The sequence below is a fragment of the Lutjanus erythropterus genome, chromosome 1 (genome assembly GCF_056507025.1).
Source record: "Lutjanus erythropterus isolate fLutEry1 chromosome 1, fLutEry1.hap2, whole genome shotgun sequence".
NCBI lineage: Eukaryota > Metazoa > Chordata > Actinopteri > Lutjaniformes > Lutjanidae > Lutjanus > Lutjanus erythropterus.
Window position 1 is genome coordinate 5,710,613 of NC_139317.1, and position 144,179 is coordinate 5,854,791.

The window sequence follows — 144,179 nt, forward strand, 5'->3', positions numbered from 1 at the left end:
AAAACAATCAACTTTCGTCTGAAGTGATAATCCATGCTCAAGTGTCCTGACATAAGAAAATAATGGACAAGAAGCAGATGAAGATCACCTGGTGAGAAGAAGACGGGTGGCATCTCTTTCCAATAAATGATTATCTGATGTATCAGGACAGTCCAATATCACACTTGTACCAAGGCCACTTAGCAAAGGAAAAATCATATCATCATCCAATATTTAAACTTTGTCTGTTTAATCATGATTGAGTTTCTTTCTCCAGTGAGTTCTCCATGAGTAGTTCCTGGACTCATTCCAATAAACTAACACAGACCAAAGATAGACAGTTAACCAATTTTATGCTGTAGATAACTGATAATTGAATTTCTTTTGGATTTTCTTGTCTACTCCCATTCTTACATACAATACAGCGCAATGCAGACAAGTCTGCGTCTGACTGCTCTTCTTCTGGTCACTACTCATTCAATTCAACTTCTTTCAGCACAAAAGTAGTCGCAGTTAATGTACCAAAACTGTACTCCATTTGCAGGGCTCACTGTCCTGAAGGAAGATAACCAACTGAGAATAGAACAGAAGGACAATGAATAAAACTTTTGATAGATTTCACTTAAAATTGAGTTTATTCAGAATCAGAAAAACTTTATTGATCACTGGAGGGAAACTGTCAACATTACAGGTGCTCCTGTTCTAGAATCCAGTCAACTACAAAATATAAAAGAGATAATATAACAATAATAAGAAATACACACAATAAGAAGTGTGCAAAGGTACATGTGTCTTATCTACAATATAAATATATAAAACTGTGCCATGTAGGAAATATAAGATGAATATAAATAATGGGTGTAACAGTTAACCAAGAACAAATTGAAAATGAGAGCTGGACATCATGCATGATAACTGTACTCTTATAAATCACATGGACGTGAATAGCTTGTGAGAAGGCTAATTTTAGCTCTGTCACCAAGTACAGAGTGTGCATAAGTTCAAAGCTGTTTTTATTCATTCTGTGCACAGAGTTAGGAAGCATGACTGTCTGCACCAAAAACTTGTGCCAGTCCATCAAGTAGATTTTTAAATATTTCACGAGATTAGTGAAAACCTTGAGCTGCTGGTGGCACCATATTAAAAAGTCAGTGATTCACCAAAGTCACCAGGATTCATCTTCTGAGAGTCATTAATATCTGTACCAAATTTCACAGCAGTCCATCCAAAAGATGCCAAAACATTTCATGAAACCCCAAAAATGTCAACCTCCTGGTGAGACTAGAGGAGAAAATCCAGGGAATCACCAAAGCCGGCCAAGATTCATCTTCTGGGAACTATAAATATTTATGCAAAAAATTTGATGGCAATCCATGCAGTTGCTGTTGAGATATTTCAGTAAAAACTCACCGACCAACAGGCTGATATTACCCAGAAATCCTGGATATGCAACTAAACCGAGCCGACAGCTTATTGTATCAAGACTGGAAAATGCAACCCTGATACAATAAGGTTTCCACAAAGAACTCCCCCTCACTCAGAAATCTGTTTTTCTTCTTGTTCCTACAGTTGAGTGTTTGACCTTCAATGTACACAATGATGTATGTGCAGAGTTTGACACTGTTTTTTTTTTTTTTTTTAACATTCATCTGGTGAAAATGGAAAGTTTTTCTGTGCTCACTGAAAATCTGATTTTCTGGAGTGAGCCTGCAGGGACTTTAAAGTGAAGTGGGGAAACACCTGCGGCCCAGCAGCTCGAACTTATATTTATAGAGCCTGATTTTTTTTTTAATGAAGGAGAAGGAGTTGATGTCTTTCCAAAGTTTTTAACTGGATAACTGACTTCTTTGTGTGTGAAAGAACATATCAGAAACAAATGAAAAAAATGATTCAAAGCAGAGCAGTTGTACATGTTAAATCGTGTCTGCGGAAGATCTTTAAGACAAAAGGTTGAAGGGCAGTCGAAAGGTTTGAAAACTAGTTAAGTTAGCCTATGTCTATGGCTCTTATTGTGAAAGGCAAAAAATGGAAGCCGTTGTGCTGCATTTGAAGCTGTGCAAGTGGTGCCTTTTTTTGTCTTGTTTTCCAAACCTCTCTAAATACCGCAGTGAGGAGACAGGTGAAGTCCCCAGGCAAGTCTCAGCGCAGACTCTCTGACACATGCTAGCTCAACACTCTGAAAAGATAAGATAAGCACATGTTAGCAGTAGCAACTTAAACAAACGTATCTTACAACAGGCATTTAATATTTATGAAGCTATAAAACAAAGGAGACACAGATTTTTATTGCTGCTCCACAGTGTCATTTGCAATACATAAAACAGACAATTCTGTATTTTGCCTTTCACAATAAGAGCCTCGGACATCGGCTAAACACTGCTTATCAAAAGGAAACCAAAATTTACGAGGACAATTTGCTCACATAACTAGGAAACAATGTACATTTGTCTTTTTATATCATTTTTTTCCCCGTGCAAAATAAAATATAGCCCGTGCTTATTTAAGCAAGAACCAATGTATCATGAACTTAGTTAGTTAGTTAGTCAGTTAGTTAGTTAGTTAGTTTAGTGGTGCAGAGCCCTCTGATTTCTCTGGGATCAGATTTTCTGCTAATTTAGCTGTCGTTAGCAGGTAACAGAACCGAGCTCAGCAGCCTCCCAGTGAACACAGCTGGACCAGGACCTACTACAGCCTCCAAGACTGACAGATTATACAGTACTAAGGTCATTAACTCAGTTTTCTGATGGAAAGATAACAAAAGCAGCCAACCACTAGCTGGTTAGCTATGCAGCTAATTTTTCTGACTCAGCCCGGTCTGTGTAGCTAACATTAGCGGTTGGTCTTTCCTGTAAATGTTTATTTAAATTACATATAGAGTGCTTGGATGATGATAGTATTTTCACAGCTGATGGCAGAACTGTACTGTGATGCTGTTTCTCTTTTTTGATGTAAAGACAAATAATGATGAAATTTCCACCCAGTGAAGCATTTTTTTCACTAGAAGACATGACTGTAAGATTAGCTGGTTTCACTGTGAATGGATTACAGTTACTTTTTTTTTTTTGGTATCCTAATTACACAATCCCATTACATTTAATCCATTACTCCCCAAATCTGCTGGGGGAATGTAATGTTAATGCTCATTCAGCACTACTGGCTCCAACATGAACAGTTAGCTGATTAGTTCGAGTAAGTTTGTTCATTTGAGCAAATATGGGACATTTCAACACCTGTGAGACAAAATTAGGACCAACTTTGTCCCAGACTTCATATATAATTTAGTGACCTGATCAGAGTCAGTTAAACCCTGATGATCAGGAGGCTGTTTTTACACCCAGTCATCCAAGTTTCAGGGTTTTCCCCAGTTTGTAAACTGTGCTGCCCCATTTCAGGTTGTGTGAAGGACTCCCACAGGTACTCATTAGTATTGTTTACTCGTGAACCCAGAGGGGCCATGTTGTCTTCTAATCATAGATTTTACAACACCTTCTACACTCTGGCACCGTTTTCACACTCATTTGTGATCTCACAGAGAAATATTCCAGGTCAACATTTGCACTGAATTAATGTACAGTGTTTCAGTATATATGGGGACTTATATGTTAGGTGATGCTAAAATAAACAGTCAGCTCAAGTCAGTGGTGTTCAGATGCCCCAGTCATTTAAATAAGACCAATTTAAAAATGCATCTATTGTATCAGGATTTTCACTTCCGTCGTGACCAAGAAAATCAATTAGTTTCAGCACGCATGCTGGTTTACAAATGAGGCAGTGTATGCCGAGTTCAAGGTGCAGCAGCCAAAATATTGAATACTGCATAAGATTTCATGGGATAAAATCAATAACCTTCTTATTATGCCATATCATGCAGGCTCACAGCCTGAAGTAAACCTGAAACAGTAACACCTTTCGTCAGGGCTGACAGGGGACACACAGAGATGGAATAAAACAGTCAGTTTAGGAGCTTGGGTGGACGTTTCTGCTCTCAGCGTTTCCAGGATGATAAAAGTAATCAGGAGGGGTTGTTGCTGAAGGGCTTGCTTGGGGGTTGTTATCTAATTTAAGAACTCAGACCTCATGAATGCACCTTTTTTTTTTTTTAACAAAAAGAAAAGTGCAAATAAGGCCAGTTGAGGATCTGGTACCACTTTCTAAAAGCTTTATAAGTTGTAACTAATGGATAGTGATTTATAGAGGATTAGCCTAATAAGCCATTAATTAAAGAGAACCTTTGGGTTGCCAGGTTGTGAAAAATCTGTCTGGTGTTCTTCATGCTCCGGCAAATGTTAGCAAGTCATCTTCAGTTATATATCTTAATAAGTCATAAAGGCTGTCTACTGTAATCTGTCAAGTCTGTGGTTGTTTCTGTCATTTTTTAATAACCAGACAAACTATACATTGATATTATCAGCTCATTATTAATCAATGAGCACAAGTAAATATTATTAACTGATAAAAATTATTCATGTAATCAATCATTCAAAACTCATCATGACATTTTGACATTTTTTTAAGTGTCATTGTGTAAGATTTATGGGGAACAGTTGGCAGAATTTGGCATAAATACAATATAATATTTATAAGTACAGTTTCATTAGTGTATAATTGCCTGAAAATAAGATTTTTTGTGTTTTTCATTACTGTAGAATGAGCTGTTTATCTACAGTGTCTACTGTACCCCAGGATGGACATACCAAACACTGGCTCTAGATACCACCATAATTTGTCCTACATGCTTGGAAGGGGAGGGTGAGGCAAGCGGTGTTCAGTTGATTACAATCTATAAACTCACCACAAAGTCATTATGACTTACAGACCCTTCATGATGTTATTAAAAAAAATTAAAACATGACAATTCAAGTAGTGCATAATACTGTTGGCTTTGTATACAGTTTTTTCCAGGCAACACTTTGTAACCATTGAAATTGATTTATTTACCATTAATAAAAAACATCAGTCACCACTGTTCAAACTTATTGAAGGGTGGTGGTGCTGTAGATTTATCAAGAATGAAAATATGTGGCAGCTCTGTTGTAGTACTAACACTGGCTTTGTATTTTTTCCAGACATCATCAAAAAATTGGGTCACAGGAACAGTTGTACTATTTATCCATCTTGATTATATTATTATTATTATTATAGATATAATTAGTGTCTCTTTCCAGAAATCATGACCTGCTTACTCAAGATAATCCACAGACGTTTCATGTAGGAACTATTTTCATTCTACTAAACTCACCAACCGCATCGTCTCACAGCTAGCTGAATTACATCCATGGATGCACTTTTTAGAACTGGACACCAGACACAAAGATGGCGTCCATCTGTTGATGGGTTTTAGCAGATTTCTCCCGGACTGAGAGCTCCCAGTGAACACCTGGGTCTGTTGCCTGCTAACAGGAGCTAACAGCCAACTGTAATGGTTAGCTACTTGAGCAAAAAGTCAGCTAAAGCCATCTGTCCATCAAGAAGGCTCTGTACTTAAATACACCAGAGTTAGGCTGAGCTGCCGGAGGACATCAGAAGAGAAACCAGAAAATATTTCCTGCTTAAAATACCATCCAGTATCACCCAAATTGATGAATAAAGTTGTAAGGTTGTGCTTTTGTACAGCGAGGCTGGTGCTCCAGTCACAGACACTCCAGTCTGCACTGGTGAAAGGATTTATTCTCCCCCGAGTGTGAGTGTGAGTGAGTGAGCAACAGTTTTTGATCGTTTTCTAGGAAATGGCAAACTCTGAAATATCATTCAAAATACCCAAGAATATCTACAAAACATTTTTTTCACCATTGTTGGGTAAGATAGGCCTACTGGTGTATACATAATGAATATGCGTTAAACAAACATCGACTTGGACTTCATGGGGCCTTTAGACTTTCATAAAGCCATATAACATATTAGTTACTGATTACAACTTACAACTTTATAAAGGCTGTGTTATTCAGTAATTGTGCTAATTAGTCGCAAGAGAAAATATGTTACAACTCAAATGTACTTTCTCATGATAATCTGGGCTTACATTTGAAAACTGATTCATTAACCTTTAATAAAGCCATTAAATAAAGCCAGCACAACATATTAGTTACAACTTAAAAAAAAACTATTTAGCTTATAAACACTTTATTAGTTCCTCCAGGATTTTGCCATCTTTTTCAGGATTATAGCAGCCAAAATGCCTGATTTCATGGCAGCTTTTCAAAGAAATTGTATTGCAAATTGCAATGTTTTAGTTTCAAATATTTCTGTTGTGAGGAATTTTAATTGATATGGCCTTTCAAATAGGATATTGGGGGGTGCCAAATCTTATCAAATTCCCTGAGTTTTTTTTAAGAATAAATCTTATTTTTTCTAAATGCAGAGTTTCTGTCAGCTCAGTCAGCCAGAGTTTAACAGTAGGCACATCTTTCTTCTTACAAGAAACAAGAATGAGCTTCTTAGTGAGAAGTCCATAAGATAATAGGTGTTGCTGAGCGAACTGCAGTCTCCTCATGCCTACCGATCCCCCGAAGGCGATTAATACCAGGTCAGGTTAACTCCGCCCCCAGTGTCTTTGAGAATATTCTAAATATCCCCAACCAGAAGTTCTGCAAATTGGAACACAGGGCATAGCTGTATAATAAGGATGCTTCTGTTGGGCCACATTTAGCACACTGTGATGAAATTTCCAGAGATATTTTGTGTTTGAATAATGCAATCAATGCAATACCTTAAATTGTGCTATATGGCATCATGCATTAACTGAACATGTGTGTATATAGTCCAGGGTCTTATCCCAGATATCCTGTTTGCCCAGTTCTGCTTCCCATTCTGCTAGTCACAGTTGGGGCCAGAATCTGCAGTGTATTGTACAGACAAGAAATTATATTTTTAGACCAAGCAGAATGTTTTAGACAGCCATCCAGTTTGTCTGGCCCTGCAGTCTCAAAGTCAGGAAGATGCATTCTCTCATAACTCTTAACCTAGAGGTATTTAAAGAAGTGACACTGTGGGAGAGCATATTTCCTTGAGCTGTTGAAAGGTTGCAAACACCCCTTCCAGGTGTAGGTCACCAACACTACATATTCCTAATTCTCTCCATGCTAGAAGAGTGCCATCTAAATTAGAAGGAGCAAATGAGGGATTTGCTGTTATTGGTAATAAGAAGAACATATTCCTGAATTTAAAGCATTTCTTAATTTGTTTCCAAATGAGTGCAATGTTATAAATGATTGGACCTTTACTGCAGTTTACTTTGCTCAGTGGCTGACTACACCAGCATGTTGGGATGTTTTTAGGTATTTTTCGCAATGGAATTGCACAGGCCAGTGAAAATTACAAAGAGTTTTATTTGCAGAATTACTTAAAAATCAGAGTCCACTTGTTCTAGGGAAAATAAAAATGACATTCTGCTCTGAGCTTTAAGTAACCATACCAAAGAGGCTCAGGATTACAACATTTCTAGCAAAATATGCTTTATTTGCAAATGAAAAAGTGCAAAACAAAGATCGTGCAACACTGTTTTCCTGTGAAATTCCAGCTGTGTTTTGCAGAAACAAAATAAACCTGAACCTCAGTCGGCATGAGGGTGAGTCAACTATCATTTAAGGAAAATGCACAAAATGTGCAGCAACCCTACTTTGGAGAGGAGACCATCACAACTGAGCAACATAACTAATACTCTGAGTAGTTTTTGTCAATAATAGTTTTACTTCTGTTTTTTTTTTTTTTTTCTAATACTACTTTTATTTGTAATTGAGTAAAATTTTAGTAATGTAACAGTACTTGTCCTTGAGATTTACTCCTACCGCTGGTATTAAGTGTATCTCATCTGGAGCCTGTCATTTCCTACAGCAACTGAACGCAGCACGGAGGCAGCGCGGGACTGCGCGAGCGCCCTCCTCCTCCTACCGCCCTCCCGCCCTCCCTCTCGCGCCTCTCCGCGCGTGTGCCCGCCGGTGAGGGGGCGCGCTCGGGAGGTGTGGGGGGGTTGTGCTCGCTCCTGCTCTCTCTGCTCTCTGACCCCAGTGGCAGCTCCGACTCACTGCACTCCGGCTCCCCCTCCGTCACACCGAGCCTCCTCTCTCCCTCTCCTGTTGTCTGTCAGTGTCTCTCCCTCCTCTCCTCGCTCTCTTGTCTGGTTTCTTTCCTACAGGAGCCAGCCGAGGTCCCGCCGGGTCGAAGGTTCTGCCCTACCCGCCCAGACTGCCGCAACCCCCGGACGGCCGCGTACGAACCTGCCCGCTCCCCCTGTTGCTGCCGCATGGACCCGCGTCCCTCCGCTGCTGCCGCCACCGCCGCTGCCGCCGCTGCTGCTGCTGCTTCTGCCGCCACTGCCGCGTAGAGGGCGACCCCGACCCGACACTCTTTCTCCGGCCAAGATAAAAAAAAAACCTGACAAAAAAACCCCACACGACGAAGGTAGAGCAACCTTTCCGCTTTGCTTTGAGAACCGAGCAGGGAGGGAGGGCAGAGCAGAGAGGGGAGAAAAGACGGGGAGGAAAAAAGAAATTCTTGACACAAAGCCGTCGGTTAAAAGGTGGCTTGTCATTTGCGAGGACGAGCAGGAGGTTAGCGCGGCGGCGGTGCTGTGACACTGTCCACCTTTGGGTGTTTTTTATTAATCCAGGATCAGAGTTCAGGATCGCACGGACCTTTTCTTTTTGTGTGTACACATTTCTGCAAGCGGCAGTAGCACACATCGGGTACATGCGGGGTATCAGAAAGGGTCAATTTATTCGCCTTTACCCCCTCTGTGATTTCTACTCGTGAAGTTAGCTATCTGCTGTGCACCAGGGCTCCGTGTGTATCCACCGACAGCACTGACAATGTGTGTGTGCACCGCCGTTATAGGAAAGCAGCTCGGTGCGAAGCTGCAGCCTGCATAATAAAAATCCACTGCCAGGGCAGGTTTTAGCAGGCTAAGCTAGTTGCTGCTACTGTAGCCACAAGGTAGAGACAGACAGGCGAGCAAGGCGAGTTTCAGCAGCCCGACACACACACACACACGCATAGACACACACACACATCGGCTGCACACGGCGAGGAGACCGTGAAGCATGCTGCACACAAATCCGTCTGTAGTTTTTCGGCCTACATTTGCAAAAAACGAAAAAAGAAGAAGCAGTTGTACTTCAGATTTTAGTTTTAGCTTTGGGAGAAGTGATTGCATGAAGTGAAGTGTGAGCAAGACATCTGACAGGGCAGCTTTTAATTGAAGTTAAATTATTTTTTTGGAAACTTGTTTCTTGTGCAGCCAGCCGCCAGGATTTCATTGAAATTTAGAGCTGCAAAGAATATTTGCTGGCAACTATTTGCATAATCGATTAACCGTTTTTAAAGCAAAAATTGTCTAACATTTGCAGGTTCCAGCTTCTTAAGTTTAAGGATTTGCAGCTTTTCTTTGTCATTTGGGACGGTAAATGAAATCTTTGGACTGTAGGTTGGACTAAATAAATTTTGAGATGCATCTTTCACTCTGAAAATAATCTGCAGATTAATCGATAAGGAACTAATCGTTACGTGCATCTCTTTAGCAAGACTTGAAGCTTGAGTGTGTTGAGGAGCTTCATAAATGTGAGGATTTGCTGCTTTTCTTTGTTGTTTTTGACAGTAAGTGAAGAGTCTTTTGAGTTTTGGACTGTTGGTTTGGCAAAAGAAGCAATTTAAAGTTTTTGTTATGGCTCAGGGAATTTTTTAGGGGCATTTTTCACATTTTTTTTACATTTTATAGACTAAACAAATGTTTAATTAATCGTTTCAGTCATATTTTAAAGCAAGAATGTTACATATTTATAGGTTCCATCTTCTTAAACATAAGGATTTGCAGGTTTTCTTTGTCATTTAAAACAGTAAATTAAGATTTTTAGGGTTTTGGATGGTTGGTTGGACAAAAGAAGCAGTTTAAGGTTGTCACTTTGGGCTCTGGGAGATCCTGAGGAGCATTGTTTAATCGATCTGTTCTTTTTAAGCAATCGAGTAATCATTAAAATATTCTGCAGATTAATTGACAAGAAAGGTATTGTTACTTGCAGCCCTGTTGAAGTTAGAAAAATCTAATTTTAACGTTGCAGTGTAAAGGCGTTTGTGGACGAGCTGCTTAAATGTGAGGATTTGCTGCTTTTCTGTGTCATTTATGATAGTAAATGAGGAGTTTTGGGATTTTGGACTGTTGGATGGAGAAAAGAAGCATTTTGAAGATGCCACTTTGGGCTCTGATGACCATTTTGACATTTTATAGACTAAATTAATCAGTTAAGTGTGGAAAAAAATTGTAGATTAATCTATAGAGAAAAAAATCGTCACTCCCTTTTGGAGTTGGCATAATGTAATTTTTCGTTTGCAGTGTAAAGACTTGAACGTGTCGAGGAGTCTTTTTTTTCCATTTGCAGGAATTGAGTTGAGTTTCTTCTGGGCTGCCATAAATCTTTCTGACTTAAATTCATTGCACATATCATAAGAAGTAGCATCCAGCTGACCCAGAAAACATAAATCAATGCTTTTTGTGAAAATAGGACAGTTTTTAGTTTAAATTGGGAGGTAGTTTTTGCTTTAAGATATTCAGCAACTGGAGGAGGTCGCAGCTTCTTTCTCTTTTTTTACTCACCACCACTGCATCACAGGATTTAACCATCAAGTGAACTCCGGAGCTGCTGATTATTACCCTCAAAAAAAAAAAAAGAAAAAGATGACAGACTTGTTAAATTGAGGGCAGTTTTTTTCCTTTTTTTCCCCGGCTTCTTCTTCCTCCTCTTGTGCTCCTGGCTGCATCAGGAGGTCTGGTATAAAAAGCCTGTCAAACCCACAGTGGCCACTTTATTATCAGTCAGGGAGGTCAGACAGGAGGGAAGCTCAGGGTGCAGAGAGACGCTTAGCGAAGCCCGGTGAGTGAGCTCTGAGGATGCAAAACCCACACTTGTTGTGCAGAATCTCTAGCTGCTTTTCTGTCTAGAATTTAAGTAGAAAGCGTGTGTTTTACCTGATTTAGATTTTATTGCACGGTTATGCTCATAAAGCAGCTCAGTTGGCAGATTATTGCTCCTGTTTCATTTCAGAATTAGAGCACCAGGCCTGGAATAACAAAAGCAGAACTTTGCCATATTTTTGTTTGTTTCGGTGGGTAATTGTCTTGCTTATTTTGTGCATGCGTTGTGAAGAAGTTCTCGTTTTATTGAAGTCTTTGCAACAATTTGATCACCACATGCAGCTCCTTTTTTCTTGCTTGGTTTAATTTCAACAGGCTAATGCCCTAGAGGCCATGCCTGCAGTAATTTTAAAATTTGAATATATTAGTGTGCATTAAAACCAACTGGGTTATGAGCAGCAGAACAGCAATTAAAAAAAAGTGCCTTTTTTTCCAGATTGTAAATTGTCGCTTCAACAGTCCAGTGTTTGGTGTTTTCAAGGAATTTTTACTTTCTTAACGAAATCCCATATTGTTTGAAAAGGTAGAATAAATCTGTTAATTATGTTTAAGTTGCCTCGCTGCATTTCTCTAATCAGGATTTTATGAAGAACGGTTTGATGAGCTGTTTTGGGAATTTATTTTCATGCAAAATTAAATTGTGATGAAGAAAAAGCTGTTTCTGAAACACAGTATATATGAACGTTGTGATTATAAAGAAATAGAAAAAGATCATCTCCTCACTCACTGATTCTTCAAGCCACCTTATTTTTGCTTGTGCATTTTGTTTTGTGAACAGTAAACATGTGTCCAGGTTTTTACTTTCCTACGAGTGTATTCAGAGGCTTGTGCATGCCTGTTTAAAGCAGCTGATGTGTGTCTCTTTGCTCCTGTCGGTGCAGACTGCAGTGTGTCGTGGTCGAGTTGGTCGGCTGGGTTGCTGCTGCTCCTGCTCCTGCCGCCGCTGCTGGGAGACTTCCTGGGCTTCTTGAGCGGCTCTGAAGGATGACCGCTGCACGGCTCGCTGCTGAATCCCGGTGAACGAACGGCGTCTCATGTCCAAACGGCGGAAGGATGGCTCATGGCAAAGTGACCATCACGGTGGACGAGTACAGCTCCAACCCCACACAGGCCTTCACACACTACAACATAAACCAGAGCCGCTTCCAACCTCCACATGTCCACATGTAAGTGTGCTCACAGTCACACACACACTCACACACACACTGTGGATCACCTGCCATCAGCTACTTAACTAAAATCAGACTTAAAAAAAAATTTTACTTGACAAAATAAATTCATATGGGTCATTCTGCTGGTGCCTTTTCCGTCCCCAGGACACTACATGTGGAAGTATTGGATAAGATTAAATTTTGAGAATCCCACAATGTGGAAATTGAAGTGTTACAGCAGCAAAGTGGATAGTAAAAATAGAAGGATCACTAAAAAATAATATACAAGTAAACAAGCAATATGAACCAGAGGAGATATAAAACATAGGAACAGTAATAACAAGAGGAAACATGAAAGTCTACAATATTTAAATTATAGACAAGATGAAATATATAATAGGAACACAATATTAAATAGTTGAATTTAAAGCATTACGCATAGAAAATGTTGATATTGCATGATTGAAATGAAATACACCTGAGTGAGTGTTCATATTGCACAGTCAGTACGAAAATATATCAAAATAATAGATAAATAATACAAATATGCATTAAAAGTATCTGTCTAATACATTATATTATCAAGCAAAGTGTCCTGCACTGTTTCCTAATTGCAAATTGAAGATGCATCGTATAAAATCTTAATAAAAAGTACTTAGAACTCTGACAAAACTATATTTTCAATTTAAAACTACACTTTACAATGAAATATAATCAATAAAATCCTCTTGAAATCTTAGTTTCAAGAGGTGACTCTATTTCCAAATTAGAAATTCTAATCCATGTTCTCACCAGAAATGCATAGTACGTTGTTTAAAATCCTCAGTCACGTTCCCCTCAGTAAAACTTTGGGCCATTACACAAGTCACATGATCAACAAGGGGTGGCATGATTGGAGTCTGCTGACACTGTGGGAAGACCAAAAGTAAATTCTCCCACTATTTTCTCTTTCTGTAAGTGTGGCTGAGAAGGCCAAACGTTCAGCCCTTTTACCTAATTATTTCTTGGATAAAAGTTTTCCTGAGTGTTCTAATGGTGTTAGTATTGATGCCATGTGGCTTTATTTCATGTATTTGCTAATGCTGTGCTAAAAACTCAATCCTGTTAAGACAAAAAGCACAACCTTCCATTTAGAAACCATGTAATAAGTAAATAAAATGGCCTGAGATTGACCATTGTACATTTTAAATAGTTAAACGTGATAATGAGTATTATTTAATATTGTGCAGAAAAAAGATAAAGAATTAAGTTTACTTTTAAAAAATTACAACATGCAACTGGCACCAATTTGGCGGCATGGCCCATATGTACTTTTTGTTAACAAACAAACACTCATCCAGGTCTTTTTTGTCTTGATTTATTTATTTTATGACCATTTTATTTCACATTTCATGTTTGAGGCTGATGTTGTATGAAATTTTAAACATATTTTAGAGGAATTAATCATTCTGATTGTGCAGAAATTGAGACATTTTGAAGAGCAGCAGGAAGCCAATCAGGATCCTGTTTGATGCAGGGTGTTTGTTTATACTTTGATTTAATTGGCTGAAGCTCAGAGAGTGTACAGTGGCTGGTGAGGACAAACTTTGAGAGCACATGCAGCGCTGTGCAACATCTGAGGATATTAAATATCACTGTTTAGGTTTGCAGTGTGTGTGGCAGGTGAACTGTACTGTTTGACACATGCAGCATTTGCACACGCTTGAAACTGAATGCTCTCCACAGCTCACACAGATTTGAGTAAAAGTCCCTCCGACTCGAGAGTTTTTTTCGTGCCTGTCGTGTGGTGCAGACGGCTCGCCGCTGTTCCTTGTGGTCGCTTTGTGAGACTGTTATCATTTGTGCCATGTTGTCATTGCGGTGCATGAACGCTTTGTCCGCATTAGGGTGCTCTCTTTATTTATTTATCAGACCAGTTACTTAGCGTTGCTCTTGTCTGATGTGGTTACTCTCTGCCTCTCATTAGTGGGTCAGAGCGCTGTGACCCGTCAGCCCTCGCCACACACACACTCATCAGAGCGCTGTGTGTTTCATCTGTGGACACACATTAACGCAGAGCTGCACGTTTGCATGCTTTGTGTTTTCTCCCAATTACAGCTGTTTTGAGCTTTTATAAGAGGTTTGTGACTGGTTGTTGGTCACATTCACAGTGTGCTTTAGATGTTTTATATTCACTGAGAGTGTTGTGTAAAAAACCCACAGCAGGGTCAGGCATTGATTTAAAGCCTTATTTACTGCTCTTTGATTTAATTTCATACTTTGTTGTGTAATTGTGGTTTGATTTGGTTGTTTTTAGATGCACAAGTACTTTTTGGAGAAAAGCCGACTCACATTCCTCGCGCCTTTTCAGTTTCTCTTTGCCATTTTCTATTTTGCAAGCACAACAAATAAGGATAGATTAAATGTTTTACCAAAGTAATTAAATATGAATCATGTCGGTGGTGATTTTACGCTTCAAAGCAAACATTATTTAAGTTTCAGAAAATCACATACACTGAACAGGCATTAATGTGAGAAAACAGCCCATGCTAATACCATGCACTAACTACTTCTTTATAGAGAGATCTGAAAGTTATGCAAATGCAACACTGCAATCCTCAAGTCCTGACCTATAATTAAGTTGTTGAGAGTGAAAACACTCAAAGTTTAAAGCTTATTTCCATTGTTGTCCTCGTTAGAAAGACAAATTTGGTGGTAATTCCACAGATTGTAGAGTCAGATGCAAATGATGCACAATTGACCACAGATGCACAATACTAGATTTTTGCAGATAACTGATATTTTCCAACGCTTTTTTGCCATCTTTTTCCACCTAACTGCAGAGAACATTAAGTCTCTCTTGTAGTGGAATTAACATTATTATACCAACTCTTATCTAGGGCTGGGTTATATCTTTAAGTTGACTTAAAAATGTTTAAGATTAATATATTGTTTAAAAAATTGCCTTACCAAGGAAACAGCTGTTCTTTAATGTCATTGACCATCATTTTGTGCTACTTACGTTTTTTTAAATGTACTGGTTCAAGCACTGATACTGGTTTAAAAGTAACGTTTAGCACCAGTAACAGAAAAACCTGAATAATGCCTAAACTCACGCTCATCATGATGACCCTCTGGCAGATGCAGACCTAAAATGCTTTTCAAAATGTACACATTTTCTGTGCAAAATGTGAGAAGGACATTGTGACCACATAATTAAAGTGGCATCTTATCGGTAGAAATGAAACATTATGAAAATTTCATATCACGATTACAGTTATCCAAATGATCATGGTTATCAGTATTATCGTGATTTTGTTAAACACAGACTGAAATCATTTGAACAACTTTTATATTGCAAACCTCTCGACAAATTTAAAATGGCATCATGTCCTTTGGGATGCTGATGTTTTCATCGACGCAGTTTTTGTAGTGAGTTTTTTAAAGCACGTAATTTTAATGACAAACTAAATTTTTGTAACAGTAATACCAATTGTTGGGAATTAACTGTGGTTTATCATGAAACCAGTTGTCGTTTCAGAAATATACATTTTGACCAATATGATTTACTTAGAGATATAAAAGATTTACGTAGAGCCTAAATCTGTTGATACCGATGATATGTTATCGTGCATCTCTAAAGAAGGACTTGTGATTGACTATTTCAACCATTTCTTAGCCACAAATTTAAAACCACTCAACATCAGTTGCTTCAAAGATCCTGAAATACTCTTCCTGAAAATAGCATCTATTTATTAACATATTTTTGCCCTTGAATCCCTAAATCCAAGGAGTAATGTTAGGTGAGCTACTGCATCTCTTGTTGCATAACTACAGTAAAATCTGATCTAACTGAAAATAAAGATAAGTTTGAAGTTAGAAGTGGAGATCTGTTGTTTAATTGGCATTCATGTGCATCAGATAGGAGACACTGTAAAGTCTTTACACGTAGTCCCTCTGTTCTGCACGGTGGTCAGGTTTCACATGTACCGAGGTAATCATGTTATGTTTAGGTGGAAGGGAACCAATGGCAGTTGGCAGGGCTGACACTCAGAACAGGAGTTTATGTTACATGACGGGTGAGACACGGAGATCATGCAGATACATAAATATCACAAAGGAGACATTTTTAGGCAAACGTCAGATGAATCAGCGCTCGAGGAAGGTTTGGGCAGGTCTGTGCAGCAGACTGAAGAGCTGAAACGTCAACCAGCCGCACTGCCTCACTTCAGAGAGCAACAGCATCTGGCTAACGGGCTGCTTTTATTTTGTTTACCTCAAACACTCAGATTCCCACAATTCTGTCTGGATAATCATGTTCATGTAAACAGGATTATTTTGGGGAGACGGTCAGATTGTGGAATTGTGTAAACAGCTAAATGGGACTGTTACCTTCCTCCCGGTGCTGGCACTGTGTTGTTTTGGGATTCCTCAGCTGTGCGCGGGGCTGCCAGCACAACGAGCGTCGATGAATGTGGAAAAGGAGACGAGGTCACCTCGCACTTTGTGTTACGTCAGTCCATTTTAATGGTTGAAAAAGACGGCGATAAATCAGGCCAAATACTTCAATATGAATCAAGGTTAACACACGCCACACAGCACTGGATTCACCACAACAGTTTCTGGTTTGATTTGTGAAGAGGCTCCCTCAATTTTTCCTGTTTGACAAGGCGAATAATAGAAAGTAGAAACAATATTTTCAAGCTTTAAAACATGGCAGAATGTCTTCTGCAAGGTTCAGTTTTTGCAGAAATTTCACTGCTATTTTTGGGATGAATTATTATTATTTTATGCTACTAAGTAGGAGTGTTAAAAATACAGATACACCCAAGTATCATATTATATAACCTTTATATTAGGGATGCACAGTAAATTGGTGTATATTAGCTGATATCGACTGTATTAATATCTGATTTGACAGATTATTATGTGTATTATATATATTTTGTGATACTCTATCAATTCTCAAAAACACTGTATTGATATTACAATAACATTTACATGCAAATATTCATGGCAGTGTTGTAATCTATCTTCAGCCATCTGTCTCTTCCACTTTAACGTAGCAGCGTAAACTGAGACAGGAAGAAGTAAACACATATCAGGGTTCAGTGATAATGTTTTTTTTACTTGTTAGGGCAAGTGGGTCAGAACTCTACTTGCCCTTGTACAAATGGTTTTATTTGTTAGAGGTTATCAAGTAACTACAAAGACTAAAGTCATTTGTCAGGTTTGATTTAGGGCTGCAACGTCTATGAAATGTCACAAAATATTGAAAAATGTCCTTCCCAGCTTCTCAAATTCCAAGGTGATGTCTTTCATCATCTTGTTTGTCAGTAGAAAAACCCAAGGATGTTTAGTTTAAGAGAAAAGCAGGAAATCTTTACATTTAAGAAGCAGTATTTTCTGGTATTTTTTGCATGAAAAATTACTTAAATCATTAATTGATTATCAAAATAGTTTAATACTTCAATTCTTTTTAGCACTTGCCCGTTCAGGAAAGTGAGTTGCCAGAGTAACATGACTGACGTGACATTTTACTTGCCCTGTGCAAGCGGGCGATCCTTCTTGTTGTCACCTTTGTATCTGTTTTTTGCTCAGATTGCCCAGAAAGTAGAAAGAGGATGTGACGCAGACTGTGATGAACATAAATTCAGATCTACTATTCTGATTGCATAACAAAGTAAACTTTTATTTTTTTGGCTCACATTTTATGCATATGTTGGTGACTCATATATATTATGACGGTTTTCCTGAAGTTTTATTTTAAAAATCACAATAGCGCTGCAATGATCGATCTATTAGTTGTCAGCTACTAAATGAATCAACTATTTTAATAATCAATTTTGTCGTTAGAATAATTTTTTAGGAAGTCAAACCTCTCTAATTTCCAGTTTCTTAAATGTGAAAAACAAGACATTTTAGGACACCATCTTGGGCTTGATTGGTGATGAATGATCGAGGTTTTTCACCATTAATTGACAATGAAAATAAGCATCAGTTGCAGCCCTAAATCACAATATGCCGCCTTGCTTACAGTATCGCCAGGTATCCAATGTATTGAATGCAACCCCTGCATCGTGATTCGTATCGCCAAATTCTTGCCAACAGCCCTTCTTCTAACTGTATGTTCACATGACAGGTGACACCGCAAAAAACAGCCAGATGTTGCTAGCTCAACTTTTATGTGTAGCGTGTTACGCCTGACACACAGCGACAAGTGTCAGACGTCAGTTTCTGGCTTCATGACGCCGGCTTCCATTAAAAATGAATAGTAGTTTGATGCTGTGTTTTGTTTTCTGGTTCCTCCCTGACTTTTATTCTGCAGTGTTGCACCAGAGAAGCCTTACATAAAACGTATCTGTAGGAAAAGTGGTAAAAGAATGGATCTGCCTGATGTTTAAGAGGAAAATCCTGAAAAGTGGATCATCATCTGTCATGTGGAGACAGTTTAGTTTTATTCCAGACAACAAAAAACAAGAACAGATTGTGGATGGTGTTTACCTTGTAAAAAGCAGCTGTTTATTAGGTGTGTTTAGTGGAAAAAAAAAAGATGTATTAGGAGTCAGACAGCAGGATCAAGGTCCTGCTGGTTTGAGAAAAACAGCAAATAAAAAAAAAGAAAAGAGTGAATGTGTGTTTTAAGGTGCAGAAATGCAGTTTAACCTCCTGAAACTTGGAACAAATAATGACACAGTTTATCTAAATAATCTGCACAATCACTTGTTGCCCGCGTTGTACCGTCCTGCTGCGTTTTCCATTTTCACGGTGGTAGTTTTAGGAGGTGAAACCCCTGTAGGAAGGGGATGTGTCGAAGCCGTGGGGCCTCTCAGTAGATATGTGTTTGGATAAATACATTAGGCTGTTTCCTGGCTTCCACAGAGCCTGCAGTGTTTTAACCCTGCCATTCTTAAACTCAGACTGGGAACCCCGGGATCACACACACACACGCACACGCACACGCACACACACACACACACACACACACACACGCTCCTATAAGCCCATCCCCCCACTATGTTTTAGTGCTTATAGAATACGCGCTCTGTTCTGGGAAAGTAAAGGCTTGTTTAGATTTGAGAGATAATGATCCGACTTGCTTGGGGGTTCTCACTCACTGCATCCACAGTATTTGGACATAAATAAAGTTGTTGCTTCTCTGAAAGCAAAGAGACGAGGGAAAAAAAAAAAAAAACGCTCAAGTGAGGGGGTTGCCTGCCTTTTGAAATACAATCCCTGCTCTAATGTCTGCCCCCCTCCTCCTAGACAGAATATTTAGATTTCTGTGATGGAGTACAGCAGCGCCTTTTGTGCGGCGTGGAAGGTATCACTGCTCTCTGAACCACATATGAAAACATGCATGCACACACTCGCGCGCGCAGACTGACAAGCACACACAGTGGCAGTTACAGGCTAATGCTCAGGAACGTGACCCTGAAGTCAAAGTGGGCTTTCTCCGGAGCATGGGACGTCTCTCTCTGTCTGTCTGTAAGTGAGCGACAGACTCAGTGCAGCCCTGTTTGTGTCTGGTTTATTTTTCTGCGCCGTCTGTGTTTTTTTTTTTTTTTTTCTTTCTTTCTTTCTTTCCTCAGTCAGCCCCCTCATCGTCGTCTCGTGAAATGAAATGCTCAGCAACTTGGAACATATGCTTCGAGTTGGGACACTAATGGCTTCAAATCCAATTTGAGCAAGATCTGGGCCAGACTGCAGGAAGGCCCGACTGACACACAGACGCAGACAGACAAACTGACAGAGAGTTGAAACTGAAAGGTCTCTTGACTGGAGAGCTGGGGGTGTTTTTAAGATTTTTGTGAGCTCTTAATTATTCTTAAAATATCTTGAATTGAAGGACGAAAGAAGCCTTAAAACATCTCAAATCCTGTTATTGAACTCTGCAATATTTTTACGTACATAGTTGAACTTAATTGTACTGAACATCTAATTTCCTGGGGCCGTATTCTCAAAGCTCTCAGAGAAAATCATTTATGTTTCCCCTTATATAAATAAATCCTAGTAGGACTGCAACTTATGATTATTTCATTATCAATTATTCTGTTTCTAATTTTTTTAATTAGCTTAAAAAATGTCTGAAAAGTGCCCTTCATAATTTCACATATGCCAATTTGACATCCTCAGATTCCTGCCAACAATCCAAACCTAAAATATATTTAATTTACAGCGATAGAAAAAGAGAAAAGCAGCATTTCTCACATGTGAGAAGAAAACAAATTGAAAATGAATTGCATAACTATTTTGATAATTGGTTAACCGCTTTGTCAGTAATTTTTCAAGCAAAAATGTCAAACATTTGCTGGTTTCAGCTTCTTAAATGTAAGGATTTGCTTCTTTTATTTTCATTAATGATAATAAGTGAAGAGTCTTGGGGTTTTTGGACTTTGTTGGACAAAAGAAGCAATTTGAGGACATTTTGGGCTCTGTATAATTATGATGAACAGCATTTTTCATTTTGTTTACATATATTATAAAAAAATAAATGATCTATTAATAAACAATGAGTTACCGGGTTTAAGGTTAATGTTTTGTGTTTTTTTTTACTTGCCCTTATACAAATTGCCTTCTTTATTAGCAGTTATCAAACGACAAAAAAGACTAAAGTTAATTGTCATGTTACATTTAGCGCTGCAGCGTCATGAAATGGTGAAAATTGTTCATATCATATGTCTTTAAATGTCATTTTGTTAGTTCGAAAACCATGTTATTCAGTTTCATATGATAATAAATGGAGAAAAGCAGGAAATTTGAGAGGCTGAAAACAGAATTTTCTGCGTCTTTCAGGCATGAAAAGCTACTCCAGCAACTAATCGATAATCAAAATAGTTTAATCGTTTAAGTTTTTCCTTTTATCACTTGCCTAGTCGGGCAAATGAGTTACTAGATTTATGAGCCCAACATGGTATTTTGCATGCCCATGACAAGCAGGCAGCCCATATTGTTAAGCCCTGGATGCAAGTATAGCCAATCAGACAGCTGTTTAATGAAATATTGTTTGATGCATGTTGGATTTGTATGTTTGATTTTGTACGTTACATAGTCATTTCTTAAAGCTACTACAAGAATCTTTCATTGTGTTGAATTTTAGAGGCCCCTGTGGGCCAAAGCGGTGATGTTGCTGCCATAATAATCACAAAATAATAACGACATGGCGAATAACTAGGCTATATAGAAATAGACGATCTTCTAGTGGATGGTCTTTTTTGCTTATGTGTCAGGATTAAAAAACTCCTTGTAGTAGCTCTGAACAGAAGAAAGTAGCTGTATGAAACAGTGGAGGGAGAAAAGCGACCCAAACCTTGAATAACGTGAAGTTAATGAAGAGCACCACTTCAGATTGTGAGGGGATGGATGATGTTGTGTGTAGCTGATCTTGATCGCAGATGTGTTGGCATGTCTCACTCGATGACTTAACCGCATTACGCCATTAACGCCTTTCGAGTGTTAATTTATTTAATTTCCACCGGTTGTGCTCACCACGCAGGCCAGCAAAGCGGAGTCAGTGGAGAAAGCCGACTCTCCCGGCGCTGCCAGGGTCAGCGGTGGGAGACAAACTGGAGAGAGCAAACTGGTGCGCCAAGTTGTTGTTTTTCTAAATAGCACCTAAAGTGGGACTCTGCTGAGTTAAGAGCTGTCGGAGCGTTCTGTTCTTTTTAGTTTCACAGTCTGCCTCCGTTTGCCACCAGCTTTGTTTTTGTGTTTCAGGTTTTAAATCGGTCTGAAGATCAATTCAAGTTCCAGCAGGGTGTTCAAAAACAGTAAATTCATCTCTGTAAAATCTGGGAGGTGACTGAGAGACCTGACGTCAATGTTTCCATCAGAGCCAGGACTTTTTTTGAGAAGTTTAGATACTGGTGCTAATTCAACACCTTAGTTTAGACACATGGTTTGTTAAAAAGTCTTAAAAAGTTTGAAAATGCTTGATTTATAAATTAACTGTTAAGTTTTTATGATTAGAAATATGCTTGAATTTGAATATACTCAAAATATAATAAAAATACTTGAAGTTCATCATACCCAAACCAAACCGAAAATCTTTTCATGTTTGAAACAGAATGATCCCGTCGTCATTTTTTTCATTCATTGCTGGATACGTCCTCTGTTGATTCCTTACAGTTGAGTATGATCAAAACATACAGTCAAAGTTAATATTAACAGCTGATAAAATAAAGGAAATGACATGTGCATTTATTGTAGTTTCATTTCTAATAATTCACATATAATGATAAAGGCTTCTAGAGTTTATGTACCTTGAGTTTTACTCTTTAAAAAGCTATATGAACCATGTGGGTGCTGATACAAATGAAAAATTTGTTGCAAGAGGAGGACAGACCCTTTAAGGAGCAACATGAAAGATCCTAGCATTCAAAAATGACTGCAGTACAAATAGTGAGTCAGAGCTATAGATGATATATTTAATTGGTTTAATCCCTATTTAATATACAGTCTCTGGTTGAAGCAAGTTGTTTCTCCTCCTCCCCAGACTGAAGGAGAGACAGGTTGCCTGCAGGCTGCAGGTACACTGAACCTACACGGTGCAACATTACACTTGACAAGCGCCGACACTTTAAGGCCAGAGATTTATTTGCTTTTTAATGTGTTTGCATTCATGTAGCATTCATTTCTGAGGATGTGCACAACCATTGCTCCAAGTGTATGCAGGATATGCGAGGCAGCCGTCATGCATGTGGTATCTGATGATGGTGTGTACGTGCAGCAGGTCAGAGCAGGTCACGTCACGTCAGCTGTTAGCCAAAAAAGCTAAATAAAAGATGGGGGATTAGGGAGTGGGGGAGAGTCATGCTTTGCACAGGTGGAAGTATTTTTATTATTTTGAGTTTGTTTGGTTCCTCCAGAGAGGAGAGGTCCCTCTGCGATGACTGAATCTAATTTGAAGGCCACACTCAGAGAAGTCAACTCTGTTTCCACCATGGCCGACATCTGGACAGCCAAGAACAAAGGATCTCTGAGTTTACTGGATCAGCAGTTTAACTGGGGCACAACAAGGCTGAGATTTCTGCTTTAATAATAACCCCAAAATACTCAAAATTTCTCAAATGCTTGTATTATTTTTTCTTAACTCAAAGCAACTGAATTTTAACTTTGCCCCTAAATAAAATGTAATACAACGAGCAAAATTCTGATTTAAATCTAATAAGATAAGACATAAATAACACTAAGAGGTTTTCTATACTTTGATACTTAGTTTTTCACAAGATTTATTGAACAGGACTTATATTGAATTAAAGAAATAAAGAATAATATATGGAGAAAGTGTTGACCCAAAATCTGTAATCAGTCTGAAAATGTAATTGGTTTGAGGAAGACAAAATGGCGACATTTGCATATCAAAACATGTTGTTGTGGTTACCGGATTAAGAATGATGTGAAATCTGTTGATTGGAATAGTGTGGACACTTAACAGCCAATCAGAGTGGAGTATTTTTCATGGCAGAGAAACATCACGGAGGAGGATGCGCCATCCTGAATATGCAGTGTTAAAATGTTCTCCTTTTTCCTTTTCAGCCTGTTGTTTACTCTTTTTATAAAACATCGTTCACTGAAGACACCTGAGCTCAGTGCATTAATGTTAATGCTGAGAAATGGAAATTCTTTAAACCCCCACACGTGCCCGAAAAGAAAATATTCCACATTTAACAAACTCCTTCTCCTCCAGATGCCTTGTTAATTATTCCCGCCCTCTGAATAATTGAGGAGCTCGTAAGTATGAATCATTTAATGACGCCGCCGCCTGCATCCACACACGTGGATATTCTGACATGAGCTGCGGAGGAAACGGCACAGAACACGGCCTTCACACTTTCATTTTAGCACCGTCCTGGTTTTTATTAATGAACTCCCGTAGAATTTTTATGTGCCGAATTTCCCTTTCTTTGTAGTGGAGCAGTGCTGTAAATGTGGTCGAGGAAATGGTTTGGAGTTATGATTTTATAGGAAGTGATTCTGCGCAGTGAGCGAAGCAGACCCAGCTGATTCTGTTTTACATGTACACAGTGAGAATCAACGTCTTTTTTTTCGGTCCCCATTAATGAGATTGTGTATAAGAAGGAGGAGGATGCTCAGCGTGTTGAGTCACGTGACAGAACGAGGCGGTCGAGGCGCCTTCGATGATAATTAAACAGGACATTTCCATCTCTGTACTGGTATTAGTGGCTTTGCAGCTCATGCGACTCCATTTTCCGCACCAAATGGACTGTCCAAAAAGGGAGCCTCTGTGTCTTTTCTCGTGTCGTGTTGTGGAAAAACAAGTTAAACCTTGTTTACTCAAACCCTTCAGCAGCGGGAGATGAAAAGATGAAAATTCTCAGATAATTGGCAGTTTAATTGTGGGGGAAAAAAATGTGTGACTTTCAAACTGAAATGTGGATATTTCAAAACTCTCTGTGTTGTCTAATTTATCGTTTTACACATCAGAAGTGTCACACTTTTTTTCACCTTCTCCTCCAGCGTTCGGTTCAGCTAATAGATCTCAGATAAAAACACAAACAAAGAGATTGTTCCTGCTTTTCAAGTGAGTCAGTGTTTGCTTCATGTTTTGCTGTCGGTGGGACGACAAAGCTCTGCTCTGTTTTCACTCCGTCCACTTATTTTCTCCTGTTGCTAAATATTGTCATCACAACCATAAAAAACACTTGTTTGTCTTGATTTTGAGAACCATAACTGAGCTCAAACATTTGTTTTTACTTTGTTATTGCAGCGTTTCTCAAAGTAGCAGCGGCTAAAAAGTCAAAAGGTTTCGCTGTTACTGTTTTACTGTAATTGTTACAATATTTTATTAGTTTGTGGTGCAGCTACAACCTGAAGGTAAACTCTATCCCCAGTCTGTTCCTTCTTTCTTTGTGGTCGTCTGGTTTAAAACCAAAGAGTCCCCAGATGACAGACGATGAGCCACTTTTAGAAGCTTTAACATGTTCAGGATTTTCTTCTTTTAACCTTTCTATGATCTGTTTTTTTTTCTTTGTCTTGTTTGTTGCTCAGATTTCTCAGAGACACTTTGTGTGAGGTTTCTCTGCTGCTTTGTGTGTTTGGGTCACATGGTTCTGGTCATTTGAGCGCTGCAGGGACGTGTTTTTGTCGGCCAAACCGGAAGTTAGCTTCGCTCTGGTTCCAATACCGTTTTATTCCTTCCTGACACTGATTCCGATACCTGAACTTTGCGTATTGGCTGATACTCTGATACCAGTATGTCTTTTAAAAAAGCCACTTGTGAAAGAGTTTGTTTTGTTTTGTCCAGTTCAGTCCAATCCAGCTCACAGCTCTGGAAGTTTGCTCGGGTTTTACCGCAGATCCCTACAACAACAAACCAAATCAGAAAATAAAGATTGAAATAACAGCGTCTGTGTTTGTAGTTCAATAACATTACATATCATATAAACAGCGGATACTCACGGTATCGATGGCCAGTCCTTCAGTAACGTAGTCGGTCAGGACTGCAGTGTAACACCGCAAACTCCTCAAGAAACTCTGGGAAAAACACAATCAGGATTATTCCTCCTCTTGACACAGACTCCAGCGTCCCTCTACGGGCTACAAGAACGTGGATTTTGCAGCGTGATCTGATGCCGAGGTAAAGCTGGCATTTCTCTCCTCTACAGACCATAAAATCTGGCATGTGGGGACGCTGCTGGGAAGTAGCAGGATCCCGTTTGGGGGATGATGTATTCGGGATGTGCGATAAGACATTATTAGGTCATCAAGTATTAGAATGTATCCACGATCCGCCATTACAGAGAGATCATTGTATTGTACTGCAGTGCTCATTCTATCCAGCATGATAATCTTCACAAACAAACACAACTCTTTTGATATTTTAAAGCGTCAGCACAAAACTAACGTTGTAAACATACTACACCACAGCTGCGTGACTTCACCACGAAGTGTGAGAACAGAGTGTTCAGTGTGCTGATCGTTCGTGTCCCAAACAACCTCTGTACTCTCACTTAGCCACTTGTTAGCAAACGCTTTATGAAGACACATTAAAGCTTCATGAGTTGGATGTTTACTGAAGTATTTTATGTTGTAGAACAAAACTTGTGTTAACCGCTGACCTTATTTCTGGCATCTATTTAAAACCCCACTGAGTGAGACGAGGGAAGCGGAGGTGCAAAAATACATTTCCGGGTTTTAGATTTCCTTTCTTCAGCTCTTCATGGAGACCGTTGAATGCCTACCCAAATCATTGATTATTTCAATGGTCCAAACCAGTCAACTCAGTTGGAAAAACAACCAAACCAGTCAGCTTTTTAGGCAGGATCAAGGTGGAAATGCCATTTTTTTATGCTCCAGGGCCAGAATTAACTTCAAACAAAACAATGATGGGGATGACATTGATCAGCTGTACTGATTGATTGACTTGCAGAATTAATGGCTCTTAAAGTGACATGTTTCTTTGAATAACAAAACAGACGTTAACCTAGCAACATATATTGTTTGGCTTGAAAATGACGACTAAATTATTTTGATAATCAATCCATGGTTTTGAGCCTTTTTTTAAAATAAATAAATCTCAGATTTCAGCTGCTTAGATGTGAATATTTGCTGGTTTCTTTAGTCTTTTGTTACAGTCAAGTGTAAATCTGAATTTGAGGATGTACCCTTTGACTGACTGACAATTTTTTAACCTCTTTGGAAATAATCGTTAGTCGCAGCCGTACGTCATACCATACTCAGAGAAAAATATCCCTTTCCCAAAACTGCACAATGAAAATAGCAGTTTAATCTGAGTATCAACCTACTGATGGACCTTCATTTTCATCTTTTTGGGAACTGAAAGCACCTCAGTACCCTGGAAATCAATGATTATTAATCAATGGCACACAGGGAAAAACTGCCTTTTAACTAATAGCGCCGCCTCATGTTTACCTCTCACCTCGCCGTCACTTGTTCTGTTTTCCTCCCAAACAGTTTGTGGAGGAGCAGCAGTCAGCAGCTTCAGCTCTCGTGAGAACAAAGAGCCCGTCCGATTGCGTGGCCTTTTGTTTCTGTCAGCCTGCCGCTGCTCGCCGTCAGGAGTGGAGGGGCTTTTGTAACAGGAGAACCCTTGATTAAGTTCCCTCTCCACCCCTGACCTGCTGCTGGAGTTGGTGGTGGTGTTTTTTTTTCTTCTTTTTGGTGGGTGGTGGGGGGGGGGGGAGTTAAGTGACAGTTGACATTGGACAGGTCTGCTGTTTTTGAGATTGAAGCCCTTTTGATGTCTTTGAGATTTTGGCCTCTGAGCCCCGAAGCCTGGCATCGCAGGGCACGGTCTCCTGATGATGTCACTTCCCCTCTTGACATGAAATGGAGGCAAAGCTGGGCGAGCCTGCAACTTCTCAACTCCTGACGTGAAGTCCTCAATTTATGCAGTTTAAAGTGTGTTTAGTTTTCTTTTACCGGTAATCAGCGTTATGTTTATAATACACGTGACTCATTTCAGCAGTCTTTTTATTTCATGGAAGCTTGTCGAGTAGAAACAGTCTTTCTTTTCTGTGAACTGAACGGATCCTAACGTCGGAATCGGAGATGAGTCATTTAATTTGTCCTGTAGGTGATCAGGGAGACAGAACAGTGTTGAAGTTATTGTCAGTCTTTTGGATGGAATCACTCATGCATCTTAAAAAACTAAACGTGAACATTTTCTTTTTTAATCTGAAATGGCTGTAAAAATTTTGGTTGATCTTGATGGAAAATGGAGTTTGGACGCTGTCTCCCAAATTGGCATAAGACAATGTCCACCATGACACATCACAATGGACGAGGGCTGCTACAGGGCTGTGACAGTATGGATGTTTTCTGACCGGACTGACAAAGCAGCATGTTACTCCGGGATGGAGAGTAACTGCAGCTGCCTTAATTTTACATTTTACTGGACTTCATTGAAGTATACTGTCATAAGTGCAGCGTAGCTCCTTTAAGGAATAGGGCAGTACGTAATGCGTGTGCAGCCGCAAGTGAAGCAGAGTGAGCAGCAGACTAGAAGCTGAACACTAAGATGTCAGCCTGACAGTAAATGTACACTTCAGGTTACAGTTTAATCAGTTAAAAAGTGCTGCAGCTTCTCAACAGCAAGAAAAGTCTAATCTGTTGTTTCCAGCTGCTGGAAAAGTGACGGGAATAGCCCTGAAGAAAGCTGCTCAGGAAAGGTTGATGTTAAGCTAATGCTAACGCTACTGTTGTACCTTTACAGCATTGGCTTGATGTAATTGTTTTCCATTCAGAAGCTTTGTAGTCCAGCCTGAACTGCAGCGTCTTTTTAGAGACAGGCCAGGGGACAAGTATGTGTTTTTGATTTTTAAGTAACCTGTCCCTTTAAAGAACATATACATAATTATGACTTTGACCAAACATTCATTGCCAGCTTATATCAAGTTTATATGCTTTATTTCCAGTTTCATTTGTTTTTGATTGGTGCCAGAGGAGTACTGAGGTGCCTAATTGTGAGTTATTTTCTAAAAGCAGGATATTTGTTTAGTTTTCAAGTCCTTAACTGGATCTTTGTGTATAGTGGGTTCTTTTGGATACATGTAAATATCCCTGAAAAGAGTTACAGGAGGCGTTTGAGTGCTACCTTACACAATACGTCTGATAACCTTTGCTTGACGCAGTGCCGTAAGGTGAAGCCATCATGTTTTTTATATGTGAACCCTCTCTGTTGTGAGCGGTGTTGTCTGTCCAGGTGAACACTGACTGCTCCACTAGTTTATTCTCCCAGCCAGTCTGCTGGTTGGTGTTTTGGCCCCAGGGGCCACGACGCACCCGTCTCTTCAGCCGTCCTCCCATCAGCCCTGCAGCCAGGCGGACTGTCAGCAGCACAATTAAAGGCTGTGCCGTAATGAAAGGGGCATTAGCAGAAGCAATTTATTTCCCAGCGCAGTGCCGGAAGGTTTCTCTGGTGCTGATATTTCAACGCAGGCTTTGTGTGCCTTACTCTGCCATTATGGGAGGGATGAGGAGGACGCGCCCTGCCTGAGCAAATGGAGTAAAGAGGGGAGACGGGGGAGGAGGGGGGGGTTATCAAGGCAAAAGGCCATCATTCACCATTCTTTAAAATCAATTCTCATTTGAATGTTTTTTTACAGTGTGCTCGTGCTCCTTTTCTTTTTTTCTGTCTCTTGTGAATTTCAATCATTCTGCATCTGTGTTCTGTCTGTGCTTTTGCCCCCTTTTTCCTGTTGGGTTTTCTTGTTTGCTTGTTCTCGTCTCCCACCTTTGCCTCTTTCTCAGCTCCCTGGTGCACCCCCCACCACCACCCCCACTCCCACCCGCACCACCCTGCTCTCCGTTATTCCTGTGTTCATTTTGTTCCTCTGAAGTTTATTGAATTAGCGCAGACAGCTGAAATGCAGAAGATAAGAGAGGCGCTCTCTCTGCTCCTCTCAGAGAAATGGTATTGCACCGTGGATGAGTGAGCGGTGGGTCTGTGTGTGTGTGTGTGTGTGTGAGAGAGAGTATTGGAGGGGGAGGGGAACTGATGCAGAGGTTATAGACAGAGGAAATGGGGAGCATTGTGTTTTGATGTTTCTCCTGAAACAGCGATAAAGACAGAGCGAGCTCAGTGGAAGAACAGTTGCTGATTTGTCTCCAGCTCAGCTGTGATTATGTTTTAAATGTACTCGTCTTTGAGCGTAGTGGACACAAACATCAAATTTTCTCTGACAGTCTTTGTTGTAAAGTTCGATGAGGAGGCGGTGAAGTACGGAGGTCCGTTTACAGCCGCCATGATTTTAGTTCTGATCATTGAAGCTTTTTTTTTTTTTTGTCTAGAAATAATCTTTCTGTCAGGACACCCTGATGAATTTAAGTAGCAATGAAAGTTTAACTTTTATAACTGAATGTCTGCATTTTAATGTCTGGCACTGACTATTAAACAAAGAACAAATTCATTTCTCATCAATTCATCTATTGTGTCAGAAATAGTGACACTGAAATAGATAATGACCGAACAAATAAATAGAACAGAGAAAATCAAGAAATTGATATATCAGTGCACAATAGAGCTGCAACGATTAAGGGCTTATTAATTGTTAAAAAAAAAATCTAAATTCTTTCATTCCAGCCTCTTAAATCTGAATATTTTCTGGTTTCTTTACGCGTTCATAAAAGTAGACTGAATATTTTTGGTTTGTGGGCAAAACAAGACTTTTGAGGACGTCATCTTTAGCTTTTGGAAACAGTGATCAGCATATTTCACAAATGTCTGACATTTTATAGTCCAAACAACTGATCAGTTAATCAAGAAAATAATCAACCGATTAATCGACAATGAAAATAATTGTTAGTTGCAGCCCTACTGCAAATCAGAACTGGGTTTTATTGCCAAGAAGATTTTCACAGACAAGGAATTTGCTTTGGTATATCGATGCATAGCAACTAACAACAAGATTGTTGTTGAATGTTTTGTGAATCAACTAAATGATTTAACTAACAAATCATGTCAGGCATTAAAAACTCCATCACAGTTTCCTCTTTCTAAAAGATTGTGGTTGTGTCCCAAAAAAATAGCTTTCCTCTGATCCTCTTTCATACACAAATCTGTCAAATTATGGAGGTCAAAGTCACAGAAATAATTTTAATTTTCATGGTCTGCTGCTCACATTCAGTTAAACCGTAACCTGCGTAGACTTGGGCTGCGAGTATATTCAGTCCATAAAATGTCAAAGTGACCAAAGAGCCCAAAGTGACGTCTACCTATAGCTTCTTTAGTCCGACCGATAGAACAGAACCCAAACTCTTCATTTACTATCATAAATTGCAAAGAAAAGCAGAAAATCCTCACATTTAAGAAGCTGCATCCAGTAAATGTTTGACCTTTTTTGCTTGAAAAATGATCATCAAAATAGTTTGCAATTAATTTTCTTCTGACTGACTAAACGATTAATCAACTAATGGTTGCAGCTCTGTCGTAGAGGGCAGTATATCTTCAGAATCAGTTTAAACAAATATTAAATGTCATCATAACACATTTATTGCTAAATGAACAGCAATGAATGATGGTGTTTTGAGGATAATTAACCCTGCTGCCTGTGGTGTGTGAATTTCTAAACAGACAATGAGTGAATTTCATTTGTCTTTACATTAAAAATCACTGCAGTAGAGTCGGGCTGAGTCGAGCTTTGTGTTTCTGATGTGAACCAGTGAGTGCACCCGTCTTCATCCAGTTTGTCGTGTATGGACGGGGCAGCTTTACTTGATTAGCAGTCTATTTCCCTTTGACCCTGGAGGTTTTAGGTGGCCGTGTCCCCCCGCTGGTGGTCTTATTGATGAGAAATCATTAGCGGGATGACTCCATTAACAATGAAGGAGAGAGGGAGAAGGAGGAGCCGGAGGCTAATCCTTCTGCAGCAGGTGGCAGCAGGTATAAAACGGACAGAGACCCAGACCAGACAGTGATTGACATGTGGTCCTGTCTGAGACAAGTGGGCAGCTCAGAGGTCGTTAACCCCATTAACCCTACCTGGACAAGGGAGGGTGGACAGAATATTCAACTCTGTCTGTAAATCTTAGTGGTGTTTGAGTCTTTTGTGGGGAACAGTCTGCAGCATAATTTGTACAGTTTTGTGGTCCATGTCAGACTTTTCATACCCAAACAACAGAAGTTGACCCTCATATTGTCTTGGTCATTTGCGGTACTTCTCATGTTCAGATTACCTAGTTCTGTGTCACGTTCACTGTCTTCCATGTTTGTTTGAGTTGCTGTGATGCAAATTTGTTGCCTACATCCGTGCCGTGCAGAAGAATGTAAAGCATTGTCCAAAAGCTGAAAAACACTGCCAGAAAGAGTGGAATTTGCGACACAGAGAATAAACAATAGCATAATATGAGACCAGAGACGTTTTTCTAAAGTTTGGACACAATTTCTTTATTTTTATTAACATGGTTCAGATTGTACCGACAGCATGAAAGACGGTAATCAAAGGAGTAGGTGTCTACTTTGAAAAATCTAAAATACAAAGGAACAAAAGCTTTCACAAACCTGAGGGGCAACAGGTGCATAAGAGAAGACCATGGGTTGACAATAAAAATAAAAAAAGACACTGGCCTCTGCACTTACATTCAAAGATTTAATGACACCGTTATTTTGCGTGTCTTGCAAGTACAAAAGACAGCGTGTGGTAGTATTTTGCTTTTTAAGGATCTAAAATATAAAACATTTTGCTTTGTTTCCACATTTTTTGATTACTACATAATTCTGTAAATGTTATTTCATAGGTTTGATGACTATAGCATTAATCTACAATGCAGAAAAATAATAGAAATAAAGAAAAAACACTGAATCAGAAGGTGTGTCCAAACTTTTCGCTGGTACTATGTGACACACATCTTGCGTGGTCTCGGTCTTTGACTGTTTGATTTCAGTGAGGCTCTTTTTGTTCCAGTTAAGGAGACTCAGTGCTGCAGCACACAGTGATGTTTTAAACAATAGTGTCCTGGTTTAGCGAAGGCCCATTGCTTCAACATGATGACGTCCTTGTGTGCAAAGCCAGCTCCAGTTAAAAATGATTTCCGTTTGATGTGGAAGAACTTGACCGGTCTGCACAGAGCACTGACCTCAACCCCATCCAACAGCTTTGGGATGAACTGGAGAGCAGAATCTGACCTCATTAATGCACTTGTGGTCAAATGGGATCAAATCCCAGCAGCCAAGATCTCTCAGAAGAGTGGAGGCTGTCATAGCAGCATATTAATGTCCATGGTTTTATAATAACATAAGGCTATAATGCTCAGGTTTTCACATCGATTATTCACATACCTTTGGCCGTGTAGTGAGAGTACAAAATGCTGTAGAGCTACCAGTTATGTTAAGTATACACATTATTTATTATTTATAGCACTTGAACCATATAATGGAGTGGAATAACACACTTTCTATAGTTGGAAACTGTTTTTGTCTTTCCCCATACAGCAGAAACATCTGTGTCTGCAGATCAGTATTTGATCAGAAGTCTGTCAAATTAACTGCATTGATATTAAATAATTAACAGCAGAATAAATGAATCAAACGATGGCTCTACATGCATGAATTCTGTCTGGAAATGCTTTCACTAAATTCAGTAAATTGTTTGTAGTTTTAAGTCCTTGAATACGGATAAATAGACAAGAAGGATGGATGGATTGATTGATTTCATTTATTCATTTTAAAATAATAATATAAAATAAAAAATATTTCTTCTTTGAAAATAATAAAAGATGTTAGGGTTCATTTTAAATTTTAAATTTTAACTGTAAGAGCTCAGTGAGTTGATTTAGATGGTTGAGAAAGGGGAGGCAAACCCGTTAGGACTGTGTCCACCGTCCACCAAAGTATTTTTATTTTTTTTTTACAGCTAAAAACGCCAGGCGGTCCTCACAAAGCGCCCAGCTGCTTTGGAGGCACTGCGTTTTTGCAGCTGAGGCGCTTTGGTTGCTATGATACAGAACATCTGCAGAAGCAATGGTTAATTTATGTTTTGCAAGTACCTAATTTCACAGATAATTTGTGGTATCAACAGATACTGAATGTTGCCAAAAGGTAGATTATTTGCTCTGGATGAAGGGCAGGTTGAAGTACGTAGGGGGAGAAAAGCTGGACTCACAGGACTATGTGGATTAATTAAATTTTGTGGGTGAGGAGACATCTTGGCATGTACCAGAACATGATACAGGAGTGGATTTTCGCTTCTCTTCCATCCCAATCCAATGACATAATTAAATACAAAAGAAAAATCCTGTTCCTTCCCAATCCTGGAAGAACGGCTCTCAAGAATGGCATCAATCTACAGTCACCACTAGTAAAATGCCTGCAAAAAACTGACATACCCTTACTATGATTCCCTGTCCTGCCTGTTTCCGTTGACTCCTTGTCCTGTCCCAGTCATGTGATGAAAATCAACTCCCATCCAGTGGGAATCCTGCGTCCCGTGGGATTCCAGAAAAAAGTCATCCTCTAGTGAGTACCATCGTTTGGTTCAAGAGCTGAAGTTGGACGGAGCCCGGCTGAAGGATTAGCCTACTTCCGTGTGAGCAGGGCACAGTTTGTGGTATTCGTCCTGCCCCTCGTCCACGGTCATTAGACGGCTGGGTAAAAAGTGACAGTGACGAGTGTAAAAACGTGGCGCTCCCATTGCAAACAATGGTCTCAGGCAAAAACACTTTGGTGCTTTAGAGAGAAAAGACATGATTTCTTTCCTTTAGTCAGATGTTAATTAATAAATTAGAGGTTTACATGAAGTTATCTCTTCTAGTGATGGATAGTGGAGTTTAAATGTAACAAATAATATAATGTATGATAAGAGCTCTTTAGCTGAACAGTTTTTTGGCTGTGTTAGAAACAGCCTTGGTCTGTTTTTGGACGTTGTGAAGACTCGGGGGTTTTCAGGGAAAAAAAAAAAAACTTGAGGAAGTGTTGCAATCAATCACAACGATTATGTGGCTTCCTTAAAGAGCTGGACGAGCCAGAGAGTGACACAGACGGCGACCTTCTTATCTGCAAGCGAGTAAAGTGTCACGTTTGAAGAAGCGAGCTCAGGCTGAACTTTGACCCCGTTTACTTGTGTGTTTTTCCAAAAGGCCACAGAGCCAAGTGTGCTCAGTCAAATTGAATATCCTCCTACAGACATCAGAGAGCACTCCTCCGTCCCTCCTTCTGTCTCTCCCACGCTGATTTATACTTCTCTCACTGCTATTCTCTTCTGTATGACACATGTAACCAATAACTTATGTATGCATGGGTTCAGTCCAGTTTTCTGGGATTTAGTTGTTTTTTTCGTATTTAACTTGTATAGTTTTCAAGATTTTTAGGGCAAAGCACCTCCGGCTTGTCAGTCTTATTTTAGCACTGATATTACTAATGTGCTATTTATGTGATTTATGGAGGCTACAGGGTTTTTATGATATCACTGCAGGCTGCAGGAGTGTTAATAATCGCACCATAAAATTATATTGAAGTGTTTTTTTTCTATTCACATGAAACTCCTCGTTGAATTTGCACAGTAACACTAGAATTTGAGACATTATGTGATGTGAATAAATAGCAACCCGACATGTTAAAGCAATAGATAAACCTGACATTTTTTGAGAAGGGCAGAACAAGCAAATAAAGTTGTAAAAGTATCAGTACTTTAATACTTATTCAATACCATGTTTAAAACAATACAATACTAACATCAGGGTCCAACATAATTTTTTTTTTTTTTTTTCACTTGCAGAGCTGGGCAAGTGGATCTCCTTGTCAGTCTACTCACCCAAACTCAGCTTTTTACTTGCCTCTGTACAAATTGTTTTATTAGTGGTTATAAAATAAGAAAAAAGGACTAAAGTTAATTGGGATGTTTAACTTGGGGCTGCAACGTCTATCAACGTCACATCACCTCCGTCAAGGGAAATCCTGACCATGACAAGTTTAACTCCTATACACAGCTTGCAGTCTTTTCTTGCTGTGACACATGCCTTCTCGTCAGTGTTGATTGGCTATTATGTGTGATGTCTAACCTATCCGAAGTGCACTGTTAAAATAATTTAACCACAACCCCACCTTTTTTTTCTTTTTTGCTGATTCTATGCGGGACTTAAAACCGTGATGCGATCCAATCTGTGAGTTTTATGATCCGTTACACTCCTAGTGAAAAATGACCATCCAAGGTGATGTCTTTAAATTTCTTATGTTGTCAGTCCAAAGCCCACAGACATTCAGTTTAATATGATAATAAACTACCATGTTTTAGAGATTGAGAAAATCATTTTCCATTTTACATGAGAAATTACTTGAACTTTGTTGCCAGATTTACTTGCCCAACATGGCATTTTGCTGGTTTGCAGCTAAACCAGAGAGTGTTGAGTGACTGTTCCTGTAACAGCACTGTCTGCAGGTTATTAATAAAGAAGAGAAAGAAAATAATATCCTACTTTGTGTGTCTGAGACTTTTTTCCTGTTTGCCGTGGCATCAAAAGAGTAATCAAGTATCGTTTTTTTGCTAGCATTGTCTCAAACTTGAAAATTCTGGTATCTTGACAACCATACAAGCAAAGTGAAAAAGAACAAATTGGCTCAATTTTCAGAGGGAAAAATTGTTTTAGTTCCCAAATGCGGAACGTCTTCTGTCATCTGTGAAGATTGTAATTAAGACACAACAAGAGCATGACAGTAAGAATAAAAACAGGAGTGTCTGGCTGGTGTTAGCTCAAGAAACACTGCGCCTCATGATCAAAGTGAAAATTAATGTTAGGTTGCAGGAGTGCCATAATATAATCCTAAAACGGGGAAAGATAAATGATGATGATATGATTTTGAGATATTAAAGCCGTCGCCGTGCTGTTGCAGCCGTAGGTGAGGAGAAGTTAATGCTGTGAGGTTTGTGAAGGATCACAGACGTTTCTTCATCCAACAGATATTTCTGCAGCCACAGACCTCGGTTTTGTGTCAGCTCCAATGTCATGGCGGATTTGAGAGTGTGCTCCTGCCCTCCTCGAGCGCATTAGCATTTCTCCTCTCCCCCACTCTTTTCCCTCCGCAGTCTTCCCTCTGATGTCACGCTGAAGCTCAGACATGTTAACACGAACCTTCATGCTAACACAGCTCACTGGAGAATATTCTTTTACCTGCTGCCGGAGCACAAGAAGACTTTTTCATTTTCACTGTCTCCGTTTACAATAGATCAGAGGCCTGTGCTGCACTGCTGAACTCCTGAACTCCTGTATACATTACTAATGAACCTCTGGATTGTTATACAGTCATATGTTAACAGGAAAGACAGGGGCCCTCTCTCTTTGTGTGTGTGTGAGAGACCTATGCAGCACTATCATGAAGGTTTCTTGGCCCGGGCCTGCTCTAATTGATAGGGGCTGCTGGTATTTACTTACATTCTCAGGGTGGATTAAATCTCAAAGGAAAGGGGAGGAGATGGAGGTTGTTTTTCTCCTGGCTTTGTTTTAATATGCATGCTTGTGTGTGTGCATATATATGTGCGTGTGTGTGTTTGCTGGGCATTTTGTCATCCCATGTGGTTCTGCGTTCGTCCTTCCTCCATGACGAGAACTGTCGAATCCTGTAAAGCGGCATGACGTCCAGGCACCACAGAGCACCAAATCTAATCACCAGCTACACTGCAATGTATGTGCTGCTCTGCTGGCTTAAGCTAATGTATGTGTGTGTGTGTGTGTGTGTGTGTGTGTGTGTGTTTGTGTGTGTATATAGGAGCACAGAGGCTTATTTACTGCACACAGTCAATAGTAAATATCATTAGCTCTGTAGCTAGTTTTTCATTTTGTTCAGTGTGTTTAATATGGAGCCCAGGCCTGTTCGCTCTGCTCCAGTGTCTCACAGCAAAGCTTGCAGGATTCAGCGTGAATGTTTTTTTTTTTTTTTCACTCACCCAGTCAGGCAAGTGGATCAGAAATATTTTTACCTGCCCCTGTATCAATTGATTTATTTATTTAGCGGCCATTTAATCACATCAAAGGCTAAAGCTAGTTGCCATGTTTAATCTAAGGCTGCGACGTCTATAAAATGTCAGAAAATAGTGAAAAAGTCCATCCCAGTTTTTCAAATTCCAAGGTTATCCCTTTAAATGTCTTGTTTAATCAGTCTAAATCCCAAAGATTTTCAGTTCAATATGATGATAAGTAAAAAAAAAAAAATCAGAAAATCTCCATATTTGAGAGCTTGAAAACAGCTTTGTCTGCCAGTTTGCATGAAAAATTACCTTATCGATTCATTGATTGATAGTTTAAAAGTTTATTTCTTTTTCACTGAGTTGTCAGATCTGCTAGTCCAACATGGCATTGAACTGGGCGATCCTTATTGCTGAGCCCTGGCTTGAACTGTAGAGGAGAGCCTGGACTACTGACTACCAACTGCTGACTAACTGCAGGCCATAAAGGAGAAGATACAAGCCACAGGCAACAGACTAGATTCTAAGATTGTGAAGACTGAAGGCTACAGACACAAATCCACACAAAGAGTTTAAAATTGTGCTGGTGTTCACTGAAAAAAATGACAGAATCTGTGGTGCATATTTTACCAGCATTCGGCTGGTGGATGGCGTTAAGTTTGAACCCTGGTTGTGGCAACATTGGATTAACTTGATTTTTTTTTATGTGATGAAGTACAGCAATTTTACAGGGATTTAGTTCCATCAGATTGTTCAAAAAAAAAAGTGGAATAAATGAATGTATAAACCGAATGTCTCCATACAGGGCACCCAGGGTCACTGAATGGCTTGATTAAAGTGATGTGAATCATTTGCTGTGGCCTTCACGATAACCAGATGTCAACCCAGTCCAGCAGTTATGTAGTGTTGTCACAATACCACAGTTTTTGACTTTGATACCTATAACAAGTTATCAGCATGCAATACCACCCTCTATGCCTGCTTTTGCTTGCCAATGTTAGCTTTGTGCAAGGCAAAAATTCACTCTGCTTTCTGTGTGAACACGCCAGTATTGACTAATGTTGGGAAATTCTAATATTGAGCCAGAAAAGCATTTTAAAAAAAAGACCTACGCTTTGGTGCACTGTGCAACACAACAGTTAATGTGAGTTTTTGGAGTGATGTGTACAACACTGCTCTCCAACAACTTCATCATGACACCAGATGAGAAAATGTCTTGAGCAAGAGTCGTGTTTATGCCTTCCGGTAGAGTTCAGAGTGTTGATGAATCCATGGCAAGGAGCGCCGATGCTGTTCAGCAGGCTCATTCTGAATTAACACCTTACTGAGACGCGTAATGTTGTTTTTGTTCATTTGTTTATCACGATTGAGGATTTCATCCAAATCGCCCACCGCTACTACAGACTTCTGACCACAGACAGCGACTGCAGATGGTGGCTGGACTACAGACTGCACACAGTGACTACACGCTACAGATGGCGACCAGCTTGTCCACCGCCGTCCTACCACTAACAAGACCTTGCAGATGACTGTTCAACTCAGAAACAGAACAACAACAGATTCAGGCCTGTTTGTGGAGCTAATATTCTGCTCAACATGCCCTAGAAACAGGAAAACAGGAAAATTGCTTCCCAAATGAGAACTCCTCAAATGCAACGTTGCCTCCCCACCAATAAGACTTTCTTTTGTGCCGGGGCGCCTATTTTCTCCATCTCTGTTAATGACGACTCCTCCAGCCAGAAACCTTTTGATTTCATCTGCTTCTGTGGCTGTTTTTATGCCATGTTTGTGCACACATGCAAGTTAACTCTGTGTGTGTGTGTGTGTGTGTGTGTGTGTGTGTGTGAGTGTGTGTGTGCTGTCAGGTTGGAGATTGCGGCGTTGATTATGTGTCTGATGTTGTCGACAGAGTGACATCCCTTCTAATGAAATAATGGTCTAGTGGCAGAGTGCTGGAAGATTGCACATTGTAGACTTCAATTACAGACAAGATGATTTTTTTCCCCCTCTTTCCTTTCAGTCAGAGAAAAAGTACAGGTTTTTCTTCCTTTTTAACAGACGTGCTTACATCGAACAAAAAAGCCGAAGAAAAGCCTTTTTCCAGCCAGACTAGGGTCTAAGTGTTTTTTTTCTTTAGATAATGGATAGAAAGGACATGGCATGCCTTAATTCACTGTCTCTTTAGCCAATCTGATGCCACAAAACAGCCATTGCCCTCCTTGTGTGCACAAATCAACCTGCGTGCTGGTTGTTTCCCAGCTGAAACTACACATTTTTCACTATTGTAATGTCTCCCCTTTTCTTTGAGATGCGTTTTGCTCTGCTGCATGCATTATTCTGTGGACCATGTAATTTATTTTGCACAACAAATGATCTTTTTAAGGTTCCAGTCTTCAGCTGTGCCCCGTCTGCTATCTGGTATGAAATTAGCATACATTTCCTAAAAATATGCTTCTGGATCAAGAGCACCTTTTTAAAATATCACAATGAGGGAAAAGGGCACATTCTTTGAATTGCTGCTCTTTTTTTTTGCAGAGAATAATGTTCAAAATTATAAAATGACTAAATAAAACCAAGGGCAGACATCTCATGAATAAGTGGAAAATTTCATTGCTTGCGAGATCCGTTGGGTTTGGTCTTTTTTGTTGGTGATAACATGATGATAATGGATTCAAACATACTTGACTGATGACAGTGTCATTTGATGGCTACGAAATCTGTTTCTTAGAATTTGTACAACACTTTTCAGATTGATAGCGTGAAGCTGTGCAGTGTGGGCCATCTCATACGTATAATGAAAAAGGTGCTAAAGACATTTCTACATTTTTTACAGATAGTAAAATGTCTGCAAACGACCTCAAGTGCTGAAAATATTCGCAAACAGTGTCAACAACCTGAAGTTGAGGGTAAAAACCTGCAATTACTGCATTTCAGCAATAGTATAGATATTTTACAGCTGCAGCTTATCTCAGCTTTACATTTTCACAGTATCATTTGTAATCCATAATGTATGTGGATGCAGTTTTCACAAATTCACTGCAGTTTGTAAGGCAGCGTCTTGTTAAAGGAGTATGTTCAGGCAGAGACTCTCCTTGTCTGGTCAGCTAACTGACAGATTACATAACAAAATGCAGCACTGAAATAAAAACAGATCAACACAGTAAAACAGGTATAAGTCAGTGACTTTGTTGGTATGTGGAAGCTGCTGTTAATAAATGAGAGCACGTCTTCTATCGATGGAAGAAAACAAACCCTGTAGAGGAAAGAAAAGGGACGACTTGCACCCTCAACACACACACATGATCGTATTCAGGGCTGGACAATAAACTGGACCAAGTCACACCGAGGGCGACGGCAGTATCATTTTAGTGGATGAGAGCAGTACGGTAAAATTAGGTGAGGCTGGCAGAGAATATCAGCAACAGTAATGATTTTAAACTTTTTGCCGTTCTCTGCGACAGACTGAACAAACGGATGTTTAATTCTCTCACACAAGGAGAAAACATGATGATCTTGACAATAATGATTTTTTAGTAGGTGGATGTCCAAAATGTCATATAATTGAGCTGTGAATAGCTTGAACAGGGACTGAAGTCTGAATTATGAATTATGAAACTAAAAAAGGATACTTGACACCTCTTTTGATGCCAGGGCAAAAAGAAAAAAATAGTCCTGCAAAAATAGTTTGTTTTTGTTTCCTTTTTTTTCTTGCACATACAGAAAGTAAAAGTCACTGAACTGCCACTGTCTGGTTTTTGCAAGCCAAATTTTAGGCAGGACAATTAAGACTGAATTGAACTGAGGTCTTGAATGAGCACTTAGATTACTTTTTTTTATAGCGAAGGTACTTTCAATACTGTAATTAACAGCTACTGTATCATTTGACAACCTTAGTTATCTTGACATACTGCAGAGTTTAGGACTCAGTGTCCAGCCACACTCTCAACACCTCTCCTCTGTCTGTGTCTGTCTTTTCAGGGTGGACCCCATTCCTTATGACACTCCCAAACCAGCAGGACACACCAGGTTTGTGTGCGTGTCAGACACACACTCGCGTACAGACGGCATTCAGATGCCCTACGGCGACGTACTGCTGCACATGGGTGACTTCACCGAGCTGGGCCTGCCCTCCGAGGTTAAGAAGTTCAACGACTGGCTAGGTACTAAGCTGCTTAACACACACATTCAACCGCACGCCGCTGGACGCACGCACACATTGTTTGCACACTCACGCAAAGCTGACACGCACAGGCTCGCGTGAGCAGGGGGGGACAGTGGGACGTGAGACATGTTGCACGCATAACCAGTAACTGGACCACACAGTGACGCCCCCTCCTCCCCTCCCCTCCCCCGTTGACCCCACAACTGCTGTGCTAAAGTGTCCAGTTTAACCCGTCTGACCTAACACCCTGGCTCAGTTAACCTTTGACCTCTCCCTCTGGCCCTGTGCTGTGGGTGGGAGCGCTGGTCTGCGTGTGTGTTTTTGTCTGTCCCAGCAGCCACTGTTTCATCTCTGGACCCTCCAGACGAGCGCTGAAGTGACTGTGAGGCACTTTTGGTCCCTCAAATGTAGTCATGTTTCACACGTACACACACACCAAAAAACACACACATAGTGTCTGACAGTCCCTCTCACCAAGTGTATAAATCAATAAGTGCCACCCACCACACTGGCCTGTAACACTGGAAGACATTTGAATCTTTTTGTGTACGTCTCAAACCCCAGTTCCAAAAGAGTTGGGATGCCGTGTAAAACATGAATAAAGACAGAATGTAATTATTTGCTAATTCTTTCCACTTGTATTCAGTTGAATACAGTAAAAGCTACACCATATAGATGGACTGACACAAAGTGGAGAAGTGTGCTGCGGTCCGATGAGCTCACATTTATTTTTTGGAAATCATGGATGTTGTGTCCTCCAGGCTACAGAGGAAAAGAACCATCCAGATTGTTACCAGTGCAAAGATTAAAAGCCAGCATCGGTGATGGCATGGGGGCATGTTGATGGCCAAGGCATCATGGGTACCTGTCACATCTGTAAATATTGAAAGGTACATACATGTTTTGGAGCAACGTATGCTGCCATCCAGACGGCATCTTTTTCAGAGACATCCCTGCTTATTTCAGCAAGACAATGCCAAGACACAGTCTACATGCGTTACAGCAACGTGGCTTTGTAGTAGCCTGCAGTCCAGACCTGTCTGCCATTGATCATGTGTGGTGCATTATGAAGCACAAAATACAACAACAGAGACCCTGGACTGTTCGGCACCTGAAGTCGTACGTCAAGCAAGAATGAGAAAGACTTCTTTCAAAACTTCAACAATGAGTGTCCTCAGCTCCCAAATGCTTACTGAGTGTTGTTTAAAGAAGAGGTGATGAAACACAGTGGTGAACATGCATCAAATTCAGTATGAGTGTGTATTTATAATTAATCCATTAATCAGTTCTAGCATTAAATATCTTATCTTAAATAAAATGAATATAGATCAAAAAGCTTTTGCAAATCATTGCATTCTGTTTTTACTAACGTTTTACGCAACAACACCAACTTTTTCCAATTTGGGGTTTGTAAATGGAAAGATAAAAATTAGCTCTGGGAAGCATGAATCAAAGCAAAAGACACAAGTTGAAAATGTTTCACCTCAAGGGAAAATTTGTGCACATCATGACGCCTCATGACTCCAGTTCGTAAACGTAAACAGAGTTAAAAGGACACTGAAGAAAATTACCAGAAGAACTTAAGTTCCTCATGAGAAATCAGCCAGAAGCTGAGATGTCACACAAACGCACTCAGACACCCTCCCCATGTCTCCTGGACTGCAAAAACTATCCAGCTGCCAATGGCAAAATTGACTTTATGTGTCCGGACAGACCTCTGCACTTTCCTCTAAATTGGCTGGCCTTTGTGCAAAAAAGCGGATGAGAAGAAGGAGACACCAGAAGAAACAGGAAGTGGTTGGATGTTGAAAACACATAGAGGGAATTGAAGATTGGCAGTAATGTTTATCTTAAAAATCCAGTTTTAGTCTCATAATCCCGACTCATGACATTCTGTTTCTGCTGAGAAGGAAGTTTCTCGTTGAACTATGAAAACTAAGTTCACTGGACTGAAACAAAACAATATATAATTACAACAATAGAGTCAAAAGTGTAAAAAGTTGATTTTTCTTTTTAATGGTTTGACCTATTCATATTGTGAGAGTGGAACCTCTAAGTGTAGAACTCTTCTCAAAACCTGTGTTCTGAGTATCAAACGCTCACCCCCTGCAGAGCTGAAAGGTTTCTGTCAAAGTTTTGCTTCTCCGAAGACGACAGAGGCTGCAGTCTGTCTGGATTCACAGCAGTTACAGTGGATTCCAACATTGATCCAGTTTTCACAGCCAAAACAAGAAAATCCAGACGTCTATAGAAACTTCTCAAACCACTCCTGTGGCGTAATCCACTCCTCGAATCTCCATCGTTATGCTCAGTGTGTTCAGTCATGTTTTTGACAGAATATAGCTGGAAAACATCTCAATCCTCGTGCAAAGTCGTGTCAAACTCACTGCCTCCTGTTCTTCCACTTCTTTGCTGTTTGTGAACTTGAGGCCTCTTCCCGCTTATGCAATTTATTGTCAGTTCCTGCAACTTTTGTTATCTCACATGCAAGTGGACCTGATAACACTTTATAATAACATCAGTAATAAATGGTAAATTGATGATTAATTTAACTTTAGTTAAAAGTTATTTTACTGTCAAGAAGCATTCAAATAAGGTGTTAATATGCATTATCAACAATTTATAGGCGGTTGCGTTTTAAAATGGCCATTTTTACTTGGCCATCCAAGTAATTTTTATAGATGCTCAACACGGTATTTATTAACCATTTACAAAGTATTATATACATAAGTTGCATCTTTGCAATAACCAACCAGATAATGTTCTCACTTCCAATTCCTCAAGAACAGCAGCTTTGTCAGTGACCCAACTAAGAGCTTCAGCATCTATAAAATGCCAGAAAACTTTTTACCACTACATGGTCAGGCAAGTTTGGATACTAGAGCACACACAACTCTGAAAATTAAAAGGCTGAAAGTGAATTTTGAGCTTTTTAACTATGGTCTCAAAAGTGAAAATATTAAGATTTGAATGTCTAATAACTGCTGCAGTCTGATACAGGTTTGCAGCGTATTAATTGCAATAACTCAACAATTCAATTTCTGTTCAGTTCTATTCAAATCATACTTAGAGCAATAATTAGAGCAGGTCTGCTCTACGACCATCCTCTTTATAAACCCAGTCGTTTCAACAGGTTTTATGTTCTCTAGTTTTAAAAACTGTCAACATTTAAAGTCTTAACTTTCAGTTTTCTGAATTGTGACTATGATTTGTTGTTGGTCAGCCACAGCAGTGAGCCCACTTTGTCAGACTGACTCTTTAAACTATTGCCAGGTGCTGTGCCCTAATTCTCCCGAAACACGCACACACACACATGCATACACACAAATGAACAAAGGGTGAACAGTCGCACACACGTGCAGACATGTCCCATTTCTTCCCCCCCTCTGTTTTCTGCTGTGTCACCGCCAATACAGCACCTGGCACCACGAGGAGGACACACTGGTCAGCTTTTCTATCAAACTCCTCCATCCATCAACAGGGACAGCTGCTTCAAGTGTGCATATGTCTGTGTGTGCTTTGTTAAGCCGGGGTGAAAACAGCGATGTTGGCCGAAATGGGGAATCGATGCAGAGAAAAGAGGAGAATGGTTCAGGGTTGTTGAAGGTTGTGAGGTTGTTGAGAAGGAGATTTTATATATTAAGTCATAACTTCAAGATTAAAGCTGTAATTTCATCAGAAAAGTCAAAATATTATGAAAATGTAGAGGTTAAATGGACTTATTATATTACAGAAAAAGGTCAGATTTCCAGATGATCATTATTAAATCTCGTCTATCTTTGAAATTGGTGAAATCCTTGTAAAGACGGTATTTCTTTAGCCTCTGCCTGCCATTTTTGTACAGAAAGTACCATCTTCCTTCTCTAAAAGCAAGCATTGTTTCAGATTTTAAAGTTTAGAAGCTTTTAAGTCAGTGAAAACATGCCATTTTAGTCTGCATCTTTTGTTTCTGCCGTTTGGAGGACAGATGGCTCTCAGCAGTCTGCAGGCTGAGAAAAAGTAGCTTATTTATGTCGTAGCTTTTACAGTGTAGGTGTGAGCTTTACATGCAGAAAGGGCTCTAATAGAGAGAGAACCTAAGTGAAAGGTACAATATTCCCTCCAAGGCCGTTTTTTTCTTTGTTGGCGAAGGCAGAGAGAAAAGAAAGAGACTGAGTCAGACATGGAGGAGGTCGACAGTCGGCAGCGTGGTGACAGTCACTTGGAAAAATGTCATTTTGAAGGTATATTAGTTCAATAATCGAATGTTTTTTCTGGTTGAAAGATGAGAGTCTCACATCTTTCCTTTTCCAAAACATTGTGATTTGGTCCTGGTTCTGTGATTTGGAGATTGCACTTGGCCATATTGTGATTTTGATTCAGTTGCAATTAATTGTGCAGTCGTGGGTGCAATTACAGCCATTCCAGACCAACAAGGCAGACCAAACCAAACTGTAGGAAAACCTGTGAGCTCCAGAGAAACGGTACACAAAAATATACTGTCGGCTAATAAATTATTAACCGGTTAAATTGTAAATGGCGATTAATTAATGAGTAACCAATAACATTGCACAGTGAAGTTTTCTTATTCTAAACAGAAAGTTGCGTAGTGTGAACCACAGAGTGATCCAACAACTTTTCAAGGAATCAAGGATTTTTATGGAACAAACTGTAAAACAGTAGAATCAACAGAGTCTAAACTTTGGGCTGGATGAGGTTGTTATAGTAGATTTAAAGCTTCTGTAAACTGAGCGGCGTGTTTGTGCTCCTCCGCTGCCTCTCTGCCTCCTTCGTCTGCTCCTCTCAGACTCTGGAGGAGGCAGCAGTTTGTCCGGGCCATCGACTGATGTTTGGCCTGTGGAGGGAAATCATTGGAGATCGATGCGGAGGAACGAGCTTTCCCTGACCCAGCCTGTCTGATGGTAGAGCACCGGCTCTGATCTGCTGCTTTAAGCTGTTCCCAGAGGCCTCAGTAGCCTGTGTGTGTGTGTGTGTGTGTGTGTGTGTGTGTGTGTGTGTGTGTGTGTGTGTGTGTGTGTGTGTGTGTGTGTGTGTGTGTGCGCGCACGCTTGTGTCTAAGCTTAGATGTGTAATGTGTGTGTTATAGATAGAGGAGTCGATGATGCGTGTTCAAAAGTGAGAACATGCTATAGAGGGTTTTGTTGTAAAACCTATAGTTTAACGTCACTGCAGATGGTTTTTAAAAGTCTTTACAGATCTTCATGAATGTACAGTTTGTTTTAAGAGTAAATTGAATGATGCAATTAGGGCTGCAACTAACGATTATTTTCCTTATCGTTTAATCTGTCGAATATTGTTGCAATTAATAAATGAGTTGTTTGGTCAAAAAAACATAAGAAAATGGTGAAAAATGTTGATCAGTGTTTCCAAAGTCCCAAAGATATTTAGTTTACTGTCATAGAGGACTGAACAAACTACAAAATATCCACAGGTTTGAAGCTAAAATCAGAGAATTTGGACTTGGCTGATTAATAATTGATTAATCGGTGCAGCTCTAGTGTTGATTACTCATATCCTTTGCATATACTGTATCTTTGCAAGATATGGAAATGTAGTTGCTGAAATGATTGACAAAACTGAACAAAAGCACTGAACAAAAGTGAAATCCTTCACATACAGTGGATCTACATCCTCCTACAACATGGAGTTAGACTGACAGGAAGGTGTTCAGCTCGCCAGCATCAGCCGTGAAGCATTTTTTACTTTTTGTTCCTCTGTTTCATATCACTCTGGCCAGTAATGGCAGAAGGTTACGATGCAAAAAAAAAAAAGGAAAATGTTAATCACCGTTTTCCAAAGCCCAGGTTCATGTCCTCAAATGTCTTGTTTTGCCCACAACCCAATTATATTCAGGTTACTGTCTCAGATGGAAGAAGCCAGAACATATTCATAGTTGAGAAGCCTCAAAGACTCAAAACCGTTTAATCGTTTATCAGAATAGTTGCCGATTAATTTAATGGTCGATTAATAGTCCATCAATTGTTGCAGCTGTAGGTGCTATAATAAAAAAAAAATAATAATTTCATTTCATTGGCTAAATGATTCATGATGAATCAAAAAAAAAAGAATTGTCAGATAATTATAATATTCATTAGTTGCAGCTCTTATTTACACATCAAACACCAGGGCTCAAAATCACCACTGACCAAATGACGAGTCAATGTTCAAATGTTACCAGCCACTCAGTAGATTCCCATTGTTTTTGTGGCTGGTGAGTGAAGCGAACTTACCAACATTTGGCCGGTGAACAGTGCTAATTTTGATCCTTGTCCAGCACACACGGAGCAAGTCCTGTTCCTGGCCACTGGATCAATATTCACCACTCTTGTTGGCTTTGTTGTCTCCGTGAGCCACTGCAGGAAATATCTGGTTCTTCAGCTGCTTAAATGCTCCACAGTGTTCAGCAGCAAGTCGCTAACTTTTTCTGTCTGTTTATTGGTGAGCAGGTAAGGTGCGCTGAGTTTATCATAGCTTCACTGTTGCCCGCGATGATAGGAAAGGACCTGAAAGGAACTGAAATGTTCCATAGAGCTGAGGGGAACTGATAGAGAGACTGGCTTTACAGAACTGGTGCATATTCACAGATTCTGTGCTCATTGGAGGACGTGATGATTTTGATTTTGGATTATATTTCCTCAAGGATTCAGACAAGAGAGGAGATGAGGGGAGATAAGTCTAATAATTCCTGGATGTTCACCTTTTTAATTTAAGAGATGCAATGCAGAAAACTCTCCTTTACTCTGGTTGGAAATATTTTTATTATTGCACTGTGAAAACCACTGTGCGCAGATGTTTTTGTCTTCTTGAATCTTGCACAAATGTAAGTCTGCCTCGTTGAGAAAGATGACAAAACATTTCTCTGCACACATTGCTCTTGTCTTTTGTTTTGATTTTCTTTCTGTCTTTCATGCCCCCGTTTGTGGGCGAAGAATAGAAAATAAATCTAGGTGTATCACTCCACCAACCCTCTGTAAGATGTATCACGGTGGCAATAAAAAGCAGTTGAAATTCCCAGTAGAGTAATGGAGATGGAGTTGTTTGATGGTAATTATGTTTTGCCCACCTTTTCCCTGCCTGGTGGTGGTGGAGAGGATGATTCGCTTTGGGTAGGGAGTGTGTGTGTGTGCGTGTGTGTAAATGGATGTGTGATCCAGTTAGAGTGCTAGGGGACTGAGAGACGGCGCTCTCATATAAGGTTAGACTGGAATTTATGATCCTGAGACGCGACAAGAGCTAATTTAGAGTAGCGGGAATGAAACCTATAGACCGGGGAACCATGATTCTTTCATTTTCAGCATTAGAGAACACACACACTCCCGCTCGGTCCCACTCACACACACTTGCGACGGGTGCGGGGGAATGTTTTATTTATCTGCATTGAGCCAGCGTATCTTGACTGAATTTCTATTCTATTAGTTTTATTTCCAATTCTGAACCTCACCGCTGTAAAATTGGGCAGAGCGCTTACATCTTTTCTTTCACTTACTGTCATGAGTCAGAAGCATTTTTATTCAACAAATAAGTTTTATTGGATTTTTTATTCAACATTTTATTCAATTTGCCCTCTTGGCATCATAACCTTCTGCTATTACTGGCCAGAGTAATACAGAGCAGAGGAACAAAAAGCAAAAAATGCCTCACAAAAAAGGGAATCAGCTGATGTTGGTGAGGTGAACATCTTCCTGTCAGTCAAACTTCATGTTGTAGGTGGATATAGGCATATTGTATGTTAAGGATTTCACCTTTTATTCAGTGCTTTTGTATAGTTTGCCAATCATTTCATCAGCTCTATTTCCATATTTTGCAAAGATACAGTATATGCAAAGAATGTAAGTATTCTAGACTGGAGCTGCAGCAATTAATCAGTTATTAGTCAACTATTAAATTAATTTTGACAATAATTTTTTCTTTTTAAATGTGCCAATTCTCTGATTTCAGCGTCTCAACTGTGAACATTTTGTTGTATCTTTTGGGCACTTTGGAAAACACCGATCAACATTTTTCACCGTTTTCTGACATTTTATGGGCCAAACAACTAATCAGTTAATGGAGGAAATGATCGACAGGTTAATCCATGTTGAAAGTAGTTGTTGCAGCCCTTCAGACACAAGGCAATTCAAAGTGCAAGGAAGATCATCAAGCAGAAACCGAGTAACTTCAGGCATTTTTGCTTCATTATTAGACCTCTGAACTTTCAACTAAATTCAACTCATTATAATCAAACACCCAGATGTTGTTACATCTGCAAATCACCAAATCCAGATGATCAGCTGCTTGGACAGTAAACTTAAACCTTAAAAAATAAAAGGGAAGCAGAATCAGGAGCCTCTGCTACATGAAGCCAGTGGCTTAAAAGAATGAGATTTGTATAAATTTATATATTCTATCTGAATACAATACAGATAACGTGGATTACAAAGTCTATTAACTCATAATTAGGAGCTGCCAAAGCATTGAATGCTACCCAGCACTGCACATTCATCCTAAGGAGGTCAGACGGCGTCAGCATGTACGTCACCACACTGCAGATTTGTTGGACAACGGACAATAGAGACAACACAAGAAAAACAAACTTACTGGTTGACCAGTATTGTTGGCTTGCAACCTATTTGGTATGTCCCCTGGACAAATGAGTGAGACGGGGCTTCAGTGTTTTGTGGCAAAGACCATGTGTTTTTTGGTCAAACAGTTCCCTGGTAAATGACCACTGCAAACCCAAGTTTTCTCTGGAAGTCTGGCTGGGATGTTATATCTTTTTTCCAAATAAACTGCACCAATATCCCTTGGATTTTACAGTCCTTTGGTAAAACATAAGGTCTCAGCATTTCTCCATTTGCAACTTTGCAACCGAAAAAACAGAACACATCTTTGGCATAGTTGTGTTCTGTTTGCCAAAGTTTTGAAAATAGTGAAATTTTGCCTGCAAAATACACATTCATACCAAAACCTGGCTTCTTCTCTGATACCCCTTGTTTCACCATAGCAAATATGGAAAGTCAAACCCCACAAGTTGACCTGAATTTCTTACATATGTGACGTATTAAACCCTTGTTTTTGAGACTGTCATTGGTAGACTGCAGGTCCAGGGTGGAAATGCTCAGCCATGGCTTTGACTTTTTATTTAATGTATATGTCTTGTAGCATAAAATACCACATGGACATGTTATGGACATGTTGACAAGGTTAAAAACTTGATTTTCATTAGAACAGGATCTTTAAGGTTTCCTTTATCTGTTGCGAGTGGTGATTTTTTGATTGCAATCGATCCAGCATCAATGCTTTCACTCTGTAAAACCGCGTTTAGTTCATTAAACAAAAAATACTTCATGCAAATATGCCTGGACGATGCCGTATATCAATAATATATCAATATCGTCAGTGTTTTTCACTGACTAGATTAATTGAGAAAATAATCAGAATATTAATCAATAATGAAAATGATAGTTCCAGCCCCATTATAAATTATATTGCCTGGGTTGGGGCTGCTGTAACAGGGGGCAGGGCTGCTGCGGCACCCTTCACCAGCACCCTTTCTTCCCGTGGCTATGGTTCAGTTAACGCTGCACATAAATTATCCTACAGAACAGGCTAAAAAAGACAGAAAGGAAAGAAGACAGGAACAAAATCAACAGGAAGCCTAAAAAAAAACAGAATCCAGGAGAGGAAAAGGGAGAAATATAGAGAGAGAATGGAAGGGTGATGAAGGCCAGACCCTTTCGTTGAGTGCTCAATCGGCTGGAATAAAGTAGTAAGTCAGTTTCTTGATGGCGAAGGGGAACCGGGACAAATCACCTCGACAGAGGCGAGCGAAAAGGGCACAGCAGAAGTTGAAAGATGAGGGGATGAGAATTGTAATAGATGTTCTTCTCTATTTAGTTCAGGTTCATGCTTCTCCCAGCTGCCCGCGTCTGCAGAGATGGACGGTGGTCTGCTAGGGTCAAGCAGAGCCGTGAGCTGTGGCTGTAACCTCTCTGACTGTCTGAATTGAGGGTATTTTTCCCCTCCACTTATCTGAGTTTTCTTTCCAGTCCTGATCTGTGCTCAGGGTTAGGTATACAGGGAGCTACTGAGGGAGCGTATGCTTCATGTACAGAATATGAGGACACCCTGCTGTTTCTGTAGAAATACACTGACCGGGTGAAAAGTACAACCCCTCTGTGATTTTATAAAGTCCTGGTCTATCAGAGCTGCACGATATGGAGAAAATAGACTCTGTGTGAAGAATTGGTTCAGTGTTGAGAATTATTTTATAGATTTTAATGAGATCAAAATTCCAGTGCACACTCGTAATATTCTGTACTGATTTGCTGACAACATAGCAGTAAAATATGTATAAGTATAGATTTAGAAATAGCCTTTTATCAAATGCCAAACTTGTATTCATTTGGTTATGCAACATTTTTGCAACAGCTTGAATGTTTCAGGAATGCTGAATCACTGCTGAGTTAAGTATTGATCTGAATCTTTGTTTGATCTTTTTTTTTTTATTACAAGTAAAACAGTGTAACTTTTCTCTGTAGAAATGGACCTGATTAAGGCTGCAATTAATGATTTTAATTATTGATGAATCTGCTGATTATTTTTATTATTAATGGAGTAATCATTGCTCTATAAATGTCTTAAGATTGCTTATTTTATCCAACTAACTGTCCAAAACCCAAAGATTCTTCATTTACTGTAATGAATGGCAAAGAAAAGCAACAAATCTTCACAATTATGAAGCTCAAACCAGCAAATGTTTGACATTTTTGCTTGATAAATGACTGAAACGATTAATCAGTTTTCAAAATAGTTGGCAGCTGACTTTCTTTTGATGGACTAATTGGTTAATCAGCTAATTGTTGCAACTCTAGTCTTGATTGATTTCATTTTACAATATTAAAAATGCAACACATTATGCAGACACACAATACTAAAACCCTCTGACGAATTTTCGCAAAAACCAATCAGATGATAATTATGGATCAAACGCTGACCTGGCTTGTTACCATTTTCCACCTCTGATATGAGAAACTTTTATAGATTGCAGCTACAGGAGAAACACAGCTTACTAGTCGGTGCCTACTTTGATTTGTGCAACTTTGATCCTGCAGATGTAATGCAGTTTACCAAAATTTACCTCCAATGTAAGAACTTTGAGTAGACTGAGAGTTTTATGTATTACATAATGTTCTCAGCAGCTGATGACCTCTGAAAACCTCAGTTTTAGAAGGAAATTGTCGACATTTTTTAAAAAAAAATTGTTATATTGAGCATCCTGGTAGGCCTGACTCAAACCATGGAACCACATTGTCTTCTTCCTGCCTTCAATTCTGCAACACCAGCATGCTGTTTAAAATCTCACACTGGGGTTGCTTTTTATTGTTGTTTGGTTCAGAAAACAAAACTAATGCCGCATGGAAGCAAGCCTTTGTTGCAACAGTATTGCATGATCTCTTTGTAAAAAGGGCTATTGTAACTTGCCTGCTTTCCTCCTTGAAGCCTCAAAATGTTTATAGCCTGGTTTTCTTGGCCAAGAACCTTTAAGTACAGTAGTTGGCTGAGTCTCCAAACTGGACTGCGTGCTAGGTTTCATATTTTATTTTTTATTCTAAAGCTGGAACTTTACATTCTGTTTTTATGTTCAGCTGCATTTAAGCTGATCCTTTTTGTTAAGTGTTATAAAGTAAGACAGGAAAAGAGACTTTTTTTGTTGTTGTTGTTACAGCTTTAAAGTTTAAGTCCAGCACTTTGCTATATCATTTGTTATGTCAGATGTGTTACTGCAGCTCATCACCCTCTCCCTGGTTGCCCTCGTCTCTTCTAGGTGGCCTCCCGTACGAGTTTAAGGTGGTGATCGCCGGGAACCACGAGCTGACCTTCGATAAGGACTTTATGGCCGAGCTGGTCAAGCAGGATTACTACCGATTCCCCTCGGTGTCCAAACTCAAACCAGAGGACTTTGACAATGTCCAGTCGCTCCTCACAAACTGTGTGTACCTGCAGGACTCGGACGTCACCATAAAGGGATTCCGGATATATGGAGCGCCATGGTAAGAGCACCAACCGTTTCCTTTCTTTTATCCTCCATCCAAAACTGCCCTCACCACTTTGTGTTGTTCATAACCGCTGAGTCACATTTCTGTCTTGTAATGTTGTGGATCCCTGAGGTGAAGGTGTGCCTTCCCCTCTATCAGTGTCTGGCTGTTTTCCAGCTCCCCTCCCTGCAGTAACCCTGTACTTGCTGTACTCTCTCAGTGAGGGGCCTCTCCTCCATGCAGGGTGCTATTCCCAGCTCGCACATTCCTTTATGAGCTCAGGACCTTCGCCTGCTCCCCAGGCTTACGTTACACCTGTGTTTTGACACAAGGTTAAGTGATACGCGTGTTACCGGGACTCTCTGTCAATAGGCTCTCAGGTGTGGAAAGAAAGCAGGGAAGAGAGGGCGTGTTTGGTCAAGGAATGGTGTAAGCAGCATGTGTTCGACATTCAGAGGCAGGTGGGGATGTTGTTAAAGTGAGAGGTGTTTGTGCAGAGAAAGTATTTATTGTTGTGATGGAAGGAAACTCCTGAGAGCACTGCTGCATTCGTGGATGTGTAAGTTCACAATGTTAGAAATGAACACCTGTGTTCATGAATTTGGAGTTCATCCAAATCAACATGTACACATATATCATCCACCCTGCACCCACTCAAACATATTATTTTCTCTGATTTAGAGATCTGCACCTTTAACAGTCCCTGTGTATTGCCTTTTAAATGAAGTCAAACAGTGCAAGCTTTCCAGGTGATTTCTTTATTGTGTTTCTGTATTGTGTATGAGTGTTTTCTTGCTCCATCAGGCACTTGCACGAATGGCGAAAACTGAGCTTCACCTTGAAGTAGGGATGTGCACGATTAGTCAACTACACGATTAAATGTTGCTTCATGCACAATGTCATGCACATTCACCATAGACGCGGACATTAACCTGCATTGAGAGCAGCAGCTGCTGCTGGTGGCGCACATTTCACCAGCATTTAAAATACAATTTGGCGATTGTAGACTGTGATTAATGGCTTCAAATGGCTCTCAGTACACACAGCCATTTTTTGACAGTATTCAACATTATCCATTATTAAATGGTGCTCTATTGACTATTGACTACGCCGTGATACCGTAGTAAAGCCCTCAGTTTGCTTGACCAGAAGGCAACATAATGAGTTGCATCAAAACTTTGAAAGAACAGATAAAAGAACCAATAACGTCAACAGACTGCACACAAACAGCTCTGGTTTTAATTTGTTTGTAACAATTTACTACAGTCAGGCGACAGTGGTTATATGGTGATACTTGAGAAAAGGTTTTGTGTGGTTTTTTGTTTTCTATTTATTATTTCAGTTTTGCACATTAGTGCAGTACAGAGTACATTAATAGCTGCCATGCAGTTGTCATACCAGTGTTTTACCCCTGTGTTCAAAGCACAGTATATAGTGAATTAAAAATGCATCCATAACTTTTTGTATAGTTTTATATTGCAATGATGATGTATGGTCATAAAATCCCATTGCACACCTGCACCTGCCTCATAACTCAGCACGCTGTTTGAGAACCGCTGCTTTGTTCTCATCTGTGATCCCTCTCTTTGCTTCAGTCACCTTTGCCTGATAGTCCAGTTGAAAGAAATCCCTGCAGTTCAGTGTGAACTGCTGCTGTCGTCTTGCAGTGTTTGAACAGTCTTGCAGCCTGACCTCGGCTCACCAGCTGCGTGTTTTGTTGTGCGACGGCCGAGGCTGGAACTTCCTCCGTCCTGCTGCGACTCCCTCTGCTCTCTCTGCGCAGTGGTTCTCACAAGTCTGCTCTGGACTTAAAATAACTATTTAGGTCACACCTTCATCCTTTGGCGGCTATAATTAGCAGGTTTGCAGCCTGGCTTCAGAAGTGGCGGAGGACGATGGTGGGGGCAGATCCCAGCATTCCTCAGACATCACAGCAGCAGGAAGTAGAGATTACCCTCTCTTTTTCCCTCCATCCTTCCTCGTTTCCATCCCTCTGTTTGAAAGAGGAAGGATGCTGCCCCCCTCTCCCTGGTGGGTGTTTAGTGTGAGGGCTGGTAAGTGTCTGTTGTGACAGCTGGGGGTCTCGTGAGAGGCAGAGTGGACAGCTTGGCGCCCCCCTACCCCCGCCCCTCCCCGGCTTCCTCACCTCCTTCACACCCATATGCCACCGTGGCCCGAGGTCTGGCCTGCTTGTCCAGTGTGAGGTCTCACTTAGCCCTGCAGTGACCCCTCACTTCATCAACAGCTCACCAGCTCGCCGCCTGGGTGGCCGAGCTCCTCTGAGTCCTCAGCGATCTGCTGCTGCAGGCCGGGACACGGCGGCATCACTCAGGAAATGTAGCGTGTAACTGCCACCTGATAAACGCTGCCGTAGCTGCAGTGCTCTGCTCTGCTGCTGCTGATTTAAAAGCACAATGAAATGACATGTTAGATTTTCAACCTGCTGACCAGTTCAGCTTTCAGCATTCAGAAAATGGTGAAAAATGTCTATCCTAGTTTTTCACTTGATTTATTTATTTAAAATAGGGACATTATTTAGAGTATTTCCAGTCATGATGTGTACATGAAAGTACCAACCAATAGTCATTTTTGTTTTTTACCTCAATTGCCACACTTATAAAGGCTTTTTGAACGGTTATGTCCCACCTCCAGCCAGCTCAAATCAATGTCAACGACAGAAACAAAATATCGTTAAAAGGCTGTTTCCTTGTTTCTTTTCATCTTAACAAGAAATCAGCTTTGCTTGTTTCTGCTCTAAAAAAAAATGGACTTCTGCGCTTTGAATCCATCAGCAACTCAGCATGTAAGATGGAAAAACAGATTGCTCCCATTTCGAATGAGAACACATTTCAGTTACAGTATGTCCAGATGCAACACAAACAAACTACAGTACTTAAGTTATCACCAGCACAATCAAACACACAACTTTAATATTGTCTTCACAGCTTTTCCTCCTGTGTTTCATAAAATCCACCAAAATAATTATTTGGTTTTGCAAAACACATTAACTACGTGATCAATTTGTCAGATTTCTACCACAAGAGCAGGCAGGACTCTGAAGTTTTCTCCAGAAAACCATGCAGAAGCAGCAGGTTACAGCAGTTTATACACAATAATTACACATAATTACACTGCAGGTTTTCATCTGTACAAGATGGAAGGAAACATTCTGCTCGATTGACTGATTAGAAACATTACACTCTTCTTTCCATGGCTGCTCCCACCATTGCCGTTATTTTTTTTTTTTTTTATCATCCGCCATTTAAATGTCTGTTTTAAAGGTCTTATGGATAAAAATGACATGCTGCTGCAGTGCCTTTCAAACATAATGCATTTTATAATTATCTGTAGCAGGTTGTCAGTCCAGCATGTGGCCATTTACCGCGGGAAGATTTGGATATAACACAGAGGAAGAGTTCATTCAGGACAATATGTTTCTGCTAAAAGTATTCTGGACGCATCCATGACTGCTGCTGTCTTCACTTTAGGTCTGAAGGAGCACACGAAACATGCTTTGACATCATATCAGTAAAGATCTTCTCTTTCCCACGCTGATGGTTTCAACTCTGTATCCTTAAAAACTGAGGAAGTAAAGCCTGTTCTGAACTCGACTCTTCGGGGATCGAGGTGGATTTGAACAAGGCCAAGCTCTCTCACACACAAAGCTTTTTGGTTACTTAAATATGTGTCTACATTGAAATTGCGCAAGAAGTTTCCTCGGCTAATTAATCTCACTAGAGTACCTGGAAAAACTACATATCTAAAAGAAAAACTTCAGTGTTGAGGGGGAAATTTCCCCAGCTGTTGGAAATCTGAGCGCCGGCTGAACTGTGGGTTTGTTGCTGGAGATTAATGTATTCAGAGATGAGACTTAAGGATGAGAATTAAAATTCCTTATGGCGAGCTCAGACCATAGACTATATCAAACATGGACGTAGTCTCTTTGACGTCACCTATAGGGTTCTGAGGAGCCATTGTGAAGCTCAGTGTGGTGGCTGCTTAACTCCCGGCAAATCCAAAAATCGGCAAAGATGGGGGAAGGGTGGAGTTTAGGCAGGACGCATAAAGTGACTCCTTGTGGCCAGCCACCTGTGACAGCACCTAGGCCTTAATATAATTTAAACAGGCGAGTACAACCCCTAAAGTTGTAACTGTGTGTATTTCTGTTGTAAGGCAGGTTTCTATACTGAATAGATACTGTACTGAGAAGCCAGGTGCAGCCACTAAGGGGTGGGGGTTTTGGAGATCGTGTGGAGAGGGCGGAGACTATTCGCATATTCATGAATCCTTGAATACTAAATACAGGCAAGGTGTAGAGCTCAATGTAAGCCATTTTAACAAGGTATTTGTACTTATTTTGCAAAAAACACAAAAGACAATTTATTACTTCTTGCAGAGCATTTTATCTTTATCTGATTGGAGGTGGACTTTAAAGTCTGTGTAAAGACAAAATAATGAATATGTTGTCTGAGTTCGTCACGCCACAGAAACATGCTTAACAGAATCGCCAAGTATGTAAAATGGTTGTCTGGTTTTTTTAGTTTTCTGACAATAAACTGAATATCTTTGGGTGTGTTTGGACAAAAGACATTTTTGGATGTCCTCTTTTCACTATTTTCTGACATTTTATGCATGAAACAATTGCTGGATTAATTGAGAAAATTGACAATGATTGATTGATAATAAAAACTCTGACAGAGTGATCATTGTAACAGACAGAAATATCATATCGTCTGAGGAACGTACTCCTGGAATTAAATTACTTGGTTTCTATTATTGTTGCTCTACTTTTCTTTATGTCAGTGGTTGGTTACACATTACAGTTTTTCTTACCTTCATCACATCATTTCAGTTAAGTCATGAGGTTACATTAATGAAAACGAAAGTTACTCTTTTCATTTCTTGGGTCTAATTTGCTGCAGATTTGGATGGAAGGATATGTAATTTAAGTTTTTCTCATTCTATAGTTTGAACTATTTCCACTTGAATTAAGACGCTGGAATAACACGAGTCTGCTCTCATTCAAATACATGAAAACTGCAAAATTCAGCCACAGAAACATGAACGTCTTGAATATGAAAACATCCTTGAGCTTTCGTTATCAGAATAAATAGGTGATGTGAATCATTCGCAGCAGGGTGAATTTAAGGTTTTCTAGGTCTGCAGCTAAAGATTTTCATCATCAATAGAGCTGCTTATTATTTGAATGAATCGTCTTTGAAATCACAACTCTCCAAGGTGACGTCTCCTTGTTGCTTGTTTTGTCTAACCCACAGAAATTCAGTTATATAAAGTACAGATATTTTTGCGTGAAAAATAACTTTGATTATTCCTCAATCATCATAATAGTTGCTTATTATTTTGTCAATAGACTGATTGTTTCAGCTCCACAGTTTTTGTTTCTGTATGATCTTTATGACCTGAAGGACAAAGTGTTAGTGAGAGATGTTCATTTCATCCTGTTTTGAAGCTCATTTTCTCAGGACCTTTCTTCATTGAACAAATCATTTTATGAGACATTTTTAATACGTCATCTCGCTCCTGATCCTTTGTTCTAAACATTTCGAGTAAAACTCTGCTCTGACTCCGTTCACTCCTGCTTGGAGTGAAAGCAGTGTACCATGAAAGACACACAACACACACTGTTTAATGACAGATGCTTAACGGACCGAATACCTAAACCCCCTGTTCTCATACTCACACACTCCTACACACACACACATACACACACACACACACACACACACACACACACACACACGCTGTAGAAAGATGAGCAGGCTTCTGCACCGTGTCAATCAAACCTCTTTAAGATGAGCTGAAGGTCTCCTGGAGCTGGACAGTTTTAGATTTTATTCACATCGTTAACCCTTTCTGCACCAAGCAACACGATTTGGGGAAAAGTTAAACTCTTGACTCCTTTTCTCTGAACTTTGTCTCCAGTTTAATGTATTTATTAATCTTCTTTTTAATCTTCTGTCTTTAATCTACTGCTTTAATGCAGGATATGAATTTCTGTTTTTTGCCCTTTGTAAATGGTAAAAAGTCGAGTGCATCAGTAGTCCCACAGCTTTTGCTTTAGTTTTAACACTTAGACAATGAGGTGACGCAGTTTATTAGGATGCTAAGATTTATTTGTGCTCGGGCTGCACAGTTAATCAGAAGTGCGGCAGCCAAGTGTAATGTCCAAATCACAGAACGTTGCAATTTTTTGATAAAGGTAAATATGTGATGAAACAGCATTATGATAAAGTACTGTAGCCCTGCAGAGATGTCCTGGCCTTTTTTACAGTAAAAATGAATATTGTGATGCAAAGATAATTATTTCCACTAATCGCTATAAACTGCAATCGCAATTTCAGTTAAAATAATAACAATATGACTCTTTTTTTTACCATATTACGCTGCCCTAATTTTCACCATCGTGTCCTGTTTTCTGAAGGCTTATTTATGCTCTACATGTACTCTGAGTTAATTTCGTCCGTACTTCTGCATGTTTTCTGAAAGTTTACAGATACAGACGAAAAGGAGCAGGTAGTTGTGGGGGCACACGACTACCTGACACGAACACAGGACAAAGAAGTTTTAAAAATCATAGAGTACTGTAAATGAAATTTGTTGTCAGAAAATTTATGTAGCCTATTTACTGGCACACAGACCACCTCCCTCTACAACACTGCCTCTGGTATTCTGTTACAACCTCCTTCAGCGTCACCATGTTTGCTGTCGTCAAAAATCTTTTTTTTCCGGGTTGATTCTGAGCTGCGCCATCTAGTGGATGTTTTTCTTAAGGTCCATGGCAACGTAAAGGAAGCATAGAAATATGTTTGCAGTGACGGTTATAACGTTTAAAACGTATATATCTGTTTTTGTACAAAAAGGGAACTTAAATGAGCCTTAACTGTGCAAACCATCCCTCTTTTATGGTACAGTTTATACTCTGACAGAGGAGAGTTAAATAAATGTGGATCCCCCTGATTCTCTCTCTGTATTTTATTATTTTGCACTAGTCTATTTGATGTTAAGTGTACCACTGTAATGTCAAAAAAGCTTGGTTTTAGTAACTAGTGTTTGGAAATTAGCCTAGCTAACCTTCAGTGTGTTACTGTAGAGATATGCATGCATTTGTTTCTTTGTGCTTTATTTTAGAAACTTGAGAGACTCTTTCCATTCTGCAGGCAGCTTAGATCCAACTGATGACTCTGTTCTTGGACCAGAGCTTTGTGGTGGTCAGTTTTCCTACAAACCAGTTTCAGGGGTCTCATCCCCAAACCTAATTTATGTGCAGTCGTTTCACACAAGTATCGGTTAGCTTGGTCATGATTTTATAGACAGAAGTTTGAATCAGAAATCATGCAAATAATCATCAGTTGCAGCACACACACTCACACACACTCAGCTCAGCTTCAAGTAGGAGGAGTGACGGCAGGCCGGGCACAGATATGTGAGGAATCCTGCTGGTTTTACCGACTCTGATAAGCTCTGCTGACTGATTCAGACCAGAGGACTACGAGCAGGGCAGAGAGAGGGTGTCTGTGTGTGTGTGTGTGTGTGTGTGTGTGTGTGTGTGTGTGTGTGTGTGTGTGTGTGTGTGTGTGTGTCTGTGTGTGTGTCTGTGTGTCTGTGTGTGTGTGTGTGGTAGAGAGAGAGAGACAAAGGGGGGGGGGTCTCTCTCTGTAGGGATTAACCTGTTTTGTGATTCTGGACTTGACCACAACTTAACTCCCTGGTCGAAGGTCAAACTGTTGCTGCTCCCTCTGCTGCCTCCTCCCTGATCCTCCCAGCCTATCCCTCCTCTCCTCTCTCCCCCTCTTCTTCATTCACTGGGGAGTCTCTCCCCTCTCCTCCCTTCTTCTCCCTTTTTCCTCCTCCTCTTTCCTCTGCTCTCCTATACCATTGACGCAATACTTTTTTCCCTTTTCTCCCTTGTCCCCTTTCTTCTCCTCATCTCTCTTCTCTCTCTGTTTCTTCGTCCTCCTTCATCTCCCTCCTTTTCATTCCTCTCCATCCTCCCATCCTCTCTTCTTCTCTTCTCATTTTCTTCGCTCTCCTCTCCTTGTTTTTTAGGAGTGTTTACTTTGCTCCCTGTTAACGAATGAAATGGCAATCAATGTTTGGTTGGCTTATTCGATAGCAAATCAGTCTGCTGGCTTACGTGTGTGTGCCTGTGTGTGTGCCTGTGTGTGTGTGTGTGTGTGTGCGCGCCTCCCAGAGGCAGCAGATTAAATCTGACTGCCCTCATTTGACTCTCTGAAGCTCACCTCAGGGGAAACCTGGAGGGCCAAATGCAGATTTGTCATTTGCAGATTTTAGTTTTATTCATGTATTCATTTTTCACTGTAAAGGTCAGCCGTGTGTGTGTGCCTCTGTGTGTGTGTATGTGTGTGTGTGTGTGTGTGTGTGTGTGTGTGCCTGTGTGTGTGTGTGACAGAGAGAGAGAGGGAGCAGTACACAGTGGTGATGTTTGAATATCGGCATGTTTAGCCTCACTTGTTTTCATTACAAGCGGGGCAGAGATCAGCGAGGTTTGTTTTCTTCTAGACTCCTTTTTTCCCTCCTCTCCTCGTCTCTCTGTCCACATTAAATGGCCAAAAGTATGTGGACAGCCCTTTCTATCCAGGGCTGTCTTCCAGTTAAGGAAAATCTTACTGCTAAATCATACAGTTATATTTGAGACAGTAGTGTGCTTCATTTTGGGGGAGATCCTTTCAACATGATAATGCTCCCGTGCAGCCGGCTCCATAGAGAAATGGTTTTCCCAGTTTCCAGAGGCCCGACCTCAGGCTCATCCAACACTTGTGGGATGAACTGGAACGAGCCTCATCATCCAGCACCAGTGTTGGACTTCATTCGGGTTCGTCAGTATGATAAAAAAAAAATTCCACTCAGCCACTGTAAGCCCAGCAACCAGCGATTACAGATATTAGAGCTGCAATAATTAACTGATTAATTGATTATTAAATTTATTGCCAACTATTTTGATAATCTTTAATTGGTTTGAGAATTCCTAAAGAAAAAAAAGGTCAAATTCTTAGATATTTTCTGGCTTCTTTACTCCTTTGTGACACTAAACTGAGTATCTTTGGGTTACGCAGCTCTATGAGCAGATTGAGCAGAGCAGGAAATCAACGGCAAAGAAAATCCGGTCAAATTTTAAAATAAAGGACCCCCTGTGAAGACTCGCTATCATATAAACAGACAAAGAAGGAAGCTACTTAACTAAATAACATACTTGTCAATGGTAGAAGCACAAATCAGCAAAATCTGAGCAGGTCATAATCGTTTTTCGCAGGCAGATCATTAAATTATCAAAATAAAATGACAAAAATGACTCTCAAAAAACAATCACTGAAAGCTGATATATTTGTCCAATCGCCCAAACCTAAACCACATTAATGCTGTTGAGTCTGAATGTGAGAAAATCACCTGCAGCAGCTGAAACCAGAAGACTGGAGGTCGTTAGCAGCAGATTCAGTCTCACATGGGTGTGATGTTTGGGCGTCCACATACTTTTGGCCATGTAGTGTATGGCAGTAAAACAAACCTGTTACCTCCCTCCGTCTCTCTGTCTCTCATACTTTCTCTCTCAGGAAGTGGCCTTTTGTTGAATGAACATCCTGATGCTGTAAAATAAGGACCACCCCTGACCCTACACACACACACACACACACACACACACACACACACACACACACACACACACACACACGGTGGTTTACTCTCCCTTCTGGAAAAAAGCTCTTTTGAAAGAATGACTGAAGGCGACTGGTTGCAATATTCTTTTAATTAAACTGTTTATTAAAATCTGTGCTATAGATGTGTAAACACTCTGATCTCTCATCTGACAATAACAAGTCAGGTCCTCATTAGAGACGACGGAGCAGAACTGCAGAACAAAATGAGACGGAAACAAAATAACGAGAGACCACAAAGAAACAAACTTTTTTTAAAATGTCTAAACTTTATTTGTACCTTTTTGATGTGTTGTAGTCTTTCAGTCTGTTCAGCGGTGTGAAGGAAAGTTTGTGTGAACTGACTTCTTGTCCAACTTTATTAGTCTATTTTCTTCCACGTTTAAAAAAAGGCCAAAGTCATCCAGATCTTACCTCGACACAGGTACAGGTGTTTTATTTGCGAAAATCATAACAGCAGCATCTCTATTAACAGGATCCAGTTTTTACCTAGTTTTTAAAAAGCACACGAAAAAAGGAATGCATTTTACCATTTACAGTTGTCAAAAACAAAATATTTTGTGGTCAAACTCTGACACAGAGAAGGATTTAGGTCATATTTACCTTTTTAGAATGTATTTATATGCAAGAACTGACAGGAATATCTCAATTAAAAAAACAAGAAAATATCCATGATGAATGAATCCTTTGCTCTTCCTCTATACTGAGCCTGAAAATGCCCGAGAATATCTTTCTATTCAATGTGCTTCACTTCACTCACCTGAAGCTCTCTTCACTTTATCTTGACTTTACTTTATCTTATACTACTTACAAATACCTTCATATTGCAGAGCGGCACGGTGGTGAAGTGGTTTGCACTGTCGCCTCACAGGAAGAAGGTTCTGAGTTTGCATGCTGGGGAGAGTTTGTGGCTGGGGCGGGACCTTTCTGTGCAGAGTTTGCATGTTCTCCTCGTATCCGTGTGGGTTCTCTCCGGCTTCCTCCCACAGTCCAAAGACATGCAGCATGATAGGTAAATTCAAGACTCTAAATTGCCAGTAGGTGTGGATGTGAGTGTGAGTGGTTGTTTGTCTCTGTGTGTCAGCCCAGAGATGAATTGGCGACTTGTCCAGGGTGTACTCCGCCTCTTGCCCGCTGGCAGCTGGGATACACTCCAGCCCCCCCCCCCCCCCACACACAGGATAAGCGGTTATGGATGATGGACAGATATGATATAATATCAATATATTGCCCAGCCCTAGTGCATCCAGAAATTGGTCCCAAAGGCAGAATATGCATCATTTTCCTTTAAAAAAAAAAAAAAACACGCTTTCATTTAGCAGTTATGACCCACAAGAAGTGTGTGGTGACAGCTGTTCGTGCAGAGACCTTCTCCTTTGTCTGCATTTGTCATTATTTTGCATCTGTATTTGACGTCCTGGGAACGAGACTCAGCAATAAACTATCTTTCTGGTGTGTTTAAGAACAGCTCGGATAAATCAGACTGACTCAAATATCAAAAGTTTTAAATGGAAAAATAGTTTAATAACATTTTCTATACAATTGTGTGCTTCTTTCCAGAGCTTAATATATTTGGGAGGCTCTATATTACACGAGTGAAAGTGACTAGAGGCATTTTTAACTCGATGTTGTTTTCATTTGTCTCTGTCGCTGAGGTCTGACATTTGTGTCGGCTGCTTTTAGCTTAATCACCCCTAAGTCACCTCTTCGCCGGCGCCAGCCTCTGTCAGTTTGTGTTGGCTGTCTGCCCACCACACACACTCACTCTCTCTCTCTCTCTCTCTCACACACACACACACACACACACACACATACAGACACACACACTATTCTCTCTGTCAGAGTGTGAGCACATGGCAGCAGTACCTCCGATGAGGTAATGGGCCCTGACAAATGTCCGTCACCAAGAAGTCAAGGGCTTCATGGTCGCTCTGCCCTCGTTTCGTTCGCTGTGCAGAGAGTTCGTTTGGTGAAACTTTCTGTAACTCTGAAATGTCACGTTATGGTCGAAACCATTTAGTGATGAAAAGAGGGAGTTCTTTCTTTCTTCTTTCAATTTATTCATTCACTGCCCTGATTTTTCTGATTTGTTTTACTCATTAAAAAAGTTAATGATATTGGATGCATAATTGTGTTGTTATTGGAAGTCAGCAACTTCCTGAATTATCTTTCCTTTGTGACTTTTTATAAAGTTTTTCTATCTGTTAGTTGGTGTTTTACAATATTACAGTGTTGTTTATTTTTGTCCAGAAAATGTGAAATAAACTGAAATGAATGATGACTGAAACAATTCATTGCACGATGAAAAAGAAAAATAATCTGCAATTATTTTGGCAAAGGATTGTTCATAATTTTTTGGATGATAATGTCAAATATTACATTCTCTTTCTCTCTGTTTAAACACATTTATACATTTTCTATGACTGTCTGTTTTTTTGTACAATATTGAAAAGTTTATTTTTGTCCAGAAAATGTGAATTTGACTGAAATGAATGATGACTGAAAGAATTCATTAGTGGATGAAAGGAAAATTAATCTGCAATTATTTTGACAACCAATTACTCATCATTTTTTTAGACAAAAATGCCAAATATTCCCTCGTTCCAGGCTCTTAAATATGAGTATTTTCTACTTTTGTTTGTTGTGTGATAGTAAACTGAAAGTCCTTGCTGATGGTCTGTTAAAAACAAGTAATTTAAATACATTAATGACAGCTCTGGGAAATCATAATGGGCTTTTTCGCTATTTTCTGACATTTTATAAACAAAACAATCACTTGATTAATAGATTATCATTACGTGCAGCCCCAAATGGGCATGAAACAGGCAAATAAACAGTGATAAGATGCAGATTTGTAACTGAATCAATATTTTTGTTTATCCCTCGTGGAGGTTTACACGTTGGAAGTTTTGCCACTTTTGTGCTGAAGGAAACCTTTTCATAATGCGACCAAATAAACAAATAATAAGGTTGTTAAGCTACAACTAAAGAAGTTTTTCAGATTTCCTGACAAACTCTTTTTTCAGATGAAATGTTTCCATTTGACAGCAGTGTGACATTAATTACAGTAATATTTCAGAATTAATGAGATAATGATTTATTGATGTTAAAATGTGACACCTTTACTTAATGGAGCATAAAATGGAAAATCATCAGGCATCTGTGATCGGGGCCGGATTGAGGTGGACGATCCTGCTGTTTGTGTATTAGTCTTTGTGTTGCTGTTGTTGTTGTTGGCCCCGCCTGGTGCACCCATGGGTGCAGCTGCAGGTGGTCGTCAGGTTACAGATGCGGGGAGGTTCAGACTGTATGGAGCCTCCTGCAGCTGGTGATGAAGGCTGGGGGGAGGAGGAGGAGGAGAAGGGGAGGGGGTGCTGGCGGTGTGCTCTTGCAGGCTGTCCAGGTCTGCAGCTGTAGTTTATGTGTGTTTTCTGTGTGTGTGTGTGTGTGTGTGTGTGTGTGTGTGTGTGTGTGTGTGTAAAGTTTCCCCAGTGTGTGTCAGAGGAGTGAATGAGAGGGTTAAGTGATGGATTTGTCATCGCGCCCTCGCTCTCTGCAGTATGACGGCTCACAGCGTTCCCTGCTAAATTACTCACCCTGCACACACACAGACACACACAGGCATATGCACACAAATAACACACACGCATGCTTCTCAAATGGCCCTTATGCAACAAAAAATATGAAACGCAGTCAAAATTCAAAAGTGCAACATACTGGAAACCTGCAAACACACACTGCACGTTGTCATCACGAGTGTGTGTTAATGCAGACGGACTAAATGTTTCATATCTCCCTGACGCCCTCGTGGTGCACCCCGCCACCCCCACCCCAAGGTGAGCCCCCAATATGTCAGAGGGAGAGTGATGGGTCCTCGCCGTCGTTTAATAAAGCTCTCCTCCGTGGCCCCGTGTGCATCAGTCACCGGCCGGGCAGCCAGAGGTCTGCCACACGACGGCCAGCAGCTCCATCAAACACTCTGGGGCCTGGAAAAAAAAAAAAGGCTGACACAGCCAAAATCCTGTGCGGGAGTCAGGCCACAAATTCACTGCAGAGAAAAAGGAAAATGATCCAGTTTAATAAATCATTTAGTGTGGTTTTTGTTTGGGGATTTTTTTTGCGGGAGGGAACATAAAGTTTTTCTTCAGTTAAGTTTTTGTGATGCAGGTGATTTGATTTAACAGGACTTCAAACAGCTTCTCAAAAGTGTTGAATCATCAGCACCCAGTTGGGAGACTTAGGCTCGGTTGCACCAACAAGGATTATTTTTAATATTAATTATCATCATCAACAACAATCTAAACAAAAAACAACACAATTTATACAGAATTCTTGCATTTCATATTTGTTATTATTACTTCTTCTTATATTTCCCATATATTTCTATTTTTATTTTCATATATCGCTTTTATAAATTGTACAAAAAGCCAAATATTTACTTCTTATGTATATATTTTGTTTTTGTTATATTATATCTTTTATATGTTGTAGTAAAATGTATATAGTTTAACATATTTCTTATCTGCCATTTCTTGTAATTGTTCTGTGCTTATATAATTTTCTGTTCTTGGATGAGAGCATCTGAAAGTGTCCGTGCATCTGTATTTTTTGTTTATTTTAATTTGGGTAAGCCATGCCGATTCATTTTCTTTTGAACTTTTTATTTGTTCATTTTTCAGTTTTATACAGCAAAACAACATTAATGAAAAAGAAAAGAAACATAAATACAGAGTGGGACACTACTGTCTTTATGTCTTGATTTATTCTTGTATCAGCAGAGAACTTGACTCATCTTGTGTCTTGTTTGCAGTCCATTTAGTCCAGAGTTTTTCTTGGATCCTTAAATAAATTGGATTTACGGAACAGAAGTTATTGTTTTTAATTGCGCAAAAGAGCTCTCTTTAATTTTAAATCTGAAATAATATGAAACCTAGTTTTGCTGTGCTCCAGTTAGAACCAAATTTATATTAAATTAGTTTAATCTTTGATGGTACAACCCGGTCTTGTATTTGCAAAATTTTCAGTCTAATTTCATTTCCAAAACACTTTCTTCTACAAGAAAAGAAAAATAAATCTTCCAGCAGAGAAAAACATGTTTTTTTTCCCTTTTGCTTTGTTCCATTTCATCTTCAGTCATTTTTTTTTTCTCATTGCAAATCAAGGCTCTTTGAGAATCGTGTTGACATTTTCTTGACACGTTTGGTGGATCCAATAAAACAAAGATTAGTCACATAGTTTGGTATTGATTTTGAAACTCTAGATGTCAGGATTTTGGACTGTCTTGATTGTTGGGTTGTTTTTGTTTTTTGTTTTTTTGGACTGGAAGTGTGCAGTCATTTGTCTTTTTATTGCTGCATCATTTATATTAGAATTTCTCCAAAAAAGTAAAAGAAATGAAAAGACAAAATTCTCCTTTGAGGGTAATTTGACCTCCTGCTCTCCTCATCTGTCAGTATTATCAAAGGATAATGAATAATTTTCAGACTCTAATATGTTTATGTCAGCAACTCGGTCTCCTGTGTGGTTTCCCACCTTCAGTGTGATGTAAGATTGAGCGCTCTGTGTATAAAAGTAATAATGTGAGATAATGGAGAGAGACAGCTGTGTTTCAGCCTGGCGGTGTTTTTGTGCTCTCTCATTGCGCAGCAGACTGTTAGTGCTGCTCTGAGGTCAGCTCGGTGTTTGTCCCTGACGGTGTGGACAGACTGTGCTTACAGTACACACGGAGCCTCCGGCTGGAACGTGTAATTGTTGCTGTTGGTTTGCATGTCCGTGCTTGTGTGTGTGCATGCATTTTTGAGAGCTCGGTCGACTCTGTCTGAGATGTCAATGGCCTCGTCTCTTTGATGTGGACACAGACAGACATGCAGCACCGTCTCTCTTCCTCTCCAACCTGTGTGACCAAACCTATGGAAACTAATGGATGTGAAATGTGCATGAAAAAAAGGCCCCTATAACACAATGTTTTCAAGGCACTGAATTGTTACTCTTTGTCTGCATGTTGTGACGTCAGTGTGCAGAACTGGCAGCTCCACGAGTCGCCTGGCTCTTATCATCTAATGTGGTTTCCATCTTTTATGTGCAAGCCCTAGATTTTCTTCACAAGTGTGAAGAACACACATCCATCTGTGGCGGCGAGACACTTAACGCCAGGCTAAAAGGAAATGCATCTAATCTTCTGCTAAATTTGGTTCCAGTCGGAACAGAAACGTTTGTCAGTTTCCAAGTCCTCCAGGTCCCAGTTGATATTGACTGAGCTTTTTGTCTTTTTTTTCTGATCTTTCAAAGTAATAAATATGACAAATGGGGCTGAGTAGTTTACCTTTATGCTTGTTTTTGTTTTACCTCCATGTTTTTGGTACCAAATGGCAGGCACTGAAATGTAGCACTGAATGTTTGGCAGGGTTTCAACTAGCAATTGCTTTCATCATCAATTAATCTGTCAGTTATTTTCTGGATTGATTAGTTGTTTGGTCATGACAGAACATTGTGAAAAATGTTGTCACACCCCAAAGATATTCAGTTTACTGTCATAGAGACTTAAGAGACCAGAAAATTTTCAGATTTGAGAAGCTTAAGTCAGGGAATTTGACATTTTTTATAAAAAAAAAATCCACTCAATTTGACGAATTGATTATCAAAGTAGTTGCCAATTAATTTAGTAGTTGATTAATTACATGCACACCATGTCATAGTTGGACATTTTTGCTGATATTTTGAAAGTGCAAAAAAGGTTTTGCTGAAGAAAGTGTTACGATGTGTTTTCTAAAGTAGGTTATCGTTTCAATATCAGCAGCGCTTGTTAAGATACTCAGCCCTAATAACCACGACCTGTACGTGCTGTAACTTTAGCCTTTTCGCTCAGTTCAACTATTATAAAATAAAATTTTGTTTTTCATATTAAATTTAGTGTGTTTTCCAAGAGTGCAGGTTTCATCTCAACTCTGGGGGGAACTCTCCTCGGGAAATTTGGGCATCAGACACTTAATTTCCTGCATTCTGTTTAATTTTTTATGCACCAGTTTGTACCTTATCTGCTTCAATTTATAGTGGAATTTTTTTTTTATTCATGTGAAGGAAAACACTATAGCTGCAACATTTAATTGATTATCGATTGTTATTTTGTCAACTGTTTTGATACTCAATCATTTTGAATGATATTTTATGAAAAGATATTCTCTCTGATTTTAGTTCCTCAAATGTAAATATTTTTTGATTGTGGACAAAGCAAGACATTTGAGGACGTTGTCTTGGACTTTTTTCTCCATTTTCTGATATTTTAAGGACCAAACAACTAGTCCGTTAATTAATTGATTAATAATAATAATTGATTAATCAAGAACGGAAATAATCATTTGTTCCATCCCTAGAAAACACAACATTTGATGTCAACTGACATTTCAAAATGTAATGGACTATAATGCACTAAGGCTCTTAGGAAAGTGGTTCGCCAAAATAAAAGTCTCTGCTGCTTCCATGCTTTTATTGGCGGTGTTCTAAATATTGAAGGGCCCCGTTTCTGCCACCCCCCTTTAAATTTATGCCTTCAGTGTTTTCTGAATTTATGCTGATTCAAAAACTCTAGTAAGGAAGGGTGTTTCAAATAAACATAGTCTAAGCGTGACGTCTGATAAATTACATGGTAATTGTGTATTCAGTTTGTCAGTGTGTGTTTTTGTGTGTCCATATCAAATAAACCAGAAGAAGAGGAGCAGCAGCACAGTTTGTTAGGAGTATGATCATGTAACCAAATCAACTCCAGGAAACCAAAAGCACAACGTTTTCTGAGCAGCAGCAGCAGCAGGAGGAGGAGGAGGATGTTGACATATGACAGCAAACAGCTCCTTGTGTGCAGAAAGCCAAGCAGCACAGAATAAATCCTGAAAACACTGTAGATTTAGTTTCAGTGGCTGTGCTGTTGACTGGCCTCCTCTCTGCAGCCTGCAGTGTCTGACCTCCGAGGTCGACGTGCTGCTACAACTCTGACCCGCAAACAAGAGACCTCTGAGTCCATATGACCTCTGTTTACAAGCTCTGCTTCACTCGTACTTGACCAAATACATCAAGGGACCCTTCCACTGTGTGGTGGAGACCTTATTTTTTCCCCTCTATTTTTGCTTTTATTGTGAGCATGATAAATGGCTTTCTTCAGAGCAGTTGCTCCCTCTACCTCAGCGTCCTTGAAGACCTTTTTTCTCTTAACTGTATCTTCAGAAAAACACACCAAGGTCCGGTTCCACTTTGCTCTAAAAGGACGGACTTGCAAAGGTCAACAGCATGCTTTTATTCTGGTGAACAGATAGTATCATTCATATGAGAGGCACACAGGGAGCTTCACTTCTCCACCTACAGTATTTTCTCTTCCCGTGACATGTTTGGCCCTCCGATGATGGCCTTGCGCCTTCACAGCGGCGTCCCCGCTCTTTCATCGCGCTGAAAGGACCCGCTGAAGGAAGCGCAAATTTCCTATAGATGTTCTGCTGCCGCTGTTTGAAAGCCTTTTCTCTTCCTTCCCTCCCTCTTTCCTCCGTTTCTTTTCTGTCTCTATTCTTTCTCTCCCGTGTCATTGAGTGGATAAATGTGTGGAGGCGGGTGTTTTTGTTTTGTTTTTTTTTTCTTCTGAAGACAAAACTTGGGGGGAGAGGTGGAGGGAACTGGAGGAAGAGAGAAGGAGAGGAGAAGCAGGGAGTAGTGGGGTAGGAGGACAGGTTGAGGGAGGGGATGGGAAGGCTGGTGGTGGTGACTTTCCTTTCAGCCCGTTTCACAGTGCTTGGTTACCTGCTTGTGTCAGTGGTTGCTTGGCGACCTTTGACCCAGGGGCTGGCGGGCTTCAGTGGCAGCGTCAGCTTTAATTAGAGAGCCACACGACTGGATGCTCTGCAGAGCCTCTGATCCTCCACCGCAAACACTCAGGCCAGAGCAGGCAGAAGGGACGACAGATGCATGTAATGACAGACAAACACACACACACACACACACACTCAGAGGGGAGATCAGCTATTTCCCAAAGAGACGACCCAAAGAGAAGGGTCGGGTATGATTTCAGTTTTATCAATAATGGTTCTAATTCTACTTAAAATCTGGTTTGAAGTCTGTATCTTTTCAAAGAGACAAAAATATGTTAAACAAGAATTATTATTTTTCATAATCTATAAGGTATGTGTGATAAAATGGCAAAAAAAATGTCTTTATGCCATTTTTTCATCGACAGTAAATTGCAGAGACAGAAAACATTTTGGAGAAAAGGGAATGCATCAAGCCATCAGTGCCATCTAGGGCGGACACCTTGTGGTTGGTTGGTCGATTTGTTGGTCATTATGCTCTTATCCAACCAAACAGACCGACAGTCATTTGTTTTACATTAAGAAGGAGAGAAGTTCTTCTAACTAATTGACACCATGTAAAAAGTACCTGCACAAATTATGAAAGTTCATTGGCCCCCAGCCTCAGAGGACAGAACAGCCGAGTGGATAAAAACTTTATTTTTGATTGCAACTCATATGTGTATTTTATTTTGCCTGACTGCTTTCTTAACAAGGGCCCGCCGGTATCGTTTCAAGTATAAATACCAGCTGTGTGTGACCCGACTTGAAACTGTAAATAATGACGGTAGTCGGTTGGATGCAGGTAACTGTTTTTTCATGTTGCTTTTTGTGGAAGTTTATACTGCAGTGCAAGTTGTGTTAGCTTTGTTTATGCCCTGCATTGTTTGCATTTCTTTAAACCAATCACGAGCGTCTTGGGTGGAACCACGCCCAGGATGCAGCAACGGCGCTGCTGCAAATTAGTGTTTAGGGGGAACTTGATCTGGTGGAATATTTGTACGTCAGGAGGTGAGCTCCGGCATTAGAATGAATAAACTGCTGCAAAAGAAAAGGAAACAGCTGTTGGCTTGTTTACCTTTGTATCATCAGCGTCCCAGGCATTAATTCACCATTTTCAGCACATAGATTGCAGAGGTTGTTCTTGTTTCCTTGGGACTTTGAAAATCCAGATAGCGCGAAACAAGCAACCAATGGCAGCTTTATCCCAGCAGTGTGCATCTGGTGAGTCAGACTAATGTACTGGAGCTGGTGTGATCCTTGTCATTGTTGTGTGTGTAATGAGTGTGTGTGTTGTTGCTTATAAGTTCACTTGGTACCCTGAAGGTAACAAAAAAGCTAAAGAAATTGTCAAACTGCAGGGATTCATGTGCTTGACAGCCCATTGCTCTCAGTACACTGTGGCCAATGTAATTGATAACATGCAGTTCTTGTTTTTGGGTTTTTCCCGTCGACCAATCAATTAGTTGAAGAGTTGGTTGGCTGACTGCAGCCCGAATGCCGTCCAGTAGGACATGACTTGCTAACCAGCTGAAAGGCACAGTATGTCAGTGAGTCCATTCTCTAGATTTAAGACTTTACCTTCAGGTTTCGGTTCAGGTTTGGTTTTGGTTCTTTTTAAGAGAGCAAAAAAGAAACTTTGGTCCTACTGCCTAATTGGATAGGTGCTGAATCAGAAAAATCCATAAATCTGCTCACCAAGTAGCTGTCTTTAAAAGGATTTTAATTACTAGCAGGGTCCAGCATTAACACCTGCCAAGTGCCAAATGCAGCTGAATTTTTAATTTTGCATGTAAATTTCAGAAAGTTTAAACTTATTTTTCATAAAAGAAATATTTTTTTTGTTATTACAGAGAGAGTAAAATACCAAAATGTGCACATAAAAGATGGAAACCACATTGTCATCTACCCGACATTTGACTGGTGGCCTAAAAAGTTCATTTTGGACCCTGATTACCAGTGACATTTCAAGCACCGGATTCTTCCTCAGACCTCAGAAGAAGTCTGCTTGGTTTTGGTTCTCACCAGTTTTTTGTTAGCTGCGGACGACAGAAAGTAGCTTTGTATTATTAGGTAGCCCATTGCATTCATATTTTCTTTTGGTCAAGAGGACTGTTGGCGTCAGCAGTCAGCGTGTGAAACTCAAAACTTCTTTCTATAAAGAATAATTTTTGTTTTCCTCTGCGGTCCAACTGCCGTTGGTTTCCTCCAGCAGCTGTACAGTCGGCCTTCAAAGTGCGCTACATTTCCGAGAGGATTAATTAGATTAAACAGAGTGTTTGCTTGCTCCTTAAAGTGTTTGTGTTTTCTCCTGCAGGACTGTGTGGCAGTGTTTTCCCTTTTTTTTTTTTTCTAAAGAGAATAATCAGTCGCATTAAGGAATAATGAAGGGATTGGTGGGCGGTTGGAGCCTGTGGGACCGAGCTGCTGTTTGTGACTGCAACGTGAATCCATGCAGTGTTGATTTACAGTGTGTGTGCATGTTAAACGTGCCCCCCGCCTGGACTGCACATTAAATCTGCCCCCCGTCAGGGCTGCTGTGTTTGGCTTCTTTTGCCCCATGGCAGCGTGTTCATGTTTTTGATGTGTGCGATGGTTGAGATTGATGTTTTTTTCTGCTGAAACACCTGATGAGAGGCGAAGAAAAGAGGCTCAAATGGAGAAGTGGAGTATAAAGGTGTAAGACAGAGAAGGTTAATGATTTTTAAAGGAGCAACAATTACACGCCCAAAAATGAGTACTGCAGTCAAAATAGCTAGTTGGAGCCATAAACTGTATATTAAATAGCTTGAAATCCCATTTTAATATACAATCTATGGTTGAAGCATTTTGTTCCCCTTCGCCTGCTCCTCTCCAGGCTCAGGGAAGCTCAGGGAGGCTGCAAGAACGCTGCAGGAGAGCAAAATGAACACAAAATTATAATTTGACAATAACAAGTGAGGACGAGTCCTACATTGTAAGCTGATCAGCTGTTATAACTGTTAATTATCTGTCGATGGAAAGCTAAGCCTGTTATCCTGTAAACAAAAGCCCACTGCTCCAAAAATACACACTTGAGTTCAATCACTGCCTGCCTTCTGCCTGCCAGGCTCCATTAACATATTGTTCAATTTAACAGTTATTAACATCTACTCCTGCTAAAAGATTATTAATGAATTGCCAAAACAACCATTCAACCATTTGATATGTTTGTGTGTATCCTGCGCTCCTGCAGAGGTCCTGCAGCCTGCCTGTCTCTGCTGTGTTTGACGAGGAGGGGACGTGGGGAAACTACTCTCTTCAACCATTGATCATATATTATATAGGATGCATCTATGGTTTCAAATAGGTATTCGGACTGCTGGACTTATTTTTGGCTTGTGCAATGGATACATATTGCTCCTTTAACGTGAAACATGAAAACAATAATACAAGTTACGGATCAGAATAGAAATTTCAAAGGAGGACACATGCATGTTTCCTTCATTTCTGAAGACATATGGTCATTTTATGATTTATTACACTAAATTTATTCTTCTCCTTAAGAAAATAGTGACCAAAAAGGAAAAAAGAGAGCAATGTATCATAAACTCATTTCTTCATGTTACCCTATTAGCTTTTATAAATCCCTGCTCTTTTTTATTCTTGTCATTTCTATAATATCCTTGTAAAAGCCCTTAATTAGTTTTCACATTGTGTGTGCCTTTTGTCTATCATTTTGACCTCCAGCCTCTGTTAGCTTGCAGCACGGTGACTTTGGTGTGTTCACAGTGGAAGTAGAATTAACAGCCTTTAAGCCCGAGCAGGGATCAGCTTCCTCTTTGCCAGCATCGCCTACGAAGGTGAAACTGGCAAAACTGGCCTCACAGCAGCGGCTTTGTGCAGCGGCCACAGCTTTTACAGGTGGAAGAGCTACACCTTTAAAAACACAAACATTTCTTCCACATTAAAATATTTGTCCAGGCATTTGTTTAAAATGCTTTTTGGCTGTGTGTGGAGGGAAAAGGAGACAAGAAACCTGGGAGCACTGGTGCAATCCTTATAATTAAACCAGGAACAGATTGTTGTCAAGAAAATAGAGTGAGATGTGAGCGAGGCAGAATGAGCAAGGGATGAAAAGAAAGCCAGTGTTAGGAATACAGCGGGGGATTAAAGACAGTGAGCGAGTGTTACAGACCCCTGGCCAGTTTGCTGCTGTAATGAACATTAGGGCTGCGGCATAAATTTAATGACCTGTGAAACAAACAGCGTGGCTGAGACCAGTGCCTCTGAATGCTAAGTGGCTCTATTATTAATACCAGCTCAGAGATGCCACTGTGTAAACACACTGTAAGTCTCTTTCCCCTATGAGGCCCGTTAAACACACGGTGGCTGTGTGTTGGCGGTGCAAAGGCTCACCGCGGCTCTCTGAAAACGGGGTCACGTCTTCCTTTGTACCTGCAGAATTAATGGCACGTCGCCCGTTAACAGCATACCTGCGCTAACTAACAGGATATGAATAGCATTGCAGCTAATGGCTGTGCAGGTTAGTCACCTTGATAATGAATAGCTTAGTGATGGGGCAGGTGAGCAAGCGGTAATAAATAGGTTCCATGCTGCTCAGGATTTAACGGGCAAGCATGTGCGAATGAAAAGCAGAGTTCATCCTACGCTGTTTGGTGACATGTCATCAATTTGTGCAATGATGTGTTGAAAGAATAGTGATTCAAGTTTGTTTTACACTGAAAATGTATTTGCACAAGTTAAAATCAAACAAGGGACCTAAAAAAAATAAACAGTAAGGTGCAGGGAGAGGGAAAATAGCGCAAGAAGGGAAGATTCATTATATGTAGTGTAGTATATTTATAATATATTTTAACTGGCAATTGCTGGAGCTGCAAAGATTAATCAACCGACTATTAAATAAATCGTCAACTGTTTTAATAATCCAATAATAATTGATTAATCGTTGAGAACCTTGTTTACTTCTCCCTTCCTTGTGGCTGACATCCTGCCCAAACTTTATTAACTGAAAATCTGTCAAATTTGAAAAGCAAATTGCAGTAATCATGTGACTTTGAGGCAGTTAGGAAGCCGGTCTGCAGGTATGGGGGATGGAAGGAGCTCTGAGCCTGATTACGAGCAATGCAGGCTTAATCAAACGATCCAGCACAGCGGGGAGCACAGAGGAGAGCAGAAGAGCCCAGAGCTAACCAGATGTCTGCGACATGAGGAGGGATACATGACATGAGGAGGCTGCTCGAGGCTATAAAATGCAATCACAATCCCCTGGAAGGGAGCCCAAGATGGCTCAGCAACCAGCCGGGGAGTAAAGGCGATCTGTCAGCAGACTCTCCCCCTGCTCTCCCCCTGAACCCGACCTCAGGCTACCTGCTCATTCAACAGAGGAGATGCTGAAATCTCCAGGCTGCTCTTTCAGCAGGCAGGCAGCAGTAGGTTTCCATCATTATCCACGCTGGTCGTGCTTACAAAAGGGGAGCATGTATGTCTCTGACTCCTGAATCTGCCCATCTGTTTGTTTTTTCTTTGCTCTGTTTGTCCTGGTGTGTATGTGTGTAAACTGGCAGATCCTGAGCCCAGCAGGACTCCATCTTGTTTTCTGTCCCATGCTGTGTCTCACGCTACGAGGGGATAAATATTTGAAAAGCAGAGGTAGCGCTGTATCCCTGGCTGCTGTGGCCTGAGGTGTGGCGGCCCTGCATTAGCTGTACCTTTTACCATTGTGACTTATTTTTCTTCCCTGCCCTAAACATAGATTTCAGCTCAAAGTGTACCTTACTCTCCTGGCCATTATTCTCCGCAGTGTTTGGTGTGAAAGGTCACAAACCTAAGTGCTGGCACAGCTGAAGCCCTGATGAATAAGTAATACCACCAATGACAACAAGTCTGCATACGACAGTAGAGATGCTAAGTGCTGGAAGGTTTTTGATAGAGAGAAAAGAGGTGCAAGCTCCACTGAGTTTTCCTGCCAGTTTTAGAAGGAAGAAAACATGAATGATTTAAGATGGAGAACTGAAATGGGAACAGATGAGGCAAAGGCTCAATCAGGCTGTTCAAGGTGTTATTTTTTGCAGCTGGTAGCCTCTAAAAGGACCTCCTGTATACAGTATATCACAGCAGGAGAGGATTACTCTACTGTACACTCAATGAATTCATAATTAAACCTCTGAGTGTGTGGACGCTGCTGTCCTGTGCACATATAGTACAGTTGTGCACTCTGGGACTGTTTTTCATGCTTCCACTTAAGGGAGCTACAGCATACAATAACATTTTAGACAATAGTGTACTTAGAACTTTGTGGCAACAGTTTGGGGAAGGTCCTTTCCTGTTTCCAACATGACAATGTGTCCGTACACAAAGCCAGCGCCGTAAAGAAGTGGTTTGGCATCGACTGGCCTGCCCAGAGCCCTGACTTCAACCCTCTGGGATGAACTGGAAGGAGCCAAACCTTCACGCCCAACATCAGTGTTAGACCGCACTAATGCCACCTAATGTGAGCAAATTCCTGCAGGCCGGCTCCAGAACCTTGTGGAGAGGCTTCCCAGAAGAGTGCCCACTTTTACAGTAACAGATTAAGTCAAGTTTATTTATAGAGCAAGTTTAAAAACAATGAAGTTCTGTATAAAGAGAATTATAAATTATAAAACAGGAAAGATTAAGTAAAAATGCAGACATAAGTAAGAGAATACTAAAAGAAACATAACACAAACAGGGTTGGACAAGCAACAAAATACAACTTAAACAAATAAAAATATGGTGTAATGTAGAGCGTGGTTTTTCTTTAGATACAGCTGCTCACAGGTGATCAGAAACCTGCATGCTATTAAATCATGTGAACAGAGGTAGGAATAACCAGGTTTTTCTTTGTCTCATGTAAACATCTTCTCCTGAATGAGATCAAAACCAGGATAAGATTCAAAATAAGGATATTTGTGCACATGTAACTGCAGTCAGTGAAAATCTCAAAATAGCAGAGCTCTCTGGAAAATTGACTTTATTTTCACCGTGGCTAAAACTTGTTCCCCAACTTGTATTTTCCAATCAAACTCTCACACACTTTTGCTTCTCCTGCTCCGTCTCCCACTCCACCATGTGGCCCGTGAGGGAGATGTGGATTGTCTGTAGTGAGCCATCAATCACGGCGGTAACGACAGCACCATAAACAGAAGGGCAGCCTACCTACTTGTTTCTGCTCGGCGGCGATAGCATTCACATCGTCCCGCGGCACTTCCTTTCCTTTCCTTCCTGCTGACCTCTGCACAGCTTCGATGGCAAGGACGGGACTCTGCTTATCTCCACTCGCTGGATTTAGACACACAGTGTGGGTGGTAGGAACACCCAGGTGTCAGCAGGGATGAAGTGTCGTAAATAAAAAGGTGGGCAAACTGTGACCTCCATTCTGTGATCGGTGTCAGGAAAACAACCAACAATAGAAATAAACCAGAGTTATATTTAGGAAATGCAGTTCAAGGAATTTAAATTTATGGCAAAGTGGAATTGCTTATTGACTCATTTGAAAGCTGCAGGGCTGCAACTAACAAATCTTAATCTTAGCCCCCTGACAAATAAAATCCCAGCATGTTTTACTTTCGATGAGGCAGAGAAAAGCAGCAAATCCTCACTTTTTATGAAGCTTAAACCAACCAGTGTCAATTATTTCTGCTTGATAAATGAATGAAAAATGAACCAAATATCAAAATTGGTAATATTTTTCTTGATTGACTGGTTTATCAATAGCACTATCTAGCTGCCGGAAATTTCATCAACATCTTTTGTCCCCTGAAAGAATGGCAGTTCAAATTAACTTTGTGTTTTTTGGTTTATATTTTATGGGTGTGTCTGTACGACTCCTGAGCTCCTTTGTGCAGGCTGCCCCGTTCAGCCTTGTGTGTGTTTTGTTTTTGTCTGTGTTCCGGCTCTTTGTACACAAACCCATGAAACTAACAATGCCAGTTTGTGTGCTTTCCTGTGCCTATTGTCGCCACCGCGTCTCTGTGCCCCCGCTAGCATCCACTCGTTGTAAGGTCGAGACAATGACCACGAGCAGAGTGCCATGTTTCTGCACTGGCTTGACCCTGCGGCCCTTCCTGTTGCCTTTAACACCCGCTCCTCGTCCTCCCCCCTCGACCTCTGACCTCTGCAGCAAAGACTGGTTGGCCTGTCATGTCAGGACAAGGCAGGGTGTGCTCCCGGCCTTTTGACAGGAGTCTAAGAGAACCTGCTGCTTTCTTTTCTCAGAATCCTCGGGAGGAGGTTAATTCCACACTGCGGAGCAGACAAACACCAGTATAATCAAAGCACTAATGCCATTTAACAGCTTGCAATGTGTTTTATTAGTGATGGTAGTTTCCGCTTCATCTGACTGTGACATCCAAAGGCAACTAGTGTGAAAGCTATGAAGAGGAAAGAAAAAAGCAAAGCCCAGGCATCCTGAAATGAAAAAAAAAACAATTTATTGAACACAAGCTGCACTGAGTTGCATACTGGCCATTGTCGGGGTATAAAATGTCTGTAAAATGGTATTTTTTATTTGCATAAAAATACTATTATAAACTCACACTGTTCTCTCTTGTTTGGAACACACCATTTGTCAGTATTTTAGGTCTTGTGCCATTTCTTTTTTCCCGTAAACTCTCAAAGCATGATGGTAGCAATGGCTTCATTTGTGACCAGTATTTGTTTACTACTTTTAATGTTTCCATTGAATCCATTCACACTGTCTGCACAAAATTTATTGAAAATGCAAACAAAAAATAAACTCTCAATAGCAAACAAAAAAATCTTTATACCAGAGCCACAGGCTATAACAGCCAATCACGGAAGAGTGAAACAGTGAAGCCGGTCTCGTTGTGCGCTGGGCATGGAGAGCTCCATCTCAAAAAAGAAATGGACAGTAGAGGAAGGCAAGGTAATGTTGGATGTAATCTGCTCTTTTAAAAGCTCAAGAAAAACAGCTGGTTCATCATGCCCTTCTTTTCTGTTCTTTTTACATGGAAGAAGAATTATAGACTGGGATATCAACTAGAGACAGAATTTCCTCTCCGGATAGCAGTCTGGTTCAGTAGCGTGGCGTACAGTATTACTGCCATTCTTCTGTTTATGTTTGCAAACAACTGGCTTTCTCACTCAGAAAACTAACTTAGCAGGCTAAACTTTCACAAAAAACAGCTACTGCTACGCTTGTTATTTCATCAGCTCCAAATGAGACTGAACATTCACATGTTTTCTCTTGACTGTCCCTCAGTATTACAACATTAAACCAGCGTTGTCCCAGCCTGTGAGAAAAGGCACATTAGCTGTGCAGCATGCTAACACTGGGTTCAGTAGGCTAACCTATGAAATAAACCATAAAATAACACACGATTTAAAACACACTTATTAGATATCTGCAGCAGCTCCTCATCTCTGCTCCATGTAGCCACTTGAGGCTACATGAGACGCTAGCATAAAACACCCAACGCTCCAACTGAACTGTTGGCGGCTAACTTTGTGCATAAAAAAAAATGACAAGTTTAAAAAAAAATGTGTGAAATAAAGAAGACAATGTCTCTGTTTGTACTGCATTGATTTCATTCATTTTGAAACCATCCATCACAGAGTCCGACAGTGTTGTGCAATGTAAAGTGGGTGAATCTTTTATTTTCCCGGAGTAGACGAGAGATATAATAGACTTTGTACTGACTAGTGAATGATTCTGGACACAATCTGGCTTTTTTTTTATTAAAGCAACACAGATTTGAAATTTGAATGCCCTAAATTCTAATATCACCGCTTCAAGCTAATTTATGTCTCGATTTTTTTTTTTTTTTTTTTTTTTTTTTTTTACTTTCTCTTTCTGTTGAAACTCTGTTTGTGTCTGAAGAGCAGCAGACCTTCAGTGTTGGGCCTGAATTGGCACAATTACTAGCAGAGGCCAAAACACACGAGGTTTCCTCTTTTAATAATTTTCTTTCATCCTCTTTCTGCTCTCAGTATTGTATGTCATAAATGAAAGTTTGAGATGTTCAAACAGCTTTTTCAAATTTCTTTTTTTCAATTAACTTGCAGACCTGGAGCTGTAGTCTTTGTGCGGGGGAAGAAAAGCAGTAAGAGGGTGAACCACCTGAAAGACACACCTGTGTAACAAAGTGTGTTCATTCGATTTTCAGATCGCCTTGTCCTGTTTGAAAAAAGGCTGCAGTCCCGGTCCTTGGAGCGGAGCTGGGAAATGAAACCTTGCCTGTCAGTTATTGTCATGGAGGAAAGCTCACTCATTTCCCAGAGATATTATCCTCCCCCCTCCGCCTCCCTTCACTCCTTTCTCCTCCGCCACCCTCCCCCCTCGCACATTGTTCTCCAGGATCAAGTTCACGGAGGTCGGGGCTGCAAGAGGGTAATGGGACCCTTGTCCCTGTGTCTCAGGGCAGGTTGAATGGGTCTCGGCCCCTGCCCCCAGCCCCCATACCGGCTCTCTGAATGGGACCCTGATTCCCCCTCTTTTTTTATTAGTCTGGTCTCCGGTTTCTTCAGACCTGCCGGCTTCCTGATGCTGCATATCCATATTTCAAAGTGGTCAGATTCCATGTTCACATCCATGTTCCCACAACACCTCACTGCTCCTCCCAAACCCCACCTGCCACATCTACAGGTAGCGTGTTCTAGTGTTACAACAACAAGTACTATAACTACCTCCTCACACTGAACGCAACATAAACTGCACCAATTAGCTGATCGATCGGCTATTAAATTAAGATCAAGATTTACAACCCTAGTTGCAGCCCTGCATTCATTAAATCAAACACACAGTTCACAGACATCCAGATATTTTCAACCCAAATACAAACATTTTTTGTACAGATGCATCAAAATTATTTAATAAAGAGCTGTGACAAAGATACTGTATGCTTCAGTTGCAGCTATTAATTGATTAGTCGATCGAAACGGTATTATTTGTCACCTATTTTCATAATTCTCCAGTTTGTTAAATGTGAGGATTTGCAGCTTCTCTTCATCATTATGACAGTAAATGAAGAGTCTTTGGGTTTTTGACTGTTGGTTAGGCAAGAGCAGCAAGTTTTTAAATTTTATAGACAAAAAGGACAAAAAGTGTGTGGCTCTGGAAAACTGCTCCACATTTGTCGTTATTGACATTTTATTGACCTCACAGTTAAGAAAATAAATGGCAAGTAAATTATTATTGAAGGGAATCCGTGGTTGCAGTTCTATTTTTTATTTGAGCAAAAACACTCAAAAGCATCATTTTAAACATCAATGTGATGTCATTTCTTTTTGTATACCTACAAACTTTGACATGCAGATACTGATACAGGTGTATCTGTGACAAGCAAATTATCAATGAACGTGTTGGTCAAGGTCTGAGTTAAATATCTGTCAGTTCTTTGAAAGAAATGCCAAGAGCGAGATCAAATGTTACTCGTGTGTTTATTTCAAAGCAGTTTCTGACAAAGCCAGGGGAAAAAAACACAACAGAAGCAAATAAAACTGCCACAGCCTCGGGTATTTGTGAGCTCTTCTTCATCACCCGTGGTTTTTATAATTTGGTGGCGGGGTTAATTTGTTCTGAAGTGGATTTTGTCCTTCATTCCTCCCGTGGCACCAGTTTTAGTTTAAATGACTCGCATGACACTATAAACAGGTAGCATCCTGGTATCCTTGAAGATTCTGTGCAAAGGATTTTTATGAATTCTTGGCAAGTTAAAATGTATTTTAATGATGGCATACTTTTTTTTTTTTGGTAGAAAGATGGAACAAACTTTGTGCAGTTTATGTGATGCTTTCAGGGTCTTAAGCTCAATGTATCAAGCTGTATCGAGCACAACACAAAAGTAAAAGTGCTCCAAGATTTTTACATAGTTTGGTTGTTTTCTGTGGTAAATTTTGGTTACAGCATCTAAAAAAAAAAAATGGGCACAAAATGTGACTAAATGGTGGCAGACTGGAGCCCTACAAAACAAAGTCAACTGGTCAGATTAACTTAATATAATCAGTTATTTATACAAGTAAATAATCGATTCAGTAATTGTGAAAAAAAAGAAGCTCAATACCTTAGAGAATCAGCTGTTTTCTCCAGCCACTACTGCTTTGTCACTTGACCTGCCCATCCAAATCCATGGTGTTTTCTAGAAAGTCGACCCAAACTCAGCCGCCCGGCGCCTCACAACCCGCGACCACAGGCTCCGCTTATCACCATCTTACAAAAGTAGTAGTTGTTCCGTACTGCTGAGTGTTTTTCTTCTTCTTTTGGCATTCATCAGATGACTACAGCACATGAAAGCGTTTATGCCGTCCCTGTCATATCCAGAGGAATTGCATCTCTGGTACTGTAAAAAACAAAACAAAACAAGTACTGCTGAATTATCAAAGTATCAAGTCTTGTAACATTCCTAATCCAGACGTAATTCACTCAGCTTTGCATTTGGGTTACAACTTCTAGTTTTATTAAACTAGAGCTATAATGCCTGCACAGACTCATGCTCATCCAGACAGGCAGTTTCAGTTACTTTAGTCTTTGATGGCTTTGATGTCCGTGCTAATCCAGTGTATCTCCCACTGCAGAGTGTGTGCATGTGTGTGTGTGTTTGAAGGGGGATGGTAAAGGAGGAAGTCTCTCAGATGTAATGATGGCAGAGGATACACTCTGAACATCTCTGCTCTTATTTGATTTCCTGCTGCAATGTTGGACACTTGCCCTTTTCTCCTCTTTTTTCCCCTCTTCTTTTTTTTTTCCTCCCACTCCACTCACCGTCTCTCTCCGTGTCTTCACATGCACTCAGAGTCAGACCTGTATGTATGTAGTAAATTGCTGGAAGCTGCCAGGTCGTCGAGAGCAGCTGTGTTTGCTGCGAAGTGTCTGCTGGCTGATGCAGCGGTTGTTTTACATTAGCGGCCTTCGGGTCAAACTGCAGCTGGCTGCATCTCAGCGTGGAGACAAACCCTGGGGAGAGAGTGTGTGTGTGTATATGTGTGTTTGTGTATGTGTGTGTGTTAACCAACCCGTCCCCATGGTTGTAGCCTTTCCTAAGCGGGCTAAGTCTGGTGGCTAACCCTTAGCGCCTCTGCGTTTGGCAGCATGACTGCAGCGAGATTAATCCATTCCACACTCCATCAGTCACTAGGCACAGGTTATTAGTGCTGGGGCAGAGCAGAGCACACACACACACACACAAATACACACAAACACACATGCGGCCCCTTCACCCTTGTGACTTCGCCTTCTACCTCGTCCCCAAAGTTTGCAAAGGTGGCCTTGGTGTTGAGAGGCCATTTGTCAAAACCCAGCCAGAGTCTCCACTTGGCTCCTTTTAATAAGGCTACCTGGGCTCTGGGATTACACACACACACACACACACACACACACACACACACACACACACGTACACAGGGCATGCACTCTGCTTTGCACATACTCATACAGCTCAGGGTGTCAGGTGGTACGTCCCGCGGGGCTTATAAAAGTCCCATTAACATGGCCCTCCTCATTGGTTCTGACAGGTTGATCAATTAGACCGCTGACCCCGGGGCCGCTCTGACTCAGAGGTCAGACACGATGGATCGCTGGACCTGCACACACGCTCTCTCGCCTCCCTCCCCCCCTCCCTCCCTCCCCTCTCGCGTTATCTCTGGGCCGGTCACGGTGCAGCTTGTTCATCCTGCCATGTGGCAGATATCCCAGGGTGCAGTTGTTCTCCAGCTTTTAGGTGCAGGATCATACTTTACCTGAGACATGTTTCGATCTTATCTCCGCTCTCGACACGACCAAAAAACACACACACACACACGCACAGGGCTCTGTCTCGCCCTGCAGGGACATGTCTCTGTGTGTATCTGTGTGTACTACTCTTCTGCAGACCAGATATGTTCACAGAGACGAGGGAATTCCTCTAATGTGAAGATTATTGCTAATACTCACTTTTCTTAGGGTCTAGTTGAGGTTTAGTCCCACTTAAGTGTTTTTTTTATGTAACGCTTTGGGTATTACTTTCATTTGTACAGAATTCCCGACAATAATAATATAATTTTACTCAGAAAATGCATTAAGGGATTATAATAAACATTTCCACTGGAGAGTTTAAAGTAGGGTTGTTCTAATACCAGAATTTTAAACAACTTGTATAAAGATGATACGCAATACCAGAGCATAAAGAGCAAAAAAGTCCCAGGCACACAAAATAAGGTTATTTTTTTCTTGTTTTGAAAAAATCACTGGACACTGGTTTTATTACAAGCCTGAAGTGACGTCTTCAATGAGCACTTTCTTCTTTCTTTTCTTTTTTATAGCTTCTGTACTTTCAACTGTATTGAATGTTAGAATTGTATTGTTTTTAACATGTCATTGAAAAAGTACTGATGTATCGATACTTTTGACAGTCTTAGTTTGACGTAGGTATTAACTCAGAAAGAGATGATCAAGACGTAACCCTTTAATCTAAACCCAGTATGGTTGTTTTAAAATGACAGAAAATAGAGAAAATGTCAATCAGTGTCTCCCAAAGCCCCGGTTAACGTCCTTTAATGTCTTGTTCTACTCACAATCCAAAAATATTCAGTTTACTGTCACAGACAACTAAAGAAACCAGAAAATATTCACATTTAAGAAGCTGAAATCAGAATTTTTTTTTAGTTGGCGATTGATTTAATAAGTTGCAGCTCTGCTTGTAGTTGCATTGCATTCTAGAAACTGTCATCTAAAATGTGCGCGCTGTGTGTAATTTGTTCTGTCTGTTTTGTCTCATCTGTGTGGATGCTTTAATCTGGACCTGCCGGGGGACTGCAAATGAAAATTAGCTTTAGGCTTAGGTGCATCAAACAGTAACATTTATGTTTTAAATTGTACATGTTCACTTACAAATCACATCAAAGAAATAAATAGGTTTCTCCCTTTATTGTTAAACATATAAATGTCGACTCATAAAGAAGCTTGTCCTTTGCTTCTGAGAGACTGACACTGAAACTTTGAAGTATCCGGAGCTGGTTAGGGTTATGGGTTAGGTTAAGGTTGCATATTTATTTGAGCTGGCGGTCACTGATGCATCTGTTCAACACTTCAGTCCAGGTTATCTTCACAACAACTGACCAGATTTTCATGAATTTCTGTAAAAACACTCATGGTATCTGGGGGATATTTCCTGACGCGTTCAGTGACCTGTTAACCTTTGTTGTGGTGCCACCATCAGGTCAAATTTCCACTCAACCGACACTTTAATCAAGCTGTCTGCTAAAGAAAACTAAGAGCCTGATTTCTGTGAGATTTGCTGGTGATGTCAACACTAAATACAGGATAATTTTTTTTGTTTGTTTTAACTTGTACATCAGAATATTAAAATCTGATGTACATGTTATTACAAAGTTTACTGACCACATTTATGCACCTCAGAGTCTGAACTTTAATCTAGACCTGCAACAGTTAGTCAGCAAATCAATTAGTTGATCGACAGAAAAATTATCACCAACTATTTTGATAATCGTCCTAATTAAGCCCATGTACCGTTTAATTACTGTGTTTTTTCCAATGAAGCTGCTCTTTAGATAAACGACATTTGTTATTTGAAGCCAATCAGATTTGTTGATATCGAAGCAATTGTGTGACATTATGTGCCTGCTAATTCCAGAAGAAGCTTCCAAAAAATGGCAGAAAATGCTGCATGCAGCCTCTCGATTACTGAGATTTCCTTCTTTTCTCTGTTTTATGTCATATTTAAAGAAGATCTTTAGTTTCTTGGGTCCAGACCTTTAATATCAGGCAATATGTTTGGGTTTTGGACTGACAAACCAAGACATTTAAAGGAAGAAACTGGGTTGAACATTTTTCACTTTTTCTGGCATTGCATCGACCAAACAATTAAACGATTAATCTAGAAGATAACTGGCAGATTAATCGATAATGAAATTAATAGTTGTTGTTGATGTTGCAACTTTTTTATTTTCTGGGGACCCACATTTTAAAAATGACAAAACATTGCAACCCAATTCATAATTATTTATAAATCTTTAAATCTTCGGAAGAGTATTTTGTGCACAAATTAAAGTTTCTTACCATTTTTACCGTCTTCCATTCCATATTATCTTGATGTGTGTTAATAGAAACACATGAATATTGTATTTTCCTCATCTTTCCAGTATTTGTTGTGAAGCATCTGCTGCTGTGTCCCAGTTGTCTGTTGAATGGGACTCGACCAGAGGTGGCTCAGAGTCTGCACTGTGTTTAGTAAACAGTGTTGTCCGCACAGGGTAAATGAAGGTACCTCTGAGTGTGTGTGGGTGGTTCAGAAGCAGGATAAACGAGAGGCTGACCTGAGTTTGTTAACCCCAGAGCCTCCCAGCAAAACCAATCAGTAGTTTAGGATGATTGCTGCATTATTTAATTTATCAGGATATACGTGGACTCGAAAACGAGAGCTGAGGAAACTGAGCCAAACGGTTCAGGAATGCCGAAGAAGCAACACATACATACTGATTTAGCAAAGGGAGGTTATGTAACTGGTGTAAGACGAGACCGTGTTAAACAAAATGCAGTATGGATCTTTGGTGTGTGGTGGAAAAATATCTGCCAGTGTGCATCCTAAATATGAAACAAAGTCTTGATGTCTTGACGAACAATTATTATATGGTTCTGATGTCAATACTGGAATCTGAATCTGCTTTATTGCCAAGTAGATTTTCACATAGAATATATTTGCCTCAGTTTATAGATGTATAACATACTTTGACAAAATCTCAAATATCTTTGTCCGTAGATCTTAGTTTTGTGTCTTTGATGTACATATATGTTGAGTTTGTCTGTTGCATATAAGCTGTTGTGTTTTCTGTATTTTAAAGGCCCATCTAGGGACGGGCATTGCAAATTAATTTAGGCTATAATTGCTGTGGTGTTTGGCATTGGTTTATGCTAAATACTTGTTGTAAACCTGAAAAACGTGAAATTAGAGTTGTCACAATACCAGAATAAAAACTTCAGTACAATACTAGTACAAAAAAACGATACTCAATGCCACTTTTGATACCATGGCAAAAAGAAAATAAACCCTAGGTTTGCAAAATACAATATTTTGTCTTTTGTTTCATTAACAACGTGCACAGAAGAAGTCTCTGAACACTGTCTGCTTTTGCTGCAAACCAAATTTCAGCGAGGACAGTAAAGACTGATTTGACCTCAGGTCTTGAAAAAGCAATTGAAAAAATACTTTAAATACTTTTGACAACCTTAAAAGAAATAAATCCAAAGATATTTAAAATGATTTAAAACGGATAAAAGTAGAAGTCCTTGCACTGAAAAAGCTGGAAACTTTAAAATCTTTCTTTAAAATTTACTTTGAATGATCAGTTACTTTTTTTTTCAGCTGAATTCTTGTTACTGCATTTATGTGGAACCATTCATTTAAACAACAGGACAGTAATACAATTACACTACAAGTCAATGAATAATGTTGAATTATCGCACAGCACTATGAGGCTCCAAAATAATGACACAGAGACGTCAGATAACCTTCAAATCTTCAGCAGCTGTTTCACTGAGGTGTAAAAAATGTTTAAAATGACCCATTAACTGAGGGAGGAGTCTGATTAAAAGGTGTAATGAGCTGGGTGAAGCGTTCAGTTTGTGTGTGTGTGTGTATATGTGTGTGTGTGTGTGGTATTAGTGGGGTATCATGGCCTCGAGGGACCCAGAGAGAGCAGTTCGGGGGAGCAGAGGGGTTAAGAGCGGTGTCACGCCCGGAGAGACGCTGCGCCGCCGTCCTAATGATGTCCACCGGTCTAATTGAATATTGACGTTCTGCACACGAGGGCTAAATGGCTTCTGTCTGCTTCACCTCAGCTGCCGGCCCAGGCTGCAGATTTTTAACTCAGGTTTCCACAGTTTGATTCCCCTGGGGGGGGCAGAATCGTTAAATGTCCCTGTTACCATGGTTACCGGCTTTTTGATGCGGTGTTTTGTTTTGTGTGTCCTTAAAGACGTTCCTTTTTTTCCCCCCACTTTCTTACAAGTTTTCTTGTTGAGGTTTGATTATTTTCTTCCTGAACTTAAACGCCTCATCGTCTGGAGTCGGGCGCCACGGACACGTGACGTCTGGCAAGTGAAGTTTCTGTCTCATCTGTGTTTACCGCCAAGCTCCTCCTCCCCCTTTCCCTTCTTTTTTTTTTTTTTTATCTTTCTTTCCTTTCTCCGATCGTCACCTCCTTCCTCCTTTTTTTTTTCCTCTTCTTACTTCTGCTTCTATTTCTGTGATGCTGTTCTACTTCCCACTGTGCCTGCCTCCAGACGCTTCTCCTTTGTTGCCACGGCGACGCGTTCCAGATGGCGAGTGTCAAGGCAAGACTGGGCTCCGAATGTAGTCTTATCACAACGCACACACACACACACACACACACACGTTGGTCTTGCATGTACACACACTGAGAACAGACTGAGACACTGGCAGCGTACATTCTGTTCAACACTCACATCCTACTCAGATGCTGGTGGACGTGCACTCTGCCCACTACACACACATACACACACACACACACACACACACACACACACACATACACACACACACACACACACACACGCAGTGGTACAGTATAATAAAACCTGTGTCACAGCCACACAGGAAACAATCTCTCCTTTATGTGACCGGGATGTCATTAATCTTGGCGGAGGTTAACAAATGCACTTGCATGGAAGGTATATTTCATAGGCAGACAGCCGACAATGGGGCCATTGTGGCGTCGAGCTGCAGCGTCCCGCTCTGCATTCAGTCAGGACCTTTTGGTTGGCTCCGGATCCTCGGCTCATGTCAGGGGTTATGTTTCATCCCCCAGATGAATGTGTTTATGCGGGAGAAAACATGTGAAACACGGAGCAAAATCAACGTTCCAGCTGTTTATTTATTTCTGCCGCAAGAAACCGCGATTTATTTTTCCGAATGGGGAGAAAATGAATGCGTTCGGCCATTTTTCAAAGTTTGGCCTGCTTGTCGCTATTAGTCAAAACTAGAGCCAGACAAATACCCTGCCAGTGCTTTCTGTGTGCACCAGGCCAGCTCCTCTCTGATTCACTGCTTTCGAAGTTTTCTCCTCGCCACAGCCGCTGTCGCAGCAGCAGCAGCAGCAGCAGCACTCTTTCCATCCGAGAAGTGGCGAGTCTTCCCAGTAATCCATTAGACTTCCATTAGCTCCGATTTGTGTGATTAGTTCTAATTAATCAGTTCAGTCTGTGGCCTTCACTCCCCTGTGCGCTCCTCACATTTCATTTTTAACCTCATTTCTCAGCTCTCCACCGAGCGAGAGAACGAGGCGACGACTCAGCGAGCAAATCAAAGAGCCAGCTTCAGGTCTGCCGCCGCCGCCACAAACACTCGATACTGTTCAAGCACCAGACCAAAACGGGCTGAGCCGATGCTTAGACTACATTATAATGCTCTTTTCTCTCACCATTCTTAATTAACAGGATTTCTTTTGTGGTGTCTTACTTTTCAGCAGAGATAGAGGAGTCACCACAATTGTAATATTTTCTGTTTTTTTAATTGATCATCTTCAGGCAAACAACCAACATGTGTCTCCTGTCATAAACCCCTTAAATTTTTGAATAGAGAAAACAAGAATGATGTGTATTATTCAATAAAAAGTTGAGTTGGGAACTATGGTGGCCACATGCTGATATGAAGATGTCATGTTGACATTTACATAGCAGGAGAAAACACACGTGTTACAACTGTAAAGCGTTACATTTAGGACAACTCTCCTCTGTTTTCAGACCCTGGTTCTGTTCTAAAAAGAACCAGGAGGGATTGAGACCTCATGTTTTACACATCTTTAGGCTGCTCGGGCTCTCGGCCCTCCTGTCGAACAGTAAGTATTGATTAGCGCTGGAGCGTCCATCCCTCACTGTAACAAAGCCTATTGATGTTTGTGGAGCCCTGATTTCCCCTCGGTCAAATACCATCCGCAGCGCCATCGCTAAGTGACTGGAAGCTGCCCCGAACGCAGCGGTCTGTCCCAAAGTAACCTGCGAATAATGGAGGCAAAATCATGTTTTCGTGAGCGACTCTCTGCCGCTCTGTGCAGCAAACCTCAAATTAAAATTAAAAGAATTTCTTCTGGCCTCGCTGCAGCAGGTCAGCTTATATACTGAGGTATTATGTGGTGATAATCTATCTTCCTTTCCTCTGTTGTCAGCCTTCTTCTGCCATTACCACTATTGTGATAAATGAAGGCTCAATTTATCAACCAGCCTCGACTCGATTTCTTTTTCTCCCCTCGGTTTCCCCGCCCCCGCTCCTACATCTAACCTCTGCATGGTTCGCTTTATTTCTTCATCTGTTTTCACCCCCCTTGCATCCATCCATCTATCCATCTATCCATCTATCCATCCATCCATCCATCCATCCACCCCTCATTCCCACTCAACCAGATCGAGGCTTTCTTTGTGTCTGCTGGGGAAGGCTGAGATGCTGCCTGTCACCCCGGAGCTGCAGACTCCCATCCAGGCTGCCGGAGGTGGCCCGGCTGCTGTCAATCAATCTGCAGCCTGTGCAGCAGAGGGACTGGGGGTTGACACATGATGTGGTTCCCTACTGTTTAGAAATTCACTTTTTTTTTTCTGTTTTAGTAGGCCTGCGCACTCAGCCGTATAGTTTTGGCTTCTAAAATTAATTAAAGTTGATTGTGACTCTGAGTTTAAAGCGCCTGCTCTGGTGCATCAAACCAAGCGCTCCCAATTCACGGATAAACAGTCTGACCAATGTTTGTTTCAAGTATGTGGTGGTTAACCATTTCATGTATCATCTACATACAGTAGTGTGTGGTTACCCTGAAAGTGTGCAGTCCTATATTTCAGTTCCATGTCCTTTTCGTGTACAGATTCCCTTTTTTTTAATTCATCCTGTTGTGCCATTGCCATAATTTAAGATCTTGCATATCAAGCTCAAACAAAGAGGAAAAAAAACTTATTTTGCTTTCAAGATTTGTGTATTCAAATGTAGTTTCGCTCAATTTAAAATGTTTCCTCTGCAATGGAACAAAATATTTATCATTTTATTGGCATGTTTGCTGCACAATTAATTCATCAGCCATTCTCAGCCTTAAAGCTGCTATACTCATTATTTTTATGTTGGCAGTATATGAAGTAACAATATTTTATAAAAGGGGTCAGTCATAGTAACACAAGGTCTGCAAATCCTCTCAGGTTTGTGTAGCTTTTTTTTAGCATTCTTGACTTCTTCTTTTTCTTGTTGTTTTTATTACTATGTGACAGTTTTTGTTTTCGAGGGCTGCAACTAACGATTATTCAAGATTAATCTGTTGATTATTTCTTTGATTAATCATTAGTTTTTCAGTCCATGAAAGGGTGACAAATGTTTATCAGTATTTCCCAAAAAATCCCAAGCTGACGTCATCAAATGTCTTCTTTTGTCCACAAACCAAAGTTATCCAGTTTACTGTCTTAAAGGAGTAAAGAAATATGAAAATGTTTAGATTTTAGACACTGAAGTCAGAGAATTTGGACACTTTTTGTCTTAAAAAATGACTCAAAATGATTAATATATTATCAAAACAGATGATGAGATATCAGTTTTCTGCAGCGGCCCCTGGTTAGTTTGCCCCTGCCTGTGGCCTTTTGCAGCACGTCAGCCCCCCCCTCCCCTTTGCTAACAGGTTTTTCCACAGCAACCTTAAAAGGTGACAGTATATGAAACTCGTGTTTACAGCTGGTTGCACTGCCCCCAACTGGCCAAAATAATCACTTTAAGGTGCTCTGTCACTAGAACTCGTGTGTATCATTGAGCTCTAACAAATGTGTTGAATGCATTTTCTTCCTCCTGTCTTTCTCATAAAACATTTGCAAAGCTAAGTTCTTTTGTATTCTCTATCCAGCTTGCATTCTCGTTCTTCACCATCTTTAGTGGCATTTTGCTGCATTTCTTGGTGTGTTACCGCCACCTGTAGATTTGTTGAACAGTGCGATGCCATTTCCTGCAAAGTGTGTTGAATCACCTTCACGAGTGGGTCCTTGTTCAGTGCATGACAAAAATAAAATTAGGTTCACTTAAAACATCCTGCAACCTCAAAATAAAAGCCATAACCAGTTCAATTTCCTCAAAGCTTTTTACAGACAAACAGCAGCAAGTGTTAAATTTGCATTAACATTATATGAACGTGCTTTTCGACAACTTGCAGCCCTTCGTCTTTGTGATGCTGAAGCTGTTTTAATGAATTTATCTTAACTCTGCTCATGTCAGACACACAAACACTCAGATGACCCTGTTAGTTCCTAAACATGCAGCAGCATCTGTCATGTGGAAACACTTTGGTTGTGTTTGCAGTGTGTTTTAGTTAAACACCGGATATTGGACGAAGCTATAAAACCTGTTTATAAGAGAATTTATTAAATAAGGACACAGCAGCAGGATAATAAGCAGTAAAACAAGATTTTGTTGCTGCTGCAGCTGTTAAGAAATGGCCCGCTGAAGACGAGGTGCATGAATTCGGTCTTATATTTTGCTTCCTGATATCATTTTTTCCCCTCGTGCCATAACCATGTTAGAGCTCGTCTCCGGAGCAGTGTTAATGTGATCTCTCTCCCTCCGTCCCTGCAGGACTCCGTGGTTTAACGGCTGGGGGTTCAACCTGCCTCGAGGTCAGTCTCTGCTGGATAAATGGAACCTCGTCCCTGAAGGCATCGACATCCTGATGACCCACGGACCTCCGCTCGGTGAGTCCAATTAACCAATCAGAGCCCCCTCATCACCATATCTAATGAGGTTGGGCCTCATTATTCAAAATCAGTATGAAGCCACTGGAGGCGTCGCAGCAGGCCGTGTGTGTAGGTGCGTGTGTGTGTGTGTGTGTCTGTGTACATTGTTTTCATCTAAATCCAACAGTATCTGGCGCGAACACTCTGAACATGCTCAATGATTCAATATTTGTGTTTGACTTTATGAAAAAGAAAATATGTACGGTTTGTTTTTCTTTTCTTTTTTTTCACTACACTACTGATTCAGTTTTCCTTCTAGTTGTTTGGTTCCCAGTTGTTTTTCCCCAGCTTGTTTTTTTTTCTTCTTTCGCGCTCTCCATCTGGCTTTATTGAGTGATTTCCTTCCCTCTCGCCTACGGAGCAGCCGTTGCTGTGGCAGCCGCTGTGGCCGTTTGATTGCATGGAAACTCGATTTTGCACCAGTGTGACAGACGCTGCAAACGATTGGAGAGAGACCATGGGAGAGGAGGAGAGCGAGGGGGGAGGAGGGTGGGGGTGATGCAGTTGAAGATGGAGGGTGACTCTCCTAACAGGGTTTGCATAACTGTGGAATAAATATCAAGAACAGGTTTCATCTGCCAGAATGCGTTTAATGTTGAGATGAGATGAAAAGGCAGTAAATGAACAGTTGTGAGTTTTTTACTTACTTACACAGTGCAGTGACAAGAGCTGGTTCTGAAGTAGAAACGGCTGGAAATGCATAACAATTGGTGTCCATCGTTCTGAAGGTTTTGTTTCACTTCACTGGTTGCAAGAAAGCTGCTGTCGGCTCTTGTTTCGGCACTCCAGCGACATTTTCCAGAAACTTCACATGCCTTTAATATGTGACCCTGTTTTGAACGCCTTGCTCTCAAACTTGCAGCAAACTGTGCAATATGTAGTTGGAGATAACTGACGCTTTGCTTAGCCCCGCCTCCAAACAGAAACTGCCCAATCATAGAGTAGCAATAGTAACTAGGCTGCCCAAAGCCTGTCAAGCTTTTCATTCATCTACATGCTGAAGCTTCGTGTGTTTGGAAGTTATGTCTTTTTTGTAGTTTTTCAAAAAAATTAAACACAAGAGCATACGTGTTAGGAATGGATTAAACTTTGTCTTTATCTGCTCTACTGCTCATACATTAGCGTATGCGGCTAACTAACGTTAGCTTACTACCTGCAGTAACTTTACCTCCAGCCAAACTTGCATTTGTTATGTGGTGAGTTTGAGGAGGAGGATGTGGGCTGCTGCAGAATCAAAGTGGGCTGGCGACAGTGCATCTCTCTGGGTTAGCTTAGCTCTTATCCCGGCTCTGTTCCGGAGGCGGTCGCGGTCCAGCTGGTCTGGCTGGGTGACCGTCTTCAAGTCCGCTATGCTCACCTACTCCCTGCGCTTCATTCTCCCACGCTAATGAGTGTATTTCTGTCCTCTATCATATATATATATATATATATATATATGTGTCGTATTTCACCATCTGACCAATGTTTGCTGAGGTGTAGGTAGCTTTAGCCTCAGTGTTTTAATATTAATGTTAAATCATGTACACAACATTCTAAAAACAAAATGTCATTCGGTGCACCAAAACTGTGCTTTTGCTTATGATATAACAGACCACATTAAGAACTCAAGACTTTAGGGCAGCTTCATATAAGATGCAGCAAAATATCATTTCACAAAAGTAGTTTCATGCAGGAGAGGAAGTCCAATATGACGGTGCATTTCCTGCAGCAACTATAAAAAAAATACTTAATTTTAATGTTTTTTAATTACCAGTTGTAGTCACAGCACCCCTGAATCAGTTAATGCTGCAACCAACTCAAGTGAAAACTGCACACTTTCAACTTGTGCATGATGGCAAAATATGATAGAATATGTTTCTTAATTGTACATTTTTAAGAAGAAGAATCACAAGCTACCTCTGAATGTTTGTCACAGGACTGTCTTGGGAACTGAGATTTTGTACATCTGTGTGTTTGTAGGTTTCCGAGACTGGGTTCCTAAGGAGCTTCAGCGAGTCGGCTGTGTGGAGCTGCTCAACACGGTCCAGAAGAGGGTGCGACCCAAACTTCATGCCTTCGGAGGCATTCACGAAGGTACGGGGAGCAAAAACCAGGGTCAGGGGTCAGGAGGGTCCGAGCCTCACGCTGACATACAGAGGAATCACTGCAGACCTCTGCTGACTTTAACTTCTTGTTATCATACTTGCTGTGGACGGCCCTTTATTCTGGTCAGTTCATAGGAAATCAATTATTTTGTGCTCAGGGGGTAAAAGCATCAAACTGGTGTTAGTTCATTCATTTGGTGTTTATCTGTTTTTGCAAATGAGCTCCTCAAATGTAGAAAAAGGATCATACAGTCTGCTGGATGTTTGAAGTGTTAGTTTTGTCCAGGGAGAAAAGTTTTGTTAAGTTGCTCCTTCAAAGAAATTCTTTAAAAGAAAAAAGTCAAACCTGAACTTGTCAGTCCTTATATCAAGTGACTAATTAATGCACCCAATAAACATATTTTTTCCTTTAGTATGGCAATGATAATAGTAATTCTAATACATTCAAATGGGGCTGCAACAGTATGAGACACACACAGTATCACATTACACAGATTATACAGTCATAAGTATTATCAGTCACACTGCCCTGGTTGCATAAACACTATTGCAATTTCACAAATATTATGTCCTATATTATATATTTTAATAACACTAATACAGAAGAATTTAATACTATTGATGAGCAAATGTACACGGTGTGATAACAGTCGGTTTTCATACCATGACAGCCGCTGCAGCCCTACATTCAAATTACTAGTTGCTTAACATTAATAGACTGATTGTGTAATTATCTTTGGTTTCAGAATCTTTATGACCTGATGCTAATTAAAGTCACCACATCGAGACAATCTCTCTCTGTTTGAGGGATGTCAAAGATGATCATTGTGTTTAACAACCAAATCTCAAATTTTATTTACATATAAAATATAATAAGTGCGAAGTCAAGAACTTGAAATAAAGGTGGTAAATAAACATTATTAATTCATGGTCATATCAAGTGTACAAATTGCTCAACTGAGTGAACAAAATATGTACATAAACGGCAAAAATTAGGGGGAACACTTTATCAAAAACTCCCTGACTGCAGGGGCGCCCCTATAGCTCAGTTGGTAGGGCGTGCGCACCATGTATTGAGGCTGTTAGTCCTCTGCAGCGGCTGCCGGCTCAAATCCCGCCTGTGGCTCATTTGCCGCGTGTCATCCCCTGTCTCTTCACCCCCCTTTCCTGTCATACCTTCAGCTGTCACTGTCAATAAAGGCAAAAATGCCCAAAAAATAACCTTTAAAAAAAAAAAAAACTCCCTGGCTGCAAAGTTTCTGTAGATTAAGTGACTGAATTTAATTTATATTATTTATAAGGACAACACACATTAATCAGCATCTCTGTGCCAGAGTTAGCCAGCTGGCTGATTTACAATCAAAATGTATAAAATGATAAAAATGCACAGAACAAAGACAACTGGTCACCATAAAGACGGCAACAAAACAAGAATTCTAATGACAAATAAAACAGTCATTGCAGAACATCAGTACAAAAAACACAGCAACAACAAACACCTGTTTTCCCTCCTCAGGTTACGGGATCATGACAGACGGCTACACGACGTTCATCAACGCGTCGACCTGCACCGTCAGCTTCCAGCCCACCAACCCCCCCATCGTGTTCGACCTGCCCAACCCTTCCAGCTCCTGAGACCAGCGGACGGGGGCGGGGAGGGTCAGAACGGGCAGGATAAACTACTTTTTTTCTATAAATATGTCAAGTTTAAAAAAAAAAAAAAGTTCTAAGTGTTTCTTTGCAAACTTTTTGGTCTTCTCCAAGCTGTTGTTGAGATTGAGAAGATTTGGAGACGTGGGGTGGGGAGGGGATGGGGAGTTTGTCTGGGAGGGTTAAAGGAGAATGCCGGTGTTTTATTTTTTCTATTTGTGCCAACAATGCAGGTTTCCCTCTCAGAGTTTTGTCGGCGTAGTTGCAGATATCAGGGCTTCAGTCTGGAAAAACAACGTCCACAAAGTGAGAAAATCCATGAAGAAACTTTGTCTTTTTGGTCTTCTGATTTCATCATGCAGAGTTGAGCTCTCTTTTTTTTTATTCAGTGCTACTCAGTGTTACAGTCTGATTACTGTTAATCGCCTGAACGCCACGGGAAAAAAAATGGAAACTTCATCCAGGAAATAATCCCTCAAAAATATGTTGCCTTAGTGCAGAACGCCAGAAGTACAGAGGAGTATTAAGGCCAGGCCTGAGGGGGGGGAATGAGAGGAGGAAGGTTTTTCTTTTTAGTTTTGCATTTTGAGAATAAAGTTTACATATTGAGAATAAAGTTGAATGATCAATCATTAGTCAATCGATTGCCATTAGGAATTAATCAATTAAAAATGCAGTAATCAGTGGCACTAATTGTGCTTCATTTGGCATTGTTTTGTCTGGGAGAGACATTTATTGAATGAGGAGACTTTAACTTAAAATAAATGAAAAAGAGAAAAAAAAAAAAAGGATAAACATGCGTTATGTTGTCTCATTAATAATTTATTAACTGTTAGCATTTTCAACTAAGAGTTAAGGAAACTGCACAAAATTTGAGACACTTCTTGTCGTGCCAAGCATTAAAAAAATAAACCGCAAAAAGAAACTTTTTTTTTTTTATTTTACATTCCCAAAATAAAGTGAAAATATCAAGAAAAAAGTTGAAATACAATGATGACTTTATTCTTAACATAGTTTTGTGACTTTAATCTTGACATTTCGACTTAATTCTCAAAATGCAAAACAAAAAAATGTATATATAAAATCTTTCTCCTCTGATTTATTTTTGTTTCTGGCATTAAAACTGAAAGTTCAACTTTATTCTTGACATTTCAACTTTATTTTTGACATTTCCAGTTGGTTCAAAAAAGACTTCCTATTTTTTTCCCCTTAATATGACCCTAATACTCTAAAATTACTTTACCAGAAGAGAGCCATAATTTAAGATGATTTTTTTTTTCGACATCATAACAATTATTTTCAACAAGTTAATTTCCTTGAGATCACATCAGTATTTTCCATTATAGGACTAATACTTGTTAAACGTATTATGTGTAGTCTCTTCTTTATGATCTCCAAAATGTAATGATCACAGCAATATTTTCACTCTTGTCCACATTGTTCTGTCACATGAGCGTCTTTGTTTATTTCAGAACTTCAAAAAACAAGTGTGAGTCTAAAATTAGCCAGGCATTAACAAATAAACAAATCAGAGAAGGACTTTTTTAAAATTTAGCATTTTCAAAATAAAATCCAAACATCCAGAAAAAACGTTTTTGTCTCTAAAACTTAGTTTGACTTTATTTTTAAATTTCCTGTTTATTCTGAAAAGCAAAATTAAAAAAAAAACATCGTCCTCCTTCCTTAATGTGAATTTTCCGTCGTACCAGAAGAGAGCCATGAGTTAAGTTTTTTTTTTTTTTTTCTGGATCATGACGGTTATCTTCAACATAACATGCACATTTCCTTGACATCACAATCATTTTTTTATTTTGTGATTTGTATTTTTGCTATCTTTATTTTGTGATCAGAGAAATAACAGTTTCATGATCACAGGAATATTTACTCGTCCTCTTCCGTACTTTAGCACCATGACATCTGCGTGTCTTTGCTTGTTTTGAAAAGTTCAAGTGTTTTAAGTATAAATCAGTACAATCTGCGATGCAAAACTTTGTGTGGGATGTAAAAATGAGCTACGAGTGGCACCGGTATTCTCCTTTCTCCGAGGGGTTTTGTGGTTAAACAATCTTGCTCTTGATAAATATTGGTCAGATCTGTAAGATAAATGATGCTTTGTGAATTTGTACAATTTCTTTATGTTTGGTTTGCATTGGCCGGACAATGGATGCCATTGTTTTATGTTGTATCATCTGATATTTTGTGTTTAGTTCTTTTTGTTTGTTTGTTTGTTTTTTTTTTTTCTCGTCAGTTGCTCTTTTCTTATTGGCTGACAGGGACGCTGCCTTAAACTAGCTTTAATGTTCTCAGCTAGAGCCCCACTCTCTGCGAGCTCAGAGAAAAGTCCTTATTTATTACCCATCATCCCCGCAAAACAACACCTGACTAACGCAGGGACAGAAAGCTATCAAATTACAACCTGAAAAATTAACTTTGTAACATCCCATTATGGATTTCTGATCTAATTTGGAAAATGTATGTATAAAATATATATATATATTATATATTCATGTTGTAAAACATCTGTACTAAAAGTTGTGTTTGACAAAAAGAAGAAAATCTGGTGCATTTTTTTTTCTGTATGCACCTGATGTATGATTGACATGTTTTTTTCTTTAATGCTCCCATCCTGACGCTCTTTCTTTAATGTTTTTTTGTATCGACTCTCCCAGTAGGGTAGACGTTCATTTTGGATGAGAGAGGAAAATTTGTCAGAGTCACAATCCAACAGGTGCCGGTTGTTCCCAACAACACACCTGCCTAAACATGGTTAAGTTGTCCTTTAAAGTGTAAATCTGATAGTATTTGTGTTTTATTGCTTTTTTTTTTTCTAATTTTGCACTGTGTGTAAATGCAATCTTGCTAGCACAAAAAAAAAAATGTTGCCAATAGTTGTCTCAACTTTTGCCGCTGTAAATGCTCTTTCCGTGCTCTGTTCCTCTCTCGCTCTTTCTCTGATTGTATCCCTCTTCATGGAAATGTTAGTTCTCTCTTTCAGTTCATTGTGATATATTTAGCTGCCTTTATATGCAAATAAAATTGCAAGATTTTTACTTATCAAGCTCTGTCTTGGTTTTTAATCTTTAATGTGTGACCCGTTTTCAGGTCTATATTAGTTACGCTCTGCGTTATCTACTCGCCCTCATACCGATTGAGGGTCGGGTTTAGTGTTTTTTAGTCCACAAAACACTGCTGGAGTTTCACAGGAAAACGGTGTTGCAGAATCTGATCTTGATCTGAACCAAAACTAGACCTGAAACCTCCCCCAGACCGTGTGGTGGTCAGACAGAAAGAGGTGATCTCGGTCCAGATCAGTGGTTGGGTTTGTCTCTGGTGTGGAAACATTTTTTTCAGGAGGGATGGTCGGACTGTCTGATCAATTACAGGAATTTCCTGACAGGCTGACATCGCCACAACTAGAAAGAGGTAAAGCTGCACGTGGGGAAAGGACCAAATGATCTGGAAAAAAACGCACAAATATTCAGTTTCCAATTATTTTCCAAGCGGAGGAATTGACTTGAACGATATGCTGATGTCAGACGCGCACAGATTTATAAACCAGTCAGTTTAAAGTATTTGGAGACGTAGCTCATATAGGTTGCAATTTCAAAACCAAAAGTAACCCGATGAACACATGAACCTTGGTTCAGACTTTCATGTGTGAAAAGGCTCTTATGGTCATGTCTGAATCAGGTCTCTAGTTGGTTGTACTTCAGTTCACAGTAACTCAGTTTTCGTTCAAGAAAATATATTTGTACATCCTGCTGTATTGACTGAACAGTAACCCTGACATGCAAAATACAACGTTATTTGAAAAACAAAAAAAAGAAAGAAAAATTAATCAAAACGGACAACAGTTTTCTGAAATACTGCTGTGTTTTGTTGAGTGGTTTTCAGAAATGCTGTGATTTGCATCTCTGGACCACCACAGAAAAGGAAAAAGTGATTGTTTTGCAAGTCACAAATTCGTCTGCAGTTTTGGCTGTAAAGTTAAAAGTCCAAAATCCTACAGAAGACATGTGTTCTTCACCAAATGCAATGTCATTTTTATAACAGCATGAGGAATGAATGCCTTTTAAAACTCGTCTTCATTAGTTTCACAGTTTCTAACATTTAACAGCAGAATGATCAGATGTACTTTGTTCTTGTTCTCAGAGTCCTTTCCCTTCTGGTGAGCCCGGCGGGACATGGGAACAAACTTTCCTCTTTTAAAAAAGAAGCATAAAAATGGTTGAAATACCATTTAGTTTTGTGAAACCACTCAGTGAATTATATCTCTCACACAATATAGGCAGGGGTGAAAGTACTTACAATACTAAAATTACTGTAATAATTATTTTTTTTTGGGGGGGGGGTTGGTACTTTTATGAGTAGATTTGCAAATCTGTACTTTTTCCCGTATTTAAGTATGCATTACAAGATGTAATCTACTTAGTACTCAACTATGATTTTAAAAGTAACTGAGTAAAATTTGAATTAATATTCAAACCTTTTCTTTGCATTTTAGTAGCCAATAAGGTGATCTGATCACAATCGGACCAATGAGAACGATGACATACAAATTAAAAACAACGCAGCACACATTTGGAGTAAGGATGTTAGTGATTAATCGTTAATTGATTGTCATTAAGAACTTAACTAATAAAAGATGTATTCATTGATATTGAATTAAAAGTCATGGCTATAAGTGCACCTCATTTGTCTTTGTTTTGTTGTGTTTGTTATTAACACCATAGTTAAGTGCCTAATAAATCTGTTTTCAACGTCAACATTTTAGGTGCGCTTTTATAGACCCTTTTACAGCCGACATCATCGACAAACTGCACATGCGTTTTGGTAACTGAAGTAGTGGTTTCCCTAAGTCATCCAGATGTTTTATCAAGCTTCAAATGTTTAATTAAACATTTTACCTGCACCAAAATCACCAAAAATCGCCATCGATGGCTGCAAGCTATTAAACGTGCTGACTGGCCCGAGGACGCGATCAACACTGCTCAAGTTTGCAGCGACCCACTGATGAGCTGTTGCGGTCTGCCGTACTTCTGCTGACAAAATGCGCACAATTTGCTCATTGTTAACAGTCTGTTAAAAATTTCTGACCTGCATGTTTTGCAGGTTCTGTTTTTTACTGATCCTTTCAAAGACCTTAAATCTAAATGCAACGTCTGTCTGCTGGTCTGCACTGGCAGATGCACCTTTCCCTCCTGCTCGCACAGTGTGATTGGCTGCTGTCTGGTTGTTTCAGAGTAAATCCACTGCAGAAAAAAAAAAGAAGAGTTGGCTCAGTGCAGAAGTTTTAATAACATATTGCTTCATGTTTGGGCTCAAGTCATTCCAACTCAAAAGACTAAAGTCCAAGTGATGCCATGATTCATTGGTGTTAAAGTTAAAGTCAATATCAAACTTCAAGTTTCGATTTAGTCATCAGATTCATGAGTCCAAGTCATGTGATTGGAGTCCACACCTTTGGAAAACACTGCTGCTGCACGGTTGTTAAACCTGACTTGCATTTAGTTTCACTGTAAAGGAAGTCAGACGTATTACAGAGTCTCACTTGCCTGTTTTGAGTTGTCTAACAGCTGCTAATAGAGAAATTAATTATTAGTTTGCCTTCAAGAACCGACTACATTTACATTTTGCTCTTTTTACATCAGCAAATATCAAATTTGTATGAGCCTGTAAAGTAAATATTAATGTTGTTTGGACCAAGCAGTGGACACAGCTGTGAGCAGGCCTGGCCTACTTATGAGAGCCATTTGTATACTTATTTACAAAGTGTATAAATGTATACTTATCTGTGCAGGCCGGTATCACAGCAGGTGTGTCGCCTCTTCAGGCAGAACACCTGCTGGCCCTGATTGTGTCGAGGCCACAAGAGCAACATGTTTAAAAGTCTCGGCCCGCAGATGAATATAAAGGCAGTGCAGCAGCAGCACTTTTTTCCCTGCTGTGACTCTGTAGATAAAAAAAAACATCAAAGCTGAAATGTAAAACTTTTCGTACATTGATGACCTCTCCAGCTGTGAGGGCTCTTCAAATGATTTCAATGATGGTGTTAGAACTGAACAGATAAAATGGCAGATTGGTTGTGGAAGGCCGCTGTTGATTTGTGTGAATTACTACAAAACTAAAAATGCATTAACGGGCAGAGGCAGGATCAAGTTTTGTAAGTCTCAAGTTTGTGCACTGAAGTCCTGAGTTAAGTCCAAGTCTTAAACTTTGAGTTTTGAGTCCTGAACAAGTCATAATAAGCCTTAATAATTTACAAAGTTATTTCACTAAGAGGTGGCAAAAGTACACGGAGCAGATGTACATATACTTTTTAGTTCTGTTAAAAGTAGAAATACTCAACTTCTTTCCTGAAGTAAAAGTGAAAAAGTACAGGCTCTAAAATGTACTTAAACTCACCTTTTCTCCACAATCGAGTCTTAATCTCTTGTCTTTTACGTCTTGTCAAATTTGTTGTGTGTGACGTGCACTGATGGATACACAGGGGCATCGTCTTTTCTGTGTATTATTGTCCCATCCATTTATGTTGAAATCTGTCCTGATGTTGGGAAATCCCTTTAAATACATTAAAACTAAGGTAAAGAGATGTTTTTTGAAATGCAAAGAGAAAAAAGTACAGATTGAAATGTAGGGAGTCGAAGTAAAAAGTTGTCAGAAAAGAAAATACTCAAGTACAGTGGAAAAGTATTTGTATGTTGTTTCGTCCCAGCTCTGGCTGTTAAGCTAACATTAGCTAGGCATTAGCTTGCTAACTATCTTAATATTAGCCTCGACTTATTCTTTGAACAACATCAGATGTTGTATGCAGTTGGAAGTTGTTGCAACTCCGGCTGTAATTTTCAACCTGCATGTTTTACTGATATTTTTTTTTTTTTTTGTTGATCAGCACATATTTTGTACGGGAACAAAATTCTTTTGCATAAGCTAACGTTAGCTCTCAGTCAGTAGTTAACGTTCTCTGGAGGTTCTGACATTCTTACTGATCTCTTTTTGGGATCTTTCCCTTAGTAAAAATTTGGGAGCCAGAGATCATGATGGATTTGTATGTTTATTTGTTTTACAAGCTGCTACACAGCAGCCTTTTGGTATCTCTCCCATTGTATGAAACCAAGAGTTTTCCCCCAGAATCGTAGCCTTGCTGACCTGAGCTGGATGACTTATTGCTAATTTGATGTATCAGTTGGTAGCTAGCTAGTTAAATATGATAGCTAATGCTAGCAAAACGCTAGCTAGCTAACTAGCTATCCAACAGTTTATGTAGATCTACATAAACCGTAAGCTAGCAAGTTAGCTTGTGTTTTGGTAACTTGGGGAAAAACAGGAAAGGAGAAATTTAACAGAGGGTTCGCCTGGAATTTACTCAAGTGTTATTGGCGCACAGAGCAAAAATGGGCGGGGCTTAGGAAGGGTTGATTAAGTGTTGACTTGTTGACAATGAATAGTGTTGACATTAATTGATTCAGGAAATTAATGTATGAATTACCTGATTTGTGAATTCACACTTTTTAATGACGGCCTTTTTCATCTTTGGGCTTCAACTGAAATCCAAATGGAGTCATTAGTGTTAAAGTCAAGAGCTGAAAGTCTCAAGTCTAAAGTCATCAGATTTGTGACTTGAGTCCACACCTCAGTTAGCTGTGATGTGATATCCAGTATTTAATGTTTTTATGTTGTTAATTTCCACGCAAAAGAATATGGTATTAAACTCACCCTGAGCTTTAACACAAACAAAACTCAGATCAACACTTGACTTAACATGCTTCCCTCAGCAGGAGAGAATAAAAATACGGTGTGTTTCCCGCAGACTTGTTATCTGAATATTCACAATGTTGTGGCTCCAGATCTGCATCATTTCTCTTCGGTTTCATCAGGTTTCATTCCTTTTCACCGCTCGCCAGCACAGATCCCTCGTAGGCCAAAAATAAAATGGGCTTGAGTTGTAGGGCGCCTTTGCCAGCCTTTCCCACCAACCCCCTTCTCTCATCACCACAACATCAAAGCAACCCAACCAATTAACTATTCCCCGAAACGAGAGCAGCAAAGCATCGCCCCACACCCACCAGATCCCCCTGCACATTACCATAATCCAGTCTAATCATATTAACATAGGCCACAGATGAGCAGGAGGAGACACGGCTGCTCTGGCTCTGCTGTGTTCGTTCAACCTCTTAGTGTGGGTGTGAATGCATACAACCACTTTCATGCTGCACATGTTGTCTCTGCTGTGTGCAGTCCTTTAACATAAAGGCCCTGATATAGATAGCCCTATATACCCTAATATGCTAAACGCTATATGCTAAACATCTTTCTGTACATGTTAACATGCTAGAAATGTCAACATTACATGCTAATTGTTAGAATGTTAGCATGCTCACAAGGAAGCAGTAAAAGCTATGAGCTAGAACATGATGCTACTAACAAGCTAAATAAGCTTATAACTAATAAGCTAAATGTGAGAATCTTATTCTGACTTCAAATGGAGGGCGTTCATGAGGTTGTGGTTACGACATGATATATTTGGTGTTCAAGTGGTTTTAAGTTGCGAGAACATCATTTTTAGCCACTGAGTCTGACAATTTAGCAAGTTAGCAAGGGTGTAAAGCAGCAGTTGCAAAGGTGTAGTGAAAAGACGAGGTCATTGGGAATATCTGCATTTCCACGGACATATTATGAACTATAAAGAAAAAGTACGATTAAAATATACCATCTGCCAAAAAAATTATTTCCTCATTTTTTGAAAACGTTAGCAAAGATTTTCATTATGGAGGTCGTGAATACCCCAGTAGGGGAGCATTCATATGGACTCATATGGAAAAACTGCATGCTAAATACTAACATGCTAATTGTACACATACGGTGACCAACGTCCTGAGAAATTTAGGACTGTCCTGCAGTTTTAGCAGTTGTCCCGAATCCAGAATCCTGTCCTGTTTGTCCCGAAAATGAACTGTTATATTATAGTAACAGATAACATGAAGAAGCTAAAACGAGAGTCTGTGTGCTTTATAAAATTACTAATGCAGGCCATAATTCCTTCTTTCAGTTATCAAAAATGTCCTGCTCCTTTTTGTAAAATATGTTCAAGTATTATTAATTTGGCTTTACTTGTCTACGGCACTGATTAGACTATCATAAATAACAAATTACTGATGTCATTCAACCTGTTTTAAACCAGATAGCAGAGAGCGCAGCCACCACTGCCAGAGGAATTTGTGATAAAAATATATCTAAAAAATGTGTTTATAAGCTCCTAAAGCTTAATGACAGCCTTATCTGCAGAAAAGACGCTTAAAATGATTATAACTCAGCTGTCACTTGTGCAGAATAGTTTATGTATCTTGTAAACAGCCAAGACACTGTGCTTCACATTATTTATTATATTATTTATATACTGTTCCAATTTTTGTATTTATATTTTCTCTGTTTAAATTATGCATACTTTTATACTTCTTCATATACTTATACTTCTGTAACTGATCTTCATACTATTAAGAACATATTATCAGAGTCAGAGTCTGATTTTAGTCTAAAATGTATAATTCTATACATTTAAATCTTTCTGATACAACACGCTCATCCCCAACTCTCCTGTCCTGTATTTCACCCTTTCTCGTCCAGTCACCCTGTGTGCACATGTTAACATGCTAGTAACATCAACAATCCATGCAAACAAGTCTACAGTAAATGTTAGCTAACGTGAGACATGCTAACAAGCTAATATAGGAGCAAAATGTCAGAACATTGCACACTAAAGTTAACATACTAATTGTACACGTTAACCTGCTAGTGATGTCAACAATTCATGCTAATCTTTAGCATGCAAACAAGTAGTTAAAATGGTAGTTTGCATAATAACATGATGCATGCTACTAACGAGCTAATACATGAGTTAAATGTCAGAATTTTAATTGTGCACATTAATAACAGCATGTTAGTTAAGATCAGTGATGAGCAGTAATGCTTTACTTAGCACTTTTTTCAGTAATGAGTAGTATAAAGGATTGCAGCAGTCCTTTTTCACAGCAGCCAACATGAAACAGGGTAAACACAGGTGTAACCAATGATGCTAATTAAGGATTTGTTGCATTCAGCAGGGGGGCCTGCTCTTGTTCATGCTGGCTCACTGGAAACACTCCGCCTGGCTAAATGGAATGGGGTGTCAATTGGTAACACCTGTGTTTACCCTGCAATTTCATATCAATATAGCTGCCGTAAAAAAGGTCGATTTGAGCGTCAGTAATTACATGACGATTTCTAAACCCTGTAACGCTCTGTGACTTTGACAATTTGGGGGGTCGGCTGCAGGGTTGAGATCATTCTGGTCTCTGGTTCAGTGGACAGACTCATCTGGTAAATTTCATGCCAGCATTGCACAGAAGCTGGAGTTGTGGGAAGGCTGTTAGCTTCAATCAAAAGAGGAGATATACAACTCCTGGTATAACATAAATTATGGCTTTTCACATTGCATATTAGCCCTGGGCTAAGAGTTAACCCTGGGATAACTTAGCCCCTTTTCACACACTTATTGTTAACCCAGGGTTAAGCTAAACCCAAGGCTATATGATTCACACTGTCCTTCTTGTAGCTCTGGGTAAAGCCTCTGTACACCCACACAGGTGTTTTCTGTTAACCTGGCTGATTATCTCCTTCTTCTAATCTTTTGGTTTTGTTTCACACTGGCAGCTTTTAGCCCTGAGTTGAGTCGATTTTGGGGAGATGACCCCCCAAAATCGGGGCTAACCCTGTTAGTCACTTTGGAACATGCCAGGATTGTGCCAGTGTGAAAGCTGTTTTAGCATAAGCCAATAGCTCCCTTAGCCTGGGGCTAACTGCTCTCTTACATATTGATCATAAAGCTAATGCGATCTTCACCATATGCGTCCCAAACTTTAATACCCTGACATAACCAGCAGGGAAATGACTTAAATCTAGCCTTTGCTTAGAGATAAGAAGTAACATTTTATAAAAATTGATCCTAAATTTATGTTATAAATCCTGGACTGAATAAATATACTGCATTTGCTGAATCTGTCTTCATTTTAGATCGACAGCAGTTATTTTAAGAGATTTTTGGGGAGTTTGCAGAGGTGGCGAGTCACGCTTGATTTGCATAACAGAGCCTAGACCTCAACTTGTGATGCTACATCTCTCAAAACGCACCACAGCTTACGTGGACGATCAGTGACGGATCCTGTGGACTTGTACCATAAAACAGCTGGTGATGGTCGGTTAATCCCCCCAAACAGTAGGCAGACATTACAGATACAGATTTGTGTGCACACTGGTTATACTTTTGAGTTTTTATGAAAGAATCAGATACGTGCTAAAACATTTAGCATCTTTGACCAAGAGAGTTTCTGTGTCCATGTACGAGCCTTGAAAGCACTCCAAAAGTTAGTTAACACTGTCTATGCACATAGACAATTAGGACAATTAAGCTGGTTTTATTTTATTAGCGTCCATGAGTCTGTCCCAGAGAAACCTGTTTTGTTTCCTGGATTATCAGTTCCTCTCTCTCTCTCTCTCTCTGGCCCTCTGTGTTAGTGATAAGTCTCTCCATCCGTCACCCTTTCATGTCTTGGTGTCAGGACGTTTATAGCTCTGCCACATTGCCGGCTGTATTAATTATCCAGCAGCACAGGCAGCTGCTGGTCGTATTGGGTGTTTGTCAGGTTAGCCTTCGTCTGCTGCTGATGGATACGGGGCAAGACGCGGTGAAGGCTGACACAGTCTGAGCGCCCATATCGACCTGCCTGTGTGTGTGTGTGTGTGTGTGTGTGTGTGTGTGTGTGTGTGTGTGTGGCTTACTCTGGTGCCAGCGCTCTGCATGCAGTGTTTATATGGACTTAATTGCCCGCCAGTGGTATTATTGTAATCTGGAGCTCATTTGGCGCGAGTGGAGTTGCTATGAAATAATTCTCTGAATCAGACTCATGTTTTCCATGCACTCATCTGTCCCATGTGGTCTCACTTCACATCTTTTAGACTAAATATTTTATCATTACAGTTTGCATTGTTTGGGTTTATTCAAGGAACAGAGAAGATTAAGATTTATTTATTTATTTTATTTTTTTTTTTTTTTTAAAAGGCCGTGAGAGTTTTTATAAAATCAAAATAGACACATTAGAATTTAGTATTTTCTGACATGTACTCGCTGACGGTACTAACTAGAACCATAAAGGGTTAGAGCCTTTTATAAAGGTTATACTTGGAGCCCCTTCAGAGAGTTCTAGAACCTAAAGCAGATCCCCCTATGACAGCTTCTATAGAGAACCCTTCTATGGTGTAATGGTTCCACCCAGAACCCTCTCTGTAGGTTTTAACCCGAACCTTTTCACCCTCTAAGGATGCCAACAAGAACCACCCAGAAGTTTCTACCAAGAGCCTTTTATCTAGAACCCTCTGAAGGAGTTCTACCGAGAAACCTTTTATATTCCAAGGGTTTCATCTAGAACATTCACAAAGGGTTCTACCTAGAACCCTTTTATATTCCTAGGGTATCATCTTGAACCCACCCAGGGGGTTCTACCAAGAAACCTTTTAAATTCCAAGGGTTTCATCTAGAAAATTCACAGAGGGTTCTACCTAGAACCTTTTTATATTCCAAGAGTTTTATCTAGAACCCACCCAAGGAGCTCTACCGAGAACCTTTTTATATACCAAGGGTTTTAGTTAGAACATACTCAGAGGGTTCTACCGAGTACCTTTTTATATTCCGGGGATTTTATCTAGAACACACTCAGGGGGATCCACAAAAAACTTTATATTCCAAAGGTTATTTTTACAACATACTCACAGGGTTCTACAGAGAACCTTTTTATAGTACGGTACACAAAACCCTTAATGTACCCTTGATACCCTTCCCCAATTCTTGGAGAACTCAGAAGCAAATGGTTCTGTGTAGAAGCTCAGGAAGAACCCTGATGGAACCCTTATTTCTTCTATTTCTTTCTGGGGTCTGTGAATATACCGTATGCTGTCATATGCAGATGAGGCAGGCATGGATTCAGTTTTAATTCAGTCCGTTCCAAATGTAAAACTTGATTAAATTAAATTTAAAGTTCATCGGCTAATGACTGAGCTTTCCTAATTATTTTTCAATGTAATTATTTCCCCTGCAGAGTGGAGTGATGCTGTCATTTCTCTTTACATTCTGAGTTGTACAGGAATCTCTCAGGGCTGATTGAACTGGAGGAGAACTGACCCTCCAACCCGGCTAACAATACATGATTATCACAAGTGGATCAGCTGAATGACGGCAGATGATTAGTACCTCGCCTGATTCTTTACATCGCCGCCGAGACAAAAGCTACATTCGTCTGAAGCTATATAATTTACCTCCTTCCTGATCTTCACTCTCCTGGCTCGCTCTTTTCTCGCCGCCGGTTTGTAAGCGACTCATTAATTAGTTGTGTGGAGTTTGGAAAATTACCGTAATTACTGTTATTGGGCACCATTGTTCTATTATTCACTAATCAAGAACATTGCTCGATGGACAATCAAAATCCCTGACAATCGAAAACGTCAGCGTAGCTTTTCATCTGGTGGCAAAATCTCCACATCAACAAATTATCAAATACTGGGCGCCAACAATATGTTAATTCATTTTGATAGATAAGTAGATATAAACATGCAGGATTCTGCACCCATTATTGTTCCAGATTCTGTAGAAACTATACCATAAAATGCTATTTTGCATATGAATTTAGTACATAAACAATAGGCAAAGAGCCTATGGTGGGTTGAGGGTGTCGTAACTACTGCCCCTGTTAAAGGAGCAATATGTAAGACCATAGTACTGCAGCAACCAACAGTGAGCTTGAGCCAAAGAGGGTATATTATATAGGTTTCATCCTTATTTAATCTATGACCTGTGGTTGAAGTGAGTTGGCTCTCCCTGGTCCTGCCTTCCAGAGCCCAGAGCTCAAACAGGCTGCCCGCAGGGTGTGAGGACTCTGAACCGATAAGAGCGCTAGACAAGAGCAATGTTATACTCAAGCGATGAGGTCTCCACTGTAAGTTGATCAGCTGTTTGTAACTGTCCAGAAATACACACTCTGGAGTCTGAGTTCAGTGACTGAACTGCTCCATTAACATTTTGCTTAATTTAAACATCAACTCCTTCAAAAAGATGATTAAGGATTTCTTAAGACTCATATACAGACATTAACTCATATGACAAACATTCAGCATTAATTTGAATTCTATGTAACATAAAACAGACAAACAGTAACACTTATTCCAGCCCTGAATGAAAATTTCAAAGGAGGACGTCATGGCTGTAGCATTGTTGCCAGAGATACGAGTATTTCAACTTTGCATTTTGTGATTTAATACTTGAAATATATTACATCAGCACATGCACAATAATAAATGACAGCTGACATCTCATTCTTCTTAACCGGCCACTAGGGGGCGCAAGTGATCAACAACTGCTTTAGTTTGAAGTCTTTGAGCTCAGGACAACGTACGTGGAGGCCATATTAATGTTGGTGGAAGTTTGCAGGTCTCCGCTGGTTGTATCTGATAGTTGTGGCGATATTGCAGTAGGTGCTTCACTGTCTGTTGCCTGGCCGGGATCTGCACTCTACTGAGTGACCTCTTCTAGTTATGTATTTGAGTTCTTCATTTTTAATTTCATGCTTCCCTAAGTATTGAGAAAACACTCAAACCATTTGGGTTTAAAACACATTTTGAAACCACTGACTGTAAATAAAGATGTACTGGATGAACCATTCTAAACACAAGTGAGCCAAAATATCCTGGATAAGAGCGCTGCCATCTTGGTGATGTCATTTGGAGCCAGAGTCTGTGCAGTCGTGATCAGGGTTGGAGCCGTGGTACCGAGGTCCCACCCACACAGCAGGCTGACTCAGTGGCGAACAGAGCTTGGCTCTCTAAAATAATTAACTAAAACCAAACTGATCAAAACATGAACGTATGTCAGCCTGATAAGAACTAACTACTCTGACAGAAACCATCTATTTGATGTGCAGTTTTCAGGCTAATGTTCCATCTGCTAACATGTTGGGGGGGCGGGGTTTATGACCTGTACTGCAGCCAGCCACCAGGGGGCGATCGGATTGGCTTCACTTTTGGGCAGCTGTCACATCGTCCATCTCCATATCCAATCAGTGTTTGAAACCTACTCGAAAACGTGGTGATGATCATGAAACCACATTTTTTGGCGAGCTAAAACATGCATGAGGAGACCTCAACTGTAGGAGGCTGCACAGAAACCCGTGCGCTACACTCAACAAAGAAAAAAAAAGTCTAAGTCCGCTACTTTTCCAGAGCTTTCAACTCATCACAATAGAATAGAATAACTGACATTTCAAACTGTTTTCTATAAGTTGTCATGTGTTTAAAGACCCAAAATCAAGACTCTAGGTGGACTATTTGATTAGTATGAGCAAATACTTCAAACAGTATTTGTAGAGGAATGATTGTGTCCCAGACTTTTTGATCCATGTAAGCGGCTGATAACTGTTGATCAAGTGGTTTCCATTGTAGTTTTTTTCTTCTGAGTGCCTTTGTTTGCCTCCAGACAGCCGTTGTTGTTGTTGTCTCATCGTACAGAAAACTGTGTGGCAGCTCCAGCTTTCATGTCAGTTTAGTAAAAAGCAAGAGATTCTCAACAATCAACAGAAAACCCTTTCAAGAAACGAGCAGCAGGTCGATACGACTCGAGACGTAAACAGGCAGGCAGACACCGTGAACAGCAGTGCGGTGCAGAGGTCAATACTTCATTAATGTCTGATTAATGTCTTCAAGCTGATTAATTCAATTGAGCCCTTTATTACGCTGTGTGTATTAATAGAAGTGAAGGAGTCCCTCAGCAGGAGATGCTGTCTGCCATATGGGGGAGCATTATGCCTGCGTTGGCTGGGAGGGTGCAGCCAGCACAGAGGATGCCAACCACAGCACTGGGAGGGTCAGGAGGGCACGCTGGGAGAGGCAGGAGGTTTGGCAAAAACTTAATGTTCCCCAGCCTGCACCGTGAACTGGCTCAGCCGACGAGGCCGGCTGGATCCTAACAGCTCGCCCTGAATAAACCATGGAGCCTGAGGTACATTCAGTATTTGCTGCGGTCGAATGCAACCGAATGTAATAATATCTGGTTCTGCTCACAATATGTTACGGGATAATATTGAGAAAATGAGAAGAAACTGTACATAAATTCCTTTAAAGTCATTAAACAAACCGTAAAACTTCCCAATATTGGAAAAGTTTTGTAGCAATTTTTATTTGTTTTTTGTTTTGTTTTTTAAACAAGACATTCCAGTTTAATAATACAAATAAAAAGTTTTATTCCCTTAATAAGAAAAACACATTTCAGCATACCAGACTTGAAGATATGAAATTCAATGATAAAATCAAGAAACTTTACTCAAGTACTGTATTTAAATATTAAATTTGGGGTATTTGTACTTAACTTGAGTATTTCTTTTTTGTTTCTTATTTCTAGATTTTTACTCCACTGCATTTCTTTGACAGGTGCATGAAAACATTTCCTGATTGTGCCGTTTCATAATAAAAGCATCTACTTCACAAAACAATAGTGGACTTTTATTGTGAAGAATTTAAGGAAACAACATGTTTTTCCCTGAGACATACATGAACGGTCTGTCCACCACTGTACAGCTGCTCAACTTGAGCCTCCTTGAGCTCATCTTCAGTTAAAAGACATACCATCAAGCAGGTAGCCCTGTTGTGATGAAAATGCAAACCCCTGCCATGCTGGGCTGATGGGCTGAGTCAAACCGAGTCAAGCCGAGCCAGTTCATGTGTAGGAAAAAGGGCCACTTGTTACTCAGTACCTACATATATGTATTGGTAGGTACTGTGCTGATACAGCAGGGTTTTTTTTTAATTACACCATAACTCCGGAGTAATTATTATTTAATTTTAATTATTTTGTGGACTGTAATCTAAAGCGTTACCCAACATGGTTACTTAGGTATTTCTGTATTTCAGGGCCAAGTTGAGGCATTTTCACAAACCCGATGTCCTTTTTACACAGTTTAATCTCCGCACTGTCAAAACAATTCTGCTTATTAAATCTGGAGTAACACAGCAGCAGTTCAGTCACACACAAAGAAGGAAAACACAATCAAATATCTGGCACTTCTTCAGCATTTCTTCACTGAGAAACCGTCGCAAACAGAATCAGAAATCGACGAGATCTAACAGCGTTAACAGTATCTGAGGAGGATTTTCCTTTTAATCCTGTGGAATTTCTCCTTCTGTCCTGTGAAACAGTCAGTTGGCGCCAGTGTTTCTTCCTTTACCCCAGTGACGCAAGCCCCTGGCACACACACACACACACACACACACACATACATCTATACACTCAGGCTCACTCAGACGCACTACAGCTGTTATAGTTGGCACACAGTGTCAATTGTGTTTGCCCTGGGAGTTAACAGCAGCCACTCGACATGAGACGCCGCCTCGCCCTCGGCCCCTCTGCCTTCTCATGACAAAAGATCCGTTTCTATCTCAGCGATGGCGGCTTAATTGAGTATGATAACCTCTGTGTCACAGTTGTTTATCCAGCCGCTCTCCTTTTTCCAACACGCACGGTGAATTTCAATACGTTTGACCGGAGAATGTGAAAGTATGTGAAGTCTCCATTAGGTGAGTGAAGTAGCCTTTCTGGAGGAGCTCTTTATTCTATCATGTAAACACAGCACACTCGCTGAGAGGTGTAATTCTTCAGCAAAGCAGTGGCAGATTAAATATGAAATATTCTAATTGCATATCAGTCATATGAATCATTTCTTTATACTTTCTCAAGTCGCAGTTAGTGTGAGCTTTTAAAAGAAACTGTATCAGACCTGGGATTTCCCTTGAACACTTTTAGATACAGACCTGTAGGATATAGGACGGTGATTTGCATGTTTTGTTAGAGATAATGTCCCACAGAGTGTCTCAAAATTATTTGAACTTCAGGTCTTTAATCATCAGACAGCCTCACCTGGGAGACCCAGCCAATCAGTTAATCTGTTACTACAATTTTGATAATCGATTAATTGGCTTGAGTGTTTTTTTAAAGAGATAAAGTCAAAATTCTCAGATCTCAGCTTGTTAAATGTGAGTATTTTTTTGTTTCTTTACTCCTCCCTGACAGCAAGCTGAAAATCTTTGGGTTGTGAGTAAAACAAGACATTTGAAGATGTGATCTTAGGGTTTGGGAAACACTGATTGACATTTTTCACATTTTTCTTACATTTTAAAACAAACCACTATTAATGGATTTATCAACCATGAAACTAATCGTTAGTTTAAGCCCTACTGCACTGCTCCGTGGATCCACAGCCCCCGTGAGGTCTTCTCAGCAGGCTCCTCTGCCCTGCAGTCCTTCAGCTCCGAGGAGGTTGAGCGTTTGCATCGATGAGTGGCCAGCAAAGCCCTGGCACCCGACCTCGACCGGCTCCCAGCGGGCTCTCCAGCCATTGTTCCTGCACTCCGTGACAAGATCTGCGTACCCTTTTGAGCTCATTGGCCTCTTCTATTCGGTCTTCCCAGGGGACAGTCAATTCCAGCAGGAACACTTGTTTAGTAGCCTCTGATGTTTGCACCATGTCTGGGTGGAGCGATGTGGTCAGAGTGTTGTCTGGAAACTTTAAGTGTCATGGTCTGGGTTTTTTCCTGTTTCCTTTTGGAGTCCTTGTCTTCCCTCTTGTTTCTGTGACTTTCAATTCAATTCAACCTTTATTTATTTCTCGGGAATACATTGAGGGGTGGCCCTCATTTTCAATGATGCCGAGATTACAATTAGGCAACAAAGCAGAAATTCTTTCTTTACCATTAGTTCCAAATGTGTATGATTAGTTGTTTGTCTATTTAATCCTTGTGTTTAAGTTTCTGTGTCAGTTCGTTGTTGACCTTTGTGCTCAGTCTCCCAGCCGTTTCTGTGTTTTCCTATTTTTGTGGATTTGTACTTTGATTCGGATTTTGGATTTTTGCCTACTACTGTTGCTCCTGTGTTCCACAGGGTGTCCCAACATACAAATGGACGAGGGAAAACACACCTTGTCGCTACAGTTTGCATCCAGCCTCTTGCAGACATGTTAATAATGAAGCTAAAGAAGCGTGACATTGTACAGCCATAAACATTCTTAGGAAGGTCAGGGTGGCTTGTCAAGCAACACCAGAGACTGCGGTTCATGTGCCATCTCATATCAAATTAACGATGAGTCAAATGACTGTTTAAAGTGTCAGGAAGAGAGAGATCACCAAAGACCCTCGCTGATACCCAAGCTGCTTGCTATATTGTATGTCGTTTCCAATAGGAAACATCTAAATATCACAATATAAAACATGATTTTTCTATTTAAAAAGTACAAACGTGGGAGCAGGTTCTCACCCACCTCTTATTTGAGTGGTTACGCCTCCAGTTTCATCCAGAGCAACAGCTGATCGGTGTTGCAGGATGAGAAATTAAATTACTAAAATGTGCACATCTACCAGCCACTGACAGATAAATGTTCAAATTCACCTTCATCATCATCATCGTTAGTTCATGTCTGAATTAATGAGTCACTTTCATATTTTGATCCTGATTTCCCATCCTGGATGAGGTTTAATTAAGCACAGGTGCACTGCTCGATGATCACCGGATGATCCTCTGACACTTTTTTTTTTTATCCCAGTGAGGAAATAAAATAAATAAAATATCTGCAGTTTTGCATGATAATAATCTATTTTTTTAGTGTAGTGTGTGAGTTTTGATGAGTGTGATGCAGACTCTGACTTGCGGCAGTGAGACAGACAGAGGGAGCGCTCACGTGGTCTGACAGCTGTGTAATATTTTCACCATGATGGAACTATTGATAAAGTCAGTTAAACATTTAATCATCTTTTGACATGGACCTAAATATTCAAACAGATTCAGCGTGGATGCGATGCAACACAATAGTCTGAAGCTTGCTTACAGTTAGGGCCAGCATTGTGCACGAGCCGTGTTCAGTGAACAGAACCGATCAGTGTGCAATCAGCGTTCGTTCACTCCTGAGAGAGATAACGGCGCTCACCTCATAGCTGATAAACACACAAGTGTGATCACGGCAGAGAGAGGCAGAGCGTGAAAATATGGACAGAGAGATGATTTTAAAACTTTGGCTGATCATGTAGCATTAAGTGTATGAACAACTGCACTGCAGACTGGAGTTTGTGTTGCAGCGAGAAAAGGACAGACAGACGCGCATCATATCGTCTCTTCTGTCTCATCTTTCTCATCGTCTCCTTGCAGTTTTCATGCATTATGCTGCATTCAAATTGAACTGGAAAGCTGGAATTTTGACTTGCCAGTTGAAAATGTCAACAGTTTGTTGGTGTCAAATTGTTGTAAATTGTTGTTAATAACTAAAAATGTAAGTAATCCTGGCCATTCAGTATATCCAGTGTCAAAAACTCAATGGAAACAATGGAAGAAATGAACGTGAGCTAATTTATTTTTAGGACTGCTAAATCAGGACTGTTCAAAATTCTTAATTATGAGTTATGAACATGAATTAGTTCATTTTAATCTCTGTGAACTGACTTTTGAGGTAGGTCCTTTTACGTGTGAACTTGGACGACACTGGTTAGTACCAGGTGTTAGTCCGGGGACGCCAGGTGAGGTCCTTTTGGAAGGCGCTGACAAATGACCAATCATGACTTATTATCTTACTTATTATCTTATGATCCTGGCCTTTAAACTACACGTTTTTCGTATCAACCTTGCGGCACGGTTTTCTGAGCACAACAGGTGTAAAAATAAATTTAAAAAAATCTGTTAATTGCTTTTTGGCCTCTCTCAGGTGTTGATCAGAGTATTCAGCTGAAGGTTGGCTCTCCCTCTGCGTACGACTGCGGCTCAGCGCAGCGGCCTCGAGTCCAGGGTTGAATCATTTAATTAGCCACGATTCTTTTTTTTTTTTTCGTGACAAGCCATGTAGGTGCACGGCCTCCTTTAATTGAACGGCCTTCTGTGTAATTACTGTCTTTGTGAGCTCGGGGGAGATAGCAAGGATGCCCCCCTCTCTCCTGTGAAGGTGAGCGAGCCTGCGATGCTCACAAACACAGATCATGTTTCTCCTCATGTATGTGAAATAACTCAGACGTGAGTTTAGCTTTAAGTATCTAATCTGCATCTTTTGAGGAATTATGAAGCTATTTTTTTCCGGAAAATCATCAGTTGGTGGAAAATATGAAGTATCTGCTTGCTGTCTGTGTGATGTACAACCATCCTGAACCTGCAGAGAAGGTCAAGTCGCCTTTGTTCTGTTACTAATTAAATCTCCAGTAATTATGGCGCTGCAGAGGATGACAGGAAAAAAATGAATGAAGAGAGATTCAGGAGCAGTATGGATCTATATGCATGCAGACAACATTCATCACATATTTCTCAGAGCCATGGGGTTATAATGACCATCATGATGGCTGTGGTTTGATCGGAGGGTTTTGTTTTTTTTCCACCTCGTTCACAAAGCTCAGCTGTGAGGTTCACTAACAACAGAGAGACACAGAGCCGGAGCTCAAAGGGTTGAAGGATCGTTCATCATTGTTCTTGTTGCTATGCAACTCACTAATTAGCCTTAGCTAGCTAACCTGAAGAAACAAAGGGGATCAGGTTGTTAAAAATAAAAATGGATAAGAGGAAGTGAAGTAATTGCTCTTCTTGCTCCTGAAGTTGAGGTTGAGGAGCGCCGCCTGAGCAGCAAGGGACAGGACAGAGGTTAGAGTTGGGATTTTGCTGCATCTGCATCAAATCTGACCTTTATTACCTCGTGTACAGTCTCAGAAATCATTTTTCTGAGCTCAGCCCGGCTTTTGATTGGTCAACTCACCTTCTTGTAAATCCGTTTGAAGTGTTTTTTTCCCAGATTCTTTTGATGTCAAGAAAAAACGTCTGAAGTTTGTTGTTCCGACACAAGATTTTACCCATACCTGAGATAATTGCTCTCCTTCTACTTAGTCTACTAACTCTCACATAAAAGAGATGTAAACATTCAAATTAACACTTTAAAAGTGTTATGATAAGAACTACCTAACATGACTGAAAATATGTTGGAGAAAGATTTACTTGACGTGTACTTTGATATTTTAGATTTTAGATTGACCTGTATCCGATCTACTGAAGAAGGGGGACAGGATTATATACTGCAGCCAGACACCAGGGGGCGACTGAGATGTTTTGACTTCACTTTTTGGGGGGCTGTCATGTCGTTTATCTCTATATATGTGAATGGTCTGGCTATGTCTCTTGCATAACTTGCAATGTGACAGAGTGACAGGAAAGCAGGATAGTGTAGTTGTTACTGACACCAGTTTCGTTCACAGCAGCCCTTACAGATAGATGGCTGATTTCTGGACACAAACCTGATTTGATCGCTTGCAAATAACAGTGCAGACAACAGTGTGTTTTAAAGATCTGATGTGAGAAACATCCCTGCACTCTGAACAAAGCCAGGAAATCATAAATTTGCGTTTAAAACACTCAAAGCCTCTGCGATTAAAGACACAAATTTACAAGAAAAAAAAAAAACTCAGAAAATATCACCACATTGCCACTTCAATCTCAGAGAATTTCACCGTTTTTTCTTGAAAATGTATTACTTTAGCCTCAGAAATTCAGAGTCTTTAATTTGTCTGTCAAAAAATGCAGGTTTTGCTGGCAGTAATCTGACTTCAGAGCATTAAAGTTCCCTCTCCTGGCGAGGAAACGACAAGTTTCTAACTTAATCACACAACACGGATGACAAATGGTACTGATTTATTACATCGACTTCATAATGACAAATACTGTTCACCTTTAAGACGTCGGCTCTATTTATCTTCATCTCACTTAATCTGCGGTTAAACCTCTCAGGAACGTCAACGGAAACAGAAGTCATCATCAGCGGCGCCCACGGCTACATCAAACCTCTGATGAGCGAAGGCGATCGGAGGGAGGAGCAGCAGGAAGAAGCAGCTCTGCGGTTTTACGTTCAGTGTGATTGGTTGCAGGTCTGTCTCCGGTTGCAGAGAGGGAGGACGGACAGGTCCACAAATATCCATCTGACACACAAATACTTCACTGAACTCCACCTACTCGGCATTTACTGCACCTAGAAGCCTCTCTGCATGCTCCCTGCTTATTTCCACGTATTAAAGAAAATCTGACTTCTCTCTCTCATCAGCAGTAGTAGTTCGCTCTCTGTTCCACTGGATCAATATAATTGCAAACACATTCACACAGACACTTAGAGAATATGGCTCCGTAAAATCTCCTGAATATGTATGCACATAAAATGTCCGTCCCTCCATCCAGAATTGGCTCAGGCCGCTTGACAGTCACTTTTACACCTTTAAACATTATGTTGGGGATAAAAACTGACCTCAAATAATAAATACAATTATTTTGTTGGCTAAAATGCTCAATCAAGAACTGATCTGAATATAAGTTTGTTTAACATATATACCCTGCAGAACAAGTTTCTTTTGAGCAAATTATTGTGACAAACCGTTACAAAGTAGGGAGAAGATCTGTTGATTTTTTGTTGTCTCTAGTGGAGAGACTATATAAAACTTTAACATAATTAATTAAATAATCATTGAAGGGATTCTTTCAGTTTTATTTGTTTTTTTCTTTTATGTTTCTTCTTATTGTCATGATGAGTGTTGTAAATTTTTTAAAAATTCCTCAGCTTCACACAATGATCTTTAAACCCAGACATCCTTTTGGAAGAGCGGTGAGGACCATCATAAATTTATTTTACCTCAGTCACATTTTCAGCTTCTTAGTTTGAGTGCAGAGAAAGACTTTGCATCTCCTTTGGAAAAAAAATGCACTGCAAAAAACAAAAAACAAAGACCAGCTAACAAATGTTATGCACATACATCACAGCTGTTAAATCCATGCACGAGAGGAAATATGTAATAATGGTGTGATTGTCTAATTTTAGGTTTGAGTTTCAGTTCAGTTTTATTTTGGTGAGACCCTTCTCTTATGTGTGTTTGTTAACCTTACTTCCTGTATTTGTCTTTTATCCTGCCTTTTTTGATAACTGATTAGTTTCACCTGTCCCTGATTAGCCTCCTGTGTATTTAGTCTGCGTGTTTCCCTCCTTTAGTTGCCAGTTCGTCTTCATCTTCATGTCTTGCCTCTGTGTTTCACTGCACTTTTTGGACTTCAACTTTGTTTTTTAGACTTTGACAGTTATGTTGGCCTTTGAATTTCCTGCCTGCCTATTTGGATTTGTTTGCCTTGGACTGTTTTGACCTGCCTACCCTCCGTAAGTCCTTTGTATTTTCTTGGTCTTTGTGTTTTGTTTTCAGAGTTAAATTGTTTGAGCTGCGCCATATAATGTACTCAATGTTTAAATAATGCTGTACAAACGTTCTATAAAACAGAAGTTATAAAACAGTATTATATCAAACTGTTGGTGTACAGGTGAATATTATTATAGCCAGTTTAACAGTTATTGTTAAATAAGTTAAAAAGCCTATGTTCCTTTTCTCCTGAAGTTATTGCTTGCATAGAAAGTGACACAGTGATACTATGATATGAAAATGACAATTATTACTTTGCATACAGTATTACATCTCATCGCTCTCTTCTTCACCTTCAAAAGAGAAGAAATTGTATACAACTGTAATAACCTTTGCCACTCACTGAATATTCATAGATAAAAGGAACATTATGGTTTTGTTTTGTAACTTGTAGATCTTGTAACTTGTAACTTGAGTTTTTGAAAAAGGTCATGAATTAAATTGTCAGTAAAATAGCCTGTGCTTAGTAACCTCATGACATTTGTCAGATAAGGCGAAGCAACTAATAAAGGCCGACATTGAGAGAGGAGACGCTTGAACAGTGTGCACGGTAAACGGAGGATAATGGTGCACATTTTCAGATTTTCATTCATGCTGTTGACACTAAAGACCGAGGAAAATGCAGGAACAATAGAGAAAAAGTTTCAAGAGAGAAGTTCGAACCCTGCTAGTTTTCTTACCTGTGCATACCTGACCAAAGATTTAACAGTTAAAGGAAAATGGAAAAATGTTCTTCTATTCCACTGCAACTAGAATTCTTATCACTGCAGTCAACAGATATTAAGACTGGGTATCATTTAAAAGAATTACAATACCAGTACAAATATTCTCTATGAAAAACTCTTGCAGTGATTGGCTGCGAGCAAAACCATATGAATAGTCATATTTATCTAGATCGAGGTGCTAAAAGGATTGAATGGAGGTATGCCTGGAGAAGTTTCAATGGTACTTTTTACTGGGTTATTTCAATCGATGCACAAAAAGTATAGAGTACCGATACCCAGCCCTAACAGATGGCACTGTTTCCCCCTTTTGGACAAAGTTAAGGAGATCCTGTTTTCACTTTTGAGTGAGAGACATTTTTTTGACTTTTTGGGGGCATTTTATCACTGATTGTAAATTAACATTCATCAGTCTTGTAAGAGCAGACTTAAAAGTAGTTAGCTGATTCATAGTCTGACTCACCGGATGCACAAGGGTTGTGCGATTGGACGAATCTATCGTCGGTTGATGCTGGGCAGAATCCATCGCCAGTTGGAATTTTTGGCCGATGTTTGGAGCGATATTTGTCATTTTATTTTGCTAATGTAATAGTCTGCAGAGTGACAGCTGCTGCTCCATGCCGCGCTCTCATCCGGCAACACAGTACACATGCACTCAGCCGACCATGAGTGCACTAAGATGGGTGAGGAGTGAGAGGTAAACAGCCTGCAGACCTGCTCTTTGCACTTTTTTCACACGGTGAATTAAGGATTTATTTTGACCAAACAGAACTGGTGGCTGTTGGAAGAGTGGACAGACTAACAAAAATGATTTTGGTGAGTTTTACATGTTTTTCTGTTGAGATTGAATGAAGTGTGTTTAACAAGGAGTTAACAAGCCAATCAAGCTCGTCTTAGTTTGGTAAAAGAGAGAAACTTGAATTCAGATGGTAATCGGTCATATTTCTCTGTTTAAAAAGGAAAGTAGGTGTGAAAATATTTAATTTATTGACACTGAGTTTATTTTGTTGGATGTTAGTGTTGATATTTTTGTGGTTATGTTTTTGGATGTAGTGAACATGTGCAGCATACATCACATAGTGAATTCGCCACTTGCAAACATCTCCCAGCTGAGACGCGAGGACAGGAGGAGGTGGGAGGGACGACGATATCGTCAGTCGCTGATGGATGGGCTAGCAATGGTCAGCTGGAAAATTTTAACATATCGTCCAACCCTGCAATTTACACTGTGGATATAAGTCTGTAATTGGTCGCTTGTATCAAGCGGCATCACAGCGTCCCTTATCTGCATTTTCAAAGTCTCCAGGAAACAACCTTCACACTAAAAATGGCAAATTAGCACCTGGGATGCTAATGGTATGAATGTAAACAAGCTAACAGCTGTTACCTTTACCTTTTGCTGTGATGTAGTCATTTTAACACCTGGACTCACCTCCCAACATGCAAGTGTTCAAGTTCGCCTCAACATTATTTTGCAGCAGCACTGTCGGTGCATCCTGGGGTTAACATCGCCCAAGACTTTTGAGATTGGTTTAAAGAGAATCAAACAAAGCAGGGAGTCTTTTCCCATAAAGCAGAATGTGTGCAGTACATGTGGAGCCAGATCTTTCTCAAGTGCTGAGCACCATGGAGAGACGTCTGGCTATGCAAGAAAAGTTGACATAATTTATTTTGTCTTAACATTGACAGGTTCTAACTCGGTTTGCAGGATTGGAGGTGCGCTGTGCCTCTCCATGCTGACACAGCAATTGTCTGCTTTGCAGTTGTCTGGAGTGGTTGTGTGTGTCTTTGAGTGTGCACTTCTGTTTGAGATGCAAGAAAAACCACTGGTAGCCAGTTTAGCATACCACAAAGTCTCAAAATGACGTAGCAACTAACCTGGTCTGTCCAAAGGTAGCAAAATCTGCTGCTTCGTTTTTAGCATGCAGATGTTAAAGTGGTATCAGTTTGTCCTCAGGAAGAAAGGATATTTAAGTGTATATTCACCAAACTACTCATTCAGTCCTCCTCATTTTGCTGTTGACTGACATGCGTGATACGATAAAAATGGTGGAAATCATGTCACTTGCAGTGTGACAGCTTTTGGTTTAAAAAAAAAAAGTCACAAAGAGCAAACTTCCACTAGAAAGTGAAGATTGCGTGGTCAGTTGTTTACAAAATAAAAGAGTTATTACGAGGGATTTTTGACCATGTGCTTTCATGTGAGTACATGTGAGGAGTGATCACCAGCCACCCTAAAATCCATTTCAGGCTTCCTTCTGTCATTAAGAATGAGGCTCACATATCCAAGGCCACTCAGACCAATCTGTGATTGGTTGACGGTCTTTGTTACCCGCAGCGGTCCTTTCCAAGTGCACAAAGGTCAGGCTTGAAAGCTCTCATCGGAGGAAAAAAAAAACTGGAATGATGAAAGAAGGGCAACAGGGAGAAGCTACAGATTGATGGTCTCCAGTAAGCAGACAGAAAAGAGGAATCGTGTCCTGGGGGAGAAAGAGACAAATGTTGAAAGAGTTGTTTGTTGCACTGATTGAAAGGATTGTGGAGTTGACAGAACATTTGGTGCATGAGGTCTGTTTGCTGCTTCTGCCGCCTGCAACTGGTTAGTCGCTTTAATGCCTCCTTCCTGTGTGTATTGATTCAAATTATGTGCAAACACAAGAATATGCATGCACGCTGGCAAACACAGACGCACACACAGATATACACAGCAGCTCCTCTCCCTGAATTTGACATGTGTTTTTATTAAAGAAAGCAGCTGCTCGATAGTGCTAAGGAGTAATGGGGATTGACTTTGGCATAATTATACAAACCCCTGCATGAATTTGGTCCTAATGGAAGCTGAACACTTAACCCAGACTAAATGCAGAAGGGCAGATCAATGCTGAGGGCTTTTTTTTTCTTTCACTTGAGCAGCAGCCAGCTCTCTCTCCAAAACAGGACATTTACATATGCAATGCATCTCCTTTAAGATAATCACGGCGAGGCAGGAGCCCCGAGCGTCTCGGGACCAGTCAGGTGGTGATACCTTACAGGGTTTTAGAAATGAAGATGCATGTCTGAAAAACCCTCATGTGAGGGAAATATACTCAGGCGTGTGCGTGCAGATTCAGAAACATGCAAACACACTTTTGCATGCATGAACGCAGCCCATTTCAGGCTATTTCTATGGTAAAGGCACTATGGAACCAATTGAAGCCTCACATCATGAGGCACAGTCATGCATCTCATGTTTAAAGGGACAGTTCACATCAAAATCAAAAATACATATTTTTACTCTCCCTGTAGCACTATTTGTCCATCCAGGTTAGTCTGGTGTGATTTGCAGAGTTTTGGGGGATATTGGCTGTACAGATGTCTGACATCTCTTGAATAAAATGGAACTAGATGGCACTTGGCTTGTGGTGCTCAGAGCATCAAAACATACATTTGAAAAACTCAGGAGCAATGTCTATTTCCAGAAAACATGACCTGGTTATTCAAGATAATCCACAGACCTTGTTGTGAGCGGTTTCTTGAAGAAACTGGTGCATCTATTCATGGATGAGAGGCTTGTGCCCAATGTAAGCATTAATGGCGTGCTGAGCTGTAATATTAGAATCACTGAGCCAGTTAGTACGGTGAAACAGTAAAACTGTCCCTTTAAAGCGCAGAGACAGCTAGAATTCCTGGGCTTTTGAGATTTATTCAGATTTATGTTGTTTCTTTTATTGTACAAGCTGTAAGTGACTGTTTTTGTCTTAATCAGTCTGTCTCTTGTCCCTGCAGTCTCCAGTGTCGTCCTATGGAAGGTCATGGTCATGGCTCCTGATGCTTTTTCACCTGCCAGTGATGAGTTTTACCAGGAGGGCGTGGAAAATACCGCTGATGCCCCAAACAACCAGTAGAAATCAGGAGTGCAACGACAAGGGCGTGATTCCTCACTGGCTTCCCACCTGTCAACACTGACAATTTTGTTCCACCAGGACTTCCATCAAGTCGAAGGTAATGGCAGCATACAGTAAAAAAAAAAAAAAAAAAAAAACATGATCCCTCACTGGCTTCCCATCCACAAACTCATAGCTGAAATGATGGTCAAAAAGAATTTTGGTTATGTGCCACTTGGACATCCCTGATTCTACATTTTTAAGTAAAACTTTATACCTGCAGTGCAGACGTTTGTCTCCCCCTTCTGGCAGTGAGAGTAACTGCACACTTTTGCCACATGGTTATGGCGCATCCCCGGAAACAGTTACAAAAATACGGAAAGTTTTCCACACGACCAACCAGTCCTAACTCTTCTTTCAGCGCGCTCCATTGAGGAAAAGCTACACCAACTATTATCTCAAAAACTTTTCTTGGACGCTTCTCAGGTTTTTCCGCCATACTCTGGTTTGCCAGAGCTAACGGGGAGAGCACAGTAACTCAGACATCGTTGGCTGACTTAAAATGCAACACTATAGGTGCGCCAATACAGAAATATCACTTAAATGTAACAGACATTTCTCTATATGTAAAATTTTGAAATAATTTAATTTAATTATTCATACTTTTTGCCTATGCTGCACTTCACTTTTTCTTGTTCCTATTCGTAACCCCGAGTTTGATGTTTTGCTAATTGTGTTTTACTGACATTATAAAGCATTTTGTAAAGCCACAAATTGCAAAGTGAGTTTTCATCAAGAAAATGCTGATGATACTTTATTCTAAGTGCTTTGGCACTGGAGGCCAGGTTTAACTATTTATATATTAATAATCCATTTACTAATGCAGAGATCCAGCACACGAAGCCCCTTCGTCACCACAGAAGCCACAAATTCAGTGTTACAGCCACTGTGTTAAGGACACGGGAGCGGGCACACTCTGCCTCTCTTTTGTCTGGCCCATTGACATGTAAATGTCCTCCTGCTATAAGGCATCAGCAGAGAGCAGCCAGAGAAAAAACCCCACTGAATTGAAATGTCAATAGTAATTTTTGGCATGCGAGGGACATCTGAGAGTCAAGGGCTGCCTCCCGGGAGAAATGTAAAAAGGAAGAGAGCGAGGGAAGTACTGAGAATGTGGAGCGAGGTTGGTGTGTGTGTGTGTGTGTGTGTGTGAGATGTAATAGAGGTGGCAGATAAAGTGGAGGACGGTGTGATGGAAGAGAGGAAGAAGGGGGAGTAATAGCAGTCAGAAGGTGAGCTGTCAGAGGAGAAGCAGGGCAGGGACGTCCATGGGGGGAGGAAGGGGTGGGAGCAACGGGGGAAGGTGGGGGTAAGATGGAGAAAGGACGACGGAGCCTCACTGGTCCTCCACTGGGAATGGCTCCCCATCCTCCTCCTCCTCCACTGATGGACAGGCTGAAATACCACAGGAGCCACCTCCCGTAATGACTTGATGAATGAGCTTCTCCAAACGGCCCCCCCACCCCCAATACCACCTTCACCACCACCCCCATTCACACTTCGCCCTCTCTGCATCCCCCATCACAACATCACACACCGGGAGACAGTCCAGTTATCTGCATTTACACTATTTACACACAGCGCTTAGCGTGAAGTGTTGCACCTGTAATTCTGTGCAGTGATTTTATTCATGTCAGTGACGCTTTGACCAAACTATTTGTCAGGGTTGATAAACAACATTAGTGTGTATTCAGTATTACGAATACAATTACTGTCTTGAAAAAAAAATATTACTGGAAGGGATTACTTTATTTGTTTTTGTTTTATTTTCTCTAAAATTCATATGAGGCACACCTAAAAAAAAAAAGGTACAGTAATCTGTTCGCAATCACCTGTGAGAAGATGTGAAGCCATGACACTGTCAGGAATTTACTTAGCATGGAAATATAAAGAATTAATGTTACAGGAGTTTTAACATCCTAAAGGAAATTTTGAAAATTGCTTGCATCATGCACATAAGGAGAAAGTTAACATATATTCTCTCATCACAAACATCCATAAGCTACAAGAAATTGGAAAGTAATGGTGCATCACACTTAACAGGATACTCAACACATCTCATCCCAACTTGTCACATACTGACGATATATCGCTGCCCTTTGGCATCTGATGCTGAAGCACAAGGTTCCCCTTTAGTGACGGTGTCTGACGCAGCCAGGAAGCCTTTTTAATATGTGATTAATGCAGTGAAGCGGTCGTAGTTTGGTTAGGTTTTGTTGAAAAAGTCATATTGCAATTATTTTTTTTGACAGAAATTGCAATGTGCAATACGATTAGCAGAAATGATCAGTTTTGCATTTCAATTTTCATGTTCACTGAAACTGTCCTGTTTTTATTTGTGTCATCCACCCACCTCACCTCCATCTGTGGACTTCCTCCCTCTTTATATGTCAGCAGCCTGGGGCGTGATAATCAGCTGCAGATGAGTTTACATAGGTCACTTGAAAATCATGGTGCATCTCTTTTAGTCGCTAATGGGTACCGTGCAGGTCTACATGAGTCGCCGAGGGGTGGTAACAAATTGTTGGTATTTGATGAGTTGAGAGTTTAGCAGAAGGCGAAATAAGTCTGGATGAGAAAATGTTTAGCGAGATGCGGTCAGCCCAGCATGTCTATTCAGTGAAAACTGGACATGCTAGCTAACGTTAGCCTCAAGAGTTAGAATGTTTACCATTAGTTTGCAACACTGTCAGCTGCTCAGGTGCTTCAGTCTCCTTGTAGACTCTCTCATTGGCTATTGTGGTCCTGCTCATAAAGAAATGATGTTATTATCCAGATTTTAACGCATAAATGTCTGCTCCGCTGCTGAAACACTTCTGAAACGCTGCTGGTCGGGCTTGCAGCCGTGCAGAGGACGGATCAGAACCGTAGCGCAGACCACAACCAGTAGGACCATTTTTAATTATTCCAAAAGTAATCCAAAGTATTTAGAATACATTAATTTACCTGAGTAATCTAATGGGATGCATTACAAATTACATTTCAGGGCATGTATTCAGTAATCTGTAGTGGAATACATTTTAAAAGTAACTTTCCCAACACTGTTATTGGACAGATACTTTAGCATTTTTATTAATATATTTTAATACATTTATTGATCCTGAAAGTCACTCAAAGCAAACTGTGTTTGCTTTTGTCTGATGTGATTCCTCTTGTGATTCTGCAGCAATAACACTGTGTGTACTGTGCTGAGCAAAGTCATTAATAGTGGATTTTCTAATCAATGGCTCTGGCTCTGTCTTGTTTGTCAAATCAATGTTATGCTCTGATGCTGCTTTTATTTTATCTGACATGTCCCTCTGTGTCCCCTGCTGCACTTTTCTCCTCAGACTGAGCAAAGAGGAAATGTTTCTTTATTTCACATTGTGAAACATGCTGAGATTTAAAGGGGAAAAAAAAGTCCATCAATTTTGTAAATATGTTGCTTGGTGAAATTATTCGAGCAATATTTGCAAAACATCAGTTATTCTGTGCTCAGAAAATCATCCAGTCTGTGAATAAATGCCCTGAGATGACTTTTCATCACTGACCCAGAATGAGGTTCAGTTGAAAGCACATTTATAGAACATACATACAGCCGGAGGAACGGAGAAACATGAAAAATCTGGAAACATCACATCATTAAAAGAAAAGGTCAACCGACATTCAAACACTTATGAAATCAAATTATAAATGTTGGCCTTGCGATCAGAGCTGTGACGTACTGTGGTGTCGCCTCCACCACCGAGGTTAGAAAACATCAATCTGTGAATTCCTCTGCTGTGACAGTCCAAATACTACAGCTGTACGCTCTTAAGGGTTCCAAACGGGTTCTTCCTAAAGGGCTGAGGTTCTACTCAGAGCCATTTGCTTCTGAAGAAACCTTTTTGAGGAAAGGGTTTGTCAAGGGTTCTTTTGCCCTTTAAGAAAGAGTTCTTCAACGATCATTGAAATCTACTCTTTCATCAAGGGTTCTTTGTATCATAATATGAAATTGTTCCTGTTAGAACCCCCTAGGTGGGTTCTATATAAATCCCATAAAATCCTTAGAATATAAGAATGTTCTCAGTAGAACCCTTTTAGTGAGTTCTAGATTAAAACCCTTGGAATATAAAGACATTCCTGGTAGAACCTCCTGGGGTGGGTTCTGGATTAAAAACCCCTGTGTGAGTTCTAGATAAAACCTTTAGAATATAAGAATGTTCTAAATAAAACCCCTTGAGTGTGTTTTAGATAAAACCCTTGAAATATAAAAAGGTTCTTGGTGGAATCCTGTGAGTGGGTTCTTCATAACACCCTTAAAATACAAAAAGGTTCTCAGTAGAACCCCCTGAGTGGGTCCTAGATAAAACCCCCTGGGTGTGTTCTAGATTAAATTCTTGGAATATAAAAAGGTTCTACGCAGGAACCCCTGAGCAGGTTGTAGATAAAAAACCTCTGGATGGGTTCTAGATAAAACCTTAGAATAAAAAATGTCCTTTGTAGAACCCCCTGAGCAGGTTCTAGATTAAAAAAACAAACAAAAAAAATTGAATGGGTTCTTGAAAAAAACCTTGGAAGATAAAAGGATTGTCAGTTAGCACCCAGAAGGGGAAAAGGAACCATTACACCATAGAAGGGTTCTCTGTAGAACCTCTCACAGCAGGTTCTGTGTGAAACCTTTCACAGATGGTTCAAGGTATAACTCCTTGTGTTGGGTTTAAGTTAAACTCTCTGAAAGTCCAGTTTTTTATAAAAGTTCGTACCACCAGGAACAGAAAAAGGGGTTCCCCTATGGGGGCAAGCCGAGGAACCCTTTATTTTTTCTAGATAACATCTTTACTTCTAAGAGTGTTTTGAGTGTTTTGTGTCAAAAAAGGCTAAAACTAAAGTGACATAAAATCATCCTGCACTGATCATAAGATGTTTGCAGTCAGAAAATCTGAACATTAAACTCACAGATTATTTAATTATCTTCTCTTCTTCCCTTTTTCCTAAACATGAGCTGAAATATTGACCAATTTTATACGAAGGGGAAGTTTCTAAAGTCCAAACCCTACAGGTATTATTGAAGTGCTGAAAATCTGCTCTTTAAAATACAAACCAGTACAACCTGAGGTGAATCCAAGTAAATCTCATTGATTTCTCTTCTTTAATCTAGACTGAACACAAAGCAGGACGAGGAACAGGTGGGAAAACTCTTCACTTTCAAGGGGAAAAAAAGGCAAGATTGTGGGTTGGATTGTGCAAATATGGATCTTCTGTTTAACTTCAGGAGGGAGTTCGTGACAGGAGATTTCTTGGAAAATGCACTTGATGGTAATAAACATTGGTGCAGAGGGCTGCAGCTCAGGAGGATTTATTGTAGCTGCCATGTTCTGCTCACACATTCATATTAGAAGACCAGAGACCAAAATCGTACACATGCTGCCATGATAACTTGTGTAGATGAAAATCAGAGGTGGGAAGTAACTAAGTACAAATACTTTGTTACTGTACTTAAGTCGATATTCCAGGTACCTGTACTTTAAGTGAGTATTTATTTCAGAGGGCGACTTTTTACTTTTGCCACCTCTCTTCAAAGATTTTTATTAATTTGCATTCATCTCCTATTTTCCTCCTTTTATTTATTATTATACTGTAGTTTTATTTCAAAAATAAAAGACAGGAGGATGCAGGGATGATACAAATGGACTAGTTGTACAGCATACATTTTGTAAAAATGTAAAAGCAGGAAACTCAGGTGTATTAATGACTGTTGCATTCCATTTAGAGGAGGTCCTGCTATTGTGCATGCTGAGTCCCTGTCACAGTTACTGGGACACTTAATGGAACTGAGCTGTCGTTATTGTTATTAAGTCCACTTGGGTTCTTCCTGCTGTGACGAGTCAAAATGTCTGCTGTGCAACCAGTCTGTTCAATTATGTAGCGATCAAACTCTCCAGCCTGCAAGCATAAAAATTCAGTATCAGGCTGCACTAATGTCCCTGCCACAGTCTGTCCCTCCGTCCGTCCTCTTCAGCCACTTCCCCAGTTCTCCAGGCTCTTTCATCGCCATTTTCCATCCGTCCACCAGATGCCCTCGGACCCTCCCTCCTTTCCAAATCACCTGACTACCCCGCCCATTTTACACACCTGTTTCCACTTTCCCTCGTCAGCCCTGCAGGACTTAACCAGCTCATTCCCGTTCATCCTCTTTCAAGCCTATTACCCGTTTCCAGGAATCCTGTCACCTGTGCCTGCTGCCTACCTGCTTCAAGTACCTGTAAGCCTTCAACCTTGTTAATGAATCCAGTCCTGTGTTTCTTGAGCTGTGAGGAAACACCATGTTGCTGCTGCCTGAATTCTGTAATTGGATTTGCAGTTCACCACACACTACACACTGGGATGATGTGTCTATCAACTGATGAAGCGCTTGTCTTTAGCTGAGCGTATGAGCAGTGTATAAATATATAAAGCATGCAGCAAAATCAGGGAATGTTTGACCTTCATCAGCAGTAATATAACACAGCTTCTGTGTGGCTGAAAGTGAACATCAAAACAATAAAATAACGTAGATCTGAAAGTACAAACAGTGACACAAGCTAAACTAAACTTAAGACCACAGAGATTCAGATAGAAGCTACAGAAGTACAGAGACGTGAGCACTTTTTTGAGATTTTCAAAAACCTCTCCTGCACACACGAGTTGAGTCTCAGCTTTCTACCACACATCAGAAAATTATTTTGATGCTATATTGTTATTATTCTTATGTTTCTGTCATTTTGGAGAAATCTGGCACAAGCATTTTTATAAAGTTGTCTCTGCTCTTATCTTTTAGCTAGAAAGTCATCAGAGGTGAAGAGAGTACTGAAAATATGCACTCAAGTAGAAGTGCTGTTACATTACTGAAATATTACTCAAATGCAAGTAAAGAACAAAGTATTCTTCTCAAAAATTACTCAGAGTATTAGTTACTGTCACTTGTTGCTTTCGTCAATATCTCATGGTTTTCATCGGCCCGTTTGTGGTTTGGATATTTATATATTTAGAGTGTTGGCCTACTCAGCAGTGAATTGTGATTTTAAAAGTAACCAAGTAGATTAAATAGTGCAATACTTACTTAAGTAAGAGTAAAATTACATGCTTATTGTCTCCGCCCCTCTGTGACTCAGTTAAAGGGTACATTCTGCTTCAGTATCAAACACTAAGGGGCGGTGACGAATCGTACACAGACATGGACATGCTGATCTCATTATCATGTAGCATGAAGAAAATTGGAAATGTTGCAAGAAATAAATGCACCGTAAAATTCAGTGCTCAAATGAATTATTTGTAGTTAGTGGCAAAAACGTAACTTTTGTTTAGAGGTTTCACTACCTTAAAAATGTTGAGTCAAAGTAGAAGTTTCTTTCTTTCGTGTTTATTAATCTCAGAATTTTCAATTAATGAAGGAAAATGCTCCCTAAAAATGTCCCTAAAACAGAAATATTTTAAACAATAATAAATAAAATAATTTTAAAAGCTATTTTATTTATTACTATATTGAGTTTACTTATCTTAAAATTCATTCAGGTCTGTTATTGCAAAGAGAGGGGAGAATGAAAATTCTGAGATGCAATTACTGGAAAAAAAAAAATAGCTTTAACAAACATTTTAATTGAACTGCAATCAAAAAGTTCATGTAACACTAACAAATATTTAAGCTTGTATAACCTCAGACTTTTGAGTACATGAACTCAAGAAAATTGTGGCAACTGGTTGGCTCATTTTTTCAGTACTGCTGATTTATTTGGTTTTCACAGTGTGTTTATATTTGTGCCGAGACAAGAAAATGGGAAAAATAAGGAGGTGAAACATAAAAAGAGCTGGTGAATCATAAACAGAATTGCAAAATAAATTAAGTTTTCTTTCTCAACTGCTATGTCAGGTTAGTTTTTATTTCAAGTTGGATAAATGCAAAGTATTTTTTTTTAGCATTTGATCAGAGAGTTTGAGAGAAAAAAGATTCATTATTAGCAGCCGAGAAGTAGAAATAATCATGTTTCATTCAGCGAGTTGAACAGCAGCAGGTAGCTCCCTCTGAGGGATTTATCCGGATGCCCTCAAGCACAAACACAAACACGACCCGTGGGGTCAGCAGTCTAATCCCAGAGGCTGCACCCTGACAGAGGGCAGGGTAATCTCCAGGACAGGCCACTTCAGGAGAGACACCACACACACACGGACACATTATAACAGAGCAGACGACGGAGTCGGAGGGGAGCAGCTGGTGGTCGGGCAGAAGACTGGAGACGAGGCAGAGATGGAAAACGAGGGGAGGGGAGAAAAAGGAAAACGAGGGGAGCGCTTTAGCAAGAGGGAATTACAGAAATAGATATGAATGAGGGGGAGAGGCGGGGAAAGGTAAAGAAAAGGTGAGCGTGAGAGTGAGAGGGGATGTGTGAGTGTATGCACGGTGTTATCTCTCAGTAAAGCAGATGTGCTTTATCTGCCAGGAAACAGGAGGCTGCTCCTACAAAAGCCTCTTTTCACAGGTGAAGCCCCGTCTTCACTTACAAGACTCTTACTGCCAGTTTGGACGGTCGGAGACTGAACCTGAAACGGAGATTTCACACACACACACACACACACACACACACACACACACACACACACACACACACACACACAGAGGCACACACACCTGGAAATAAAGGTGCTGACTAGAACCACAAAAGGTTCTTCAGCTTCAGTTTCACTTGGAACCTTTTCAGAGAGTCCTTCATCGAACCATCTGTGGACAATTTTCCATCAACATGGAACTGCTACTATTCCAGTTCAAGCACCTAATTTTGAACCGTTCTGAAAAAAGAAAGAAAAAAAGCAGGTCTTTCTTGGGAAAGTGGGCTTGTCATATTCTACAGGTTCTTGTACATTGTGCAGGAACCCTCTGTTGATGGCATCCTTGATTACAATGGTTCCACCCAAAACTGGTGGAAACAAGGGCTGGTTCACTAGATAACACCAAGAATCTTGAATGGAACCGGTTCAAGAACTAGAGCTTATTTGGTGGAAAAGAGCCCTGAGAAAAGTTTCCCCCAGATCTGAGAGGTTCTTATCTAAAAGAGAACCCTCAACCCTTTTATATTCCAGTGGCTTTTTCTAGAACCCAACCAAGGGGTTCTACTGCAAATTATTTTATATTCCACAGTTTTTATCTGGAACTTGCCCAGGAAGTTCCGCCAAGAAACCTTTTATAGTCCAAGAGTTCCATCTTGAACCCAAACAATTTTGTTCTAACACAAACAATTTTGTTTAGAACCCACATAGAAGGTTCTACCAAGAACGCTTTTATATTCCAAAGGTTATTTTTGTGAACCACATGGGGGGCTCTACCCCGTTCATTCCAAGGGCTTTATCTAGAACTCATCCAGGAGATCCTACCGAAACCCTTTTATATAAGGGTTTTATGTAGAACCCTCCCATGAGGTTCCCACTCAGAGAACCCTCTTTTATTCCATTTTCATCTTAAAAAACACAGGGTGCTCTACCAAGGACTCTTATATACTCCAAGGGTTTTATCTAGAATCCACACAGGGGGTTCTACCACATACAATTCTATATTCCAAGGCTTTTATTTTTATAATCCACTTAGAGAACCCGTTTATATTCCAGGGGTTTTATCTGGGCCCCACCCATTGGGATCTACCAAGGACTCTTTTATATTATGGTACAAAGAACCACTGATGAACCCTTGACCAAAGTGTTCTTTGGCTGAAAAAGGTCATTCTCTTACAAAAAAAACCTTCACTAACCCTTTCTTCAAAAAAAGAGGTTCTGTGTAGAACCTTTGTCCCCTCCCTTCCTGAGGGAGGAACCCTTTTGGAACCTTTTTTTCTAAGAGTGTAGAAGTCAGCTGCAAGTCAAACCAGTGAAAACGGGCCTCTTCACTAACAGATGTCGTGTCGTGTTATTTTTGCCCACCGTCCCTCTGAGCCATCGTTGGACGCGTCTGAAAGCAGAGACGCTCTCCGTGATGCAGGGCTGGAGATTTGTCATTTTAAAGCGGCGGGTCAAGCGGCCTCTCTGGCTATTGATTGGCTTGTCCCCCTCTATTACTCCTGTGTTATGTATTGCACCCTTTATCAGAGCAGCGACAGCCACAAACACATTAAACTTGAGCAGCTTCGATCCGCCATAAAGTGCCACAGCGCGCCGGCTGGTGTGCCCCTCTGGGCGGAGATGAGCTACCGATCAAGGACACGGCGGCAATGTTCTCGCGGCTCTGTTTTCTGGAGTTACGACCCAAAGTCACAGAGTCGTGGCCGGAGTGAGAATCTACAGCTCCCCCGACTCGGCACAGCCTCACCTCATCACACAAGGTCACTCCATCCTGAAAAACTGCCGCTCTGCAGCACTCCACGGGACAACACAAGAATTAGTGTGGGACAGAATCTTTAATAACACGTGTAATATTTTAAGATAAGGCTCAAATCCTTCCTGTATAGTGGAACTAGAAGAGTCACTGGTGCCTGGAAAGTGGCAGAATCTCTCCTTTTTCCATTAGAATGGTTCTCACTGTTTTTCCTTGCTTGAGAGCAATTTCTAGTCTGTACTTTTACTAGCAGTTGAGTATCCGTTCCAACTTTGAATCTACTTAGTTACTTTTAAAATCATAGTTGCGTGCTGAGTACAATTTGAATAGATGTCCAGACCTTTCGCCTGTATTTTAGTAGCCAATCAGGTGATCTGATCACAAACAGGCAGATGAAAACAATGACATACAAACAAAAAACAAAACTCTGCAGCAGCACACATTTGGAGTTAGGATGGTAATGATTAATGATAAACTGCTGTTAAGAATTTAACCAATAAAAATGTCTTCATGGATACGTAATCAATAGATGTGGCAGCAGTGTGCACTGAGCCATTTGTTGACTAAGGACAATTAAACTTTGACTTAAAATGAGAATAAAAATGCCCAAAAAAACAAACAACTGAAAAATATTGAAAGTAAGGGGAAAAAAACTTCTTATCTAAGAAATTATTAAAGATTAATCAGTTAGCATTTTCAATTATTGGTTCAGGAAAACGCACAAAATTTGCAGCCTTAGTTTGGAGAGGTGACGGTGACATCAGTGGTTAAAAATAACTAATACTCTGAGTAGTTTTTTAGACGAATACTTTGCGCTTTTACTTGAGTATATGTCTAACAACGTAACATTTAGCGTCATAACAGTACTTGTACTTGAGTACAGATTTTCAGTACTCTTTCCACCATCTCTCAACACTTAATCAGAATCAGATTTATTGTCAAGTAAGTCTTCACATATAAGGAATTTGCTGTGGCATGTAGAAGCATAACAACAAGGATAGTACTGAAATTATAACTATACAACTTAGCTTCTACAGAATATATGAAAACATAATTTACTTTTATTCATCAAACAGAAATAAGCTTCTTACTTTTAGTGGTTCATCAAGCTAATTTGCGAACTGGTGGAGAGACATTCTCATTAGCAACTGTTCATTTTTGCCCTGTTTCTGTTGGTTAAAAATAATATGAGGAGCATAAATATAGCTTAACTTAATTAACAGTTTCACTAACTTTCATTGTGCATCATTATCCCACTGGCACATGGCATTTGATTATGAGATGGAAGCAGATTATCATCAAATAAACTCTCATGACACGTTATAAAAGTAAATATAAAGTTCCACCTTAACTTGACAGGTTCAACAGAAACAGTTTGTTCTAAATTGACTCTGATTCTAAATCACACCAAACACATTTATCATTTGAACACAGCTTTAATTGTCAAAAGAAAAAGACAATCAGACAATCTTGTGTGTGTTGCATTACAACCTCAGTGTTACGATAGGATGAAAAGTGTTGGTCCATTTCTCCTTTAGTTGCCAAAAGCAAGCCTCCATGTTTGTGTGGGCGAGGGAATCCCAGAAAGACAGAAACATCCATTTGTATTTTATGAAATAACTGGTATTGAAGTGAGAAATTTAAATAATTCACTGCACTGCATTGCTGCACTGCTTTTGTGGCTGTGAGCAGATGGCCGCGGCGACGGAGTTCACACGAGCAGATTAAACACAACTTGAATGCCGTCCAGTGAAAACAGTTGCCAACCCTTCACTCAGATCCCTCAGCTAAAAATTCCTTTATCTCACAGAAGGCGTTTAAACCCTCGAGTTAAGCTCACCTCGTACGCCAGCGCGCACGCTCTGCTGCGCGGCAGAGGATTTACATATCCACAAAAAAAGGTGTTTTTATTAAAGCGAGTCGCGCAGATGAGCCAGTAATATGACAACAGTGTCATGTGGTGAAGTGGTTTGAAAGAAGTTCATCTCTGGCTCCTTCCTGCATTACTTTGCTGAGTGTCTTCACGTCCTCTGGCCTTAAAGTGGCAGTCTCGAAGATTTCACACCTGCAGTTACTGGTAGTAAAAGAAAATTCACTTTAATACTACAGGTCACAGAATTCTGGGCGCAGCCAAACAAACTGTTCTTGTTTTAATCAAGACGTGAGGCAAAATTTGGTCTTTTCCCATCATTCTGTGAGCAGCTCTGATTAATGTGAGTCTTTGAACAGCAGGACACACAGAGGAGTTGGTTACCTCGCAGGAGAAGATGGAGGTGTGCAGCCTGTCACCTGCAGCTCTTCATCTAATAGCTCACTGTGGCTGCTCCTCCTTCTTCCATAACATATTTCAAACTGATCCGCTGTCAAAGTGACTGTCTTGTTTAGTAGATGCATTGATGAACGATTGCAGTAAATGCGAAGCTCACTGACAAACACATTGCAATTCCTGTGACTGCTTCACTATAAAAGTGAATTAGTGTTTCACCAGTTAAATGCTTTTGATGTGAAGCTGAAGCTATAGGAAATGTTTGGTTTGCATTAGCAGCAGTCTCGGACTCCATCAGCTATCATCTGAAGACGATTTAGCATTCTGCATGAGTGCAGATACATGTTCATGTTCACAGTAACAAGATTTAGATTAATTAAGTATGATATTGCAATACTTTTATCAGTGGGCGGTAAGTTCAATCACCATTTTGTTACCCAATTCAGACAAAGAATTTTGCATTATATCATCCAACATGTAGTTCCTTATGTTTAGGATCAACTAGATGTCACAGTGCTCTAAATCCCTGATATGCCATGTTTCCACTGCAGCTGGTATCCCCTTAATCTAGGCAGGATTCATCAGCCAAGCCGAGCCGTACCCCGCAGTGGAAACACAGGATATGAACAACCTGTTATCCAACTCCAACAACAAACAGTAGTGACGCAATGAAAACTACTTTCAAGACCAGTCACAGCAATTCTGGAAAAATATAGTTTACTGCTGTTCGTCATTCCCAGGTCATCAGATTACCGACGCTTTGGGTCCGCGGCTCGAAGATGGCTGATTGCCCAGTCTCAAATACTTTCAAGAAGAATCATCTTACCGACCTGAAGTCTCCTGTCATGGACTAGATTTTCTAAAGCTGAGAAGAGGTGCAGAATGTCTAGTTTGCTCTCAAACTACTTGAATTACATCATGCTGAAAAGTTGTTGTGGAACTTTTGCCTAATGATGCTAAAAATAAACCACCTCTCTCAGTTTTATCCATGTTTCACAACTGGTGTCTTTGAGACCCCAACTAAAAGTCATGATTTTTAGTGAAACTCTTACATGCAGATGTATATATATGAGTATCAGGGTGATGAAACAATGTTAAGCATGTATCTTGGACTGTTAAAGGGGGCCTAGGTGAGCTCCAAGGGTCATTTTTCCTGCGGTGTTTATGTGACAGCAGGGTGGCTGGAGGTAAATGGAGTCAGAGAATGTTTCAAGCTGAAGGATCAATAATTCTGTAAACTGGAGGACACTCCCACCCCAGCCTCATCCCTGACCCAGGCCAGTGTCGTGTATGAGAGCGTCCCAGTCTGTGAGCGTTTGCTGTCCAGACAGCACAGGGCCCTCTTACATAATGCATGACCACCGGCGACATGGTGGGCCGAGCTCTGCTGAATCAGCGGCAGAAAATCACCGCCGCTGCTTCTCTGAGCGAACGAGGGCCCACAGCGGCCGCTGAAGACAGGCAGCCCGTACTGCCCCCCACCCCTGAGAAGAGCACTTGATCACCCAAGTAACCTTTTGCATGAGTGCACTCAATCTGCCACTCACCAGAGAGCCACGGCAGACATGGGGCAGACAGGGGGCATTAGGTAGGATTATCGCCCCCGCTGCCCTTTGTTGTTCTGATGTCCATCCCTCGCCAGCTCGACCCGACCCCCCCCACCCCCTCCCCCAGCATCCCCTCCTCTCCTCCTCCTCCTCCTCACCCGGCTGTCCGGCCCTGGCACTGCTACAGAGAGGCCGTCCACTGGCAAGCTGAAACCAGAAAACCTCCCCTCAGTAGCCCACTTTCACAGCCTCATGCAAACACACTCTTACACAAATTCATCCAAACACACAAATCATACACACAGACCACACACAATAATGGCGGTGTTTTCTCTTTTTAATGAAGGACATGAGATGAATCCAGGTTAAAGCCATCATCCTTCATTGATTTTGCATATTAAATCAAAACTGTAATCACAAACATGAGAAGTTTATAAAGGAAGGCAGAGAAGATTTTGTCCCTGAAAAGGAAAAAGGGAGTTATATATTATATATGTTAGAACATAATTTCTGTGTTTTGGGGCAGATCTGAAACATGGCTTGGTGACGTGCCGGAGCCATCATCCCCCCAACACTGTAGCCCCATGAACCGACACACAAACAACACCGCCCCCGCCTGGGAGGTTAATAACACATTTTCCTGTGGTGGGACAAACTCGACTGGAGCACTACATAGCTCCTAGACTGCCACGGTATCATGCACACTGGGGAAAAACCTTGGGGAGCACAAATCTTCACCAGCAATGACCAAATTCAGTGTCCCAGTACACCTGAACACATTGCAGTCAGCTCTCTATCATGCTATTTTGACAGTCATGGCAGAAATCACAGGTCCAAAATCAAAACATTCATTTGCTGGCAGGAGGCTGATCTGCCTGCCAAATTTCCTGGAAATTTCAGATGTTTGAGAGATCCTGCTGACTAAAAGGGTTTAAACATTAACCTCATTAGTAGAGTGAAAAGTAAAGAAATTCAAGATGAGTTCACAAATTTATTATGTTTGCTTGTGCTGTTTTCCCCCAGACTTCTCACAGATGGCACGACTATCACCAAATATCTCTCAGAATGCAAATATAGCAGCAAAATACAGTTATTGGTTAGGAAAACAATCTCACCGCCGGGTCTGTTTAGCAGCTGTTCTAATTACGTCACATGATCCTCATCAGCAGATGGAGTTTGCTCAGTCCAACATTGACAAGACGTCCTTAAAAATGCTCAGGAAAAAAAAAGGAAATTTGAACATCCACAAAATTACATGACAAGCAGAGGCAAACACATTTTTTATTCAAGTAGAAGGGCTCTGAAATGTACTTACAGTATAAAAGTAAAAAGCTGCATTTCTACCAGCTGTTTCTTTGCAAACCTAATTGAACCTCGTTTTCATCTTATGTGTTATATGTTGTTTTTGCCCTGTTATGTCATTTTTGTTCTGTTACATTGTTTGTCTTGTTACGTCTTTACATTTCATTACATCTTTTATGTTGTTTTTTCCTGTTACATCATTTTTGTCTTGTTACGTCTTCACATTGTTTTCATCTTGTTACGTCTTTCATGAATTTTTTGTCCTGTTACATTATTTTTATCTTTCTATGCATTTAAACTCATTTTCATCTTGTTCTAGATATTTTTTGTCTTGTTACGCCTGTCGGGCACAATATGCACTGGTGAGTACATCAAGGTATCATCTAGTCCATGTGTTTCTTTCATCTATTTAGGTTAAAATCAGTCTTGATGTTGGGAAGGTGGCACACTATGATGCAAAATGAAAATGATCAATAGTTCCCCTGCATTAAAACTATAAGGAGTCTGTTTTGAAAATGTAAGGAGTAGAAAGTATAGATATTTGTGTTAAAGTGTAGGTGATGGCAGGTAATCAAACTCACTAATTTACATGTTTTGATGGCTCAGCTCAGCTGTAATGCACCACAGTGAGTGAGAATAAACAGCCTGTTAAAGTGAATATCATGATCTACCTTTCGTTAATTTGTTGGACCATATTAACCTCTGAATACACGTTGGTATAAATCTGATTTAACTGCAGCATCCTTTGTTTTAATGAAGCCTGGAGCCTCCATTGAATGTCGCTCCTTGACCTCTCCTATCCCATCATACCCGTCGTGTAATGTTGCTGCTTGACTTTGTCCCTGAACTCAGAGAGCAAAACAGCCAAACACAGCTCTCGTCTACCCTGAACTCTGACCGACAACCTGAATATCTTTCACCCAGTGTCACTCTTAAGTGTCTTGATTTTCTGGCTTCATTTTTCGACTCTCGCCTTGTAAATCTTCCATTCCACGCGCACACACATAACTGCCCATATTCACGCTGATTTACTTCTGCATGTGTCTGTAACTGTCTGTTAAAACAGAGCCATTTCAAACACTCCCACCAGCCCTGTATCAGTATTACCATGCAGGGCGCTAAAGAGGTCAAGCAGGGTTTTAGTTTGTGACCTTCACTCTTATAGTCGGCAGTGTTCGGGGCCGACCTTTGACCCTGAATACCACTGGTCCTCGGGTTCAAATGCAGACCGTGACCCAGCCGTTGAACTCCCACTCGGGGGAGTGGCAGCGAGGGGGGCAGGCTGAGAGGAAC

The 144,179-nt window shown here is 40.3% G+C and overlaps 1 protein-coding gene across 2 annotated transcripts; it reads left to right on the forward strand.

Moving 5' to 3' along the window:
• Positions 1-7,917: 7,917 nt before the first annotated feature.
• mpped2a (metallophosphoesterase domain containing 2a) lies at positions 7,918-99,314 on the forward strand. Of its 2 annotated transcripts, none has more exons than XM_084730835.1 (7): positions 7,918-8,376; positions 11,761-12,045; positions 41,364-41,545; positions 53,354-53,579; positions 94,635-94,750; positions 96,752-96,865; positions 98,393-99,314. In XM_084730835.1, exons 2-7 carry the CDS (start codon positions 11,933-11,935, stop codon positions 98,509-98,511), a joined length of 870 nt encoding a protein of 289 aa, XP_084586961.1. In that variant the 5' UTR covers positions 7,918-8,376; positions 11,761-11,932; the 3' UTR covers positions 98,512-99,314. The 2 variants fall into 2 exon arrangements, with proteins under 2 accessions (XP_084586961.1, XP_084587047.1); XM_084730921.1 differs by lacking the exon at positions 7,918-8,376 and adding an exon at positions 10,257-10,838.
• Positions 99,315-144,179: the final 44,865 nt, after the last annotated feature.

Excerpts from the sequence above, each read along its gene's own strand:
- mpped2a (XM_084730835.1), top strand. The coding sequence starts at position 11,933 with ATGGCTCATGGCAAAGTGACCATCACGGTGGACGAGTACAGCTCCAAC. Across the intron at positions 12,046-41,363 it reads CAACCTCCACATGTCCACAT|GGTGGACCCCATTCCTTATG; the intron begins GTAAGTGTGCTC and ends CTGTCTTTTCAG. Across the intron at positions 53,580-94,634 it reads CGGATATATGGAGCGCCATG|GACTCCGTGGTTTAACGGCT; the intron begins GTAAGAGCACCA and ends CCGTCCCTGCAG.